This window comes from Bactrocera tryoni, chromosome 5, assembly GCF_016617805.1.
Source record: "Bactrocera tryoni isolate S06 chromosome 5, CSIRO_BtryS06_freeze2, whole genome shotgun sequence".
NCBI lineage: Eukaryota > Metazoa > Arthropoda > Insecta > Diptera > Tephritidae > Bactrocera > Bactrocera tryoni.
The window spans coordinates 9555527-9675091 of record NC_052503.1 but is presented as its reverse complement, the minus strand read 5'-3'; the positions used below and the strand labels follow the sequence as shown (position 1 = coordinate 9675091).

Genomic DNA, 119565 nt, shown 5'->3' with positions numbered 1-119565 from the left:
GCTGCATTTCTTGGACCGAAAGTGCCGCTTAGAGTGGCTCTGCGTCGCCTTGGCTATTCGCTGGCCTGTTCTGTCCCGCTGCCGTTCCTCGCGTCTGCAAGCATTTGGTTGGAGAAGCAAGGATTGCACATAAAATTAGCATTGTTCTGCGCTTCTCGTTGATCTTTTTCGCGGTTTGGCAAACAAATGATTTTTAACTGTGAATTTGTGTGGAGGTTCATATATAGTAAGAGATTATCTATGATTCGCGGTGTAATGCGGTTTTTGCGAGCTGCGAAAGTGGAATTGCAATTGTATTATGTCCTCACATAAACTCGGTGTTCGAGGTCAGCAGAGGTGATTTAGGTTGTTGTGGGTTTTCACTCTTCTAATTTACCACGTGTTTTCTAATTACTGGAAATATTAAATTTAATGTTTTACTCTTCAGTTGGTTTTATTCATTTATTCGTCTCTCAATAGCAAACTATTTTACTATTTTGGCGATATAATCGGTTAAATATCATGAAATAATAAATCAGCATAATAACCCGCGGGCCTCTGTGAGTAGGTAAAAAGAGTTTTTCATTAATTATTTAGCTATACCATTTATTAAATTATTCTACACACACTTTTTGCTCAATATCAACAGGATTTCGCATTACAACAACAACAAAAGCAAGAAGTACTAAAAAGTTGCTATTCCAAAATATAATATTTCACCAAATAAACTCGCATGTGTGCGGTCATAAAACATATGTTTATAAAGCATCCGTTGCCCGCGCGTTGCATGGTGACTCGCGTACGTGAGGCGTGTGTGTGCGTGGGGAGCCAATTGGTGAATTTAGCGCGCGCCGCCACAACAGCGCTCAACCAGTAGCTAAATAAATAATGACCGTGCAAACAGTTTTTGATGCCCGTTTGCGACCCCAAGCGCACACACAGACACACACGCACTCACTGGGGCAACGGCAACAGTCGAAAGTGTGGCAACAAATGCAAGCATAACTGTGCAAGCGGATGAATAAATATAAAAATTCAGAAACAAAACTTGCAAAACACCGAACTCAACACAAAAACAGCCATTTTACATGGAGTAAAAACTTTTTAGCAAAATAATAAATTATAATACAGAACAACAGCAACAGCAATGGCGACGGCGACGGCGACGGCCACTGTGTGATGCCAGTAGCAGTGGCAACACCCGTCAGCGTCGGTGGCAACACTTATCCGCTCCCAAATGTTATACATGCATGAGCATTTTCGACCCAAAAAAACATTTGCATTCCTTTGTATTTACATACATACATATTGTATATCCCCACTACACCCCCACACACAGGCACGTAGGTGTGAAAGGCACACAGTGCAGCGTTGCCGCAGTGCTGCGAGCAAACTGCAGTGGCGCCTGTGACAACAGCTGCCACACCACTGGTCAACTCCAACGCCAAGCATGTGTGTGTGTGTGTCCACAGCTCTCTGTTGTTGGCTTCCAACGTTGTGCCACGTTAGGCACATACACACATGCATTGGTTGGCAGGTATCTCGTCGCGGTGTCATAAATAAAGTTATGCATCCACTAGTTGCCGTCAAATGCTTGTTCATGTTGCTGCGAATTTGTGGCAGCGCGGATAAGTAGTTACTACGCACACAACGCAACTCCGAAAATTTACATTAAATACCTAGTTCTGATGGTGCAATTTGGAGGGTACTTTCGAAAAGGATATATTGGACTCAAATATTCGCTATTGATTTCATTACTCTAAGCTTTATAATTTAATTTTTACTCTTGCAACCTGTTGGTATGGAGAATAATAGTTTTGTTCACCTAACGGTTGCACGTATCGCCTAAAACCAAGCGAGATAGACATAGGGTTATATTTATGTAAATGATCAGGATGAAGAGACGAGCTGAAAACCGGTTGGCTGTCTGTCTGTCCACCCGTCCGTCCATGCTTGAGTGAAAATTAAAATATCTTGATGAAACTTGGTATGCGGGTTTCTTAATACAAAAAACAAAAAGATGAGTTCGTAAGTGGATGTAATCGGACCACTGCCACACCTACAAATCCTCACTAACCGAAAACCTATAACGTGCCATAACTAAGCATGGGCGAAATCGGATAACAACCACGCCTACTTCCCCTATAATGCATAAATCAGGAAACTATTAATATAAAGGAATAGAACTTTGTACGAATAATTTCCTTAGAGTATTCCAAGCATTATGACCAAAAATTGGCCAAATCCAAGCAAAACTATTCAAGCCCCTAGTTACCGAATATATGGACCTCAGTAGCTATAGTTGACTTTTGACCGAAAATGTATGCGATATACAACTGAAATTCAGAGAGAATCCTTTCCTGAATATATAAACTCTTTGAATCAAAAATGAATAGAGTGGGGTCAATACGGGAAGTATTGAGCCTCTATCTACCTAATATAAAGATTTTCGAACTTCCTAGTGAAATTAAAGAACATGTTTTACTCAACACAGAGTAACTTTGTGACTAAATTGGATAAAATTGCCGAAAACTGGACCCACCTCCCATATAACTATTACCAGGATTATAGCTGAGTTAACAACAGTGCGCCAGTCTCTTTCCTTTTCGCTGTTTGGCGCCAATTGGAGATTCAAAGCGAAGCCAGATCCTTCTCCTCCTAGTCTTTCGGGAGTGAAGGTCTTCTTCTTCCTCCGATACATTGATTCCTACAAGTTACAAAAGTATAAAATGTACGGTTGTACCCGAGCTTAGCCCTTCCCTACTATTTAACTTTTTCTATGTTCTGAACTAGCTTATTTTCTATACTTGCGTATTTGTCGATAATATGTGTTGGCGTTTCTCATATATTTGGAGGTTTGCATAACATCAAAATCTGATAAATACTTAATTTCTTACTTCACCCTGGGTGGGGTTAGAAAGCGCGGCCCACTAGGGACGTTGTTCAGCGATCTCATTAAATCCGAGGCAAGGAAAGATGTGAACGATATTGAAGCAGAAGATCAAATTTAAATCAAAGATTGTGTTTCCGTCTCCAGGCAAATATAATACTCATACGACCCGCCACACATACAAGTTACTAAATTTAAATATCACTTGACATTAATACTATAAAGGACGCCACCGCGAAATCGCCGAAGTGCGTTAGAATGGGGTCTGAGCAAATGAAGCGATTTGGCGAATTTATGTTCCACGTCGCAGGCAGGTGCTGAGTTGTCCATTAGCAGCGCATTTGTTAGGGCAAATAAAGATGATAAACACTTGCCACAAACGAACTTAAATTTGCGAAGTCAAGCCTGCAAAGGAAACGGCGAAAACGTCGTGTAAAATCTATGAGTAACAAATTTTCACGCAAACCCTTCCATGGAAAGGGTGAGTGCAACGCTCTTCGGTGCCCAGCAGTGCGCTTACGCCGTTCATCACCTGCTGACGCGCATATGTGTCTTTGCATACGACGAAGTGCCAAAAACCCCGCTGCAGAGGGGAGGGGGGTCGGACTTAAGTTACGTGTGCTTGTGTTCCACCGCAGCCAAAACACGCCAAATTAATGTGTGTGTACCCTTTAATTCCAGGTTCCCTCTGAAGCGCTGAACTGGTCCCGCTAATGTGCTGTTGCTGTTGGCGCTGCGCTCCACACAAAGGCTCGTAGTCCCTCGACGAGCATTCGTATTTCTACGCGCCGCCAAAAATGGTGGAAACAATGGGTCAGTGGCGCCGTCTGCAAATGCAACTGTAACGACCACAAGTGAGTGCTGTGTGGCGAGGCGAGGGTATCATTTCAACAGCTACATTCAGGTGGAAATTTAAGTCTTTACTCGTTTGAGGTTACGGTGAAAACTTGCTGAATACGCCAATGTATTATTCATACACGTTCGGGTGTATGTGTGCGCACACAATCAAAACACAAACAAAACGGAGATTTTTAACCAACTTGGCTTTTGTGCTCGTTCGTTCAAGTAAGATTTCAATTTTCCACACAAAGGAGAATTAAAAAATAAACAACGGAGTGAATGAACAGCGCTCGAGTAAGCAACAAGCCGACGACTTATCGCTCGAAATAAAAAGTGTTGAAGGTGAGATATGGCTGTGTTTGTAATAGCAGTCAGTGGTGCAAGGGATTAAAAAAAGAGAGATACATTAATAAATTATTTTATGTGTCAATAGGTGAGAGAGATGGAGCAGTATTCAATAGCATACCAAAATATTTATGATCCCTGAGTTTAGGGGTCTTGTGCTGAAGTATTTTTTATGCAGTCGAGGCGCTCCGCTTTCCATTTATCAGCTGGTGTGTTAGAAGCGCTTTGGTGTGAATAAAAGTTATCGAAAACGTTGGCACTGAAGCAGAAGTCCAGCTGCGGCGAAACTATTAAGATAATAGCGCTTTTGTGTGCCGTTATGTAATTCTGTTAAAGCATTGTAACTGAATATTACTCAAACTAAAGCATTTGTTTAATTTCTTTCAGCTTACACTCTCTGAAAAGGTTTTTAAAACGGCAGATGCTAATATTGGCCAAAGCACAAACAGAACTGTGTTCAGTGCCATATTGATATGCTCGTTTGCAACTAATAATGTAAACTTACCACTAAGCAGTGCAATATGTAAGCTTTTTGTACCTGTAAAACGCCGCCGAAAGGCAGACAGCGACTGAAAAGTTTGCCAAAAAATATGGATACACTCAGCAGTGGCACCTCCAACCAAGCAACAAAGTTCTCTGCCACTTAACTAGCGGAAATCAACTACTCGCTGCGCAGCCACCCACACCCAGTCGTCACGTGCATAACTGCAGACGCCGGCAGATGTCAAGGTGGGCACAACGGAAGGCCAAACGACACGTAGACGCACACACACACGCAGCCGTGCGCTGGGCCATTGGTGTGTGCGAGTGTGCGCCATGTGTGTGAGTGTGCGAGTGTGCAACCAGGTGAATATAAATACATTTGCAAGCGGATACAGATTCAACCAGACGCACTTATAAATAGCTAAAAAGTGAAATAAAATTTTATGTTTTCAATTTCCGCTCTCGATGCCTATTTACCGGCGCAAAAGCGCTCGAGAAAAACCTACAATATATGCAAACTTTATGTGAAAGGATATTGAAGAGCTGTCCGCGTCGGCTTCGGCTGCCACTGCGAACGGCAGCTGTTATTGAGCATTATTTGCGGCCGTAATATTTTAATTTCTGCCAAGTGATGCTATTGAGCCAGCACAACCACCCGCACACACACACAGCGCGCCCGAACACCGAACGCCGAACCGTGTGCGAGTGCACAAATAATAGCGGTAAATGGAAAAGGCCACTAGAATAGCGACACCGCAACGTATTTAAATTTAAAGAAAAATACGCATAACTAGCAAAACCAATACTGTGCGCGCGTGTAATTAAATTTAATCTGCCGGAATTGGAAAAAGTCGAGCAAATAAGGCCTGCGGGCCCGCGTGTGTATTGATTGAATTTAAAATGCGCGAAAGGGCAGCAATAAAATTATACTTCGCGGAAATTAGAGACATATAAAGCTTTTAACGGGATGTAATCACACATACAGCACATATGCGTGTGTGTGTGTGCACAAAGTTTTTGAAAAAGTTGAAGTTTTTATGGCAATACGTTTAATCTACATGTGCGCGGTGTGTGTGTGTGTGAATTGTGTATTAAAATAAGCCATGAAATACGATAAAAGGAGCAAAACATTCATTGCACATTTAAATACAGTAATACAGTCGTCAACGTCAGCAACAACGCGCCATTGAACTGTTGCAATTGCCAATGTCCAAGGGCAACACTGACACATCCTGCCAGCGAAAGAGGTGAGAAAACCCAGTGGATATTGCGGAAAAACAGCAACAAAGTGAAAAAAGCGAGGGAAAACGCAAAACAAAAAGGAAACACTTATTCATCAGATAAGCTTAACGGCCAACAGTATTGTTAACAGTCGGGTTCCATTATGGCCTTAACTGAACCGCCGCACACACACACAGACACTGGCGCTGAGTGCCGCCGAATGCCGCGTACTCGCACACACAGACACACACAAAAAAATAGAAGCTCAAAAACTCTAAATACTTTGCTAACGAACTTTATTCAATTATGCAAAGAGCGACGCTTGTAAACCGGCTGCGGGCAGCGTGGGCAGCGTGTGTGGCGCGATGTTAGGGCGCCACCAGACTTAGCGCCGGCACCTACAGCGGTCAAACAGTTTATTCGCATAGCGCTGCACGCACACACACGCTCGTAAATATGTCAGCCCTTGCGACTCACTCGTGCAGAGGGCTTTGTGTGAGCGCGTTGCCAGCGAGGTTTTCAATTGCCGCCCTTTGTTTCGCATCGAATATGCCGGCACTGCATTTTCAGCGACTCCCGCGAAGAGCATTCAAACTGAGTCGGGGCGCTCGATTTGAAGTGCTAGAAAACAACAACAACTAACTCGACTCGACTCTGTGTAGACGCGTTGCTAACACCGCGAACAACCGACGGCGTTGCGACGCGCTGCAGCATGGCAGTGCTGGTGTGCCGGCGCACAAATCGGTTTGGAAATCTCTACACACACACACACATTTAGGACAAACAAACAAATCCTTTGTTGGCTAGCAATCTATGGGTACTTCAAAAAACATGAAAATAACTGGAGAAAACTGAAAATAACATCGACAACCGTATCGCGAAAGTAGCAATAACAAAACGTTTACCAAAAAAAAGAGTACAAAATGTTCTGGGGCGAGCAGGCATACCAACTCCATGCAACCGACGCCAGCCGACTTTGGTGCCGGTAGCAAAAAAATCAGATTACCATCAGATACACTAACGACAACTCATATCGCATTGGCGACTAGCTGCCGACTCGTACCCGGTATGTGGACGGTTTCGGCGCGGCTTTCATTGCCGCTTTCTACCAGCTCTCTGCCAGCTGTCCTGGACTTACTGTGCTAACAACTGACAAAATGTGGAAAAAAGCAAATGGAAAACTAGATAGGAAATTGAATGTGTGAGATTAAACCGACAGATAAAATGAACAAGTTACGAGCCACTACAGAAACCCATACTCGTACAGCCTCATGTACAGTTAAAGTTAAAACGTCCACTAGCTCAGCTTTCTTACGTATAGCAACGCCGAGTTGATCTGTGCCCCACCACTCCGTTGCCACCGTTCAGTATTTTTGGCGGGTTAACCCTTTGTTTGAGGCAACTACTGTTACTTTCCTATAGTTAATGGTTCTCTAGCTTTATGCCTTATAACTCTACTACTGCTCTTTAGAATCGCTATCAACAAAAGCATCTTCGAAGACTAGACATATCATTTTTGTTTATTCCCTTTCACAAAAGACATTCATGTCCTTATGTTTTCCTTAGTCCCTGCGGGTTTTCTTGACATTATCAATTTATCGAATCTGAAACTGTGCCAGTCTTGTCATTTAATAGAGCAATAACCCATGCGCTTTGATACGGAGTCGATGCCTACAATTCGTTGAAATATTTTCAGAAGGGTAATCCTACACTTCTTCTTCTTTATTGGCTTAGAACAGCGCGCTAGTCGTTTCTTCTTTTCTACAACGGAGTAGAGCTCTTCCTTTTCCACTGCTTCCCCCGGTGGGTACTGCGTCGAATTCTTTCAGAGCTAGAGCGTTTTCATCCATTCGTTTTCATCCAGCCGGGTTAGCCGCTGTTTCTTATTTCGCTGAACTATGTGTGTCAATGTCGTCGTCCACCTCGTACAGCTCATCGTTCTATCAACTGCGGTATTCGCCGGTGTCAAAGCGCAAAGGTCCATAAATCTTCGGCAGAACCTTTCTCTCGAAAACTCGCAACGCCGACTTATCAGATGTTGTCATCATCCATGACTATCCACCATATAACAGGATTGGTATGATGACTGACCTGTAAAGTTTGGTCTTTGTTCGTTGATAGCGGACTTTACTTTTCCATTACCTACTCAGTCCGAAGTAGCACCCGTTGGCAAGAGTTATTCTGCGTTGGATTTCGAGGCTGGTCTTTTTGTTGGTAATAGACGAAATCTACGACATCGATGTTATAACAGTCACGTGGGATCCATGTCGCGAGTTCTATGCTTAAGTCATCTTAACCCTTAGTATTAGAGCTGGAACTACTGATAAGTGTTAGACATCTTACAACTAAAGCTTGAACGGTTTTTATTTTTATTATTTGTTAATAATAAAGTGGGACCATCAGGCCAAGCTAAAAAATATGAATATATGACACTCTTAACCTTGTTATTATAAAGGCCAACAATTAAATTTAACCAAGAAAGCAGTTCATTCCGCATTTTACATTTTTACCTTTCAAGCGCTCGCCCAGCACATTTTGTTAATTACTTTTCGAAATCGGCAATGCCATCAGAACTGCTATACACGAATGGAATTTGCTCTACAAGCGAAGATCTGCTAAATTAGATTTTCATATTGTAACATACATTCCGCACTCGTCACATTCCTGCTTACATTGTATTAAGTGCCTTTGCAATTCACGTGCACATGGCAACTCTTTTCATACTCGTCGTCTTCCTTTCAGTCTGTGATGCCGCTTTCACGGATTGACGCCTTGTCAATGGAACTTTGCTCGGCAATACTCTGGTAAATAAAGCAACTTCAATACCACCGACCATCGATAGGTGTGGATTTTCGTCCTGGCATTTAAGGCATGCCAGCGAATGTAGACCGTTGTATGCAGCAACTCTGTGTGTGTGTGCTTGGCCAGGCAATTGTGTATGTTGATTGGGTAAGTGAGGAAAGCAAGCGGATATTTACTGCCCAAACAGCGGCGCATATGCATAGGTAAAGTGCCGAAAAACTTCAAACCCTTTCCATGGGACGCGTCCAAATAAAATGGCGCTGGCAAGCGTCGGCCAGCAGTTTGTGTTTCTTTTACTTTTACTTTGAGAGTTCGGCCTGTTGGTGCAGCGGCCGTTAACGAATTCCTCATGTGAGGCCTCGTTGTTGTTGTTGTTGTAATCCTCACAGCTTATGTGTTTTTGCTTGCATCCCGTGTGTATGCACCTCACCGGCGGGTGGGAGCGGGTGTGTGGCCGTTTTTATGCTCACACGTTTTTTGTGCGTTCGTGTGCGTGTGTGTCTTTTTTGCAGTGCTGAGGCCGTGTCCTTCGTTTTTATTCAATTGTTGAGACTGTTGCATTATCGTGTTTATTTCTCTGTTTGATTTTTGTTGCATTGTGCGTGTAACAGGTGAGATTTCTCTGTTGTGAATTGTGTTTGAGCCACTGAAGAGCTTTACGGACGCTTTTTATTCCATTTGCTGGTATGACATTGGCTCACATGGACACCAGCACACGTGCACACGTAGACACGTTGATTCAGGTAACAGTATTTTTTTCATGCATGCAATGGAAATCCCTCAATCTCCCCGGTCTTCTCTCATTGTGATGCATTGTTTACATCCGCTCTGTCTGACTTTTGGGTAATGTCAGAAATTCTTTTGGCTGCAAATCCAAAGTTGCTTACAATTCATTTTAAACACAGTTAGTTTTTCCATTTCCTGTTTGCTGTTTGAGAGTTTTGCAGTTTTTGTCACTTTGGATATTTTGAAAATCTTGTTTGTTCGTGTTTGTGATTTTATTCGAGTAAATCTCGTTGAGTTCGGAATGCCCAAGTGCTTTGCTCTTCAGCAGAAATTATCATAAATTAATCGGGGCAAGAGCTTTTTGCTTAAAATCGACATGTTGACGCTGTGGTCCAATGTATTAAACTTGAGCGTGATGCAATTGAAATTTGTGTAAAAATATTCCGTGTTTTTTCCAACGGACAAATTTCGAATAAGTGCCTCCAATTTAGTCTACTAATCGACACATTGATGTGGTCTCCAATATATTCAGACAAATTAGCATCCAACAGACTTTCCTCACAAGAGTTCCGCGGCGATTTCCGACCATAAGTGTTCGCTGCTCTCTGTCTGCCTTGCACTTACCCTTCTATCTTGTGCTGTGACTCAGGGCTGACTTCAACTCGAAGTATGAAAGTATGAGATGTAAAAGTTCAGACGCAAACTTGCTCGATATCCGCGCCAAGTCGATGAACATCAATCTTTCCACGTGCACTCTTTCTCGACCTAATAAACAATACTATCAATAATAAAAGTAAAATATGTTTGTGCTACGGACAATTTATTCAAAATTAATTAATTTTCATAATGGATATTACTTATGCGTGCTCTTCAATTGGCAGAAATATAAAAGTTTATTTTCCTATAATTTTATGGTTCTCTTTCCCCCACCAACCACGCGTTTTGACGGCAGGTGGAGACACTATTTTATTACACAGCCCAAGCAGCACGTTCCGACAAGCAGTCAACGGTTCCCACTCACACACGAACATGCACCAATATAACGTTAAGTGTTTGACTGCACTTTCCACGAGCGAAGCGAGAGCATAGCTTATTGCGAAGCGGGTATGCGTTTCACTCGTTTTATGGGTTGTAAGTTTGTCGCAAACAATCGTTTTCGTTGATATCGACGTTTGGCACGCAGCGCCCACCGGTTAAGAGCCACTTGCCATTGTCACCCTCCTACAGCGACCTATTGTTTTTGTAATTCGATAGCCATTGCGAGGATTGTTATCTTTAGTCATGACCGGAACGTGTCCGGTCTTTACTACGAAATAAGCAGCAAATGTGGTTAACAAGGCAAGCGGTGGGGGGTGGGTGGAAACTATGGTTAATGATGTCGTTTTTGTCGCTGCCTGGCTGGTCTTAATATCCTGAAATTAACACAAACTTCGGAGACCACTTCAGAAATGGGTTAAAAAGGCCAAGTGCATAACTCAACTCATCCCCCACAAATAGGTCTCATCATACGCGTTGTTGACACATACAACCATCTACAGCGCCACAGCAAAGTAAGTGCCTACTTGGAAAGAAAGATACATATATCCAGCACATACACATGCACACTGCACATGCAGAGAATAAACTCGCTGACTTGAAGTGGTAAAGTTAGTACTTGCTTACAATCCCTGCGGGAAAACAACTACTTATGTACTACTTGGCAACTAGTGCACGCAGCAAGCTCAACTAGTTCTCCAACAGCCGTTTTTCAGTCAAAACTATTAATTTTCAAGACCGTTGCGCAATGTGGTTTCACTTGTTCGAGTTCAGTCATAAATATACCAGTGCCGTACCAGTTCAAAATATGCATGGGAAACCCTAGTTCAAACACGTGCTATAAGTTTCGGAAGGGTGTGCTTAAGAATAGTGTGTGTTTGTGCTGCTTCGTTAATAACTGTCTCGACAATGTGTCTAGCGGCGGCAACTTGCATGTGGATAAGTAGATGGTTGTCTTGCACATGAAACAACTCATATTTAACTCAAGTGGCAAACATGGAAACTTGAGGCACACACCCACAGCCATTAAACGTTCATACTGCTAATTTTACCGCCAGAGCCCCTCACCTGGTGTCTTATCAGTCAGCAGGCGCTGAGCTCTACATTTCGACCTTCTGTGCTCGCTTCAATAGGTCAGTTGTGTTCAATTGCTAATGGCTTTGAATTAGCTGCAAGCGTATGATTACTTCTGGCGGAAGGGGAAATGGAGGTACGAAGTTTGCATAAAGTGCATGATTATGGTGATATGTATAAGTATGCGTTAACTCGTAAGTAGTTATTCATGCAGTTTTAAGTATTTGTATTGAAAAGTGTAGTTTGAATTTATAAAGTGTTGGTAAGAAGTCAACGAAGGCTTGGACTGCAGTTTTTTGTATGGTGTCGGTTCTGGCTTCTTTATAGAAGTAGTAACTGAAGCTATAATACCCTTCGCAGAAACAAAAAATCCTTACAAGAACTTGTTTCCGATTGTTCAGTTCGTCCGTCGGCTATAAGTCATAGTTTCCCGATTTTCTCTGAGCTTGTATTATTGCCTTAGTTCTTAGGGTTAGGAAGAAATGTTTAATTAATTCTTTTGTCAGCTACATAAATTATTTGCAAAGTGCTTCCGAAGCTTTGCTTAGAGCTAGCAGCACTGCGATTTTTTCGGGTTAACCTCAAATCTTACATCATTACTTCTTTTTCTTTATTGGCGCAGACACCGCTTAGGCGGTTATAGCCGAGTTCACAACAGCGCGCCAGTCGTTCTTTCCTTTCGCTGTGCGCCGCCAAGTGGAAATTTCAAATGTAGCCAGGTTTGTCTCCACATTTTCTTTCCAACGGAGTGGAGGTGATTCTCTTCCTCTGTTTCCTTCGGCGGGTACTGCCTCGAATACTTTCAGAGCTGGAGTGTTTTCGGCCATTCAGACAACATGACCTATCTAGCGTAGTCGCTGTCTCTTTATTTGCTAAACTTTGTCAATGGCGTCGTATGACTCGCACAGCTGATTGTACCTAATGCGATATTCGCCGTTGCCAATGCGCAAAGGACCATAAATCTTCCGCGGAACCTTTCTCTTGAAAACTCGTAACGTCAGATGTTATCATTGTCCATTCCTCTGCACAATATATCAGGACGGGAATAATCAGTGACTTATAGAGTTTGGTATTTGTTCGTCGAAATAGGACTTTACTTCTCAATTAACTACTCAGTTTGAAATATCACTTCTTGGCAAAAGTTTTGTTTGCGTTGAATTTCGAGGCTGACATTGCTGTTGGTTTTAATACTAGTTCCAAGATAGACGAAATTATCTACAACTTCAAAGTTATTACTGTCAACAGTGACCCTAGTCCCGAGTGCGACGACTGTTTATTGATGACAGGAGATATTTTGTCTTGCACTCGTTCACTATTAGACCCATTTGCCTCGCTTCCTTAACTAGTCTGGAATACATCTCGCTTCCCTCTTCAACTCTCGGTATCTATCCCATCCCTCAGATGTTGTGGTCGATCGTAACATTGCGAGGTAAGCAGTCTGTTTTCTCTCCGCTGCGACACGGCACTCCTAATCGTACCAGCTGTTCTTTTGCAATGTCCGAAAACCAATGGTTTTGTCTACAACTGTAGGTAAGGAAATTGAAATGGCGTCTCACAGTTCCCTTTTACAAATTTGCTGATAAGTGCTCTCGAAGAGCAGGAGTGCCAACCGAGTAGAAAATAGTTCAGCTGTCTGTTGTGATTCTCAAATTATTAGGGGAATTTTCATAATGAAGGCTGAATTTACCGAGCGTTGTGGGAAATATACTTTCTTTTCCCATCCTGATCCACGTTTTTGGCATTGTCGCGGTTGCAACTCTGATACCTGCAGTCTAAGCGCTCATAGAAGCCATCTTTGGTCGCATCGTCCATCTCTTCCGCCGGGCCGTGGGCGCAAAACAACTATATGTTGAGGAACTTCGCTTTGATGCGGATTGTGGCTAAACGTCCATAGACCGGCGACGGAGTCTCTCTCCCGCCACGAATCTTACACTAAATTTGCGGTCGTTTATATGGCCACTGTAGTAAATTTCATAAGTACATACTCGTCTCGGTCCTTGTCCTGTCCTTTGCACTTCATAGATGGGAGTGTGTCAGCATTTACTTTTACGAAAACATCAAGCTGCTGGGCAGCGAGACCTTTCCAATTAAGGGTCCCAACATTCCAGGTGCATGTCCTTAAATCGTTATTCTTCATCCATTTGCCTTGGTCCCCATCAAGAGGAAGGTCTCTTATCCGAGGCCATTGGTTTCTTTTTACGTGGCGGGTTCTAAAGCCAGCGCACAACACTGGGGAGGGATGATTCGCCTTTTTTGTCGCCTTCAAATGGATGTCCTGTGGCTACCCAGAGGATGCTTGGTCTAAGACCCGAAGTCGTGATCTGCTTGAATAATCGTTTGTGGCCACTCCCAAGTGAATGGCGCTCAGGGAATTTTCCTCACTTGCATGGCGCCATTACTAGAAACTATAAAATGTCTATCAAAAAATCTCAATGCTTTTTCCATTTACATGCTTGCACCATTTACTAAAAATTTAAATCAAAATCGATTACTCTAAAAATACATTTCTTCCATCTTCAAAATTACTTTAGAGCTGATCATCCCAAACATTGGGTAACTTTATGGGAGAAGACAAGGATCCAAATTTAATTTAACATATGCCGTTATAGCTACTAGTTGTAAACACGCCCCCACACTATAAATTGACATTTTGACAAACGATGAAGGTTACAAGCTTATAATGATGTCCGCATAAACAGCAAATGTGCATTAACATGAGTAAGAATCTACACGCACACATGCTTGTTACTCTCTTTCGGCCACATACACGAGTATGTAACTAAGCGTGTGTGCCACCGACATACACGCGTGTATATCCATGTGGTCGAACATATTCACACGCACACACACACATACAAACCCACAACGATTTTAGTTGAATAGTTAAGTTTTGAATATGCGTGAGTGTGTGTATGTGTGCGGGTAGGTGTGTGTGTATTCACATGCTGCGCCAACAAGATTTATTTGCTGCTGCTGTCAATGTGACGTGACAATTGTCACTTAATTATTTTGCGAGTGTCGAGCATCTTCGCTCACGCGGGGCAATGTGTTGCTCCGCTAATGTTGCTGACTCTGCGGCGGCTGTCAACGCTGATGGTGCAGACAACTTGCACTGACGGATGGTTGTCTCTAATTAACCAATATACCAACACAAACACATACACCGCAAACTCAGCATATCCCCTTTATTTGGGCATGTGTGTGTATGTGTTCCGCATTAACTTGTTTGCTCTCGCACTGTTTTTCTAGTTTGCGTTGCACTATGAACACCGTCGTCAAAGTCAAGTGTCGGCATATTTGTCAATGTGACAAAATTAATAGTGTCGCGGCTGTGTTGCACACTGGCAAGGCCCACCCTCCATCACTAATAAGGACAAATGCCGCGGGCAGACACGAATGGCAGAAGAAGGCTGCACATCTCTGTCGTTAAATTAATCGAAGATCACTCAGGAACAGATACATGGATTCATTAAATACTTCACCTTGAATTAATTTGGTAAATCTTAATATGATTACCATCCATTCCGCACATGCAATGTTGCAAGCAGAAAATTTGATCAATGGGAAAACTTGGTACTAGTTTAGAAATGGTATTGAAAAAGCCCGGCTTAAAAGAAACGTTAGAGTAAAGTCCAAGAGAAATAAGCAACGAGTCTTAGGTAGATAGGTAGGTGTGCTGACACCATTTACTCGCTTAGCGCTGAATGCACCACTTTAATGCACTGTTGTGGGACCTTATAGTTTTGATATTTGTTGATATATTCTTCGAACTGACGTTTGGAACGACTTTACGCATTTTATGGCGAGATCCAAAATTGAGAGCGTACTAAATACAGCTTGTGCAAGAACTCGTCCCTCCCAAGCGACATCGCTTTGCTCAATGGGCTAATGAAAAGTTTCAAGAAGATTCGACGTTTACGAGCCAAATTTTGTTCATGAGGTTCGATGGGGCCCATTTTAACCTGAATGGGTATGCAAACAGGCAAACTTGCCTATTTGGGACGAAGAGCAACCTGAAGGGACTCAGCGCTGTCATTTTATCCAGAAAATGTTTTGGTGTGGTTTGTGGGCCGATGGAATCAGCGATTTATATTTTTTTCAAAAATGGCCTGAAATTGAAGCTCGTAATCTCGACGACATTTGGTTCCAACAAAACGGCTTCACTTCCCACATATGCATCAATCAATGGACAACGGTTCAGATAGCAGATAATTTTATGGTTTGGGCCGGTCGATTGGTGTTATCACACCGTTAGACTTTTTCCTGTGTTGATATGTAAAATCTAAAGTCTAAACGGACGATCCAGCTTTGATTCAGGACTTGGAACAAAACATCACGTGTGTCGTACGCCAGTTAGCAGTCGATATGCTCGAACGAGTCATCGAAAATTAGTCTCAACGCATGGACTATCTGAGATGTAGCCAACATTTGAAAGAGATAGTCTTCCAAAGATAAATTTCAAATAAGGTCCTTCGAATGACAGTAAACATTTTCCATTAAGGGGTCAGTAGGGTAATCTGGCCCGTTTTTTTTAACATTTATTTTTTATAGAAATTTTTATTCTACATACAATAGAACTTTTTTCAAATATCATGAGGTATATCGTGGAGTGTACAAACCAATTTTTTCGGAATTTTTTGATGACATCTGTCGGAGAAATGGCTGGGTGAATGAGATGCGTTTTTTCACTGGCGAACACGATTCCTCATGTTTGGATCATCTGAAACACAAAAACCCAATTTATTCTTAAAAAGTACGTGAATGGTTATCGTCCCTACTAGAATCATGAAAAAATGTTGATAAATAAAAAAGTAAACTTTTTTTTAATTTTCCCATGTTTTTTAACATAAATTTTGTCACAACGTTGTCAATAAATTATAAAAAATTACATAAAAAAAAATTAAGCAAATCGGTTGAGTAGTTCAACCAGAATCATGTCCGCCAATTTAAAAAAGTTTGTTTTGAGAAACACGCGTTCAAAGTTTGAGTTGTGCACTCCGAGCGCTCCGAACGTCGAGCGGTATTATTATTTTTGGGCCTTTTTGGAAACCTTCTTGTGGGTAAAATGGGTTTCTACATTAATTCTAAGGCGAAAAGGGAACCGAAAATGCAAAAAAAAATTTTTTTCAAAAAAGATTCAGTAGGGTAATCTTTTTTCAAAATTAATTCCTTAAATTTGAAGTTTCTGTGGTTTTTCTTTATGAAAGTAGGGAACCTCGAATTAAATCACCATCTATGTAACATCGATCCAAAACGGTATGTTTAAACCCTTAAACAATTAGGATTTTAATTTAAAAAGTATCTGCTCCCTCCGTCCCTGTTTCAAAATCTCCGTTAAGTTTTGCTAACTATACTTTGGTTGCTATAGGCGCAAACCATTGGTAGTAGCGACAAAAAGAGCTGAAAGCTTTATACTCAAAGCTGTTTTCGAGGTGATTCCCTGACCATTTCGTTCGCTCACATTCAAATACCACCTAGATTGGAATTTCAGTATGTCAGCCAGACTAAAACAATAAAAGGCATTAAAATTGGTTCGGCAAAGCCATTCCTGCGCCACCCAGTCGTAGTCCCATGGCTCAAACCTCGTGTAGGTACATATAGACAGGCAGGTCCGACTACATGTATAAGCGTGTTTCTATGTATTAGTCACTACTGCAGCTATAAAGAAATGACTTAGCGAATAGCAATAAACGTTTGACGGCACACAAACACACGGCGATAAGCTGGAAAACGTTCCCCGCTTCTCGCGTCGCAGCCTTTTGAAGGGCACAACAATTTCCAATTGAAACATTTCAATTGCAACGAAGTGTTTGATTAGTTGCACCAAATGAAATTTATCGTTGCTACGTTGTTCTTAAGCACACAAGAGCTAAATGGCTATACATGGCCTGCGCGCTAAGGGCCAACTGTTTTATACAAAAATATTGACCTCCACTAGTTGGCCAGTAGCGCGCCAAGCAATTGTAGGCGAAACCACTTTAACTTGCAGGCTTCTCGCCATGAAGGGCTAGCGCTCTACTCATGCATTATTGGCGGCAATAAAAGCAAAGGCATTTAATAAACTCTTGGAGCAGCTGCGAGTAAGCGCTTAGAGGTTCGGTTGTCTTCCACTTGTAGTGCCTTATAGAGTACAGCCGACAAATTCTTACATTCTCATGACGACCGTGATGTGCTACTAATATAAAGAATCTAATGACCGCAAGAATCGCAAGAAAATTCGAAAATATTTTTTGGAGAGAGCAGAGCAGAGCCGCTTATCGCTTCAACGATTTTCATAAATATTATAAAAATATGTTTAGAGGCATTCGAATGGAATTTGCTTTATTATTATGATAGTCTTCTAAATCTTTAGCCTGAATTAAGTAACGTCTTCAGCACGTAGACTGATATTTGTGATTGGCCTATGACATTTCCAAGAAGGTAGGATACATGTCAATTTGCTCTCTATAATATTTACCTATGAATAAAGTATTATTTTTCAACTTTCCTTCCTTTTTAATGACTCACATCTCAAGTTTGAATTTTCTGTCTCATTTCACGGTTATGCCACGCTTTCTGTTCGAGGAGCAACGTGCGTTTAGAGTAACTGTACAATGAATTGGGAGTTTTTGTTTTTATGTCCTCAACGTAGTAGAGTAACAAAGCCTGCGGAAAAATTTACAACTGTCGTCTGAGGTACACATTCAGGCATAAGACTGAGTAATCCAAGGTGTGCATCTCCTGAGGCATACACAAACATATTTATAATATACTTATGTAACGCTGCTTGGCGGTGACGACGGCGTTCATCCCAGCGGAAATTAGCAATGCCACAGTAACCGAAAAAACAAACGGGCATGCAATGAAGATATCAAGTGAATGCACCGCAGAACAAATGTAAACACCGTCACGCACATAGTCACTTGCATGTCAGCGGGTGTGCATGCCACAGCATTGCGTCATGACACACGAAATAGCAATGTTAACACATGGCGCTGCTGGGAACCGAGACGACGCGCTGTACGCAGCATGGCCGCCGCGATAGGGAATTTATCAAAATGTCGCCGACAGGAGTCCTCTGCCGACCATGGCTTTCCGCCACAACACAGCCAGGAGTTGCACGGTGTGTAGACGCGTTGCCTTTGCTATTGCAGACGCATTTGTTGAAACGGCAAGCGCGCATATAAACAAAGCAAAAATAAGTAGAAAACACAAACGTGAAGTCACAAGTGAGCAGTGGTCGAGGAAGTGGAGCAAAAAATGTCCTTAGACCAACACATTCACATGCGGAGCGGCTGCTGGCAAGCAAGCGCGTTTGTGACGAATGTTGCACTTGCAATGAAAATGTATTAATCCAGGTGCAACAGCCAGCGCTCGTGTACATCGCTTTGCCCATTACCAGCCGAGCAATTCATCAAATGCCGCGCTTTGCTGTGGCAGCGGAGCGATTGCGCTCCATGAATCTGCCGCGATTCGCCGCTCAAATGTTGGACTTGTTGCGAACAGTTGTGCGCTGATTCAGAATTAGAAATTGTAATGTGGCCTTAAGGCGCGGTTAGAAATGGTTTCTCAAGTTTAAAGTGTTGTAATGCTTCATACATTTATTTATATACAACATATTTGCCAGCCTCCTTAAATTCTGCATTAAGTCAGCATTTCAGTGGTGCAGAGCGCTTTAGCTCAATCTCTATGGGAAGCGCATTAAACATATGTGTGTATATATGTATATGTAAAAACTCCTAGTGCTCATGTTGGCACATTATTTTTGCTTGCGGTTCTAAAATTTATTAGCAAAAAAAGTTTGCGCAACAAATTGAATTCAATATCAAATGCCACACACGTGGTAGGCCACAAAATTGTTTTCACGCATTTATGGACGTGATGGAGGTTTCTAAACACAAATCACCACCCGTCGCCAGCCGCAGCACCCCAGCGCGTGCTGCTGCCGAAAATTTGTCTGAAAATATATAATAATTGTAATGCCAAGTAGCGGCACGCTCGCTCATACACGTACATACATATGTACGCCGTCTAATTCACTATGCAAGATTGTATTCGAGCGGCGCCGTGCAAAAACACGTAAGGAATTGGCAAGTGTGTGAGTACATAAACGGAAAAGTGTGCAAGGAATTGAGAACTAGCTATAAGGGCGTCCCAGCGAGGCTCAGTGTCGAAGCTAAGCTTGGCGCACTCCTGACGTGTGTCCGCCAGGCGAAAGTCTGGAATTTATTCGCCGGTTTTAAACTTAAAAGAATGTGTTCTGAAGGTAACGCTTTTAACTATTTTTGTGATCGATTTGAGACAAATATTGGCTAGTCGAAAAAGTCTTTTCGTATTTTGTCAATAGATGTGAAAGATGCACCTCGCTGTGATCGACCTATCGTTAAAACAGTCGTTGAAATTATGGAAAAGATTGACCGGAAAAGGCTGGCCACAAAAGGAAGATCGATTTTTGGATGCCACATGAATTGTCTGTGAAAAAATTAATGAACCGAATTAACATCTTCTTCTTCTCTACTGAAACGAAATGAAATGAAACCATTTCTGAAGCGAGTTACCACTCAAAGACGAAAATTGGATCAAATACGACAATAATGTACGAAAAAGATCATGGTCCAAGTCTGGTACGGCTCGTTAAGCCAGGATTATCGCCTCTAAAGGTTATGCTGAGTCATCCACTATGAACTCCTCCAGCCTGGTCGAACGATTGATTCTACATTTTACTGTTAACAACTGATGAAACAAGCAATCGAAAAAAACGGTCAGAACTGATCAACAGAACGGGCTTCGTATTCCAGCACGACAACGCTAGACCACACACATCTTTGATGACTTGGCAAAAACTGGGAGAGCTTGGTTGGAAGTTTTCATGAATCCACGATATAGCCCTAACCTTGCACCATCGGACTACCATTTGTTTCGGTCAATGCAAAACTCCCATAATGGAGTAAAGTTGGCTTCAAGAGAAGCCTGTGGAAATTACTTGTCGCAGTTTTTCGCCGAGAAACCAGATAAGTTTTACACTGATGGAATAATGTCTCTAGCAAAAGGTGATCGAGGAAAATGGTACATATTTCAGGACATTAAAGTTCATTATAAATAACAAAAATAAGTTGAAGTTTGATTAGAAATACTTAAAGACTTTTTCGACTACCTTGTGCTATTAATAATTCACATTTGAGTTTTGTTGTCAATCCTAAAATTTGGCAGTTACGCTTGTGGTAAAATTTCCTGGAGGCGCGAAAGCCTTGTGCGGCTGCCCGTCTTTGATAAATAAGCAGCTTTCGCAAAGAATTGTTAAAGTGTTTTGTAAATCAAATTAGGTATTTTGAAAACCGATTTCTACGATTGAGAATAGAATTCAGTGCCTACCACGAAAACACACACACGCACATGTCAATCATTTCCGCTGGTGCAAGAGAAGCGGAGGTCGGCGGCCGCCTGAAGAATACTCGAAATTTTATTTACCCCTAACCGATGCAGTACGTGGCCCTGTCGCTGCATGCCGGCAACTACCCATGTCAGCAAACTTATCATATGCCGTTATTTATAAACGAGTACGTGCATGTGTGAGAATGCAAGCGAATAGTGTGGCTTAGAAATTCCGTGTGTAACAACGGAAAAGTGTTTACCAGACCGCCCTTTTGCTTGCCACAGCGCGCGTGTGTGTGCTTCCCTTGTTGAGGAATTTGCAAATTCCAAAATGCGGCTTTTTAGTTAGAGTTTTTGCAAGTTATTGGCGTAAGCGTGGTGCTTGCGAAGCTAACGAATAATGGCGTATGAATGTTAAAAGTTGCATTTGGAAGAGAAATGCGGACTGGAGGCAAGGGGAGTTAGATTTAAAATGCTATATTGCAGGCAAACGAGTTTCTCACAGATCGAGTTTCTGCCACATATGTAATGCGCTTTGTTATTTTAGGGCGGAGTATCGTTCTGGGTTATGAAATTTGAAGAAAATGTTCCATAAAAATGTTATAAATATTAATAATCAAATATTTGATCAGATATTTCACAAGGAGATATTTATCAGGTTGTTTCTTTAATTTTACGATACCGGTGCCTAACAAGCCTGCCACGGCGTATACGCAACATACATTATTTTGGAGGAGTTCCTCACCCTACGCTGCTCAACTTTTCTAAGCGTGAACGCAATTATACTCGAAACCCTTTCCAATGCGAGGAGAAGTATCAGACTGTCTGCATCTCCGGTCAACATTGTATCGAACACAAGTGTGATTTCTTAACGCGTTTGTTTATCTTCCATTAATGTAATGGCTTTTCACACTTGTGTGTATTCGTGTGTTACTCTGTATATGCGCTTCAGCCTTTCTTCAATGGACGCGTAAATAAAAATATGAACCCCGTTCTTTTGAATATGTTATGCTCGAGGACTGCTGGCTATTATAAGTAGGTTATTTTCCATTTTCAATTTCTTTGCGGACATTTGTTTGCTCTGCCTTTATTTCGGAATAATCAGCGCTGGTGTGCCTGTGTGTGCACGACGTATGATTTCAATTGCTGCTGGCATCAAAACAGCAATGAAAATATTAACAAACGCAGTTGCATGTGTGGGCGCCTGTGTGTGTGTGTGTGTGGGCGTAGGCGAACGGAAGTGGGAATTGCAGTAAGCAAACATGAGCGCAATATGTGTGCTGCCGTGTGCGCCTGTGCTCGCATATTTACCACATACTAATAGATACATTCTACAACCGCTTTGACACAGCATACTCACACACACACACACACGCATTCACATGTGCTGGCGTCACCGCAATTATTGCTGCTGCTAGCTCGCCTCGGGGTGTTTAGATGTTGTTAATATTGTCGGTGTTGTTGTTGTTGTCGTTGTTGCTGCAACACTTCTGCAGTGTTATTACTTTTCGTGCAAATATTTGCATAACCATGTTTATTTGGGTGCCAACGCACACTCACTCATTCCCACACCCGTACACTCACACTTGCCAAAACTCATTCGCAGCCACATGCGCCGGCACATCCAAGCTCAAATGCACACCCGTGCTTACATAAATACATAAAGTTGTTTACTGCCTATACATACACACACATACAGCGTATATACACACACACTGCCGCAGTTTGTCCGCGCTCACAACCCGCTTTGCACTTTAAAATGGAATAAAGTCAACCTCATTTATTTTGCTTGATTGTAAGTCAAAGGTGTTGGCTGCCTGCACGCCCCTCACTCCCTTCCGCCACCCCGTTTGTCCATAAACAGTAGTCCCATAGCTTGTGTATATGTGTGTCCGTATGCAAGTTTACTTGGCATGTAGTAAAAGCAACTAGTTATAAACTAGTCTGAGACTGGTTTGAATCGCAAGCCAAACTGGGTAGGCTCCATGCGAACTGCTGTTACATTTGAGCTGTTGTCAATTGCTAGGAATTGAACGAAATATGCCACTCACAAGAGTCAAATATATTTTCTCAGGAACGATCTGAATTATGTTCATGACCTCCGTGGTTTTGGCGAAAGCGTATTTATTTGTCTTTCTTAACCGATTACCAAAAAAGTTGGTTCAATTCTGATGCTTTTCCGACTTTTCTGACTGAGTCAGTGACTAGTCCAGACTAGTTTCTGCCAGTCCGTTGGTCTGCAGGGTGTTTCTGCCTGCGTACGTACACCAGCCTTCGACACTGCTCGCTTCGCTTCGCTTCGACTGCTTGGGATTTCCTGAGTACTTAATCATGTTTGTATGTATGTATATGTATATATATCTGCTTGGTCTGTCTCATTTGTATGTTCGGCGGTATGCTTGGCTTCGGCTTTCCAACATTTTGTGCATGTGCGCCTGTGTGTGTCGTATTGCAGGTGTATCTTTGCTCGGCTTTTAGGCATATCGTACAAGTCCATATATTAAAAACTACTTACTAACGGCTTTGTGTTAGTATCTCAGCAGTGCGTTAGTGTCATTTATTAGTTGCGATTGTGTGCCGAGCAATACGCAAGCGGGGCCACACAGCACCACCGACTGACAGAGCAGTGGCTATATGCAAATGGAGTTGCTGTGAGCAGATTTACTCAGGATAAGATGTGTCTGTGAGTGTGGCAAGAAGTATGTGTCTTCATGAAATATTGCTTGGATTTATTTACCATGTTACACTTGTTTATTCTGGCACAGCAAATTTTGGCGAATTTCGGCGATTAAGGCACTAAATGTTGAGTGAAAATGAAGCTTGATAGTAAGATAGTTCAGCAGAACAATCAAACAAGGCGTAGAATTGTTCTTGAATTCAGCACGATAGGTTTTTCGTAACCAGAAAGTTTTAGTTTAGTCGCCTATTATAACCTTGGATAAAATCTAGATCATATGATGCTTTCATCACTTGTGAATATGAAAAAGGTTTAAACATCCTTCCACTCCTAATATTGCCATTGAAGTGAAAACTATCCTGCACATAACCGTTAATGAGCGAAATGCCAGTCAGATTTTCTATACCTATAATCATTACCAACTGCCGGACTTAGTTCCGCCAAAAATTAGCCCCTTTTAATTACTTATATTCCCCTTAACTTTAGTTATTTTAATACTTTTGCAACATATTGCTACAGAGTCTAATAGTTTTGTTCATCTAACGGTTGTTTGTATCACCCAATACTAATTGAGATAGTTATGGAGTTATGTATACATATATACATGATCTGGATAACGATACGAGTTGAATACCGAGTTCCGACTGTCTATCTGTCCGTACAATTGAAATTCAGATATTTTAATGAAATTGGTACACATGTTCCTTGTCACCTAAGGAGGGTTGCAGATGGGCAAGTGTGCGTGACCCCGCTTCCCCATCAAGCCATAATAACCGACGAGGTCAGGTCAATTCATCTTGGCTTCCCTACCCACCTTGGGAAAATAGGTGAATTCGGTATATAACCCCAATATGGGGCGAAAACGGTTTTATAAGAGATATCAAATATTGGCCTGCATTTAGGTGAAAATCAATATTCTCGGGATCTGCTATACCGATTTCACCCAAATTTAATAAGTAAAGTACCTTGAAATTCCAATAACACAGTGCAAAAGTGAAAGAGATATTATTGAAATTCCGAGAGAACCCTTTTCTGATCAGAGTATGACTGTGTGCCAAAAGTAGGTTAAATCTGGTCAATACTCTCCTGAGCCTGAGCATATATCGGCTCATATGTAAGCTATCTTAAACAAATTCAGAGAGAATGCTTTTTTCAAAAATATGTGAAACAAATTACCCAAAGTCCCATAAACTAAATAGCGGGTAATCTAGGTAGAGGTACCTACTCTTTTTTTATTAATCACGCATTCTTTAAAAGAGTGCCTCCACCCAACATTGACCTCATCAATATTTCTTTAACGCTGTTGAAAAAGTAAACCATTCAATTCGTCTGAATAAACTTGATCTCCTCGATTTTCACACAATATTTCTAAAATGGGTCGCTTCTTATCTTAGTAATAGAACTCAACAAGTTATACTTATTTAATGATACTTTTTCTGACATAATCAACGTTCCTCAAGGTAGCCATTTTGGTCCACTTCTGTTCTTGTTATTTACTAATGACATCTCATCTGTTACGATGTAACTATACGATGTAAAACTTTTTAAATCATATACTTTAAATAGTGAAAGATGTCAGTTGGAATCAGACTTAAACAATCTAGTTTCTTGGTGTGTTGGAAATAATATGCTATTGAACCTTAAGGGGTTATATACAGTTAGGATTTTCAAAAAATCGATTTTTTTTTGCGTTTTCTTAATATATATATATCTGAGTATGCACGTACAAAATTTCAAGTCGATCCGACGAATATTTTCGAAGTTATAGACAAATTAGTGATGGCGCGCCGACTACATGTAAAGTGCTTTCAAAACTTTAAACTCGTTTTTCTCGAAACGGTGTTTTCAAAATCGGTGAGCAAGATTTCTCAGAAACGGCTAAACCGATCGGTCTGAAATTTTTACACAAGCTTCTTAGCTATATTTTTTAGTAATTAATCGAAGGATTTCCACATCCGATGAAAATTTCTTATTTTTATAAACAATTATAGACCCGAATTTTGGTCGAAAATCGAACCTTTTGCTTTGAGTAGCCGCCATTTTGTCAAAAAATTTTTTTTTGCTAATTCCTTCGATCAATCACTAGATTATTTATTATATTAGTGAAATTTATTTGGTTTTTGCATTTTAGATGATCCAGTCCAGAGATATCGTGCTCACCGCAAGAGGCCTTTTTTTTGCGGACCTCTGCAAAATTGGCAATATCAACGTTCCCGATCATTATTTTTGGCAATAAAAAATATGTGAATATAGTTTAAGGTTGTCATAATATACCTGCCAAGTTTCAAATCAATAAACGAAATAGTTTTCTTAGAACAAATTCTTGAAAAATGCCTTTTTTTCGACCTCCTAACTGTATATAACCCCTTAAAAAAAGTAAAACGATGTGCTCTTCACGTAGATCTGTAGACCCTACGGCATGCTTAATACAAAACTTTAGCTTGGAGCAAGTATGCATTTTTGTTGATGTGGGAGTGACTATGGACTCCAAAGTCAATTTTAATCTTTTTTTTAAGCTAAAGGCGCTCTTGGTTTCGTTAAACGAATTTAGAAATGCGGTTTACTACAAAAATGCTATCAGGTTCGGAGAAGTTAGAGTCCGTTCAAAAACAATTTTTACTTTTTGCCTTAAATCATTAGCGTTGGGATTACAGGATAAATCTTCCCTTTATACTTACCGTTTAAAACTTACAAATCTCCAGGGAAATGCTTGGTATAATATTTCTTGTAAAACTCATGAATGGGTCAGTCTGTAGTCCATCTCTCTTATCTAATATTAATTTTAAAATTCCCGCTCGCTCTGCCAGGCAGTTTAGACTTTTACTTTTAAAATTTTCTAGAACAAATTTTGAGTTAAACGAACCATTCCGCCGTATACATATGTCACGATTTCAATTCTCATTCTAACACATTTGTTCTAACAGACTCATTCTTTGCCATTAAAAAACTATTTTATCTACTCTTAACAACTAACATTTAAAAATAATAAACTTACTTAATCTAATTTCTAATTTTTGTTTCTGTAGATGAGCAGTTTAAGATCGCAACGCTTAAAGCTCTCTTGCCTTTTATGGCTCGGCTAATTCCGCTCGTTTGCGGATTGCGCCCCTCGCGGCGGGTGAGTGGGAGGAGGGTAATCGTTGGGTATTATTATGAGTCGAATTAAGTTGACATGTTATACTTCCATGAGCAGCTAATTTGACGTTTTGGGACGGTCGATTGGCCACCAAGATCGTGTGTTATCACACCGTTAGACTTTTTCCTGTGCAGATATGTAAAGTCTGAAGTCTATACGGACATTCCTATTTCGATTTAGACTTTGGGGCAAAACGCGTTTTATTCGCCAACTACCAGTCCAAATGAGTCGAACGAGTTATCAAAAATTTGACTCAACGTATGAACTGTCGGAGACGTAGCTGCGGCCAACATTTGAAAGAGTTAATCTTCAAAAGATAAATATCAAATAATGTTCTTTTGAATAATAATAAACATTCTCCATTAAATTTGAAGTTTCTGTGTTTTTGCTTATGAGTTATATATTTATAAAATTGTTTGAAATTATGTCCTCGGTTATACATGAGTAATGCCAAAAGTTTGTGCAAACAGCCCAGTTCTTTATTGGATCCAATGTACCTTATATAGTGATTTCCGCCTTCCCACCTTTATTGAAACTGTTTAGGGTTGTCAAAATGTGTGGTATTTATTATCGGATTTGATCCTGTCAACTTCCAAGAGTTCGGACACCCCGATTTCAGCCCTTTCTTATTTCTTTAACGACAGTCTTCTTTAGGCTTCATCCATGAAGAAGGCTGGAATGATTAGCGCAGTGAAGGATCGCTTATAGTATAACTTGAAAACTATTTATTTTTCTCTTCAAAGATTTCAGTGCATATATTTTAAATATGCATAAATATACTCTTGATATTTTTTAAAGCAATTGATAAAGATATTTTTTATTTTCAAAAACCGCTTTTTTCGTTTTTCACACAAGGTTTGCCGCTTAAAAGTTTAATTTCAATACATTACAGTTTTCATCGCCTTTGATGGCAAATAGAACCGTATAACGGAATTCATGGCAATATGCGGCAGTGATGTGGAGATGAGGCACATAATCAGAGTAGATGCTTCTCAGGCGCATTAATGCACATGTTGCATGCGCTTTTAATCTAACACTAAGCCAACTTCTGATGCGAACCTGGCGACGCACAACAACGGCACACAACAAAATAAAGAAAGCAAATCATAATAACGGTAAGAATAAACTACTTACGTGTTGGCAATACAAAGTGAGTGTGAAAATTGTAGCGAGAAGCGAGGCGTTGCAAATAAAGTCGTGACAGGAAGCGAGCGGATAAATATTAAAAGCGGCACGGCACACACAGACACACACTGGCATAAGTGCGCATGCGATTGCTTAGACCTACGTGCGCCATGTTGTCCAAGTCAATGCAGTTGTGTACGCATATGTTAGCATGCATTTACATACATTTGCCATGCTGATTGCCGGTGTCGGGGTGTGCGTATGGATGCGCGAAGGGTGATGATGGTGATGATGACAGATGAGAGTGCAGTGTTTGTGAATGCCTAAAAGGCTTTTGCAATGGTTTATTGCCTGGCCCACACACCTCTCCGCGCCAAGTGATGTACGCATACTGCAGAGATGTCACCTGTCACATGTTCGCAGCAATTGACAGCTGAACTTATAGGCGACACAGGCACACGCACATGCCCATATTTACCATATGATTGTATAGCGATGCAAAGCTTTTATCAAGTGCCTGTTTCACTGCTTATACACCGCCTGCGCGCCTCCAACTCCACCACCGCCAACAGCAAGCCTCGCCTGCTGTTCTTGTTTCCATTTGCTTATTTTCATAATTCCTTTTTGTGCTTCTTTTTGCTGCTTAAAGAAATGAAAATTACATTCAAAATGAATGAATTGAGATGCATTGCGAATGCATTTGAAATGAATGCCGGCGCATGTGTGTGCGCATGAATGGTTGACTGGGTAAGTGAATGCCACATTCCTGCACTGTGCACCTTTGTGCGACACATCATTTCGTCGCTGCCGCCGCTCGGCAGCTTAACGGCCAAGGAATGTGCACCCTGAAGCGGCATGTCTGCAGACTCATAATAAGCGCGCTTACAGTGTGGCTGAAGATATTTTCCGCGAAAAATTAATATTAGTACTTCCGCAGATGATAACTGGTGCATGTAACCCATTAGATGTTAGTCAGAAAGGGTATAGCAGGAGAATTCCCTATGAACATCTGAAATATCTTCCAGAACTATGAATATTTTTTCCAAATAAAGCAAAAAGGGAAAATAATTTCAGTTAATCAGCATCCATTTGGACTCAAGACGCGATGCATGTTACTGTGCAGCGACACCCATCCGATGCAATTGTACTGGGCATTGCAACGAGCAGACGAACGGACTGTTCTGTTGGCGGAGCTGTGGGGGTGGTATATATATGCTGCTTCACTGTTGACTTGCATTCATGCTTAGAGTGCGAAATATTGTAAATTCAAACATTGCGAATTTCAAGTTGTTGATGGATGATTGGTGATAATGTTGACACAAACCACTTCTCCAGCTGCGCTCGGCTCTGTCACCAACTCCAGAATGTTAAAGATAGTGATGGAAAAGTAGTTAATGAATGCGATTGTCGTGTTGATGCGAGAATGTTTGATGGCAGTGTTGATCATCATGAATCATGCTGTATGTGCCATAATTGAGAATTGATGTAAACATCGACGCTGATGTATAAACATACTGAAATTACATGGAATGCAATTGAGAGCGCATGTTTAATTCATCTCCGGCGAGCTCTACTGTCATCGTGGTCAATCTTGCCTACGAAAGTAATCATTAACACTGCATACCTTTGATTTGTCAGATAGCTTTCATCAATCGCAATCTAATTTGTAAGCATTTAACACCATCGATGGTTTAATCAGCTTGCTACGGAATTTTTTCTTCATCTTCTTCTTTGGTACTAAGCCGTGGGTCGGTTCGGGGCCGATAATATGAAACATCGCCAGTTGTGTTTTTTCTCTGCTAGGTCACGCCAGTTGTAAATCCTTTGAATGCGCGGACGCCCTTGTTTCCGTTGTACACCCATGAGTCTCGAGTCGAGTCGAAAGAGCTTTCGCTACAGCATCATCTTCCATGCGAACGGGAGTGCGGTACCTAGTGGGTTCATTGAATTTTTATGCGCTTAACTATCTCCATTGTCAAAGCTGTTACCGTGAAGATCAAATATTCCAGCCGTCGATCTAAAGATGTCTTCTTGGCGTCGAAGTCATCGAGCACGATCTTAACATTGCGGCGGGGACATTTCACGTACGCATCAAGAGTTCATAGAATTGCTTTTCAATATCTTCGTCCTTTTCTTCAGTTGGGGCGCGAGTACATAACAGTCAAATATAATAGAATTTAGCCAAAAAGGGGTCTCTCATCTGAGGTTGTTGTTAACTTTTCATTCGGGGTGTTTCTTACGTGGCGGTGCCCAAACCCAGCGCACAACCATGGGGATGCATGGTTCGCCAGAAGATACTTCGTCTAAATTCGGAAGTCGGTACCTGAATCATTTCTGGTAACTCCGAAGTGAATGGCACTCAGAGAACTTTTCTCACTTGCGTGAACTTCTACACATGACACGACAGCGGCTACGCTGGCTTGGTCATGTCGTCCAAATTAACGAAAACACTCCAGCTCTGAAAGTATTCAGCACATTACCCGCTGGGAGAGCAGACAGAGTAAGAGGAAGACCTCCACACCGTTGGAAAGACCAGGTGGAGAAGGACCTGGCTTCGCTTGGAATCTTCTATTGGCGCCAAGCAGCGAAAAGGAAGAATGACTGGCGCCCTCTTGTAAACCCTCTTTTAACCGTAATCGGTTTTTACGGCAATCAGGAACAAGAATATGGAATTTAGCCTTGATGCGAATTGTGGTTATCCTTTCACTCCTCGGGGTGGATCTGGAGACAAGGTGGCTAAGCCTTCGACCAACCATAAATCCTAACTAAATGTGTGCAGCTGTAGTGCATATTTCGTGCAGCCAAGTCCCGTTCATCGCATTTTCTGGAGCGCGGTTGGCTTTGTATTTTTCGACGACATTTATCACCTGGATAGCGGTAGCTTCTCTATAAAAGGTCCGGACATTCCAGTTGCATATCCGTGATTCGTGTTTCTTTGTGAGTTTACTGTGGTCAACAGTTGGGGAGGTCTACATATATCCGAGGCTTTCGTGATCCTTTCAATGGAATTATACCTATTTTTATTATAATAACTGTGGAACTTTTTTCTTGTAAAAGGTTAAGTTCACGGGGAATTATAGGTCTAATTAGTAGTTGAGTGACTAGTTCGCTTAATACAAACAGATGGCCGGAGGAACGGGTAAACCGACGGACAAACAGACATAAGTCGACTCTGCTCGTCACGCTCAGCTTTTCTATCCGGTCAATAGGTTTGGTTATCAAGAATCAAAAGATGTTGTGATCGACCAATCTACACGGCTAATGGAGATATCCGCTTAACAGAGCGTCTGTTTTATAGATAGTTCACTGCATAACAAATATGGAGTGCAGGTGCGGATCCACAGTAGAATTTTAGGGGGGAACTATATATTTTTGTGCTTGATTTGAGAAATGTGTAACTGTAGACTACAATTTTAGTACATATTTTTTAATATTAAATAAATCAATACGACATTTCCTCATTACGCTAAGATTCAATTCAATGAATTTAAAATTCACAAGGAATCTCTCACGCAGTCCCTCCCCCGTGGATCCGCGTCTGGTGTAGTAGGATGCTCGATTGTCACCGAGAACGTTGCGCCACGACAAAATATCATCTCTGCCAACTTTTGTGTGCTGTACACATATGTACATGTCATAATCTAATAACTTATTCAAATATATATGGACATATGTACGTAGACTTGATCATATGTAGATAAGAGCTCAAATACAAAGCGTAGCACGATCACTCTCTCGCCTCTTTCGGTCGCTCTTTGAGGGCTTTAGTCGCGCAGCGGCACTCTTAAATATCAGGTGATTACCTTCAGCTGCTCAGCTGTTTGACTTAGACGCCACTTTACCAATTTTGTTACCTTGACGTGGAAGCATAAACACATTTAAGCAGTCATAAGCCAAGCAGGCGACCAAGCCAACCGCGAAACGCAGTGATCGGCAGTAAACATATCCACATTCAAACTTTCCTACATATAAATATGCTTAATAATAACGAACGTAAGGCGTACCGAGCGTGAAGCGTGAAGTGTTTTGTGTATGTATATTACTTTGTGTTATTCATCAGCTGTGAGCTATAAAGAAAGACAACAACTACTCGCACTCGGCCGTTTGAATTAGCCGCATTCGCACACAAACTACACATATGTACGTGGGTATACACTCATACATATTTACAGACAGGTAAATTCGCTTTAGGAGCGGAGTGTGCGATCGCTTGTTGACGTTGAGCGTCGAACGTTGAAATGTACATGACTTTTATTGGACGGTGTGTGACTCAGTCAGTAGCTTAGCGTAGTTTGGTAGCAGCAAACCGAGCGCACGCAATTTCGGAAACTACCACATATATTTGGACGAGTACAAGCGCAGCCGTAAACTGCGCGATGCAATTACGTAAGCACGGTGAATAAGAAGAGTGCAAGCAGTGGAAAGAAGTGAAAAAGTGAAACGTTCTAAAACAAGTTGTAAAAACCTTGTTTGTGTACCAAAATCGAGCAAATGTGTGATAAAGTAATTGCGCCAAGTTCAGTAAGTGAAGTGAGCCTTCATATCCACCCTCAGCACTCATCGGTTTGAAAAGCGCAGTGAATATTTTGATGAGGTATAAACTATTAAATAATGTGCTCTGATTTCCACCTACCCACCTTAGCTATTTTCGAATACAAGGTCCAAAATAATTTACTAAAAAGTGAATTGCTCACCTAAAACAAAAAGTGGAATTCGTAAGTTCAACACTGATAAGATAAGCGCAAAGGCGAGAGAGAGCAAACTTAGCATCCGCGCACTCACACACATACATATATTCCGTTGCATCCGTGTGTCGCGCAGCGAAAGCGGGGTAAGTTGCTTTATATACTTCTCATATGTAAATTAGCCGTATCGCTGCACACCTGACGTCGCATCAGCTGTTGTTGTTGTTGTCGTCAGCTAGACGCTTTGCACGTTGCTGGCGTATTATCTTACACCTACTCTACTTCATGAAATAAACACGCCGTTAGCCAAGCATAGAAAGCACTTACATACTTCCACCTTAAGTGCGAACAATGGCAAACTAGTTCTGCATTCTCTTTGAATAATAATTTGAAACAGCTGAAGTCCCACAAGTTGCACCGCTGTCAACGACTGAATTCAATGCTATTGACGGCAATCATCCAGTTGACAGTCACAACGCTACTATTTGCATGCTAGAAATGTGCGTACAGCCTCGGTACCAACACCGGCGTGAAATAAAAACAAGAAAAAACGTTAACTTCGGTTGCACCGAAGCTAAATACCCTTCACAGGTGCATTTATGTTAGTAACTATGTGTTCAGTTTGTATGGAAGCTATATGCTATAGTAATCCGTTCTGAACAAGTTTTTTAGAGATTACATTATTGCCTTAGAAAATAACATATACCAAATTTCGTGAATATATCTTGTCAAATGTGAAAGTTGTCCATACAAGAACTTGATTCCGATCGTTCAGTTTATACGGCAGCTATATGTTATAGTAGTCCGATATCGGCCGTTCCGACAAATGAGCAGCTTCTTGAAGAGAAAATGACGTTTGCAAAATTTCAAAACGATATCTTAAAAACTGAGAGACTAGTTCGTATATATACAGACAGACAGACAGACGGATAGACGGACAGACAGACGGACATCGCTAAATCGACTCAGCTCGACATACTGATCATTTATATATGTATATACTTTATAGGGTCTCCGACGATTTCTTCTGGGTGTTAAAAACTTCCTGACAAACTTAATATACCCTGTTCAGGGTATAATTAATATACAACAGGCTACACATGATCTGTGTTTTATCGTGAGTTTCCTTTAGACATACATATATACTTTTAATTTGCCTTGAGCTCTAGAACGGCATGATTAATCTTCTTCTTAGAGCCGAGTTTACAACAGCGCGTCAATCGTTCTTCCTTTTCGCTATTTGGCACCAATCAGAGCTTCAAAGTATAGCCGTGTTCTTGTCCACCTGGTCTTTCCAACGGAGTGGAGGTCTTCTTCTTCCTCTGCTTCCCTCGGCGGGTACTGCGTCGAATACTCTAAGAGCTGGAGTCTTTTTATCCATTCAGAAGACATGACCTACCCAGCGTACCCACTGTGTCTTAATTCCCAGAACTATGTAAATGTTGTTCTATATCTCGCGCAGCTCATCATTCTATCCACTGCGGTATTTGTCGTTGCCAAAGCGCAAAGGACTACCAAGCTTTCTCAGAACCTTTCTCTCGAAAACTCGTAACGACGACTCATCGGATATTGTCATCGTCCATGCTTCCGTACCATATAGCAGGACGAAGATGAAGAGAGACTTGTAGAGTTTTGTCTGTATTCGTCGAGAGAGGACTTTACGTCTCAATTGCCTTCTCACCTAATGACAAAAATTATTCTGTGTTGGATTTCGAGACTGACATTGTTTTTGGTGTTAATGCTGATTCCAAGATAGACGAAATTATCTACGACTTCGAAGTTATGACTGTCAACAGTGAGTTTGTTGGATAAGAGGAGATATTTTGTCTTGCCCTCGTTCACTATCAGACCCATTTGCTTTGGTTCCTTATGCAGTCTATAGGAAGATGAATTGATTTATTAAAGAACCTTAAAATTCTAAAGATCTGTAGAGTTATTATACGGGATTTGCTGCGGGATCGAGAGCAAACACATTTTTAGCAATCACGCTGAGACTTTTTTTACAAGTTTATTCATATACTTATAATTTTATATGTTTAGAGGCGATTTGAATGTTGTGCTCTGGCCGACCAATGTTTAAACACACATGCATGTTTCAGTATCATATTATACCCTTTATGCTCTGATTTGCATGAAAATTGTTTGGTCTTAAGGCCGCCTCGCCTAAGTGATATCATTACTCCCACTGACACACTAGCGTTTTCTTCACAGAGACAGACATACTTACATATGTTCTTCTGTGAGTTAGTTGCTCAAATGCGCTGATCACAGATATTATGTGACAAGCGTGTAAAGCGCGACTGGAATTTTAATCGCCATTGAATCCGAAGCGCACTTAAACTTAAAAACTTGGAATTTCAACACACCGGTGCTTACTTTACATATGTACATATAAGGCATTTATTATATGGCGATTTACAAAGTATTGAAACGTCATGCCATTGGTATAGTTCTTGGCGATCGCATAAGTGTGCGCATACAAATAACTTTTTCGACTACCCAATATATTCATCAAATATGTGACCGTTAATTCTTCACGTAGCCGCGCACTTAGAAATATGAATGAAGTCGTAAGTGATCTTGATGAACTTTGGCTTTCTTCAAACTATTGAGTGATAGGCCAGCAGGGGTCAATACATTCTTCAATAGCCTGCATGTAATTTTTCCGCTCTAGAGTTTTATTTAATTTCCGTTTTTTCCGCTCGTGGCTTTGTGTCACTTTTTACCACAACTTGGAAGACAAATTTTCTTGCTGAAGAGCCCTATTTGGGCACTGAACTTATATCTTTATTTCTAAATAATCAGTTGGATTTCGTTAATTACACTGGCTTGTGTAACTTTGATTTGTTACACATCGAATAGTTGTGGAGAAATAGTATCTTCATTTATTTATGTCATTAAAATGCATTTATCTGAAGAAATTCAATTTTCTTCTCATCAATGGATGCCGTCTTTCTGGCGATTGGCTTACACACAAACGCACTTAGCACTCGTAAAAGAAACGAAAAAGGAAATGCAAATTAATCAAATTATCGTTTTCCCTGTACAGATTGAACCCAGCAGACGATTTAAGGGTAGTGCAAGTCACAAGCAACTAATCTCGAAAAGTCCACAAAGTGGAACATAAGTACAGAGCACACTGTTAGTTGTCTTCGAAAGGTAATTTCTCTGCTCTGAAATTACAAAAATCTTTTTTCTTGTATTTTTAAGTTATTAAAATAAAAAGTAAAGTAAATTTTAACACAAAAAAATAATTTCTCCACTAAAGAAGAATCATAGCACTAATATGTAAGATTCAGAAGACATTTTGACGCTCCTTCACAAGAGCTGCCCGTTTGTACGATTCGCCGTAGAGTAACGCTTGGCGAATCGAAAATATATTCTCTATCATATTATATATAATCTCAAAGCCAAGCAACTAAAATCTGCATGAGACTAAACAGTGTAAAAATATATAACGTGAATGGAAATTTTTGTTATTGTTTCCATTTATTTACACTTAATACTTATGTATTTAGTTTTTCGCGAAAAAATATATTTGTACCATTTTTTTGCTGCTACAATTTGCAAAGCTCACTTTATATTCGTGAGGGTTACCAAAGCATAGACTTCACTACTGCAATTAGTCACATGTCACGACAAGTTCTGCTAATGACTTTTCGAAAGCGAATTTGTCACAAAGCAATGGATCTCTGTAAATCGTGTTAATGCTTGAGTTTATGTTAGACAAATGATTGTTCAATGACAAATGTCAATTGCAATCATTTGAACCGATGCGTGGGTACCCGAGTTACTTCTTAAAAACAAAATACTACTATGAGCAAAAAATAGTAAGGCTTTGTTCATAATTTGAAAATTTTTTATTTATTTTTCAAAATCTATGTTGTCACCCTTAAAGAACTTTCCCTTGGCCCGAACACACTTGTGTCAACGGTTTTTCCCATCCTCGAAACAGTTTTTAATGTCAATTTCCGGATTGGTCTTCAATGCGCTTAGCGATTCACGTTTCATGTTTTCTTTTGACTCAAAACGGTTTCCCCGGAACGGTCGTTTGAGTTTGCTGAATTACCAAAAATCGCTTAGAGATAAATCAGGCGAATACGATGATTGCGGTACGATATTGATTGAAAGTTTGGCGAAAAACTCACGAAGAAGCAATGCAATATGAGACGGTGCATTTTCGTGGTGCAAAAACCAAGAGTTGTCAGCTCATAATTCGGGCCTCTTTTTACGAATAGCTTCACACAAACTACGCATAACACTAAAATAGTATTCCTTGTTAACAGTTTGGCCGATCGGAAGGAATACGGAGTGTACCAACACTCGATAATCGAAAAAAAACTGCCAACATAATCACGATTTTTGACCTGCTTTGACGTGGTTATTCGATATTGGCTCATCTTCGTCACCATATTCGGCTGATTGATAGTATATTTCCGGGTCGTAAGTATAGATCCAAGACTCTTCGCGAATAATAATACGTTTCATAACAATTTGATAGTCGGAAAGTATTGTTGCCCTGACGTTAACGTGACGTTGTTTTTCAAAAGTATTGAGTGGCCCAAATGATCTTCCATAATATTTTTCACTGATCCTTCTGATATTCTAATCATGCCATTAAGATCTCTGAATGTTAATCGTAGATTCTACATAAATATTTTGATGTTCCATAAGTCGGCGGTTAACAGGAACCCTTTGAACCATGGAGACATATTTTTGGAAATAAATTTTAAGCCAATCATGAACAGTCAATAAATATAATTATTTTGATTGCATATATATTCTTCTTTTTCTTCTTTTTGGCATTGATTGTGTATATATTGATATTATAAATTCACCTCTTTCAACAAACACAATCTCCTTCACAGATCAGTACTATTTTATCAAAGGCTGCTAGGTATTATTTGTATAGTAAATATGTATATTTGGTGATTGCTTTCAAAGACTTAGCTTAACTGTAAATAACTTTTTATCATAGAAATAGGCAGGAAAGACATTGAGTGGCGAAACATACTTATTTACAGTGCTTTTAAGAAGCCTCCGACTAATCACACACACACACACACACATAGCTACCCAGTTAAAAGCCAAAGTAATTACTGCAACTGCAGATATTCAATATGAAAAATGAGCCTTGATGACACTTGATTACTTCAGGGTTGCTGCAGCGTTGCGCAGAGCTTTTATCTGTGTCAATTAAGAAGTTTTCGAAAAAAATATGTTGTCCACAAAGACTTGTGGTTTTATTAGTGGTTAACCGCGTATAAAACTCGGCTGAAAGGCACTAAAGCAACACACACTTGAACATGTGTGTGTACGTACAGCCCACCAAATACTCATAACGGAGTCTGTAAAATTATAAAGATAGAGTAGTGTAAGACCGAATGATGACTCATGCGCATACACACACACATTCATGCACATTGAAGTAGGCTTTGTATGAGGCCAGTATTCAGCCCATACTCGGCCACCAAAGTGCAGTTATGCACCTGCAACACTAGGCACGAGAGAGTGAATAAGAAAGGGGACACTTAATTAAAAACACATAATTATGTAATAGGCACAAAAGAAGTCTTCACCTCACCCCCACATGTGTGGGGGAATTTGTGATTGTCTGTAGGTGTTTGTTTGTGGCAAGCGCAAGCTGATTGTGCCCCCATTAAAGATTATTTGTGTCCATACAACTTCTTTACACGAAAGTCCTTCGCCATTATGCAACACACAAGCGGCTTTAACGGCTCTTGAGAAAGAATGTTCTTCATAAGCACCGGAGCGAGTTCACGCCGAATTCGTCAGTCACATATATCCAAGGTTGGTGTGGCTGTGGGTAGTCATATATTTACACGCATAATCGTCAGCAGATGTTGTTACATATTTTTCTGTTCCTTAATAACTTATACGCTCACTTGGCTGCTTAAGCACTGCCAGCTGTGGCAACATACAATTTAGCGAGCTTAAATATGCCCTCCTCCGTCGCCTATCGCCTTTCGGCTGTTGATAGTTGTTATTGCTGTTGCTGCTGTTGCAGTTGTTACAACTGATGCGCAATAATTGCTGCCAATGCTGCAACAATCCCCCTTTGACGTAATTCAGCGAAGCCTACCACCGTGTACCGTTATGTATCTGCACGCACACATTTACCTACAAGCTTGTACACATTTAATATTAACTTTTTCGACGCATGAGTTTTACTTGTAACTAAAGTTGTACATATGTATGTATGTATGTATGCATGTTTGCATGATAGCACAATTTTAGTCATCGTGAGTATCAACACTGGAGCTTATAGAAATACAGTACTTTTGGGCTCACTGATACGGTAAGCCTCTAGAGTGGGCTCTTCTTATACTTCTTATGTGTTTGGTCCACAAGAACGGGGCAACTTCAGTTGGACCACACCTGAACACCGCAAACTCTTAAGACTATATAAATGACTTCATTATTTCAAAATCTTTGATCCATCATAGACTACAGAGACTACAGAGATGGATATAGCGTTTCTGTGCTATGCTTAAATTTTAGTAGATATCACCATTTATTCAGCTTCTGACGACAAAACAGGTAAATTATAAAGCGTCGCTCAATAGATTAAACAAGATTTTCTACTTCTTCTTGAAGATTCCAAGTGTAGTTAGGTTATTCTCCGTCTGGCATTTACAACGGTCTAGAGGTTTTCCTCTTCCTCTGCTTCCCCCAGCAGGTACTGCGTCGGATACGCTCAGATTTGGAGTGTTTTCGTCCATTCGGACAACATGACCTAGCCAGAGTATCCGCTGTTTTTTAATTCGCTGAACTATGTCAATGTCGTCATATATCTCGTACAGTTCATCGTTCCATCAACTGCGATATTCGCCGTTGATAATGATCAGAGGAAAATAAATCTTTCGCAGAATTTTTCTCTCGAAAACTCGTAATGCCGACTCATCAGATGTTGTCATGGTCTCTACCTCTGCACCATTTAGCAGGACGTGGATGATGAATGACTTGTAAGATTTGGTCTTTAAACGTCGAGAGAGGACTTTACTTCTCAATTGCTTCATCAGTCCGTAGTAGTATGTGTTGACAAGAGTTATTCTTCGTTTGATTTCGAGACTGACGCTAGTTCCAAGATAGACGAAATTATCTACGACTTCGAAGGTATGATTCTCAACTGTGACATTTCTTAAAACGATACCTAAACTAAACCTTCTCAAGCAACCAAGGAATGTATGTAATACTCGACTGACTTAACCTGTCACCTTTTGGGATATAAGTCGTCTATGACAACGAATAATGAGTTTTTCCCACTTTGTTTCCATGTCTGCGCTTTCAAATTGTGTCCGGTATTATTACGGTGAAAAATGAAGCACGTTGTATCGTTAAAATACACCACACCAAGTTAATGTGCGGACAAAAGGTGTTAATTTATACGAGTGCTTAAATGTTGTGCTAGGGAGGTGCTCCCGCCGCAACTTCCGCCTGCTCCTCTTGAATTGCGTTCGTCGCTTATAACGCGCACTTGTGGTCTCACATAAAATCTTAACACATCCTCAGCGATTCAAGCAGATGCCTCTCCCGCGCAATATTGTAAAATGCTAGAATTAAAAATAAAAGTGTTTTCATCTATAATCGAGAAGCTTCCCTCTGAAGTTAAAGTGGATAAATAAATACACACACAAATACATATGTATATATAAGTACACACGAGTGGTGTTTTCATTTCTTTCTTCCGCTTTCGGCGTGTCGATGGGGTATCACTGGCACTTGTAGCAATTGCGGCAAGTGTTAAGCTCCGACTTTTAATGAGGTTGTTTTGCACGAAATTACCATTAATTGCAATAAATTTAGAAATAAAAGGGGTGCGATTATCACACATCGCTGCCAAAACAGGAAACCACGATAAATACGAACATCCATGCAGGGGGTACAGAATTTAACAATCATTTGGGTGAGTTTGCACTAGGATAAATTCGAATTACTGCATAATACCGGGTTCCCCTTGCTTTATAAAATAGTCGAGAGTTTATGACTAGCTTGTGGTCACTTTTGTTAAAAATATTGATAGGCGATAGGGAAGTTTGAAACCAATTTCAAACAAGCACATCTTTAAAACCGAGTATTCCCAATGCACTACTCAAAGTATTCAAACACATATAAGCATGACCCTGCTAATCTTCTGACCGAGTCACCAAATTTCCTTTCATTTGAAAGGCGAATCGTAGTTATAACGAAAAAGAGTAAGCTAACTGTGGAATAAAACGAGAAAGAACGATAACGTCGGCAGCACTGAATCTATAATGTCTTTTACAAATACAAAAGGTTGCTAGCAAGAACTCGTTTCAGATCGTTCAGTTTGTATTGCAGCTTTAAGCTATAGTGACCCGATCTGAACAATTCCTTTGAATATTCCATTATTGCTTTAGATATCTCATCAAAGTTTTCTATGCAAGCACTTAATTCCAAACGTTCAGTTTGTATGGCAGTTATAATCTCTAGCGATCCGATTCCGACATATAAGCAGCTTCTTGGTGAGAAAAGGAAGTAATGCACCATTTGAGACCGATGTCTCAAAAACTGACGGGCTAGTTCCCATGCAGACCACTTTTTGATATTTTCTCTCTAGAGACATTATTCCATCAGTGTAAAACTTTTGTGGTTTCTCAGCGAAAAACTGCGACAAGTAATTTTCACTGGCTTCTCTTAGAGCCAACTTTACTCCATTAAGCGAGTTCTGCATTGACCGAAACAAATGGTATTCCGATGGTGCAAGGACAGCGCTATATGGTGGATACATTCGAATTTCTCAGACAAGCTCTCCCAGTTTTTGCCGAGCCATCAAAGATGGGTGTGGTCTAGCGTTGTCTTTATGGAAGACGAAGTCCTTTCAGCTAATCAGTTCTAGCGGTTCTTTTTTCGGTTGCTTGCTTCAATCTCATTAGTTGTGGACAGTAAAATGTAGAATCAATCGTTCGACCAGGCTGAAGCAGTTCATAGTAGATGATTCCTTTCCAATCCCACCAAACACTCAGGATAACCTTTCGAGGCGTCAATCCTGGCTTTGCGACCATTTGTAGAGCTTCACCATACTTGGAACATCATCTTTTTCGTACATTATTGTCGTATTTGATCTACTTTTCGTCTCCTGTTACCATTCGCTTCAGAAACGGTTCGATTTCGTTTCGTTTCAGTAAAGAATCGTAGATGTTAATTCGGTCCATTAAAATTTTCACAGACAATTCAAGTTGTACCCAAACATCGAGCTTCTTTTTGTAGCCAGCCTTTTTTAAATGGTTCAAACCGTTTGATGATGAATGTTAAGTTTCATGTCATGTCATGGCTGCTTATGCGATGGTCCTGGTCAATCTTTTCTATAATTTCAGCGACTATTCAACGATAGGTAGACCAGAGCGAGGTGTATCCTTTACATCGATATTTCCAGAAGGGAAGCGAGCAAACCAATGTTGGGCTTCGTAAACTGATACAGCATCGTCTCCGTAAACTTCACAAATTTCATTGGTGGCATCTCCCTTTTTATACAAAATTATCAAAATATAGCGAATTTCTTCATTATTTGCACTCATTTTTCAACTTCCCCGAATTTAGTTTTAGTTAAATGAAGCTTAAGATCTAACCTTTTCAACACTATGTGCTGTGACACAATTTGATTGGTAGCACTGGAGATATACAACTGCAACGACATCTACTGACAAAATACGAAAATCCTTTTTCGACTATCTAATATTATGTGACTGCATTTCCTTACCTCCATTGTAATCTTTGTTAGATTCTAACTGTCAGCGTAGCGAAGAATCGACATCAAAAGCATTTAAGAGGAATTCAGTTAAATGTAAAGGCGTTCTGAGGTCAGTAAATCACAAATTGCCAACATACGCCCTGGGGCCCACACTAGCGCCTCGCATCCGACTTCCTGTTCGGCACACAAAATTCCAGCCCGAGTGTATGCTAGTGCTGCGCGCTCCCTGCAGCTGCTTTATTTCATTTTTATCATTTTCTATTTTATAGCATATTTATTATGATTCAACAATGATATCTGGGGAAATCATTGTAGCACTAATAGGAATACCCCGAAGGCGCAACATGACATCTCTCGTATAATTCCGGAAAATTGTAACTCTAATAGTTGCCCTCGCTTTCTGGCGCACATGACTCGCTGCAGACCGCAAGGAGCATAACACACATCTATATATATATATGTGCGGCCACAAGTAAGAACGTGAATCGCTGCCTGCCAAGAAAGCCAAGTGCGGCAAATGTGGAGGGGCTCTAAGTGTGCATGGAATTGACTTTGCGAATGACTACTCCTTATTGCATTTACTATTGCAATGTTCGCTTGTGTGTTTGCGAGTTTACAAGTAACTGTTTCACGGGCTAACCGACACGCACATGTGGAAGAGAGCCAACTAAGCGTGAAATAAATGAATAAACACACACTCATACATGCATACGTCTGCACTTTCTTGCGCGTTCGTCGGACAGCACAGCCCTACTTGTTGCTTCTTCTGCGTATTCTCGCATTTGCTGTGCCTGTGTTTGCATGTGTGTGTGTTGATGTGCTCAGCTGAAAAATCTCCACGTCAAAGTTTTTCAGCATGCAAATTCTGCTGTACATATTTTAATACTCGCATGCAATTTGGCAAAAATAACAATAGCAACTCTTTCTTTAAGACAGATTTAACGCGGCGGCAAGCGTTGATGTGCCAGTACTGGGTCCAGAGACCGATTGGTCAAACAATTTCAGATTCCCTATTAAAACTTGATGTTAAAATCGACGCACTCAAGAATTTCATTTCACTCCACGGCCACTTAAAGCTCATGTTCCATCTAAAACAACAACAAAGTTTCGGTTAAGCGCCCTTTAAGTATTTAAATACAATCCACAGTTCTCAAAACAACCTAGAGAGTCTTAAAGCGATATTCCTAATTTGAGATCTGTTCAATGCCATGATTTTCAGAGCTGCCACACTTTCTCAAACGTGACAGATGCATTCAAAGGTGTGAGGGCGTTACTGTAATCGCTTACGTTTATGCGCATAAAGGCTATCCGGTTTCAGAGCTAATGCCGCCGGACCCGCTTCGCACGCCGGATATTTATGGGCCGTTATCAATATTGCTAGGAGCGTTGTTGAGCCTTGTGACAATCATAATTTTACATTTTAGTTCATTTTCAGCCTCTTTTCTGCAATGTTGCCTTTTCTATGCTTCACATTGCCATCCCATTCATCACTTGCCTCTGCAAGTGCTTTAACCCACGAATACGGGGGTTACCAAGCGTATGTGTGCATGTGGTCGGACCCGTCGGCTGAAGTGCTAAAAAGTGGAAGACAGGCATTTGTGCCTAATAATAGATGTAATAATGTTTGTTTGAGTGCTGATGCCTGACTGTTGACGACCCAGCCACATCCCCTCCAGAGGAGTGAGTATTGTACTTTTATTTTTATCCTTTTTTGTATTACTGCCCTGGTGCAGGGACTTTTCCGGCCGGTTGACGTGACGGTTTGCCCAGCACGAGCGCACACAAATGAGATCTCGCCATTTATTTCATATTCTTCGTATGTATTCTTAATCCAAGAGGCCTCTAACATGTGGTCTCGTGCATGCTTGTGTGCGTGTGTATATGTGAAATGTGTGGCGTCGTCAACACATCCTTTGGGACTTTGTTTGTCAGTTAAAATGAATGTTGCCCGCAAATATGTAAGCGTTGATGGCTTTTCAATTAGGTTTTATGGTTTTTCTTTTATTCGACCCTTGTGAATGCTTTGCGTGTAGAAGTCGGTGAGTGTGTGATGATACATTTTGCGCTGTCTGTCCGGGCTGTCAATAATGATGGCGCAAGCGAATAAATTAATAAGCTGAGAACGCAGTTGGTTAGTTTTTGAGCGCAAAATACACGAAAACGCTATTACTGAGGTTTCTCTGAAATACCTGGTGAATGGCCTAAAAAAATATAGCCGGAGCCATTCCTTATAAAATCAAATGGTTTTCGGCATATATGCTCGCTTTTCTTGAATTTAATATTTTATTACTTACTCAATTTTGGACGACAATTTAATGAACCAGTGGGTATTGAACCATATAGGTTTTGTTGGCAATATATTGGGTAGTCGAAAAAGTATTATCGTATTTTGTCAATAGATGTTGTTGCAGTAGTATAACTCCGGTGCTACCAATCACATTGTGTCATACCATATAGTGTTGGGTAATGAGAGCTTCATTTGACCAAAAACAATTAAATGCGGGGAAGTTGAAAATAATGAAGACAACAGCTATATTTTGAAATTTTTGTGTAACAAAGGGATGAATGCCACACAAGACACCAATGAAATTTGTGAAGCTCTCGGAGACGATGCTGCATCAGTCCGAGTAGCACAACAATGGTTCGATCGCTTCCGTTCTGGAAATTTCGATGTAAAGGATGCACCTCGCTCTGGCCGACATATCGTTGAAAAAGCCGATGAGGTTATGGAAAAGATTGAACACGACCAACACATACGCAGCCATGACATCGCTAAGGGGCTTAGCCTTCATCACCAAACGGTTTTGAACCATTTAAAAAAGGCTGGCTACAAAAAGAAGCTCGATGTTTGGGTACCTCATGAATTGCCTGTGACAAATTTAATGGACCGAATTAACATCTGCGATTCTTTGCTGAAACGAAATGAAATCGAACCATTTCTGAAGCGAATGGTAACAGGAGACGAAAAATGGATCAAATACGACAATAATGTGCGAAAAACATCACGGTCCAAGCATGGCGAAGCTCAACAAATGGTCGCAAAGCCAGGATTGACGCCTCAAAAGGTTATCCTGAGTGTTTGGTGGGATTGGAAACTAATCATCCACTATGAGCTGCTCCAGCCTGGTTGAACGATTGATTCTACATTTTGCTGTCAACAACTGATGAGATTGAAACAGCAATCGAAAAAAAAAACTGCCAGATCTGATCAACAGAAAGGGTTTGGTATTTTTGATAACTCGGCAAAAACTGGGAGAGCTTGGCTGGGAAGTTTTGATGCATCCACCCTATAGCCTTGACCTTGCACCATCGTACTACCATTTGTTTCGGTCATTGCAGAACTTCCTTAATCGAGTAAAGTTGGCTTCAAGAGAAACCTGTGAAAATTACCTTTAGTAGTTTTTCGCCGAAAAACTAGAAAAGTTTTACACTGATGGAATACAGTCCTTAGTGGAAAAATGGCAAAAAGTGGTCGACTTAAATGGTTCATCAAAATTCATTATAAGAATAAATTAAAATTTGATTAGAAATACGAAATTCGTCTACCCAATACACCTGTCCTTGCAAAATATCCGCTTTCACAGGCCCTCAATTTGATTCATTAGTTGTTAAAACTTGTGATGATGCCACTTAATTACAATTATTATTTCCATATAAAGTTTACATGGTTGCATTGAATAACGATCAAAAACAGTTTGCAAAATATATCAGAAGGGTTTTTCGCATTCAGTGGCTCTTCGATAATCGTTGAAGGGTTCAAGTTCATTTCGGCGCATTTCAGCGTGTGACAAATTAATTAAAATTTGCCACTTAATTGCACTGATTAGTAACAATTTATACATATTAATATGCACTTATCGAAAAGCAGCGGAAGGTCGCGCATAATTCCACGCTGCTAGAGACAGAAGACACACACCCGCGAAATACATATCAATGCGCTTGATGCGTTTACAGTGAAATATTTCAAAGCACAAGTGCAATCGTTGCATTCAATAAAAAGCGCGCATTTGAATTTGCAATAAAAAACGTTTCGAAAAATACTAATATGAAGCATTGGATGAGCACACACACACACACACATGCACCGAAGGCATAACTGCATAGGTGTTGAAGCTTGCAGGGCCTAGGGGACTGTTCGTCGCACTTCTGGGGCGCTGCATGGCCGCCTGCCTGCGTGCCTTTGTAGCTGACTGACAGTCGTTTCTAATTAAGTGTTCGGTCGTTCAATTAGCGAAGTGCAATTGCTGCCTGCCATGCAATGTTATTAATGTACACATACACACACACACCCGCATACGTACACAATAATAAACATATATGGTGTGTGTGTGTGCATTTTGTTCATTTCGCCGCTGATGGATTAGCGCAACGTGTGATTTCGCTTTTGAAAAGTGCAATAAAAACAAAAGTTGCCACTGACAGCGGCACACGCGCGCCGATCTGGCGGAGCACGAAACATGGAGCACCAATTGTGGATTTTTCGCTGGCAAAAGTGTAAGTGTGTGTGCCCGACAGGAAACAAAGAACGCTCCGAAGGGAGTAAAAAGTTCAAATAATGACATGCGAGGGCATGAAAGCGCCCACCATAAAACGGTAGCAACAAGGCGGTGGCACAGCTGAGGGATGAGCACTTCCTGTTCGGTGTAGTGAAAGCCGAAAATATACTTCACTTTAGTCACTTTCTACAAGTGAGTGCCTGTATTTATAAAAAAATATATTTTAAAACTGCAGGCCGTGCTTAGATATGCCCATAAGTCTTTTACAAGTCCTCTACAAAGTACGGAATTTTGATTACCAAATATAGAATCAACAAAAGTCGCGGTTTCGGTTCTTGGAATTTAAAATTTCAAAACTCTGCTTTCTGACTTTCCTGCATTTCGGACACCCCTAATAAATAGCTGGTTATGTATGTGTGCAAGTCGAGGCAAAATCATAAACGGTGTTGCAAATAATGGCAAAAAGTTATTATTGCATTTATTACAGCCTGAAACGGCGGCAGCGTATGGCAACAGCACCAGCAATGCCAACACCGAAGGGCTTTATGTCGACAACGGGAAGCAATCGTTGTAGCAACTCGTGTACTCCGATCTGTTTGCTGGGTCACGCTCCTAACAATATGCAACACACCAAATGAGCACCCATCTCGCAAAAGCACTCAGCACACACACATACAAACTCCCGCTATCGCTGAAGCGGCGCGCGGCGAACGGGTGCGACTTCGTCCACAGCTCCAGAGCTACACACTCGCTCGCGCATAATGATGATGAGCATTGGGCACGAATGAAAACTAAACTCATCAGCGCCAAACAGTGCTACGCTATTGGGCTGTTGCCGTTGCCGCGCTGGTGGTGTTGACGCCGGCGCGGCGGAAAAGCGCAATGGGCACGAGCGAGCTGGCAGCGGCACAGCAAGGAACAACTTTTTCATTTTAATAAAATTTTAATGAAAATTTCTGTTTATAGCACTGCCGCAATGTAATGCCTTTTGTGTGAGTGTGTGTGAGTGCGCTTACAGCCGTTAAAGACACGGACTGACATGGGGTCAGAGCAATAATAACAGCGAAGGCAAATAACAACAAACAAAAAATTAAATTACAATAAAAACGGAGGCATGAAGATTTTAACACTTGCTGCACTGGGAGGAAGCGGGGCTGGTCGCAGTTAAAAATGCTTAAAATACACGTGGATTAAGCAGTTATGCAGTTGTTGCCATTGAGATAGCGCCGAACTCATAGAAAATATTTTGCAAATCAGATTTTTCAGGTTCCGAATAATTGGCGCCTTTGGAGAAATTCCTTTGTTACTACAAAAGCAAAACATTAGCACAGCGTTAAAGTAATGGTGAACTTGTCATAAACGTAAGAAGCATTCCGTTTAACCCTTAGTCATGTGAAAAGAAAGTCACATAAAGTCACTGGTCCTGCAATGGCGTGAATCGAAATCGGTTAGGCAACAAGTATCTTTTAGAAGTCATTGTGTTGTACAAGCGCGATGGACGGCCTCAATGGAACTCAACTGAGATAGTTAGCGTTGCTTCTATCGCAAAAATCCGTAATAAATCATTCGCTGAATGAACTCGCACACATACTTGGGCGCATGCCAGACTGTACACACATTTCACAAACAACTGCAATGCCGAAGCAGGTGGCGACTCATAAAGTATGGAGCCAGCAGCCGGCGGTCCGATTACACTATGTGCGGGTGTGTTTGTGTGTAGTGGAAGCCTTTGGAAAAATAATTAATGTGAAAATATTATTCCGTTATTAAAAGTAGAAAATATGAATATCAGGCAGCTGTAAGGAGTGCGCGCAAGACGAAGGCACCCTGAAAGATGTGCAGAGCAATTGAGGAAGAATAAAGGAATTCGCATAGCTGTGTTTAACCGCCGCAACGAGGCGAACGAAACGAGTGCCAGCGCGCCGCCAAACCAGCCACAATGCAGCGCGCTTATATCCATTGCAAAGCCAGTAGGAGCGGCTGTTTGGGCAGCGGTCTTCGAATGACACGGCCAGGATTAAGTGCCAAGTCAAACCGCAAGCCGACCGAGATGACAAGCCGTAGGATACCGCGCGGCGCGTTGGCGTTATGGAGTGTTGACGGCGGTTGCTTGGATTTATGGTAATCGCAGTCGCCGCAGCCGCGCCGTTCGTCGGTGGAGTGAGGCGCAATGTGCGAGGTGTGCGAGCGTGCTTTATTAAAAAGGCAATGGCAGAAGACCTGATAAAAATGCATTGGCGGTGCGAGGCATTTGATTCGAATTATTATTGCGTATTGCGTTGATATGCAGTTAATTAGAAAGAATGCGCGGAGCCTTGGCCGTTATTCTGTCCGTTGGTGAACGCTCGCGTAACTTCTGCTGATGATCGCCGCGCTGCGAGTTTTTTGTTTGTTGGTGTTGTTGTAGTCATTGCAATATAACGTGCGTGCATTTGACGTTGCAGGGCGGTTAGAAGAAGAGGAAAAGACGAATTTAATTTCCGTTAACGCAGCAAATTTTATCAAATAGAACCGTTAGGGCATTAATTATGATCATATTACAGACAGCAGAAAAAATGCGAACAATAAAAGGAGTTTTATTGAAATTTATATTGGAATTTCCATTAAATGAGCGCGCTGAGGATTTGTGTGCAGCTTTATTAAAGATAATATTTTCCGTTGTTCGATAAACAGGTCGTATACTTGTACGATTGTGAACCCAAAGGAAGTTTATCTAGAAGTTCAAGATGTGCACTGCTACAAACCCTTTAATAATAGCTCGTAATTGGACCTGCGGGACCGCCGTTAGGCCTTACTTCGCAGGACCAAGCTGGGCAAGAATGCCTCTTCACAAACTCTCTGCGGGATTTTTCAGCTGGTTTTAACCTTTTCCATTGCTGTTGTCTTATACTGAGTTCTTGGATCGCTATTGCGGCCCAATCTTTCATTTTCGCGCAAGCCAGCTATGATTGCAGCATGTAACTTATAACGTTGTCGGTCGTCATACTTTGGTTTATTATTCCTTCGATAGTAGTCTCTTCTCTTCATATCCCAAGCAGGAGAGAAAGATATGTTCGGCGTTTTCATCGGCACTGCAGCAGAATGAGCATTTTGTGTCATTCTCGTTGTCGCATCTGTAGAGGGTACTCTCTTCAACAGACATGGCTGTCAAGAATTGCGTCATATAAAAGTCTGTCTCCCCGTGTTGTCTCTCAATCCAGACTGATACGTTCTTAATGAGCCTTTGCGTCCGTCTTCCTTTTTCTGCTGCATTTAATTGTCTTTGCCACGCTTCGAGGCTCGCCTGTCTCTCCTTTTTTCGCTCGTGGGATGCAAGTCGCCTATTCATAGCTTTTGATTTTTGGTAGACTCTACTTAGCTGTGAGATCATTAAATCCGGCGGCATAAGACCAGATATGATACTGGTCGCTTCGTGTGAGACCGTTCTAAAGGCACAGGCCGCTCTAATGGAGCATGACCTGGATGCTGCCTTTGCCTTATTGGCATTTGTTTTTTGACGCAGTGCTGTCCCCCATATAGGAGCCGTGTATTACATCAGTGTAGGCTGACTGATTTTAGCTAGTAGGGCTCTTCTCCTTTGGCTAAGGCCACCAGTGTTAGCCATTATTCGTGACAGGGTCGCTGTCACTTCAGCTGCCTTGCCACTGGCTTTGTCAACATATGCTCTGAAATTCAGTATCGCATCAAGGAGTTTGGTAATGTTGTATCCATCCATCTGTATTTAAGGGAACCGTTTCTAGTTTTTTCCTTCTCGGGATAAGCACCGCTTCCGTCTTTTCTCCGGCCAGCTGCAGCATAGTTTCCGTGAGCCAATCCGTAATTTTTGTTGTGGTCGCATTGCAGAAGTTTTGGATTGGGGACAGTTCTTTCGCTATGACCGTCACAGCAATATCGTTCGCATAACCAATTATTTGAGTCTCTTTTGGCAGCGGTAGGCGTAACATTCCATGGTACAGTATATTCCATAGTAATGGATCCAACACGGAGCGCTGTGGTACTCCATCTATCACCACGTAGCGTTTTTGACCTGCATCGATATCCTATAGTGACAATCTGTCAAACATATTGCTAGTAATTCCTATCCAGCAGAAATTCCGATGTGTTTCTTGCCTCCGGAGCCATAATGATATGTGGCCACGTTGCAGAATTAAAAGCATTTTGCACGTCAAGTGTGACAACTGCGCAATATTTTTCTCGCCTTACATCCTTCTGGTTTCCTCCGTGGCCTTAGCCGCAATATCCAGCAATTTTCCGACTGCGTCTATGGTGGATCGATGTCTCCTGAAACTAAATTGATTTTTAGACAAGCCAGTCAGCTCTTCTTCGAGGTGGCATTACAAACGTGGGCAGAACAGCCTCTCCAATATTTTAGCCATCGCATTGATCATGCAAAATGGGCGATAGCACTCGGCTCACTCGCCGGTTTGTTTGGTTTCTGAAGGAGAACCAGGCGCCTCTTCTTCAGTACCCTCGGGAAAACACCTTCATTTAGGCACCGCGAAAACATTTCAGCGAAGGCATTCTTGCTGTGTTTAACAGCGACCTTAAGTGCCTTGTTCGGGATGCCATCAAGTCCAGGTTCTTTTGCATTGGCATTGTTCATTCTGCGAAGTTGGCCCCAACGACAAACATCGGTTGATAAAAATAAATGATTTTGATGATTTGCGAAATAAATTTACTAAAATGAAACTTTTGCTTAAACACAGCCAAACTACTTAACGTAGACTAGCTAAACTCTAGGACTCGGCAGCAGCGCAGTTTCCTCTAGCGCTCACCGAGGAGGTGTGTTTATGCGAAAAGCACGTCAGCGATCAAACACCTCATCAATTATAAATGCAGGTATTAAAAGTCATAAAAATATTTGCAGAAAAAGTGTGTACAGCCGAGCGGAGGTGGTGCCGGTGAGTGTGTTCGGCAAACTTTGGCTCGCAACTTTTGTGATTAATGATGTAACACTTTTAAAACTTAAGTGGAAAAGCGAGTAGTGCCGACGGCAAAAAGTCAAGCTCTGACCAAAACGAAAAAAAAATTAAGCAGTTTCTGGCACAAGTTGCATGTGACAAAAATAACAGCTATAATCGGCGACAACTGCGAAGCTTGTTGTTCTTGTCAAATGAAAAACCAAACCAATTTGGAGTAAATAATATAGACATGTGTGCAAAAAGAGCGGTACGAGGCGCCATCAGAAAGACCGCGTGCACACGAAAATCTAAAATTCAAATGGTAAATGAGAAAGCATGTACTCAGTTTCGGTAGGAAAGGTATGCACCACATTTTGAACGCCACTGCGTATAAGCGACATCGCACTTGAGCCCCTCTATGCCACAGCTGCCTGCAGCAGGCAAAGACGGTTTTCCTTTCGAAAATTTTTTTTTTGAATTTGAAGTAGAATATCGGAAAGGTTTTCAAAATTTCTGGAATAAGGCTAAATATTTAACCAGATCTATAACTCTACCGAAGTTATTTAGAACTGGACGTCAATTAATGATAAAGTAAAGCGAAACTTCATTATTAAAAAAAAAGTAGATTAACTCGTGCGCAATCTCCGTCCCGCATATTCGGCTCTCCACACAGCAAAAATCAAGCTGCCAACTGTTGTTTTTGGATCGCCGTCATATTTTTCTCAATCTACGTATGCCGTAATACAATTTATGAGAATGACAAATGGTAACTGCGCTGTCACAATATGTAAAACTTTACCCCCAGTTTGGCCAGAATACCAAAAAAAAAACAGTCGAAAAACAAAAGCACTGCAGGCAAAGCAAAGCAATTGAGGAGACACTGGAGCAGAGTAGTAGAGTAGTAAGGACGCTTCGCCTATAGAAGGAAGCACTCCTAAGTCATTGCGGTTGCCATATGAATGGGCTAGCGACTGCGGATATCCGCAAGTAATTTTCACACTTACGTATGCGTATGTGTGTAAGTATGTTAGTGTGATCGTAATTGTGGCTGCCGAATCAAAAGTTTCACCGGAAGCGATGGCGTTGGCACTCAGCAAAACCAGAGCAGGCCTCGGCGGCAACCGAAGTGGCTGCGTCGGTCCCAGCAGATAAGTAGCAGCAGTTGTGTGTGCATTAAGTGGACAACAGGCACCACCCCACACCCCGGTGCAAACCGAAGTCAAACTCAAAACAACACACGAAACTGCTTAGACATGCACATGTTTGTGTTGCCGAGTGTGTCGGTGAGTGTGTGTGCGTTCACACATACATATTTAAAAGTTAATGTGTTTGCATGAGCATAGCAGAGCAATGTGACAATCATGAGTGTTGGCGCTATTTGTGCAAGTGTTTTAGCCCCTTGGCGAAAAGTTTGTGTCAACGATTAAAAGTAAAGTAAAGTTGGCGTAAACGAGCATATGCCAGCCGAAACTGTCAGGAGCGCGCACACACACACACACACAAGCGCAAGTGCTTAGGAACGCCTGAGCGGACTGAGTCAGTGACAAAATTATGAAAAACTTTGCAAGTGTCAACCACTGCAGAGATAACTAAGCAACGGCTCTCCACATGGGGAGAACGGTCTGCCAACGGAAAAGTAACGCAAAAATCGGAAAAATAAGATACACGAGAAAATGCTCGTAGTCAGCGAAATACATACAGCGGCTGAAGTCACAGACTCGTGAAATGCGAGCTGGCGCCACACTCCACGCATTACATTAACTGTCACTTATTTGTAATTCAAACGTCGCGTCCGAAATGCGCAGAGATAAACAATTGAATTAGTGAAGCTCATAAAAGTCATAACAGATCATATAAATAATACACAATATGATTTCACTGCAATCACTGTAATTGGAGCAGGTCATTTGATAATTTGGCGATTGCGTGGACCTCAGGGGAGGCAATGGCGAGCAAGTCGGTACACGCACAATTTAGTATGGCTCGGCCTTCGCAGCCTGCTTAAGTCTTAATTTTCCTAAAACCATATAATCTTTCTGCTTTGGTAACTGCCTAAGTCCCGATCACAGCATTGGCGGGCATATGAAAATTTTTTCTAAAATAATGAATTCCTTTCTCCTTTGCCTAAGCTCTGACCGTGACTTAGCAAGAACTAGAGAAATTTTCCTCAAAATCATGAACTCATTTCCTTAAATTATACAAACTCGAAAACCCCTGCAAAATGCAGTTAAGGAATTCACCATGTGCCAGTTAAGCTAACTTCAGGCCTCTGTCCTCATTCTCACCCTCATGGTCATGCTTATTGTCAAGCTGCTTAATTGCCGAAATTACCACATTCAATTAAAAATAAAAAGGCAAAAGCCATGGACATAATTTCCTTAGTTGCTTTTGTACAGTTGTCTTGACGCTGTCGCATTAGCATACGAATCTTGCAAAGACGCTCCCTAATGGCTCTTTTGTGCCACAAAAATCGAGTTACCAGCGCACGCCACTGTCAAGTCTCACTTTTAGCACAAAACTACAAAAACTAAGGGCTGCCATGAAGAAACATGAAAAAATACTCTCACACACACACACACACTGAAAGCGGGCGCTGAATACATTAAAGAGGTGGTGAAGGATATAAAACTATGTATGTATGTATGTTTGTACGTATAAATAAAGAAATGGGAAATAAATGCAAACAACTGTAGTTTCGACAAACTTCATTGTAATTATTTCTTATTTTCCCTTGGCCTTCGCTCAAAATCGCCTGCGAGTTCTTTTTGCGAATATTCGTAGTTTTCAAAGATTTGTCTCAAGATAAGCTTATGCACCACTTCGCAGTAGACGCGGCTGCCGCGCAAAGATAAAATCGGAACAAAAGCGAAAAATATAGGCGAAAGACGAACTTTCTTCGATAGCGTTTTCCTTGCCTCACAGCCCAGTTCGCGCACCCTTCGGTTCCGCCTGCTGTTTGCCTGAGACAGCATTTCTGTGTGCAAATGAAGTGAAATGGTTACAAGTGCCGCGGAATTTGTTTTCTGCCTCTGCATTTTGTTGAATTTCGATTTCACAGTAGTCAAAGTTCGTTTTTTTGTTTTTTTTTACAATTGGAAACTGCAGCGTTAACTGTTCTACTAACTTTTGATGCTCGAACTGAGATTGCCAAATAAAGTGAAACATTTGCCGAGCATTGGCGGCCAAACGAGCGAATTTCGTAAAAATCTACTAACAACTTGCGCTAATTGACATAAAGTATCAAGCCATCAGATCCACGCAAAAAAAACAAAGTACAAAGAGCTTAGATGCAAATTTAAAAGCAGCAAAACTCTAGTTTACAGTTAAAATTTAAACGTTAAAATGAGAGCGACTACAGGGTTTGACCGGAAAATAATAGAAAATACCGGGACTGTATTTCGGAGCGTGCGCGCACAGAACGAGCGGCTGGTCAGTTGTCTCCGAGCTCCTGACGAGTCAGGACAAACATTTTCGCACGACGTGTTCCTGTGAGTGGTGCAAGCCGAAAATGCAGCGTTCATTAGAGCAGAGGTACGCGATTAAATTCTGTGTGAAACTCGGCAAATCTAAGACAGAGACGTTTGATATGATCAAGCAGGCTTACCCAGATGTTTCTTAGCAAAAAGTGGTTTGTTTCGGTGGAACCAGGCCTTTTTGGAAGCTCAGGAAGAGGTATCTGATGAAGATCGGAAGAATGGGCAAATCCAAAACGGAAACGATGTCCGTTGTCTTTTTGGACATCAAAGGCATCGGGCACCATTAATTAATGGAAGTCTTCAAGAAACTCTAACGAAGGGTAGGAAGGGTCAGCTGGGTCCGACATTGGATTAGAAGTTGTGACCTCTCGGACTTTTTTTGTTTTCTTGCCTGACAAGGCCGATGAAAGGCAAGCATTTTGAGACGATAGAAGGTATCCAAGTAGCACGCACCTCGGCTCTCAAGGCAAGTCTGGAGACTGCCGGCGCAGAAGGAGCCTTTTTTTCAAAGAATTGTAACGATTGGTTCAATATATTTTTATAATCGACTCAGTCCGAGTACTTACCGGTCAAACCCTGTATGTCACAGAAATTTTCATGAAGTCAAAGCGGGTGAAGACGATGACCATTTGCCGATTTCTCGGAACTTTTCGTTGAAAATTTTTAGACTAGGCTATTTTCGGAATTTGATAACCGTTACTTGACATTGATTGCTAAGGCTTAAAAATGTTTACTTTACATATTGCTTGACACTGGTTGCCACAGAGCAACATTTACATATAACCCCACAACCGTTTTTAGGTTATGACAACCTTCGGCGACGAGGTTGAGGAAAAAGCCACTTAAATAACGAACAAAAATTACGCTAAATGAATGAAAGGAGAGGAGGCAAGTGCAAAAATGAAGCAAAAGCGCAATAAAATTATAAAGGAAATTAAGGGAGAGATATAAAATAGAAATGCAAGTTGCACTCTATGAAATGCTAAGTAGTCTCGTAAAAGGAAACGAAATGTCGAACAAAGCAACTAATATAGTCGAGTGAACAAAAGAAAGGTTGGCGCTGCACCGCCCCTCATCCATGTAGGATAAAATAAAGAAGGAAGAGAAAGTTTTCTAATGTATGAAAATAAAGAACAAAGAGCGAAAAAGAAACGAGACGCTGCAACGCTGCGGAAGTTCCAATTACATTTGAAAGCGACACATAACTTCCGATGACTTCCAATTGCCGCAGCAGTAGAGTAGAGAGCACACACTCTTTGCGTGCTGCTTCTTGCTGTCATAGCAGCAACAACAATGCATAATTGTGATAGCGGTCTGCAAATGATTCTATTTCTGAGCTTTTTTTCATTTAACCGCGACAACGTTGACGAAATGCTTGACATTACGAGCATCGCTGGCGCCCGACCCCCGCCCGCTGTGCCCGGCAACAGCGCGTTGGCAAGGGCGGGTCGTCGTGTCGCATGCGAACGACAATGATGAAGTGGCGAAATGATAAAATGAATGGAAGCAAGGCAGGCAACTGGCAAGAATAGAATTTACGCAACCTTCAGCAATGATGGAGTATGATATAAAATCACTTTTTTCAAGTCTCAACAAAGTTAATGTCACATTGGAACAAATTTCGAAATGGCATGCCTGGCAAAAAGTGAAAAAGTTATAAAAATTAGCATAGCATAAAAGTGTGGTGTGGAAAGTGCAACCTCGGAGCTCGCACCTCGTTACGGCAATTTGTGTTTGGTCAGCATGAAATGTCTGAGAACTCCTCATGCTCCACTGGAGTTATGTTGCCCCAACGGCATATAAAATAACATGTATACAGGGTTTGGGGAAGTAATAGGACTTAGTCATTCTCCGGAATAGCCTTGAGAGCCGAGGTGCATGCTGCTTGGATGCTCTTTCATCGGCCTTTTCAGGCAAGGAAACACAAAAAAATCAGAAGAGGCCACATCTGGGCTGTAGGGTGGCTGCGGAAGCGTTGGGATGCCGGCCTTGGTTACGTAGCTATTCAAAAGGAAGGCGGTGTGAGCCTGGCCGTTGTCATGGTGCAACTTTCAATCGGTTGCGATGTCTTGTCGGACCCGATTGATCCTTCGTTTGAGTCTCTTGAGGGCTTCCACGTAAAACTTGGCGTTGACGGTTTGTCCAGGAGGAGCAAATTCATGGTGGACGATGGATTTGATATCAAAAAAGTTCATCGTTTTCACTTTGCATTTGTTCATTCTTACGGTCTTTATCAGCGACCTCTCCCCGGCCCTCCAAAAAGGCCTGGTGTCACTGAAACACAGCACTTCTTGCTAAAGCAACATTTGGATAAGTCTGCTTGATCTAATCAAACGTCTCTGTCTCAGATTTACCGAGTTTCACACAGAATTTAATCGCGTACCTCAAGTCTGACGAAGGCTGCATTTTCGGCTTGCACCACTCACAGAAACACGTCGCACGAAAATGTTTGTCCTGACCTTCCAGGAGCTCAGAGACAACTGACCAGCCGAATCCAGTCGGTACGCGCACGCTCCAAAGTACAGACGCTTCAGAAGAAACTCAGTCCTATTGCGTTCCGGACAAACCCTGTAGGAACCTGTCTCTACGAGTATACCCTGATACACTGTTTACGAGCGCTCATGTTGATTGCCCTAAGTGATTGTGGACCATATTAAATTTGTATCCATCCTCGTTTATCTTCCTTCTGCTTCTTGCTGAATGCTTTTAGGTTTTAATAGCTAGTCTTCTCCTTCCCTTCGTGCGATTATATGAATAATGTTGAAAGCCTTTAATTTAATGGCCTTTATTTATACCTTGAAATAATAATGGCACACAAATGGCGCTTTTATTCGTGTCCCGATGAATGTTGTGACCCAGTTGCAAAGTGCGTCGCAGTTAAGTGAAATAGTTTCCTTGTTGTGTTCTTTTTTCTGGTGCAAAGTCAAACTGCACTGGTATTATTACAATGAAGCGCCATTCATATTGCAGGTGAGCTAACTGCTCGCATTGCTTCGAGCCATTATTTAATTAGATTGAAAATAAATTAGAAGAGGAAGTCAACGGAATCCGTTTCGCCTGCGTTTGCGGTTAATTATTGCAAGCCCAGCCGGTAGACGCAGCCCTTCACATCTCCTCAAACTGATCTGTACTTACGTTCACAGGTACATATATACTTTACGGAAGAACTTTGACTCAATTGACTAAGAGTCTGATGGTTTATTAAATTTTGACTCGAAAATGGTAAGCGATTTGATATCTAATTCGTTTTCAGCCCTTCTTACTTAGACTCACTATGCAAAATCAGTGTAACTTAAATTACTCACATGCATAGTAGCGATTACAGTTACACAAAACTGCCTTTAGTTTATATTTCTAGGAATACTCATATTCTATAATTCATAACACTGTCTACAACTAAATTAAGTTTACGAAATTAAATTTAAGTAAATTAAAACCGAATTTCACCGTTATTTATTCTATCGAATATATCACGTGTTAATGTCTCATATCTGCCGGCAGGTGTTCTGTAGTAAAGCTCATCCTGTATGACATTCGGATTGTAGCCTTCTTTCTGCAGGTCCACCTTACGCAATTTGTATGTACCGGTGAGGTCAATGTTAGTTAGGAATCTCAAAAACTGCGGTCTGGCATAGACTGGCAGTGCTTCCGACATATCCCGCGCGAAGCGTTCGAGATCCACTTCTCGCTGTGGGTCATAAATCGCCGCCATACCAGCGCGCCCTTCCGTATGCGGTATTATCACGCCATATACGACTGTGTCCTTGTAATTGGCCATGTTACTGACCTGAGCTTCTACCTCGCTTGTGGACACGTTCTCGCCCTTCCAGCGAAACGTATCGCCGGTGCGGTCCACAAAGAAGAGGTAACCGCGTTCGTCAGATGTCAAGAGATCGCCTGATAGGAATGCCATATCACCTTTCTTAAACACGTCACGAGCTATTTTCTTCGTAGACGCACTTTCATCAGCATAGCCCAGAAATTCTCTGGACGGATTGCCCTCGATTATTTTGCCAATGAATACGCCGGACTCGTTAGGGCCACAGCGTTTACACAAACCATCGGCACCACGTATGGGCTCCCCAGTATCGGGGTCCGCTTTTATTATGGATATTGGATAGATTTGTGGCAGAATCCGCGAAACAAATCCTATTGCGCCAACAGTGTTGTCGTTGTTCATAATATTGGCATTTCCCTCTGTGGCTCCGTAGAATTCACCCACTTTTGGTATGTTGAAACGTTCAACAAAGCGCGACCAAATTTGCGGACGCATCCCATTACCGAAAATCATACGAATTTTGTGCGAACGATCATATTCCGTTGGGGGCGTGGCTAATATGTAACGTGCCATTTCCCCGATATATTGAGCTACCTGGAGACATTTAAGTTAAGTTATAGGAGATGGTATCTTATTTATTTGATTTGGCTTACGGTACAGTTGTAGCGCACACAGTCACTGAAATATCCCGAAGCGGAGAACTTTTTCCGAATAGCGACGGTCGAGCCGAAGAGCAGCGCTTGACCCATGCTCATAACTCCACCGGCTGTGTGGTATAGCGGTAGGGGGGTATAGTACACATCTTTGCTTCTGAAGTTCAAGGCGTAGTGAATGCCCGCCGCTATAAATAGGTACCTGCAAATATTAGTTGATATGAGAAACATTCGTACCCCCTCCTCATAAACTCATAGACATATTGGATAGTTTAACATACCGGGAATGGGAGATTACCGCAGCCTTAGGTAGACCAGTGGTGCCGGATGTGTAAATATACATTAGTTTGTCGTGATGATTTGGGTGTTGAATGGTGCTCGGTTGCGATGTGACATGTGTGGATGAGTTCATCAAGGTGGCCAAATCTTCTGCTGAGTTTCGGACTGCCTTATTAATTTCATTATTCAATTGATATAATTTTGCTGAAACTTCAGACGCAACGCTCTCCACAGTCTCCGCAAAGTCTTCGCCATAAATTAGAGCTAAGCATTTTGCCACGGTAATACTGTGCACTAGTGAGCGCTCCTTGAGGTTGGTGTTAATAAGTGCCGTTATAATGCCAAGCTTCGAAAGGCCCAACCATATGCCGACGAACTCGACGCGGTTCTCCAGCATAAGTGCAATCACATCGCCCTTTTTGTAGCCGTGACTGTGGAATATGTCTGCAATGCGATTGGCAAACTGATCCAGTTGCCGAAATGTCCAAGACTGCGTCTCACTAATGATTGCAGTTTTATCTGGGTACTTTGACACATTCATTTGAAATATATCACTTATAGAAACGTTACTGCGCTCATATCGCTTTATGAGCAAGAGTAGCTTTATGTAGGCCCATAATGCGCTAATGAGACGCGAAAGCAAGAGTAGAAATTTCATTAGAAATGAAAGCTTAGAGAATTAATTACTCACGTAATATCCCGCTGAGAAGTTACGGCCGCTATATAGAACCAACGCCAGCCCAATGTCACTAGCAATAAAACAATTATAGCGACAACCAATGCTGGTAGACCGCTTTTCCATCCAAAGAAACTCCACAGCAACGCGACGACTATAACTGCGGTACTCGCTGTGAGGACCACCAAAAGTAGTTTAGACTTAGTTGTGGTTTCGTCAGCTAAAAGCTGCTGATTTGAAGAGCCTGGACCTGTGCCATTTTGGATGCCATTCGAGCTACGCTGCTTGGGGTCGTCTCCATCCACGTCAATAGTAGTATGCGTCGTCCTTGGCGCTTTTTCACTGCTCTCTGCGTTGCGCTGTTCATCTTTTTCGAGCGGCAATTTAACCCCGACACTTGCCTGCTGATAAGAGGTAAGATAAGAAATCGTTACACATTGTCGCTGTTGCATATATTATTCGTATTACAGCTGCCTCAATCATATAAAATGTGGTAAATATTACTCTCTTAATGTATTTGAAATCATTATACAAATCACTTCTAATTTATTTAATTATGGGGTTCGACACCGCTGCCTCTGAAGTAGCTCCAGCAAACCTGCACTGCGACATGCTCACTAATACATGTAAAAATATTTATTTAGTCTGCCCTTTCGCGTCTAAGTCGTCATTCTAAAATGAATTATTTTGCATTACAAGTTGCTGGTACTTTTCCTACACTGCGAATAATCAAGGCCCCAAGTTGGCCAATTAGTTTACAAAATTGTATTGAAAACAGCGAATAGTGCGCCGCTCAGCACCGATTAAAATAGCTGTAGACCTCTACGATAGTGATCTCGTATGCACGATAAATGCGATTCAACCAGTTTCTTTGTTAATTGAGAACCACTTAAATGCAATATGATATTGATCCCATAGCCAAAGCGCCGCTTTGCTGACTTTTTGTACCCTGAACTCGATTTAGTCACTCAACTGGTTACTGAAACACAGCAAAAGACGCAAAACAAACAAAAAAAGCAACAACAAACGACAAACACCTTCAGTTCACTCGCAGCTCCAAAGTGCCATAACTCAGAAGCAAAAATAGTGCAGAAGGTGCTCACATACACACACACACATGCGCCGCCAGTAGTGCTGTTACACATAAGAAAGACATAACTCAGCTTAAGTGGCTGGGCTAGCAGTTTGTTTATTTGCTTTTGCTGTGTTTTGAAAGTAGAGATTTCAAACAAAAATGTCTGCGAGTTGCAGTGAAGGCCAGCGTGTGTGGCTGGCTTTGTGGTTACTTCTTTGGTATGTCTTTTAAGCGCGCCACTCGGCAGATGCGTGTCTTTGTAGTTGTTGCAGTGCTTGATGGATTTGTACACCTTGCATGGCAGATTGCATATGCTTTATTTAAGCAAGCTAGGCCTGGGTATACGTCTACATAAAATTGAGCGTGAACATGTGAATATGTTTTCGGACAGACTTAGTCAAAATTGCTGTGGCCTGAGCTGAAGTGTGTCAGCAAAATCGCGTATATTCTCCACAAATATGTTTTTGCATGTGTGTATGATATATACTTTGCTATTTTAAACGCTTTCCCGCTCGCTTTCGAACAACTCTACTTTATTTGCTTCAGTTCCATTTAACTTGGCCTTACACTTGCATCGATCTTATTATTCTGCTCATCAACGGCGTTGACCTCGCCTGACCCCTCCATGGCAGCACTCATGACGCCGGTTGTTGGACACTGCTGGGCACGTTCCTCCGCACACACAACTATCGCTATTCCACTTTAGATTCACTTATTAACACGCTTTCACGATTTACAGTTAATTGATTGCGTGTACTTATTAAATAACAAGCGTCTTCGAATGGAAGCGCATCTTTCGAGTTCAAATAGAAATTCACGACTTCGAAAACTCAATTTCATTCATGTAGCCACAGGTGGTACGGGCACTACACTGGCGTTAACTCTACTGTAGCAGTGCTGCGCGGATGCTGTACTGAGTCGCGGCTATGCGCACATTTGTGTTGACGGCCCGCTTTGCACGATTTCACTTTTAGCTGTGTCACAGACCGCGCGTCGTTTGCGGTCGGGCAAAGTGTAATCTTACACAATATTCACTACTGTCCACAGCCGCGTTCGCCGATGCATTGACTCCAGCCGATCTACGGCTGAGCCACTGCTGCGATTCGCAATTTCAAAAACAAACCCACACACACACACACCTCCAGTGCTTCAGTGCCTGCTAAACTGCTGCACACAGCTCAGCAAAACTCGTTGCTTTTGACTCACCTGGCCGGCGCGGCGACTATTCCGCAACATAAAATCATAAGTTACTTACTCCATACACATTTACAGTATGCACTTACCATCGAGCTCCATTATTCTTGTATTCTTACGATAGGGTGATCGCTATCGCCTCTACTTCAGAAACCAGTTTTTTCCAATAAGAAACTGTTGTGATGCATTCTTAAATGCTAATGCTGAAGCTTCCAATGAGCTACTGCGCTATACTACGTCTTTATTTAAGAAATAATTAGAGTCTAGTCGACCACAAGTTCAACTGATGTCATGTTACTCTCTCAGTGTCGTTCGATGAGTAATACAAGAACTATTTTTACTACTTTAGGCCTTGCTATAATCGCGATTTAAGCCCATATCTTTGTAGTAGACACAATGTCGGTTAGTGGCTTCTATAGTCTGACTATAAACTATATTTAATATAAAATTGGTCATAACAACTTGATAAGCTTTGAAATTAAACTGAAAAACGTATAAGAAAGCCCTTGCCCACCCTAATATTCGCATATAAGCATTCACGCGACTTCTCAAAAATTTGGAGTCGGTAAATTTTAGCCAGCGATAATTTAGTAAACGTTAACGATCAGAAGTTGAACAAAAATTTAATTGAAAGTTGTTTTTACAACACAATTACGTCGCGCATATAATTTTTTTATGAAGAAATCGCCAAAGCAAAAACGACTAGCGCAGCAGTCAAACCTTACACTTTTTTGCACACTTCTGTACACGATGATCGCCAATGAGCTAATTATCATTATCTGCTTCTCTTTTCTTTCCACGTTCGCAAGCGCAGCCCATAGAGAAAACAAAAACAAGCACACGCGAGTAGCACCGGCAAGCTTCGCACACGCGGACTACCACATATTTATCCAACATATGGCACATACATACATGAACATGAGGCTAGCGCCAAACTGGTGGGTTTTCGATTGAATGCGGACCATAACTGGTTTACGTTCTCTATGCATTCTGCAGCGAATCTATTTCTGTTTCGTCAATCAAAAAGTGATGAAATCGGGATGTGAATTAAAAGCTTCAACACTCGAAAGGTGTCTGGAGTTTCCAGAGTATTGATATAAACCGAAATAAGAACCGATGAAAAGCCAATCATTCAATTCAAATTTCTTACAGTTGTAGAGACCTATGCAGGGAGTGGCAATCAACAAAAGTATTGACCTGGCAAATAGATATTTGCCATTAAGTTAGGCTTATCTCCTTCCTTATGCAACAGAGTGGTGGTCTTCTTCTTCATCTGCTTCCCCCAACGGGTACTGCGTCGAATACTTTCAGAGAGGGAGTGTTTTATTCCATACGGACGACATGACCTAGGCAGCCTAGCCTTTGTCTTTTAATTCACTGAAGTATGTCAATGTCGTCGTATATTCTTACACTTCATCGTTCCATCGACTGCGGTATTCGCAGTTGCCAATGCGCAAAGGTCCATAAATCATCCGTAGAACCTTTGTCTCGAAAACTCGTAATGCCGACTCATCAGATGTTTTAATCGCCCGTGCCTTTCTACCAAATAACAGGACCGGGAATAATGAATGACTTGAAGAGTTTGGTCTTTGTTCGTCGAGAGAGGACTTTACTTCTCAATGTCAGACATCGCGGCATAAAGTCAGCTCCTTTTCGTTCTGAAAGAAAGCAGCTTTGAAATCGACGAAGAGGTAGTGTGTGTCGATTTTCCTTTCACGGGTCTTTTCCAAGATATGGCGCATGTTGAATATCTGGTCAGTTTTAGATTTTCCAGGCCTACAGCCACACTGATAAGGTTCAATCAGTTAGTTGACGGTGGGCATTAATTTTTCACACAATTCGCTCGATAGAACCTTATATGCGATGTTTAGGAGACTTATGCCACGGCAGTTGACGCATATTGTGGGGTCTCTCTTTTTGTGAATTGGGCAGAGCACACTTTAATTCCAATCGTCGAACATGCTTTCGTCTGACCATATTTTATAAAAAGCCTGATGCATGCTCCTTTTCAGTTCTTCGCGCCGTATTAGAATAGCACAGCCGGCAATCCATCGGCGCTCGCCTCTTTGTTGTTCTTCAGACGGATAGTTGCTATTCGAACTTCTTCATGGTCGGGCAATGGAACGTCCGTTGATTATGGAATCGCGTTCAGCATCTGCTGGTGTTATGCTTTCACTGCCATTCAACAGTCTGGAGAATTGTTCCCTCCATAATTTCAGTGTGCTCTGGGCATCAGTCACTTGATCACCTTTGAGGTTTCTACAAGAGGGTGATCCGGTTTTGAAACCTTACGCATCTTTTGATAGAATTTTCGAGCATTACCCCTGTCGGCAAGCTTGCAAAGCTCTTCAAATTCATACATTTCGGCTTGTCTCTTTGTTTGTCAGTCTATCTATCCCATCCCACGGCTATCGATTGTAACGTTGCATGGTACGGCACGGCAATTTTCATTGTACCAGTTGTTGTTTTGCCTTTCCCGAAAACCAATGGTTTCGTTTGCAACTGTACGTAAAGAGCTTGAAATCCCGTCCCACAGTTATACTTAGTAAGACACTTATAGTATGTTAATGCGATATTTTAATACCGTGGTGCCCTCTTTTTAACATTTAGTATGCTTGAGTTTATCACGTTGGAACTCTGAAGCATTCGCTTCATTGTGGTTCACAGGTATCGCTACCAAAATGAGATAAATCCATAGATTTTTCATGAAATACTTTTCTCTGACTATATTTTATCTTTATCTTTCCCTCGCATAAAACGCCTCTCACAATCTACAGGTATTCTTTAAAACATTTTTTGGTAAAGAGTATCTTCTTCTTCTCAGATGTACATATATATAGTACGTATATGCCAACCTCTGTATGTAGTACCTAACAAAACACGACGTATTCAAGCGTGGAACTTGGACCATAATCATAAATCTCAATGTCTTGTGTGCAAGCGAGTGTAACCTTTTAGCAATTTTCTATGTAATTAGCATTTAAACGACTCACATTTCAATTTAGTTGATCGTGAGATGAATCAGACGTGCATTAACTGTACAATCAAGCACTAAGTAATGGAAGTGCCTGTAAAAGTTATCGCTGTCGGGGATCAGTAAGTTCATTTTGGATATAAAAATTTCGACTCATATTCACAAAAAACGAATAATGTCTGCTCATGATAAAACAAGAAGAAAAAAGATCTAAAAATACATAAAAAATATACATTTGTATGAATATAGAATTCCAAAAACAAATTACTGTTCGGCTCATACAGACACAACCATGCAGCAAAAAATGTAGTCATCTGATCAAGAAACATAAAAATATATAATTAAAATGAGGCAAATGAAAGTAAAGGGAATAGCTTCAAAAAGAAAAACACTTTTCTGGGATCCTTTCAGTTTACTTTTAATCGATTTTCCAGTTTTCCACGAATTGCAAAACACACGCTCGTGTACTCACCTACAACAAAGCTGAGTTGTTGTTGTTAGATAAGTAAAACCGAAACTCAGCCAATCATGCAACATTACCGTTAGCAAATTACCTTATTACGATAAACAAAAAATAATAATAAGACTCGGTGCCCATAATGCATGGCTGTCTTCATTTATGCATGAGCATGTAATACATACATACATACACACAAAGCACCGTTGATGGCTAGCAACTAAAATTCGCCGATTTTCATTGCGCATTACCCGCATACCTTAACATAACATAGCATACCTCAGCGAAGTTGAGTTGAGCATGCTTTTGGCCTAACTCCGATGTGGAGACGAACTCATTCGAAATAAGCGCACAAATACGAAGGTGGATTAATAAGACGTCGAAGGCAGCAGCGAGACAACACATAAGCGGAACAAAAAACATCGTAAATTGGGTGCAGGATTATGAGATTCTTGCGGCGCCATTAGCGGCAGTTCGCCCCAGCACGAAGCTGTCGACTGGGGCGCACTCGTATGAAAAATCTCGGCTGGTGCGCATACATATATGTTTCTGAATCCGCCACCCAACGCCACTCCAGGGAGTGTTTGAGTCGCCGGCAAGTGAATTATAAATTAGAATAAACACAGCGCCGTAGATGTCATTGAGTGCGGTTTGGCGCAATAAATTTCTAAGAATCGTCGTGAAATGCTTGCGCAGCTGAGCATTTCATTTCCACGGGCTAATTTAATTTTTACCTTAGCAGCGTAATTACACCACCAAAGGAGAAAATTGAATGCCAATTTTCGAACGATTGACTGGCATTGAAAGCAATGGCATGCAAGTTTTCCTTGTAGAAATTGAGCGGCATGTTGGAGCAAAACTTGCATCCGATGCTTTGCGCGAAAAGTTGGAAAATAACTACTTAGCGTAAATTGTTGGAAATCTCTAGGAATTTATTAATTTTTTTTGTTTTATGTGGGTTTTATATTCAATTGACCTTTAAAAAGCTTTTGCCGAGCCATCAAACGTTCCATTGATTAATTCAGACCTCCCTTGTACCAATATTCTTCAGAATGTCGAGCAAAAGCTCAAAATAAATAATCCCTTCGATAACATAACCCTTTCTTGGTCACTGTCGGCATTCGAAGTATTCGGGATGGTTCACCCTTTTTAGACTATGATCTCTTGCGCTTTACATTCTTGTAAATAACCCTTTTTCGCTATCTGTGTCAATGCGCTCCGAAAATTAATCAATTCTTTAACGTTTGATAAGAAAATCACAGTCGTTAATGACGAAGCAAATTTCATTGAACATGAGGAACCCATACGGTAGCGTTAGACAACTTTAATCTTTCAGCAATCTCTCGAGTTTTTATTCGACGATTTGCGTCAACCCACGACTTCATTTTATGCACAACGGCTTCAATAATCCTTTCCTTCCAAGCGTATGCCGACCAATAAACACGGTACATAGACTCACAGCAATAAGAGTAACAAGTGCTTTCCGAACTATATCCAGCGAAGTACTGAAGTACCATATTAGCTACATAGTATGCCACGCATAGACATCCTAGGAGATGATTTCACGAGGTTATATGAGCTATCGGCGCCAATTACAGAAATCAGAAAAGAAAGGAGAAAAAGAAGAGCATAACTATATAGCAGCAAAGGTGGCAAACCTCAACCAAAGGAAGGTGGACCCACTGACTTATACCTGACATCCATACGTGAATAACTAGACAACGTGGGCACATGGATTTCCGCCCGACCCAAGTGGGCATGGGTGCTTCAGAGGCTACCTATACAAATTTCAAAATGCCGTCAGTTCGTATTGCTCGATGTGTACAGCGTCCATAGAAGACTCTGAACACGTGTTTTTCCATTGTCCTCGTTTTCTGCACATAAGGGAAAAGTTAGAAACTGCACTAGGTGGTAGTTTAACGGTGGAAAATTTTACTTCATTTATGTACCAGTCCTGCGACAAGTGGAAGCTGTTCACGAAATGGCAACTTCCATCATGACATAAGACAGTAACAACAGAATAGCCGTCAGTCCGTACGTGCTATAAAATAGACGTAAAATGTTTTGTCAAACCAACGTAGTAATACCTTTTCTGATGGTTTCGAGAGAGATTCTTTAGTTGGCAGTAGGTTAGGTTGATTAAAGTTCCGCACTGCTAAAAAAAAGGCCTTCCAGGACGTAGGCAATTTCAAGATCGAAATTGTCGGAACGAAATTTTGCAAACTAATTTTGGCATTGCCGTTCGGTCATAATTTTCGCCTTGCGTGATCCTTTTGATGGCAAAAAAGGTCAATATGCCGAAAATAGTGTTTTCGATATTCCATCTTTGATAAGGCGGCAACTAAAAACTGTTACTAAAAAATTAAGAAACTTTGTATATACAAACCTTACTTTTACCGTTCAAATACATATCGGTAAGGCGATTAAATGCGAAGTTGACAGCGAAAATGCTCAGTAAGATCAGCGGTTGTCATCAAACAAAATTACTTAGTAAACGACCTTATGGATAAAAAAGTAGTTAGTTTCTAACAAAACAGGTTTCTAAATTGTAATTTATATTCTGTTTGTACTAAAATACAGTTATAGCCTGGGCGTATACATGTTGGGTAACAAATGCGTACAATATTGTCAGCAAACAGTTGTAGTTATTTATGGCTTTTGCGGAGCACAGGTTCGAAAGCCTCGCTATTATTTCACAAAGTTTACGATAATGCTTTGAGTCATTTAATTTGAAGAAAATTGTTTTCAACAGTCCCATTCGGCGCATAAACACAGCTCGTAATAATAAAATTTGATCAATAATTATTATCCATTAAAGTTATTTGCATAAAGACTCACGAGTGCATCCCTGCGGTTACATAAACACAAAGTGCTAGCTTGTAAGCGAAGCGTGCTTACACATTTGGCAGCAATTATGTGCAATAAAGTACAATTGCATATATATGTGTTTATATATGTGTGTGCTTGCATGTGGGTGTGATTACTGTAATTTGATGGTGCGTATGAGTAATATTCAGACGTTGTAAATGTTGTTCGACGTCAAGCGAATGTACATGTGTGAGTCCATGTGTGCGTGGGTAGGTACACTCCTTTACACCCTTACGAAGATGTGCCGCGAAGCACCGCACAGCAGTGTTGCAGTTGCTATAGCAACAATGAGTTCAGCGTCCTCCTCCGGGCACATTGATCTTGCCCATGCGAATTCATTGCCATTGTTGTTGGTGAATTTTTAAGAGACGTTAATGCTAGACTCTTTCCGCCTACACATCGGCGGCGAGACGGCTCATTGTTGCTGATTAATTGCTATAGGACACATGTTTGCATGTGTGTGTGTGTGCTTGTGCATTCGTGGGTCTTTGCAACGTGTTAATTGCCACATCGATCCTGTTAATAATGTTTATGCAAATTAGTGGGGTCGCAGGTGAGGTGTGCGTGGTTGTAAGTGTGGTCTATATTTGACATGTGTGCGCTGTCTACATACTCTACATATTCAAAGTCCTTTCTCAAACACATTCAAAAAAAGAACCCAACAGACAAATGCCTTTTTCGGTCAATTGCAACAATCTTACGGAATTAGCAGAGAGTTTTCAGCATTCCTAGCTTGCTATGCTCTTTTATTTTATAATTCTCAGTTCCTACCTTTCAACTCAATGATTCTATCATTTCAGAAATTTTCTTTCAAAATATACAAAACTATAAACATATATTTACTTTTATTGTTTTACAGCTTCTACAGCAATAACTGGCACAAAAATCATACAACAGTGGACTCAGCATTCAGCAACCGGGACATTAGCTTCCGTCGGCAGCCAAAAATCATAACTGTCAAAATTCAGCTACGAAAGTGTGTCGTCGCTGCGGAGCCAATGTACAGTTCAAACATTCTGCGGTAGATGCCAACAAATTGGGGGAACGCGGGACAACTGACAGTTGTAACGAAGAAACTCTCACAAACATCGAAAAGAAATAGAAGGCTTATGCAATAGATAGACACAATTGCAGACTACAAATAATCAGAAAGTTGCATTGGCGCAAAAGCTTCTGATTCGATAGCCAAAACTGCACTGAAGACTTTGCTGCTGATACGAGCAACACACAACAACAACTCAGGAAATTGCGGGGTCAATGCGAAATAGCCACTGTAATAATTTTGTAATAACAGCAAACAACAACAAGAAGCCTCTTTGAATACTTATGAAGCAAAGAGTAGGTTGCCAAGAACCAATAGCCCAGCAACACATCTCCGAACAATACCACACAGCTGATTTGCGACTTGTATAAGTAACCGGACCATTGGCAGCACCTATGGGCAAGTGTGTCTCAAAGCACCCGTCCGTACTCACAATAGCGCTGTCGGAAAAGGATTTGGCGGCGGCTAACCACATTTGGAGCAAATTTGCTGAGAGCACCGAATACATTGCGCTGAAGGACGAGCATGGAAATCAATTATGCGAATATTACTACGTGAGCGGCAAGAAGCGGAAGACGAAGCCAAAAACAACAAAGCAGCAGCTAGCGCCAACGAAGGGGAATAATGATGCGAATACAACAACTGTCGGCGCCACACGGTCAGACCAAGATTCAAATGAAAATCAAAACCAGCGACAGCAGCAGAGCCAGAAGAAGGGTAGAAACAAAAGACGATCGAAGACAACACAAAAGCAATCATCAACGCAGCAAAGTAGTGAAAACAAATCACAGCAATGGACAACAAACAGCGAACAAACAACAAACACAAATGGCACAGAAAGTTATACCGAAAGGTTACAGCAAGATTGTGTTACTTCACAAGCCGAGTTGTCTGCCCATGCCGCTGATGGTCTGACAACGACGACAGCGACGACTTCGACAATTGTGTACAGCAGTGTGAGTGGCTGTGAGTATTGCACCGTTGTCAGCACCACGGACGATGACGACGAGAGCGAGGGCGGGGACGAGGACGAGCACTGGCGCGGGCACGATGACAGTGACGACAGCGAGCAGTTGTTTGGTATTCACAACCATAATAATGCTACCGAGGCTATTGTAGTTGACAACACCAATAAAGAAACCGCCGTTGGTACTCATAAAAATCAACAACATTGTGTGGCTCATTTGCCGTCGCAGCCACAGGAACAGATTGCTGGCGACACGGTTGCCCCCGACGCCAACAATAATGCCGAAATAGCTGCGAAACATGAGGAATATGCTTATCAACCGAAGTGGCAGCAACAGCGTTTGGATGCCACCGAAAAAGGGCAATTAATAAACAGTGAAGTGAGCAAAGTCAATATTGGTGTTATTGGTGTCGAAAATGCAGCTGAACTTGACAATGTCGATGGAAACAGTGAAAGGTTAAGCGGCAGTGAACACCTAACGGTTGAAGGCAGCGACTATATGCAGGTGAGTGACTATAAAATCGCAATTTACTTGACAAAGTAATTGTATTCATTGCCGGAGATTTAATAGTCGGGGCCACGATGCGGCGGAGATGTCGCTCGTGACAATTTGTTCTCGCAGTCTACTGCGATTCCACAGATATATACTTGTATATATTTTCTTTTTCGCTATAACTAGTGATTGGACCGAAACATTGAAGGTAGAAATAACTCAAAGGAGTCTGAAAATGGTCCAAGCCAAGCGTTGCTTTTGGGGTCGTGTCTTGTACGTTCCAAACTTAGGTACTATATCAAGCAAGACAAAAAAATTTTTTTGTTGCTTCATTTTGACACATTCTTAATATATCTTAACTCTCTCTTCGATATATGTATAATATTTTTTGAGGGCTTTATATCTGTGATGCTGTCTATGGAACAATATTTATCCTGTTTTTCATCCAAATATTTTTCGAGATGCAACGGTATACTTTTTTAAAATTATTCACAATATAAAAAGTTATCTAATTAGTACTTTTTCAAAAGACTTTTTTGACAGCTCGCGCGTGAGTCTTGACAAGCTTCTGAGTTATTTATGTTCAGAATTGTTTGGGATTTCACCATAGAAAGACTTACGCCTGAACAACGTCTGCAGATCTTTCAATTGTATTACGAAAATTCGCGAGCTCTTAGCTCCACTTATGGTCAACATAATCTACTATTCGCAACATTCCATCTCGAGACCCTTCATTCATTATTGGATAATATTCGACCGAATAGACCACGTCTTGCACACCGTAAAGAGTATACAGCGGCCGTAGCTCAGAATGTAAACCACTCACGGACTGGCGTACAAACCGACTTGACTTGACTGAAGTCAGTCGACCTTCCCAAGTGACATCGCTTCGCTCCATTGGCTCTTGAAAAGTTTCAAGATGATCCGACGTTTACGAGCCAAATTTTGTTCAGCAATGGGTTCCATTTCCAACTCAATGCGTATGTAAACCAAATCAAAATTTGCGCATTTGAGACGAAGAGCAACCTGAAATGATTCACGAGATGACATTTTAACCACAAAAACTAACCGTGTAGTGGGGTTTGTGGGCCGGTGGAATCATCGGTCCGTATTTCTTCAAAAATGATGCCGGTGAGAACGTGAGCGTCAGGGCGAACGTTATCGCTCCATAAAAACTGACTAGTTGATGACTGAAATTGAAGCTCGTGATCTCGTCGACATTTGGTTCCAACAAGACGGCAACACTTCTCTCACATCGCATCAATCACTGAATTTATTGAGAGATCACTTCGGTGGGATGAAAGTTTCATGTTTTGGGGCGGTCATTTGGTTACCAAGACCGTGTGATATCATACCGTTAGGCGTTTTCCTGTAGGGATATGTAAAGTCTGAAGAGTCGACATGCTCGAACGAGTCATCGAAAATGGACTCAAAAACGGGCCACCTGAGACGTAGCTTTGGCTAAGACTTAAAAGAGAGAATCTTCAAAAATTAAATGCCATGGAATGTTGTTTTGAATGATAATAAACGTTCCCTATTAAATCTGAAGTTTCTGTGTTTTTTCTTTAAAAAAGTATCAAATCGAAATGGATCATCCTTTGATTGTTGTTATGTCTTATTCTGAACCCTAAGCATTATTCGCATTCCCATTTGTATGACAAGAAATTCGGTAAATAGGCAAGTAGGAATTCCACACTCCCGGTAATCACCCTATAAACTACCCCTAAGTTGTAAACGGAAAATACCGGTAGATGTCGCTGTTTCGTTGCGGCAGGATACCCGCACTCACAATCGCCAGGGCAACAACCACCGCTTGACAAATGCAGTAACGTGAAAAGTTACGAACACCGTTCGCCACGAGTGCGCATGTCCGTCTACAATGACTTCCACAGAAAACGGCCAACACAAAAGACCGTGCAATGGAAAACGAAAGGAAAACTCGCAGAGTTTTCGCTGCCACAAACATTACCGCTGTAACGCTGGCATTAAATGCAGCAAAGTTGTGAAAATCAATTTGGAAAAGTAAAAGACAGACAAATCTAAAGAAATATATATACACGAAAAAAACTGTAAAAACCAATAATTAATTAATTTTCGAAAGCAAAGTGCGTTCAGTGTGAGCTTGCGAATTTTCCAAAAAGTGCTTGCAAAGTGTGGATAGACATCAAGGAGTGTGCTTATTTTCAAGGACTTTCGCCGAAGCAGTGAACAAAGTGCGCTAGTGAGGTGCAGTTGGCGAAGTGAAAATCCAAATCGGACCTGCTGTTCATTCAAGTGTACACAATTTAATAAGCCAGTGATCTATAGAATGTTTCACAGCATTTAGTTTGTAAATTTTTTCCTCAAGCAATAAGTGAAAACTTGTATCGCTGATAAACTACTTATTTATCTACTTACATCGTTGGGTCTACGAAGTGCTCAAAACGGCGACCAACGGCAAGCAGAGGGGCATCAGCGCGCAGACGAAAGCCCACCCTCTAAACTGGGGGCTGCAAAACTGAAAGGCCAGCATTCAAGATGGATGAATGCGAGAACCTCGTCATTAACTTAGAAGACGCAGTCGACACATACGAGGAGCTCGCCGACAAAATACTACAACAAGAGGAAATAATCAATGATAACGACGCTGAAGTCATTCAATTGACGCAGGCACTAACCGAGGGCGACATAATGGTAAATCACACATAACGCTGCTCAAGCATTTCCCACGCTTACGCTTCAAATAAATTGCACAGTGCAATAAGTATGAAATAGACAAAGACTCTTGTACCATTTATACAAATCAATTTCGGGCTCCGCGCACCGCAACACTAGTATACACAGGCTCCACTTTGCTTTGCGTTCCACACTTGCCTCGCTGTTTCTGTGGACCTAGAAAGCATTTGCGCCGCATTTGTGCGTTGTATTTGTGGAATATAACAGGCGGTTTTGTCCTCAAATTTTACAACTGATCTGCTTAAATACTATTAACTTCCCGTTGACAAGACTGTTTGGACAGTTACCGGACCATAACGGTTCTTATATATATTTTAGTGTCTGCATCCATTTCACAAGCTCAGATTGCGTATGATTCATCGTATTTGCAATAATTGACGTATTGACGCAAGTGACGTGACACACGCCGCCAGTCGCGGGCACCACTACACCCAAGACCGTCCCCACCTTAACTGTGAAAAGATTGCGAATGTATTGCTTAAATGAACGCACATCCATTTGAGGTCGCATTAGGTCGGGTGCTTTTTGAGAACTGAATGTGAGATACGTGTGAATTATTAGAAAAGTCAAAAAGAAGAAAAGTCAGTTTCCATAACTAAAGTATTTGAAGTTACTCTGAGTGATTTCAAAATTAATTCAAAGGTTCACATACAGCGCTCGGTCTTTCAAAATTTCATCCCACCCTAGTCTATGTTATTATACAAAGGTAATATATACGCACATATTCATTCATATATATAAAATAGTGAGGCATTAGCTACACCAAGAGGCTCTTACTATTTACGGTGGATAAGCACACACTAAGCCTCATTCTCCTCATATTGTCGGCTTTCTAGGTAAAGTGGGAAACATACATACCTACAAAGGCAAAATATTTATACTCTGGCTTAATAGAAATACGCTATAGATGCAAATATCCTTTATGTAAATGCGTTTACTACTACTAAAATGGGAGTCTCGACCTATGTCAACTAAGGACGTATTTAATTTTTGATACTCCAATCCTTAGATAAAGCATATTACCAACACTTTGCAGATGCAATCTTTGAGTTTTGGTTTCGTTTTTGCTGATTTAGAACAGAAATATTGGTAGTCGAAAAAGTTTTTTCGTATTTCTAATCAAACTTCAAAATTTTTTTTTTTAAATACGAAAAGACTAGCCATTTTAATTTTTTCGAAATATTTATGTATGTGTCTATAAACTTAAACCACAACGCCATACACTCCCAAATAATCGAATTAAGCGTATGGTTGTCACTGTAATCGCGTTTAAAAAAATAGCCAATAAACCCCAACGCACCCACTAGCGGGTTTGTCGTCCGTTTTTGCACTTTTAAACTATAATTTACGTAATAACACTAGCGATTCCTTTACAGGGACAGGCCGAAAGCAAACGACATTCGAAGAAGCATGGCAGCACCACCAACGCCACAACAGGCACTGGAGTGGGCGCCATCGAAACTAAAGGTACGGCGATGTCCTTCGGCTTTCGCAAGAAGCTCAACACGACGCCGAAGAAGTTCAAGAAATTGCTGGAGGCCGGCGTTGGCGGCATGACTGGTGGTGGCGATGGAAAACGAAAACAAGACAAATGCAACAATATTACAACAACGACACGGGACGGCAACACACCTAGTGAGGATAACGCAAAACGGGCAACTGTGATAGATGGGGAGACGTTAACGGACGAACAACAGCAGGACGACAATGGCAATGCAGGTGAGTGCAATGACTTAGTGGTGCAACGAATTGCATGAATAATTTACGTAGAACGTAAACTCGGGTTACTTTAGAGTTCAATGGAACAAATCACCTGCAAAATAATTAATTTGACACAACAGGTGTTTGGGTGCGACCGACACCGCTATACACCTTCCAAACTTTTGCATGACCTCCCACATCCACACCCGGGCACGCACACACATACACACATTGCGCTACACTTCATTTTATTCCTTCGGAGTCTAATTACTTATATTTTTATTGCGCTCATATGAATGTCTGACACGCCAAAAACTTGCTGCTTTCTGTCTTTTTGCCTGCCTCCTCCTCTACGCCACCGTCCGCAAACAACCCTGCCAACACTCACCGAATGCAGAACTGCTGGCCAAGATACACTTTGAGAAAATGGGTGCGGCGGCCGCAACGACGCAGCGTTCCAATCAACAAGCCATGGCAGCCGGTGGTGGCGCTCCGCCTTCCAACCTGCCTGGCGTCGCTTCGCGGTTCGGTTACCGCGGCGGACACATGGTACGCCCGGCATCGGCAGGTTTAACGCAGCACTATCCCATGGAAGTACAGGAGAATGCGGAAAACAACAACACTTGCGGCAGCAATGGGAGCGACGCCAGAAGTGGTGGTGTGGGAGTTAATGGACAACAAAAACCGCTTGTCAGCAACTGTAAGTGGGTGCAGCAGTGCAAATATGTAGAAGGTCTAGTAATAACGAACAAAGCGTGAGGTACCGCGTGCAAAGATTCGCGGGGACACAATCAAGTGCTTGATGTACGCATGTACAAATAACTATTATAAGACGGTGCTACAATTTGTGGATGCCAATAAAATAAATCCACGATAGGCAATCTGATTTTTTTAACTTTAACCTGTTCAAACCCTGCTTGCTGTTTTCCTTTGACAAGGCTTCTTTCTCTTTTTGAACACAGCAGTTGTTTCATTTACTGTACGTTGAAACTTAGTCTCCTCTTCTTCTTTACTGTCGTAGACACCGGTACTCGGTTACAGCCGAGTTAACAACAGCGCGCCAGTCATTTCTCCTTTACGCAATGTTGCGCCAGTTGGAGATTCCAAGCAAAACTAAGTCCTTCTCCACCTGGTTTTTTCAAAGGAGTGGAGGTCTTGCTTATCTTCTGCTTCCTCCGGCGGGTACTGCGTCGTCCGTTCGGATGACGTGATCTAGCTAGCGTAGCTGAACTATGCCAATGTCGTCGTATATCTCATACGGCTCATCGTTCCATCGAATGCGATATTCGTCTTGTTTCAATACCAAAGAGTTACTCATTCCGGTCCACCAACATTTATTTCGAATCTTTCCATAGAAATCACCTTAAGAACCTTGTACAAGGAAACAGTTAAGTCCTTACCAATTTTACGATTGGATCCATCACCTTCCTCCAACCAAATTCACTAAAATGAAATGAAAACAGAGTCCATTGAGGAGGAAAAGGCTATTGTTAGGCATAACAGCATAGACTAAACGAAGGACTATGAACTGCCTTCATGTCAGGACAAAAATAAAGACTCCGCTTTAACAAAAGCCAGCCGAAAAGATAACATTATATACATCTTTGAACTGTTTCTTGGTTTTTTTTTCAAACGAAAGGCTCAATTCCTGACCGTTAAACGTATTTGCCTTCACTTTCCTAACCACACACACATACGACAAAATGTCTCTAAACATTCAAATATTTATCCACCGGTAGGTAATTGAGAGGGAAACAAACCAAGCCATTTGTAAATCATACCACAAGTTAGTTGTTGGTATTTGTTTCCACCACCTGTGAATGCTCACAAATCGATTTATTTCGAATGCCCCGCGCGCAGCCTCCACTTCGTGGGTAAAAAGTCGCCGTTCACTTCGGTGTAACGGTGTGACAAGTCCGTGAACTCAATTAAACAGCAATTGGCGGTTAGCGAGAGCGAACGCTGCCAAGAGTGGCGCTGCGATTATGTTGCAAGGTCTGCCAGCTTGCAAGTCTTGCGAATGTCAGTGCAATCGTGCAGTGTGTTACTTTCAAATTGGGCTAAAGGCCAATAAAAGCAATTTTAAAGTCACACAGAAATAAAAGCAGCCATAAAACGTGCTAGAGACAAACCATGTCCAGGGACTGCACTGTTGCAAGTGCAACTAATGCCCTCAATCACAAGTAAACTAAGATATCTTTGTGCTGACTTTTTGCAGTGAAACGCCGATCGAAGAGTGCACATGCCGGCAGGGCATTGACTTCAGGCGATGAGACTAGCGAGTCGGGCAGTTGCAGCGATGCGGCCGGTCGCCCAAAAATAACACAACCCAAATCTATAACGTTCAATTTGAGTCAGAACAGCACAATCGAATATCAGCGGCGACAGTTTTTCGAACAGCCCAACACATATGGCAGCTATGGAAGTGGACGCAGCAGTGCCGCCAACATTTGGACCCATCAACCGGGGCACCAGGCGCAGCAGCATCAGTCGCGAAATGTCATCAGCACGGGCATGCACACGAATGTTATGTGAGTACACGCACCATATGGTATAAACAATTAAACACATTTTCGAGAAATATATTGAAAACTCCCTTTCACTTCCACTCCTTCATTTATAGTGTCCGTCCGACACCACGCGCACCGCCAGCCAGTTTTTCGAAGTTCACACTGCACACAGTAAGTTTGCCAAAACCGGAGTTTCCCGTGGCCATCAGTGTGGGTGCTACAACTCCGACTACACCGAGCAGCATCTACACACCATCGCCCACCATGGCAACCAGCGTCGCGGGCGCACGTACCAAGGAAAACCAGCAGCAGCAGCACCCCTTGACAGTGGTAGCTTGTGCCACAGTGACACACTCCGCTTCCGGACATATGGATCTGAAGACGGCCAAGCAGATGGCAAACAACACGCGGCGTGGATTCTCAGGCAGTCGGGAGATATCAGCGGATTCAGGTATTGCCAGCATGGACATGGCATTGGATAGTTCGGTTTCGAGCGGTGGTGGCAGTCGCGCTGGACGCACAGCCTCGCCTAAACGGAGCCGCAGTCGTCCGCGCAATTTGCAAATGGTAATGAATGGTCGTCACAAATTTGAAGTACGTGACCTGGACGACCCTTTATCGAGTGAATCCAGTTCTATCGTAGAGCCGCTAGCTTTGCCGAAGCTACCGAACGAAAACCAAACAGTACCGCTTCCACTATGTGGTCTTGTGCGTTCCAATACGGTACTTAGTCGAGAGACTTATGAACGAAATGGCGGTGTTATCGGTAATAGAAGCGCTAGTGCCAACCCGGAAATCAAACAGGTTGATATTGGTAAGCCACCTTATTACACATATGTATATTTCGGTGTTTTTATATTCCAATCCAATTTACTGCAAATGTTTTAAAGGAATACGCCCTACTACGGCGCCTGCACAGTGTACCATAACTCGGAATTCGTCGGAGGAAAGTGAAGGGGTCGATGAGGAAAAGCTTTACTTAGACCGCTCAACTTCAGAGAAAGGAAACAGGGTAAGTCGCATCAAGCAAAATCAAAATTAAAATGAAAATGTTGGCTAAAAACCAAGTTTGCCTTTGAAGTTTAAGGACATCAATACTTGTTCGAGTAAAACATCGTCACCAGGGAGCTCCATAATGCTCTCGTGGTGCAATGCCGGAGAATCTCTTGCCGTAAAGGATTGTAGCAGCCTCAGTATTAGCAGCGAAGATAGTAATAAACTGCAGGGATTTAATCATCAAGATAAAGACACAGACACGGAGAAGAACGATTTGCAAAAATTCAAACACATGTCGGTCGACTTGAATGACGATGACTTAAGTGGCATCGTGACCGAAATGCAAGTTAGTACATTATGTAAGTATGAGTATAATTGAACCGAGCATTATTGTTCCCATACTAATTATTTATCTTCAAATTTAGCTTCCTTAACGGATAACTTAGCAAATGAAAACAACAATTCCGCACTCAAAACAATAGAAACCAACATTACGACCATTGCATCTACGGAAAATGCAAATATTGATAAGCCGGACCGGCCGAAATCGTTTTATAATACCCTTAATGAGACGAAATTTGCAGAGATGGCTTTAGCCGGCAGCACTTATCTTTTGGACGACGAGACCTCTCCCACGGATAGTCTGGTGAGCAGCACGGAATCAGAAGAAGCCGCAAGCAAGCAGAAAAAACACAAAATAAACGAAGAACTGCAAGAGAAGGACATCGATGAGATTTCACCTGAACTCGAAATGGGTAGTCCCATTTCACCGGGAACACCAACACACGCTTCACATTCACTATCACTTTCCGATTGCGGTAATTTAATTGATGACGAGATCGCTGACCAACCGGCGTTGCTGTTTAACAGTGAGGCGCATGATCTGGTGGATAGTTTGACGTCACACAAAGATAAGACAGAGACCCCCACACTTATGGAAAATACAGGTTCGATGCGTTCCCTGAAGAGCCAATCGAAAGCGCGCACTGCACTCCAGCAAGCAATAGAGTTGAGTCTTCGCACACCGCTCTCGCTGCGAAAGGCGGTAATGGAACGCGCCGAATCTCTCGATACTCTCTCTCCCTGTGAGTCGATATGTTCAGATGATCTAATGATGGATTTCGATATACATAGCAGTGTGGATTCCATCGATCGGTAGGTGCCATGAAGAGTTCTCTAAAAATAATACTCATATTGTCCTTTCTTTCAAAGATCTGGCTCCATAAAGAGTCGAAGTGGTTCGGATCTACATAAAATTGACGACACAGAATTATTTTCGGAGCTGGAACGTAAAGGGAGCGATGTAATGAAAGAACTGAATTCCCTCCTACGTCTTCGTTCCAATAAAAGCGCAGATAAGGATGTTGACATGTGAGTAGTAAAAAGTTGTGTTCAAAGCAATATTATCAGATTATTAAATAAAGATGTTTTAAACAATTAAAATGAATAAACTAATGACGAATTGGAACGCAAGGCCTTCTCAAAATTACATAGGTATCGAATCTTATGCCTTTGACGTCGACCGCGTTGCTCTTCCGGTTCTGGACACTTGTTCACGGACAGTCAAATATTTGACATTGAAAATTTTTTGCCCACATTTTTCGAATCAGCCAATAATGAAATCAATGTGTCCACGAATAGTTTATTATTACCACCTCTTTTTCCTGCCTAAATGGCATATTTATAATTTACCCGGAAGATCTAAAATTGATTTAGATTTTTCTGAAAAATATTCATAATTTTCGTTTCCCTCATTTTTCTGTTATTGTTTTTTGTCATAATTTTCCTTTCCTTCATTTTTTGTCATTGTTTTTGTTTTAAGTACTTCCACTGATCTCTCCAAAATTATTGCAAGATAAATAAATTTTAGAGCATTACAAATTACAAAGAAACCAATATGTGTTAAATTTCCATGTCGTTGATTTCCACCATATAATTGAAGCAGCTCATAAATAACAAGTAAGGAAAAGCTAGGTTCAGGTATAACAATCATTTTATACTTTGGCAACTTGCGAGGTTTTAAGCCAGGGAAGTACCTTCAAGCACATAAGGCTTGTTAATTAAATAGGGTCTAGAGCGTAGTTTGACCAAATTTGATTAATTCTCAGCACAAATGAGCACGGATATAAGAAAAACACACTCTCCCAATTTTATTTAAATAACACACATATTGATCGATATATGCGGTATAAAATCCCTCGGAAGTTCGAAAATCTTTTTATTTGGTATATGGGGACTCAGGGAAGTATTAGCCCGATTCAACCCAATTTTGATACACAGAGTTACTATTGCCAGGAAAGGATTTTCTCCGAATTTCTATTGTGTATCCCATACATTGACCGTTATTTTCGGTCGGAAATCAACTATAGATAAGGTGGTCCACATATTCAGTACCTAGAGGCTTGAACAGATTTGTTTGGATATGGGAAATTTTTGGTTGAAAGGTGGCACACCTGAAAGGTATTTATTGTGTAAAGTGCTGTTCTGACATATTAATTTATTCTTGATTTGTATATTGAAAAGTGAAAGTTTCAAATGGAATTTAAAATTATGTTATGTGGGAAGTAGACGTGGCTATAATCCGATTTCGCCCATTTTCACATTATATCATCAAAATGTCAGAGCAATGTCACGATTGGTCAATTGGTTCAAATCGGTCGGGTGGTTTTGGAGATATGTGATCTCAACTAAAAGTGGGCGGTGCCATCATACTATTTTGGCCGGCTCCTCCATTTCAATGGTAACATTTAATGTCTCTGACGTATTTAGTAATTGATTTATAGGGCTTTTAATAATTTTTAACAGTACCGTTACATAAGGAGTGGTCGGGGTTATCACCCTTTTTGAATGGATGACCATTTTTACTTTGTCGGTAGGAGTTGTGATAATAATTGCGCTAGACGAGACGGTTTAAGAGATATATACGTTAAACTTATTATGGGACGAGGCCATGCCCACTTTCTTTACATTTTTTGCACACAGATGCCCCTTACTATTGTGATCCTTGGTATCAAATTAGAGTTGTATATCCTAATTTAGTGCTTACTTATGGTACTTTATAGGTTTCCGGTTAATAACGTTTTGTAGGCGTGGCTGGGGTCCATTATCTGTTATCTTAAACAGTAATCCATGCCAAATTTCGTGAAGATACCACGTCAAAAGCGAAAGTTTTCCATACAAGCCCTTGATTCGATCGCTCGGTTTGTATGGCAGCTATGTGCTATAGTTAACTGATCTGAACCATTTCTTTGGAGATTACATTGTCGCCTTAGAAAATAGCATATACCAAATTTCGTTAATATATCTTGTCCAATGTAAAAGATTTCGTTCAGTTTGTATGGCAGCTATATGTTATAGTGGTCCGATATCGGCAGTTCCGACAAATGAGCAGCTTCTTGAAGAGAAAATGACGTTTGCAAAGTTTCAAAACGATATCAAAACTGATTTAGTAGTTCGTATATATACAGACAGACGGACATGGCTAAATCGACTCAGCTCGACATACTAATCATGTATATATATGCTTTATAAGGTCTCCGACCCTTCCTCCTGGGTGTTACAAACTTCGTGACAAACATAATATACCCTGTTCAGGGTATAAAAATTACATTGTTTGTCCGCGATGGACTCCTAAGCTACTGAACTGATTTTAACAACATTTAGCACACTGTGTTCAGTTCGAACCAACATAGAAGATAGGATAGTAAAACAAATGTATAAATAAAAAATACATTGAAAGCTCTATTAAATGGACGGTCTATTAAGCGGACAACTCTATTAACTAGACAGATAGGCTGGTAACAAGACCATGAGAAAGCAGCCTTAAATTCGTTTTTATCCAATGAAATTTATTTGTATGAACATATTCAAAACTAGATCTCAAGTACAAACCCTTGAATTCTTATACCGACAAAAAGGTTTTTGGGTTTATTCATAAATAAAATTTTCACTGTTTTGAATAGTTTATTATATGAATAATAGTATAAAATGTATACCACAGCAATGCGCGAACGGATCCACTAGTATACGCTAAGTTTTAGATGACACGTACAACCGTTAGCTGAACAAAACTATTATACTCTGCAGCAACATGTTGCAAGAGTATAAAAATTTCACATGACTAATTGTCTTACGTCTGCATTGTAGTTGATCTACCCATAAATTACCATGATGATGAAAACCGTAAAAAGTTTAGTACAAAAACATAATTAAAATCTGCTTTACACGATAAATTGCAAAGTGTCATCTACACCCACTAGTGAAAATGGCAGTTCCCTTTGAAGTTTCTATCGTTTAAAATACGAGGGTGGCCATATGCTCCTCAGGATTAACAGAAACATATATTTATATCTAATATGTATGTATATATATATATACATATATAAGTAACTTATTGGGAAACTGTAATATTCATTTATGCTTGTGTTCCCGCAAAAAGTTTTGTACAAAAACATAATTAAAATCTGCTCCATTATATTCAAAATTAGAAGAATGTAATAATTTCCACCGGGAAATCTTAATTTCTGCCTGCATTAATCTTCTAAACACACTTAACTCTTCTTTTGAGCAAACTAACAAATATTTCGGTGTACCGACCCTTGACAGAGAAATATTATCCCAAATGCCACTGAAAATCGGGTGATGAAAAACCAATAGTTATGGATCATACGGTTTCGGTGTGCAGCACCTGTAAATGCCCACATAAAAGTGCAGACTCACCATTCCTACTTGGTACAAGCTGCCTGGTTATCTACAAGCAATTGTTTCACGCTGGTGGGAAAATCACAAACACCGAACTCATTTAGCCGCGACCACGACAACCAGCAGATGGGAAATAGGATTGGCGTAAAAAATAGGCAAAGCCAAATTACACCCACCAAAAGAGATGGGAAAATTACGGTAATGCCAACAATAAAGAGGAGATAAGTGCAGCATGGAAAAGTAATGCAAATACATGTACACACATATTAACACAAGAGCTGTGTATAACCGCTATGCGGCCGCGGATGACCGCAGTGGGGTTAAGCCACAGCAAATAAACCTCGCGCTGGCAACACAATTGTAACAACTGCAGCAACAATGCCGACGGCAACAATCACCGGCGACCTTTCACGAAGCTTAACAAATCGACAAAGATTCCAACGCGACTAAAGCAGATGACAACAACAACAACATGGCAACTACAACAGCGCTGACAGCAATGACAAAAGCCAAACAACCAAAGCTCAGGCCGCAGCCGCAGCCGCAAAGGCCCGTTACAATAGCAGCAACATTTGGCAATCACCGAAATTCAATTGGGCTTTGAATTGGCCAAAGCTGGCGGGCGCCTCTCCAGCCGTTGCTAATGCTTTCAAGTGCATTCACAACCAGCAATTTATGAAATACACACAACCACATGCATCCATCGTATGCATGCTTCGCAGCACGCTTGCAACAGCAATGAGTCTTGGTGTGTCAGCATTGTTGCACTGGTTCGTTGCACTTGCCGCTGCAAGCGTGGTACGTGTAAATTGCCGGCCGGCCAGCAAGAGTGCATCCAAATGCCACCGCCAGCGCCGCTGCTTCTGCCTCTCCCCTCTCTCCACCTCTGAAGGCCCACGCTTGGCTTCTGGCTGTTCTTTTTTGCGCCAAGCGATTGCACGCTTCAGCAAAAATGCTGCGCTTGCAAGCGTTTACAGCGGAAAATGAAAATGCCAAAGACGTTTCAAATAAATGAAAGGAAATGGCGAAAATGCAGCGGCACGGTGGCAATGGCGAAGCATGAAGTATGTTTATGTGCCAGCGTGAATATAAATAAAATGTCAAACACTTTAGCAGCGTGCAGGTGACGTAGTCTCCCACAAGCGGGGCTTCCATCTTTCACGGCGCAGGCCAACACGATTCAGCATTTCAGCGTTGAGAAACGAGCTCGCCATTCATTGCTGTTAACCGTTAGTCACACATTCGCGTCTTCGCAACGCTCTTCGCCACCAGGTTCGCACGAGCTGCGGAGTAACCTGACGGCATTTTACCTCCTGCTGCCATCTCTTACACAATAAAAGTAAATTGTCTTGTCAGACCGCTATCGGATGTCGATTGTTGGCCGTCGACTGCCGATTGCTTATTGGCAACCGTTGCCACTTGGTACTGCTGTTGCTAGGCTATGCTATGCCGTGCACTGGCTCATTTGCTGGTTGTTGTTTGTCGTCGATTTGCTTTCTTAGAGAATTCAGTTGTTATTCTTATTGTCATACCCGATGCAGGTTTGCTGCCGTTAGACATGGTATATACATATGTACATATATGCTTAAATATCTACCTATGTGTACGTATTATATAAGTACTCGCATGAACATTGGTTTTGTTGTACACAATCAGATGGCATATCTCGGCAAACCGCACATTGTCGCTAATAAAATAACGCTACTTTATGTACCGTTAAAGCATATACTAAGACATATCTCAGCATTGTTAGCTGTTCGGTTAGCAAGAAATGTCTAATACTTAGTATCTGATAGACACAGCAATGTCAACCATTCGAGTTTCCTTAAAACATTTTCATCCATGTTTGCGAGTGTAAGTTTGTCGCTATGAAGCCTCGCTGAAAACCACAGACATCGTTTGTTTGAAAGTCGCGTGAAAGTTAACTCCAATTCTTACAAATTTATTATCTTGGACGACACATTCATTGAAATGGGAAAATGGTTCATATAAACCGAACTTCATCTCGGCTACTTCAAGTGAGAATAAACGACTCTTCGCTATTAAAATTTCCTTCAACAAATGCTATAGCCGTACTAGTGAAAATCTCTAGGAAATTACCCTCTAACTGTTGTGCATCGATTCCGCTATTCCCTTGGCAATGACTGCAAATAAAATTCGCTCGAAGACCTTGTTCCTCGGTGCTGCTATGTTAAATGTCCACATACCCCTCTAAGCTACAGCATGAATTTCGCTGACGTCCTTTTAACATTTTACTTCTTGCTTCTATTTAGTTGCCATAGTGCAAATATAAATAAACATACGCAGCCATAGACACATAGATAGTTTTGTTTTCCTAACAGTTGTACATTTCATTTAAAACTAAGCGAAATAGATATAGCGTTATGTATATATAAATGGCCAGGATGACGAGACTAGTTAAAATCTTAGTGAATGTCAGTCTGGCCCACTAAACTTAACTTAATCCACAACAACCCAATCGGAAGATGACCCCGCTCAATCGCCAGATAACGGTACTATTCAAAACTACTAAAAGAGATGGTATGAGAGGCCTTTATTGAAGCCGGGATCAAAACTGGGCGCTGGTCGTGGCACCGCTCACTTTTAGGTGAAATCACATAACTCGATACCTGCCCGACAATCTTATGTTATAGTGTGAAAATGGAGGAAACGTCACGTCTACTTTCCATATAACAGAATTTTAAATTCCGTTAGAAACCTTTACGTTCCAGTACTCAAATCAAGAATTAATTAATATAACAGAATAAAACTTTGCACGAATACTGCTTTTGAGGTGTGCCACCTTATGACTAAAAATTCCAAAATCCAATCGAGCCAAACCTGTTGAAGGTACTGAATATGTGGACCCAGTGCTTATAATTGACTTTTTACCTAAAATAGCGGTCAATGTGTCAGATTTATAATTGAAGTTCAGGGATAATTGTTTCCAGTCAATGATATATCTGTGTGTCTGGGTTGTTCCGGGTCAATACTTCCTTCAGCCCCCATATACCTAACATAAAGATTCTCAAATTTCCAGGCAGCTTTATACCGCATATATCGGCCAATATGTGAGTTATCTTAATAAAATTGAGAAAATGCCTTTTTCCTGTAACAGTGCATATTTGTGCTTAGAATGAATAAAATCGGATAAAAAGTCGCCTTAAACCCCATATACATAACTCACCAGCCATTTTCCTGAATGTACTTCCTTGGCTTTAACCCTTATAAGTTGCAAGAGTATGAAATGTTCAGTTATAGCCGAACGTAGCTCTTCCTTACTTATTTTATGCTCCTTTGAGTACGGTTTGTCTTCACGCCATAAATCGTGGCACACGTCGGCACATGCCTTTGTGTGGCAAGTGTCGTTCTTTGCACCAGCAAGACGGTCTAACTTCATTGCAATTGGCAATTCGTGCCAACATTAGTCGTGTGAATCGCTTAATGGCCACTGTACTTTGACTTTAAAAATTAAAATAACATAAATCAAATGTCAATGTTATATGGATCATATGTGCATTTGTACTATATACTATACATACCATACATACATACATATGTACATATGTGCATGTAAGCATGTGCAACGTTTATTGATACATTAGAAAATATCTTTGCCAACATTTTGTCTTTACTTGCTTTATTTGAAAGGGGAATCAATAAAATTACAGTAAAATCTAATCTAATCTAATCAAAAGTTAATCAAAATGTTCTGAAGTTAACTAATATTTTCAGTGTATTATGTATATAGAAATTTATATTTAGGTTGCACCTGTTTAAAATTCACAGACTATTTTCGTTCCAAGAAGCTTATCTCGTATTAATTTGTAATAGGTTTTTTTAAAGAAACAGTCGAGACACGTCGGTTTTTTTTTCTGTTTCAATAGTTCTTGCTCATTTTCTAACCCATATACATAGATAAGAGTTGTCCCTTTATTTGCAATAAATTCTTTTAATAACAACTATCAAGCGATTTAACTACTTGCTAGAAATATTGTTAAATGTCTCACTAGATAACAGATTTGTAGTCATCGGCACCGACACTTGGAATTCTTAGTCATCGTTCCGTAACTCGATCCCTGCTTCAACTTGGAATCTCATTAATACTGACTTCAAAATACTTTAGATATCAACAACTACGCTTCTCAAAGTGCATGAACCTAAGAACTATTTGATCTATTGAATGCAGACAATGGAATGTCGTTTCTGTGTTGATCATAACCCGACTTTGTTTATCATTTTCAATGCCTGTTAAAGGGCATTAACTGATAGCTTGATGGACTTGTTTATGTTAAAGAGCGGACTAAATTCGATGTTCGCACATAAAAGGCCTCAAAACAAGGAAATAACTGCAACGAATAGCAGATATTCTATCCGATCGACGAAGGCTTCAGGCTGCCATTTTCCGCTGAACTCTTGCACTTAAAACTGGAAGGGCGGCATAGCGGTAGATATTAAAAACCACAAATAACACAAACTAGCAAAACCATAGTGCTAAACAAAGAGCCACTGACTGGGGCAATAAATCAACTTGACGTCATCTCGCTGAGCGCCGTCGTGTCTTCTTGTTTTTATTTTCTATTGTTGGCGTTGTTGGTTCGTGTTTTATCTGACTTCAATTTCAATGTTAACCCAACTATTATAAAATCATATAAATGTACGTAATCTGACAAACTTGGTCGCTTATGTTCTTAAGTGAATGCAAAGACAAGACAAGAAAGAGAAGAGGAAACAACAGAATGTATAGCGGAGACAGGCCGGGAAGTATTTTCAAAGTGTAACTAAGAAATAGTATCAGCGCGTAACGTATACATATGTGTGTGTGTCTGTGCAACACTCACGTAAATGCAGCTGATAGAGAGCGCACGCACTGTAGGACAAAATAGTCGAAAATGAGAAAATTTGTGGTCAGTTGAGTAATAACACCGAGGCGAATGCTTCGAAACTCACAATAAGTTTAGAGGAACATTATTGAACGAGAGAATTTATGGGTTGGGTTCAAAGAATGAACAGAGGTTGACGTCTTCGTGAGGGCTATGTAATGAAGTAAATGTGTTTTCATTAATTGTTTGAAAATAAAGATTGGGGGGGTTACATGGAGGAAACTCGGATAAAAAACAGTCTTTTTCAACAATTTTTTTCTCATATAAAAAATGGAATTTTTTATTAGAATTTTTATTGTTACAAACATACACTATTAACAAAAAAATTCTGAAAATTTTGAGAAAAATCTTGCCAACCGACTTCAAAAACACAGTTTCGAGAAAAATTAGTTTAAAGACGGCGTACTTAGCCTAGCTTGCCTTGAGCGCACAAATTCTCAAGGCTATATCTCCGAAACTTTTACTAGGATCAACTTGACAATATTCTAGAGGGGTTGTAGAATTTATTAAGACAATAAAAAAAATCGATTTTTTGAAACCCGTAAACCCATGTAACCGCTCAAACTTTCTAAAGGCGATTTTAGGGCATTTATGCCGCCAATATGCCCACAGTGTAGCAATTTCTTCTAAAACCAATGCACAGAACTAACAACATTTAAGTGAACTGAAGCAATTGCTGCAACGAAAAATATTTATAGCAATAGAGCAAAGAGCGCCAATTCGCTCTCCGTGTGCTTTTGCACTTTTACTTTGATTGTATTTTCATTTGCTTTTGGCTTTTGGCCGCTGTCTTTGCCGTGGCCAGAAGCTGACGGCTCTTGGCTAGCTGCCGTTGTTGGCTTTTAGCCAGTGTTGACGCGCAATTGAAAGCGAATAAACGTACCGTTCTTCGTCGCGGTGTTTACTAAATTCGCCTTCTTTGATTATTGCTGAACTATGTATGTACATATGTCTGTGGCAAAGTGAAAAAATTCGGCAAATAGTTGTCTGCTAGTAATCAAAACGGCGAACGGCCTTTGAAATAATCCGAAAAATAATGTATTTATAGCGCAACAACAACGCGTTTGCATTTTTGTAACAAGAATAATTATATAAAAGTGTGATTTGTGTATATTTTATGCGCTGATTTATTATCGGAAAAGCTCAACACCTTCCGTCCAACAGAGTAAATGTGTAAAAATGTCAAAGTGTTTACTTGTTTTTGTTGGTAACCAGGAACGCTTCGTTGCCGGCAATGTCAGTGACTGCCTTTTACCACCGTTATGCTTGGTTTGCCGCGCTGCTGTCTTTTGTTGCGCCGTCCCGATGGATGTTTATGCAGAAGCGCCAGACTGGCTCTGAAACAAAGCCACATCGCTTTTGCCAAATAAAACCAAAAATTCACACACAACACAATATGACAATAAATAATACTGACATTTAGATACAAGCTAACCATATCCGTTTACATTTCGAAATAGTACATCACAAAGCAGCGGCCGCTTGACGCTTGCGCAAAAGTCATTGCCGAGTGAATTCTTTATAAGCTCTTTTTTTCATTAGGGACTTGCTTGAAATTCCATTGCGCTTAGTCAAGGTGCATGTGGTTGCTGTCGCTCCTTTTACTTCACTTTCGTACCAACGATTCTGTTTCATGGTCAATCTCTGCCTCTTCCACTCAGCGGTTTGGAAGTTAAAGGTCTAAGCTTCTATAATTGGATTTTTAATATTTTATATTACAAAATTAAACAGCGGTTACGAAATAAATAAACATAGTGGCGCTTTTCGATTGACATTATACTTTTCATTATGAAATTTAATATAATGCCTTTCTGCTCGGCAGCATCCGTCTGAGCTATTTATCGTAGCCCCAAACCAGAATTGAGCATCATAAATAAAACAGTTATTTGATAGTTTAATTTGTTCTTCAAGTCGCTTTATTTTAACAAATCTTAAAGTGCAGTATATCAGGCCTTCTCAAAAGCTCAGTTCTTCTATTTTCGTTCATAATCCATAATAATCTTCATAATCGTCACCATGGTTTCTTTTATATTGTTTTCCTTCACCTGTAAAATTTTTGAAAAGTGATGCTACGTTATTTTGCATTTTAAGTGACGATAAATAACATTTTACCATACTTTGCTTGCTCAATTTCAATCCAAACGTCAAACTAAAGAAAATCAATTGACGGAATAACTATTAAATAAATTTCTAAGCATTAGCCGAACCATTCCATAATAATTTTTTTGACTTGCTTCACTAAGTCTCATTCGTTTCCATGGCAACTCAGCTCTTTTCCAATAAATACTGTTCAGCAGGCATTTATCGATAACTGTCAATCTTTTATTGAAAACACAACAACTCATATAACCGTTATGTTTTCAGATTTCATAAATAACGGCCAATTTACATGCTCTACAAGGGTTTTATTTCTTTCGTCTTAGAAAACACTATTAAGCGCTAAGTAATAGTATTTAAAATTTCATAATCACCCTGCCTGAAAGTTAATGCCACTATTTTCCCGAAAGCTTCACATTAGTATGAAAACCCAACAGTGAAAGCGCTACACACTTTTTAACATTTTCGAAATTAGATTCCATGCTTTCGTGTTCGCTTCGGTGCCATGCTGATTTCTAAGCTGATTTCCATTTAAAGGTTTTTGATTTATTGATTGCTCTTTCCTCATACAAACCAAAGAAACTTACAAGACTCAACTACATGAGCAAGTCTTGCCGCTTATTGTCTAATGACTATCGTTGCTGCTGAGATGGGCTGGAGCATTAGCCGATCACTTTCAAAATCAATGCCTTTTATTAATACCATTTTTCGACGTAGCGGACATTAAGAACGCACCAACAGACAGCGTCCACACCGGTGGGCTCAACCATGACAATGAGCAATTTATGGTTTTCCGTCATTAATTATATCATCGGCGATGACTTCATACGCGGGTAATAATATGCTTACAACAGTTAAAAGTTAAAAGTAATTTGAAAGCAATAAACATATTGCTGTTGGCATCAATGTTGTCGGAAGATGACGGGCTTGCTGCTGGCTGTAATTTCTAACACGCATCAAATATGCGCTTGTAGAAACTTTGGTTAATTTTAGAGTGTCTTTCAATTCTAGTTTGAAATACAAGACAACTAAGCGCATTCATGTATCGCTCAGCGTTGCCATATACTTTATAATTGAAGTAATGGTGGTCGCTAAGAAAGTGTTTACCCACAAAGTGATAAGCAACTGATAATGAAAGCAAGCTTGGGTGTTCCGGAAAAGTTTGAATTGCTGTGAGAAAGAGGAAATGGCGCACCAATTAAAATCGCCGGCAGCTTCGCATAGATTTTTTAAACAAATTACAATTTGAACTATAAAAGGTCTCGATTGTGGCAATTTTCCCCAGTAGTAGTTTAGGTCGGTTGCCATTTGCGTTGATGAAGAAATTAGAGAGCGTCATCTTGGCGGCATATTCGCGTGTGTGTTAAGGTTGTGGTGTAACTTGGGACGCTGCCTGCGGACGCCTGCCACATTGTAATTCAACGCGAGGGCAGTGCCTATCAACTTGACTTTACATAAGCGATTATACACTAGTATTACATACATACATATGCGTGTGTATGTCTAAACTAACACTTTCCATTACTTTAGTCGCCTTACAAAAGCTGCGCAGATCTCAAATTACCGGAAAGCCAACAAAACAACACAGAAATACTCCTACATTGCTTTAATATGAAAATGAATATGAACACTTACCTTAATGCATTCACAGTTAATATACTCATATGCACAAATAACTTCAAACACTCTTGCGGCACGACTGACTAACCGTAATTAAGAGCGGAACTTATTCGGGGGAAACAACAAGCAATTTCTGCACAAACACCAACCTTCGATGCATTTAAAAAGTAAAAAATATAAAAATGTTAAAGAAATCTAAAATTACACTGTGAAATAAATTGAGTTTTCCGACAATTACAACAAAAGTAATTAAGGACAAAATATTAGTGTTGTAAACGCTCCGGACCCGTTCGTGATTGCAGTGCCTCATATATACACCAAAACGGATATATTTATATACATATGTATGCATATACATACATATGTACTAATATTCATTAGTATATAAACATTTCTATATACAAAGAGCGAGCAGCAAAATGAGAGATTGTGAGGGCTCTATGCTCTTAGAAATTGGCAGCTCAAATAATTGGTAAGAAATCGGAAATTTAAAAAACTACACTTTTTTGTTTTGCTAATTCCTTTTACTTAATATCATTCATTGCTGCTTAAATTTTTTTAAACGACATATCGTCACTTAAAATACAAAATAACGTATCATCAAAAAAAATCGAAAATCGCTAACTGATAAATAACCAATATATAACTACTTTATAACCCAAACTCAAATTTTGTTTCAAGTAGTAGTGAGTGTATGATAACCAATATATAATCATTTCATAACCGAAACTCAAATTTTGTTTCAAATAGTAGTCAGTGTATAATAACGAAAATAAACCATTTTATAACAAAACTCAAGCTTTGTTTCCAGTAGTAGTGAGTGTATGATAACCAATATATAATCATTTTGTAACCAAAACTAAGTTTTTTTCAATATGAGTGTATAATAACCAAAATATAACCATTTTATAACTGAAACTAAAATTTTGTTTCAATATGAGTGGTTTTATTATAAAGTCTTTTCTTGGCCTCTAAATTTATGAAAAGTGATGTTACGTTATTTTGCATTTTAAGTGACGATATATCTTCTAATATATATAGTAGACTAACGCATATACGATATATCTCCTAACATATAGTAGACTAATGCATTTATGATTTAAGTATATGTAACTTGGTGCGATTGAGGTCTAAGCTCAACTTGAATAATTTGAATATATGTAGGGCGGTCTACGAATATGTTTAACTGTTTTTTCAACACTCGACATTCGAAGATAAATTCCATTTATGAATGCTAGTCAACAAGTCCCACTAAATGAGATTTTTATAATTTGCTTTCGTTTGTCGAGAAGCTGCCGTTCTCAAGGTGAAGAACGAGACACTTGAGGAACTCAATTATGTTGTTTTCGCACCAATTACGCATGTATCAAAGGTTTCGCTCGTCGACTTCGACCCAGCTCTTATGCATTCGCAATGTGGTGGGGAAACAATAACATGGCGTACATGTGTACTCAGCTATTTACATATGCGATCATTTCCCCTTCCGTTGCGTCTTGATTGTAATGATGTTGCGAAATTATAAATTCTCATTATTCCTCTAGTTCCCTTTCTTTGAATTATTTTTTTGTGCTGAGCAGATCGTATGTATTTATGAGTGTACGAGGGAAGGGAAGGTTTGGTGCTGTGAAATTTCATTTGTCTTATGTACTATACATAGATATTATCTTTTGCGTCTGATTGTTTGTTGCCCGTCTTTTCGTCTATGAGAATCTAATTAATGTACCGCAGTTAGTTGGTCATTGACCAACCGCAAGCGCTGCGCATCAACTATTAGGGCTGACCAAACGACTTCCTGCTGAAAGTTCCATTAGAATATGTACTATATATTAGCTTTTTGCTTTTCAACTACTGGATTGGATTGGAGCTCGCTACATTCAGGTCTTTCATGAAATAGCGCGTCACTTCTTTGCTGAAAATATGACAGATCAAAAGAGAAATTTTCGAGAGATTGATCTGCAGTTTAGAAAAAATAATATTAAAACTGTCAAATAAATTATAAAGTAGTTATTGGCGTTATGTAGAGAGGTCATCCCAACTTGTTCTTTGTACATATAATTACTAAGGAAATTTAAGTCTAAACTTTAAAGTAAGACTCGGAAGGACTGGATTGCTTAGTGGCTCGCTTTGGCATCTAACTCGCTCGCATTTTCCTTAAAACGCCTAAGTATCGCATTGTGTTCGATTAATTTGCGCTATGATTGCTTTAAGCCACAAACAAGTCGTCTATGCGGCCTCAAAACATGATTTGTGCCACATACTCTCACAGTTGCTGCATTATTTTATGACTTTTATTGTCCGCAGAGGCAAGACTTGATTCGTGGGCTTTTGACAGCCGTTATGGCAGGAATGCTGTCTACCGGCTAACTCGCCGCCTTAATGTTGCTCGGCTGGCAAAGAACCAATTACGTGCCCCTTCGGCATGCAACATGATGCAAGCCGTCATCTGACATTTCGACGAATGTATTAAATGCAATTACGAAATAGCGCCACATCAAACAGCTTTCCTGGGGTTTCTTGCATTTTATGTTCGCCAAATCTTACTTAGTCGATGCCATAATACGGTTGTACATATGTATGTATGTATGTAGAGCGGAGCCATTGCGGTTTGTTGACAAATGACCATAAAAAATGCTAATAATGTGCTCTTTGCGAATAAATTACGAATCACTGACAGTTTCCGGCGCTCTGCTGTAATCTTTGTTTATAAATTTTTTAAATTTGAAGTTTTGAAATTTTTTAAAAATCACAAAAAATTCAAAAACAGTTTTTTAAACATATGGTTTATGGTCTGCTTGCCATCATGACCAAAACATTTCACTTTAATGACGATCTATGGGCTTTCTGGAGTTATATGAAGGTAAATAAGCTCTTATTTGTACTTATTTCATTTGGCCTGCGTTCTCAGCCATTAAAACTCACCAATAGGATTATATGGAACCAATACTATGATAAAAAAGTATTTAAACCCCAATAAAGCTTTCCAGAAACATTGTCTACTGGAAGGCTGACTCTTCCGTTCAAAGAATACTCATAACCGAGCTACAACAGCTGTTCGTGAGTGGGGATGCGGTAGGCATTAAAAGAGATTAATGTGCCTAATTGCCATTGACACCTTGACCAAGGCGACGATGAGATGACGCGTTACTGACGGCAGCAGCTGTAACAATGACGGTACCTGCTGGTGACGACTCTGACGCCGCGCTGAAGCTGACAGCAACAACATTGCCACTGGTGTTTCGCGGTTTGTCCAAGCGTTTCGTCGCATGTCAACGACACGGTTGGACGGATTAGTGTTTTCAGCGGCAGGTCGCGCGCCAGGCGTCGAAGACCTTGTTTTGCATCATTGGCGTTGAAAGAACGGCTTGGGAGCGCGTGAGTGTGGTAGTGTGTCGACGCTGTTGTGATTACTGTTGTCAGCAGCTGAAAGGTGTTAGCTTCGGCACGCATGCGCGTATTTGCTTAATTGTTTGTAACAAAATGCAGACCGTTGAGTGAAAGTAATCGAATCGCGTGCAACATGTGGCTCATTGACTTGTTGGTTGATTTGAAATGAAGTCGCAGAAAAGCAAGAGTTTCATAAATTTCATAAATATTAGTTACTTTCGATCTTTAAATAGTACCTAAATAGATTTTCATTTCAAACTATGCCAGCTGATATCGATAAAATATAAAACCCATGAGCTTATTTGTGGAAAGCAAGCTCAAATCTAATAATTTAAACATATTTTATCGTTTTAAGAAAATTTCGCTTTCTACAAACCCTACATAATGCTTTCATCTGTCTTTCCTAAAAGGCACGTTTCACGCTTCTTGCAGCTAGACAAACTTATTATATTCGCGGCAAATATTTTCTTCGATATTTCTTCCCTTACTTATTTCATTAAACAGTTAACATTCAACCGAAGTCGACTAATTTTCTTTTGTTTGCCTCAATTACCTTCTTTACTTTCTTAACGATGAGTCTTAGATATGCTATTTTTAAACATTTTTCTTAAAGCGTCGGTGATTTAAGTATTTCGTTTATATCTCTGTTATGAAAGAGTCACTGGGCAAGGGAATCAGTAGACCGAGTCGCTGGTGAGAACCGAAGAAGAAAGTCTTTGGTTTACTTTAGTTTTGGTGATTATCATAACAGCCTAGAACATACATACATATATACTTATATATATATACACTAGTGTATATACATATGTATAAGTATAAATAGAGCGTTTAACCATATAGAAAGTATTTTTCTTTCACTACCCAAACGAAGAAATCTGACGGTTATTATGTTTGAAGGAAAATGACATATAGTATATACATTTCGAGTTCCTTACTTTTTTAAAGAAAAAAACAAAGAAACTTCAAAGTTAATGGAAAATGTTTATTATCATTCTGAAGAATATTCTTTTGACATTTTGTTTTTGAAGATTATCTCTTTCTTGTTGATCGCGGCTACGTCTCAGATGGTCCATCCGTTGATTCCAATTTTCGAAGGCTCTTTCGAGCATTTCGACTGGTAACCTGCGAATGACATGTGTGACGTTTTGCTCTAAGACTTGAATCGAAGTGGGATTTTCCGCATAGACTTTAGACTTTACATATCTCCACAGGAAAAAGTCTAAGGGTGTGATATACATATGACGATCTTGGTTTCCAATCGACCGGCCCAAAACTTGAAATTATCTGCTTGCCGAAGTACGCTAGCCATAAATCCATTGATTGATTTGATAACGCTTACGTTCTTACCGGCATCAATTTTTAAGAAATATGGACTGATGATTCCACTGGTCCACAACCCACACCATACCAAACGGTTTTATTCTGGATGAAATGGCAGCACTTGAAACTCTTCAAGTTGTCCTTCGTCCCAAATTCGGCAATTTTGCTTGCTTATATACCCATTGAGCCTGAAATGGACCTCATCGCTGAACGAAATTTGGCTCGATAATGTCAGATCTTGTTGGAACTTTTCAAGAACTCATCGAGCGAAGCGATGTCGCTAAAAAAGTCGAGCGGCATCAAGTTGGCTTTTGTACGCTTTCAAACAAAGTTCTCGGCTGAGTTGCAACGAACGGCGCCGAATTATGTCATGTGCAATAGTTTATTTGTCATGTTTGTATGAATTTTTTTTGTAGAAATGCCAGCGCCAAATTGTGAAATGAATGACTGCATTGCTTAATGGTAAATCTGCTGAAGATTTCTTTGAGCAATTGTTGACTATCGGTAACAGTTGAGTACCTGTTGACGAATCGAGCGGATTGATTTCATTTCTCCGAAAATTTCAGTAACTTTTCCACTAACTAAGCAATTGAATATTTAAATTTCTTGGAAGAGCCTGGCTTGCCAACGCATAATTTACGCCTAATGGTTGGCACCGTAATAATAGTGCTTCGAAGCATAAACCAAACAAAACTAAGTAAATTGATGAACAATGTGATTTGCGTTACAATCCTCAAAAGAAGATTTAAAGGTGAGGGAGTTTTGATTCAGAGTATACCGATGATCCCAACCGATATGCCGTTTGAGATTAAAATACTTCAATTTTCGATTATGTCTTTCGTAATGGCCATTAAGAAATAACAAGGTCAATTTTTTAAAGTTTGTGGTTTGAATCTGGAATATCCATGCTTTCGCATGGTCATTTATATGTGGCATGTTCAAGGGATGGAAGGTCATCTGCGTTGTTTGTTCTTGCGCCTGATAATTAAACAGAAAATATCGTGCATCGGAAGGTACTTAACTGAAGAGTACGACCTCTGCACTAGAATACATGAATAAGAAAGAATCATTAAAATACTTAAATATTTTATTTGTATTTTTAAAAAATGACTTAACAAAATCCAAAACTTGTTTATTTGTTTCCTCTAAAGCACAACAGATTTCGCAAGGTCCTCTAGTCGAAAATACAGTTTCCACACGAAAGCCAATCAATATAAAAAATATGTTTTTTTAATTATTCAAGTAATAACTACGGTTTATTTTTATACTTCTAAGGAATGATTTAAATATGCAGCTCATGCAATGCCGTCAAAATGATTCATTTACGAGTTTATTAAAGCCAGCAGAAGAATATCCTGCACACACACAATGCAAGACTATATATGTACATATATACCTAAGTATAGCACACTGTCCTTGTTGGAAAATAATAGTTATGTGCCAGCATATGGACCACAACGACTTTACAAACTAAGTCTCTTTCATAAATTCAATTCTTAACGAAATTTTAATTTCAAAAAGGCAGAGAATACTCACTTTCATTTAGCTCTCGCATCTATTTGACACGTTCTTCTGTATTCTTTATTCAGTTGTGCATCGTATGTACGTAGGCTGGCACTCGATTTCCTACGGGGACGTTGTGCCAGAGCGCATGTGCGGATTGTGTCATACTACGTAAATAACAAAACTGAAAAGAGAAAAGGATTATGCACACAAAACGTTAGTCTCACATTTTTGCTTCGTTGTGGAGACAGCTATGCCACGCCGCTGGTAAAACTATTGGAAATCGGCAAATATTCAACAGACTTATATAGTAAACTTGATTAGGCGGATTCTACTCTGCAACACTCGCTAATATCAGTGCCTTCGTTTAACTCAAATGCTGTTGCAACATTTAAGGTGGAGTCATTGCTGTGGTTGTTGCGAATCGAAACGAAAATGTCCTCAACCCCAGAGAAAAAGCAGCAGCAGCAACAACAACAAAACACCCTGCCGCAGTCGCCAATTGGTGCACGTCGCGTTCGTACCGATTTGAAGACATCACAGAATATATTTCTGGCAACGGCGAGGCCGAGCATACCGCGCACATCGTCGCCCATCAATATTAAATCAGTCACATGTGGCAATATGCAGCCAGTGCAATCACCACAGCAGAGCACGCAACACACCCCCTCGCCGAGTGCGCAAATGTTGCATGGCATGCATAAATCACACCTGCCACATGCCACACATAAGCACAGGAGTTCAAGGCGAACGCCAACTGTTGCTGTTGCAGCAACTAAAACGATGACGACAACAGCAACAAAGTCAACGTCCACACTGAGCGGCGTGTGCAACTGTTGGTGCCACTGTGCCGCTGCAACGGTGCTTTCAACTAGCGCGCCGCATGCTAATGCCACATATCTGAGGTGCGCAGCGCAAACACTTTTCGTTGATTTTTGAAGTTGTTGTAGAATTCACAAATCTTCGCTGAACAATTGAAATTTGGAGTGTTGTATAGTTTTAGATTTAAGCTCTTGAGATTCGATCCATTATTTATTGTTTTAAGCTCTGTCGTGTGTTACAATGTTGAAAGTACTTATGTATGTGTCCCTCCTCTCTCTCTTTCTTTTCAGTGCTCATTTGCCCGCTCGCGCCACTCGTCTTCTAAATCGTTCGCGCCTGCAGCAACAACAGTACCCCTCCTCGATTGCCAGCGGTGTGACCACGAATGCGGCGACTAGTAGTTCGGTCTGCGGTGGCGGCGGCGACTCAGACAGCTCCAAATCAGCCCACAGTCTACGACGCAGCGCAGCCGCTTCTCGCGCCTCAAACGCTTCCACATCATCAACGAATGCGTCGCTGCCGCCGAGCACCCATTACCAGCATCAGAAACCATTTCAGCATCACTACTCACAACTGCATCGCGACTCGCACAGTTCTTCGGACGATCTAATGCTGTATGACAAATCTTTCCGAAATGCGATGATTCAGGATGTGTTGCAGTTCAAAAAACAGTTGCTGCGGCTTCGACGCATTCTACAGGACGTAAGTATGAGAGCAGTTCGAGACACTGATCCAATACTGGACAACTAAACACTAGAATACTCACTTAAAATAGTATTTATTGTGTACATAAGGTTAACACATATATTATAATACACTAAGCGAAATAGCCATATGGGGCGAACCATCTTCTTAATTTTTTATGTGAAATAGACATATAATGTTTTCTTGAGTTTAACAAGCATGAATCTACACTCGAACTAGCGGTAGTCTAAAATTCTTTCGTTTCTTGCTTAAAGTCCCATTACATTGGAGCATTGATTGAAGACTGAGTTTCTAAGAGTTATAAGAGACAACCCAACTTAACTAAACCTAAGATACACATTTCATCTTTAAAAGAAAGATAAAACGGTTAGAACGATTAGATGAAGTGAACATTCTCTTAAGGTTACAAAGAGAAGCATTCAGCAAATTTTGAGCGAAGATTCAAATTTAAAATATCAAAAGCGACTGGTTAAGCCAAAATTTATACCTCATCATTAAACAGCTCGACTCGAAATTTACAGATAATCATAAGCTCTGGGATGGTGAACTGCCATCCATAATTTTTAGCAATGAAAAAGATTCAATTTCTATGGAATCATCGGGTTATCAGAAGTATTTGAGAGATATTCTTCAACCACGACAAGTGCTCAACTCGCAAAATTTTTACGGAGGCTCTCTTATGACCTGGTCTGCTTTCAACTACCGTAGCAAGACACCAATATGTTTTATTTCTCATAATATGAAAATGTAGAAAGTTACGTAGAAACAGTGGATGAGTTTTTTTTTATATTTTGTCGAAGAACTTCACTGTGAGGGTTGGACTTTTCAAGAGGACAATTGAGGCAAAGGGAGTTTTTCACGTCGAAAAATAATGATGTGCTGGAGTAGCCTACGTTTAGTCCAGACCTTAATCCAATGAACCTCTGGAGCATTCTTAGCAAGCAAATTTACAAAGCTGGAGGCCAATTAGACACTCAATTGTAGTTTCAAAAGGCAAATCAAGAAGAATGGACAAAAATTCAGTGTCCATAAGTCACTCATATATTCGATGTTACGACGTCTAGTATCAGTCAGAATAAAAAGTGGAAAGCTGACAAGCTATTAAAAGTGGTTTCCTTGGCACTGAAGTTAATTAAATTTTTGTCCCATATATCTTATTCCTTCTACGGTCTTGAAAAAGTTAAAATTTCTAAAATAAAAAACTGAATTAAATTCTTAAAATTATTTGCAGTTTAAAAATATTTTATATTGATAATTTAAGGATAAAAAAAAACCATTTGTTTCGTGTCCCATATAGCTATTTCGCTCAGAGCATATATTTAGTTGTTGTGCATATAAATCACTACTCACTTTATTGTCATTAATATTTGTTTTGTCTTTTCTATTTGCATGTAACCTTATTTGGTTTTACCATGATCCTGGTTTTCATTTAATTTCGCACCGCATTTTACTTTAAAACTCCACATACCTACATACAAATGTACATACAAATACAAACTTAATACCAATGTATCAACAGGACGAAGAATATTTGATGAGGGTATGTCCAAGCTTTAGATATTTTTCTAGCTGCTAGAGGTGTTGGGCATATAGATCAGCCGAATATCGGCATAATTTTGGATACTTTATAATTTATTGTTCTAAATAAGTAAATAACGGTTTATTAGATAGCTGTAATATAAGACAATATTCAAGTGAACACAAATACTTTAATTCTTTTTTTTGAATTAGTGTTTATTTTTATATCCATAGACGAAGGCAAAGATCTTTCGAATCAGATTTTCTATTCATTAAAAAAATCACTTTGATTTTACTTTTATCTTGACGGAAATGTGCTTCAATTTCCACACAAAATTTTGCGAAATCATTAAAAGTCTGTCTGTAAGTGCATAGGTCTCATAGATAAACAGCAAACAGGAGAACAGAAAAGCGATTATGAATCGATTAAAAGGTTGACGACTTCGAGTTACAAGAGTTGCTTACTAGAGCACAGTTCCGTCTCACGTAAGGCAGACATGCTACATATGCATATAACGCAGCGCTGGTCGCTTCTAATTTTCACAAATATTTATGCATGTTAATACAACAACAACAATAATAACTAAACAACTAAATTCTTCGCAGACGGAGACTCTCAACCCATTCGATAACGACAATGGGCAACTCTTCGCCGCCTGCGGCTTGGACAGCAAACTACTGGATGACATGGACCTGGCCAGCCTGACCTCCTCGACCACAGATGACCCGATGTTGGAGTTAGCCGATCTACGAAGACAGGTGGTTTACCTTCAGGTATTTGCACGTTTTTATAAGTTTGCGTTGTTATCTTTTCATTTGTCCTGCCAATAAGAATAAACTATACTTTAAATTTAAGTTCTTCTCAAAACGTCTGTAAAGATTTCTCTTGAGAGACGGCAATACCTAAAAAGCGTACTTCCTTTCTACTTTATATGGCATTGCAAAACTGAAAATAAAAAATATAATTTTAAATTAAAATAAAATAAAAAGAAAATATGACAATCCTTTTAGAAAACCAACAGTTTCCAATTGAGTTCTTTAGGTCATGTATAAATTCCCGCGCTCTCGCATAGCCCATATAAAGAATTTCCAATACCTTAACCGCAATAATTACATTAAAACTAAGGTAATTTATACTTACTCACTTGCGACCAGTTGACTTTTCGACAAATTCAAATAAGTATTGTTCAGTTCCTTAAACTCTAAATTCTCTTTATTTGTAACATTTTGGATTTCATATTTGCATACAAACATCTCTATTTTGAATCACACCTTTTATATAATTATATACTATATAGTTGTAACTCCTTTTGATTACATAATATACAGCATGTAAATAAATGTACACCAGTATACAGTATGTAACAAAACGCACCGATTAAGCCCCGCCATGGTCCACATTCAAATATTCATGCATACAGTGTGTACACTGCGCGCCACTTGAATAGCACATGGGGGAACTATTTTGTTCTGAATATAAAGCTTGAATCTGAATTCTTTTATACTTTGGTTTAAATAAAATGAATTAAGATCCCTTCTTAAATATTCTGAGCGAGAATTTGAGTATTTACTCTGCTTTCCCTCTTTGTAGAGATAAAAAAATAAAGAAATTCCTCGAGTATCATGCATATCCCGACTAAACCAGTGGCGCAGAGCGTACGAACTGAGATTTTTTAATAGTGTATTGGCAGTAAAAATCAGGAATACCCTGCAGTGAAACATAAAAAGAATTAGAAATATATTTAACTACCACATAAATAATACATTTTTGGTCTTAACTATAAAATTCCTTAGTAATGATTTATTTTATTTTTCCAACTATTGGAAAATCTGAGGGTGAATGGATATTTTAATATTTGGAGAGTTGCGTCTGAGGTTTTCAACTAGTTCCCTTCACTGCAGGGTACTTACATACAAACATGATTAGGCATTGGAAATATTGCGCAAACAAGAAGCACAAGTTGAAATTGCTACCTATTTCACTAATAATGGCATGAAAAAAAAAATACATAAAACGCATTAAACTGATGAAATATCTGAAAAAAATGCAATTGGAACACGCTGCAATTCACATAATACTTCTCCGAAATATTTTCAAAATTTCTGCATTAAAGCTTTCCAAAAAGCATAAGCTTTCCACGAGCGTCGCTGCCTGCCATCCATTGCACCCATCTGTCAAGTAAAATTGAATAAAAAAAGAGTTAAATTCCCCTTTTCATAAATACACATACATATATACATACACACAACACATGTACATAAATGTCACGGAAGTGGCGAATTTCGTATAGATTTTGCTTTCCTTTTTTTCCGATTTTGTTACGTATACTATTGTGTTTGACTGTATATTAGTTCGGTAGTAGCGTCCACTGCTTGACTAAAGTCCTAAAATATCTTGGTATTGCATTTTCATAACGCTGCACAACAAACCAATCACGACCTGCTAATCTACATCTACTACAACAACAAACAAACGACGATAGGGAGAAGTTGAAGATCGCGAACGAACCATACGTTTGCAGAAAAATCAAATTGAGAATCTGGAATCAAAAAAGCCACCAATACAAAAGGACCACACAAAAGAGTTGATGAATATAGCAACACAAACAGAAAGGGTAAGTAATTACAAATCTCTACTTACTAGTATTCACAAAATGACATAAAAAGGGGAGCATATGACTCTGTCTTAGTAAATGGTTCATCCAAGTCAGCTCTGTTATCAATAAGTGTTAATTTTTGGGGGAGGGTTTCGTCGGCATACACACGCGATTAAATGAAATGATTGAGCTCAAACATATAACGGGTGATCCAAGTAGAGGTCCCTTTTTCAATAGATCTTTTCTGACCGATCACACGTGAGGCGTGACAAGCTCTCAAATTATTTTTGTTTAGTAATGTTTGGAATTTCATCTTGGAAAGACTTTCTAAAGTGACGACGAGGACCGCGAAGAGTCGATTCGGTGACATTCAAAGCTACTCAGACTAACGTATGAAATGACCTGGCGCAGTTTACGTCGAGATCTTAAATTGAAAGCATACAAATACAGTTTGTGCAAGAACTGAAGCCAGTCGACCTTCTCATCGTTGTATGGGCTTTTAAAATGTCCCAGGAAGATCCGACGTTTTCGAGCCAAATTTTGTTCAGGGATGAAACCCATTTTAGGCTCAATGGGTATGTAAACCAGTAAAATTTCCGCATTCGGGACAGAGAGTAACCTGAAGGGATTCAAGAGCTGTCATGTCATTCAGAAAAAAAACGGTTTTTTGAGGTTTGTGGGCCAGGGGAATCATCGACCGTTATCGCGCTATGATAGCTGACTATTTAATGTCTGAAATTGAAGTTCGTGATCCCGTCGGCATTTGGCTTCAACAAGACGTCGTCACTTCCCACACATCGCATCAATCAATAGATTTATTGAGAGAACCCTTCGGTGAGCAGGTAATTTCACGTTTTGGAACGGTGAATTAGCCACCACGATCGTGTGATACACAGTTGTACCTCTGCCTGTAGGGATATGTAAAATTTAATAAATCCAGCTTCAATTCACGCCTTAGAGCAAAACGTCACACATGTCATTCGCCAGTCACCAGTCGAAAGGCTCGAACGAGTCATCGAAAATTAGAATCAACGCATGAACCATCTGAGACGTAACCGCGGCCAACATTTGAAACATACAATCTTCAAAAAATCAATGCGAAATAATGTTCTGTGGAATGATAATAAACATTCCCTATTTAATTTGAAATTTCTGTGTGTTTTCTTGAAAAAAGTAGGGAACCTCAAAATGGATCACCCTTTATAAAACAGTGAAATATTTTTAAGCGATAATATACAGAAGTCTTTACTAATTATTATTTCACTAATAACACTCTCTGTTTATATCCAACAGACACGACCACTTTCATATGGCCTAGATGGACTGTCAAGGTAAGATCTAGGAAATAATTTAGAAGCATAGACACTATGAAATTTAGCCAGTTGGTTGACCTAATAGTTGCAATATAAATTTGAAGTGCAGAAAAAATGAGTTTTATCACAGCCCACTGACAACCAAATTTTAATTCCTCTTTCTTTTTACTTCGATTTTCGCCCCACAGCGTTACCACGCACCCGGACAGCCAACTTCAACCCACTTGCGGTTGCACAGAAAAGACTTTACATTTTTTCAACTATCTCAAAACGAAAATACCCAGAAAACATTTCGCCCCCTGCCAGATACTAATCACATCCATCCCGACAGCCACACAGCGCTTCTTCATTATAATTCACCGCAAATTGCAACATTTCAAAGACAACTTCGGTGGCATTGTAATCGGCTGCCTAAACGGCTTCGCTGCGCCAAGTGGCCGAAGTGACGGGTGCGGCGGTGGTGGAGACGTCACTGCCGTTGGCAGCAGTCCGTCGTGCCTTAGTCGCAGCGCTGGCACCTTGCAACGGCTTGCTGCATCTGCATGCGGCACTTTGGTGCGCTTCACGCGCTGTTGCGCCGATTTGCATAGTTGGCGCTTTTTGCTGGCAAATTGTAGACAGCTTTCGTGCAATATTTTGACATGCTACAACAGCAACTGCACTAACTGCTGCAACTACATGCATCACCATTACCGCGGCCTAGTTGCACGTAGCCAAGACGCGACCAATTGGCTCAATTTTCGTGTTCGCAGCGCTGTTGCTTTGCTTGCGTCGAACATCTTTTGCTTCTTTCACCATCTGCAACGTATACTGCCGTAGGCAAATTGTTTTGCGAAATCACGTGAAATTAGGAGGACAGCAAATTCTGCTGCAACAACACTAACCAAATCGCAACACACGTGAATTTGCATACAACAAGTGTTTTCTTTTGTGTGGCGTTGCAGTTAGCATAAATTAATTAGCTTCTACTAAAACTCGTTGCCTTACACACACAGAATTAATTACTCTTAGGGATCAGTTACGCCCTCCGCGCTTACACAACTTATTTACTGTTATAATACATAGATTTTCTAGCTTAAGCATACACTACTTATATATCGAATCTAACTTTGCGATTTTCTCTTTCATGCTGCCTTTTTGAATGGGTTTTGTATATTGTATTTTATAATAAAAAATTAACAAACTTAAATACTTTTAATTACACACACACACACCCACTCACATGTAAAACACTCTCTCACAAATCACAAATGCCCACCAATCGCTGAATCGTGGCCACTGGTGAACAATTTGTAGACATCGCTATGGTGAAGAACAGGTACTGTTTTGTGATCTTATCATGGCTGTCATGGTTCTATGTGCCATTAACATTATCTGTATACTACATTTAACCTACTCATGTATTGACAACTGTTCCTCTTGTCTATGAAGTTAATGCAAATTGTTGTTATGTACTTAAGTTTAAAACACTGTACAATAAAGTTGAATAGTCTAAATAAGAAACAGTAGTATAACTTTAAAATCAGCACTCAACGTCTTACTTACAAACAAAATAAATAGGATTCAAATATTTGAGCTTCTTTTTACTATTCATGGAAAGCGCGAATGCTTCAGCTAAGCAGAGGTACAATGAACAGTTATAGCAGAAACAGCGAACAACGTAAACCCGCAGCCCGAATCAGCTGATACTGCCTATCTTATGAGAGCGCAATGTAAATGATTAGCAAACACCGCTTCTACCGCCCGCTTTACCGTACGATACCGTAGAATTTCCCACGATTTGGATTTTTCCCGAAGAAACGAGTCAGCTGATTGCTCTCTTACAACGCAGGGTTGCCAATCTCGATATACTGTATTCATTATAAAAATTGTCTTCAATATGTTTGAAATTTTATAAACTAACTCAAAATCAGAGTCGAATGTCATTATTTATAAATATTTATTTATATAAACTATTTTGAAGAGTTTGATTTCAGTTTTGATATTTTCTATTATGAAAAATTATAATTGAAAAGTTAGATGTGTACAAAACCATATATAGTACATATGCGTATTGAGAAATGGCAACATGATTTAAATGAAAACAAAAAAATAGCTGATTTCTACGGGCTCAATTTTTGACAAATTTTGTTTACTAAGGACGGTAACTAAGGAAGGGAGAAGCGGAATTCGCTGTTTCTGCTATTATAGGAGGAAGTGGTATTGACTTACAGTGTGTCTATACTTAAAATAAATTAGCATAAGTCATCAGTATTTGTGTGGAATCAACAAATTATAGGCTTAAGTGTGGATTGAATCTTAGTTAATCGAGCTGAGTTGCGTTCTTTCGCTGTGACTCAAAAATTCTGTTCTGGCCCTAACGACATACGACGTCTAAAGTTGCCTGCCAACAAATTAGGTTAAAAACTACAATGAAAAACCTATTATTGTATTATATTTATCACTTTTAGTATATCGAAAAGTAAAGTGAGAATTATTTTTAAAATATTTAAGGGGTTACATGAGTTTCGCTGTCTGAAAACAGCCTTTTTTCAACATTTTTTTCTCATGTAAAAATGAAATATTTTATTATTATTTTTTTTATTTTATTGCTACAAACATACAAAGAAATTCTGATATTTTTTGGAAAAAAATATTTTATACTCGACCATTGCGACGCCATTTTCGGAGTCCCCTGGTATAAAAGATGCGCCCGCGTTGGCTGAATAACTCCTTGCAGGATCATTTAAAGTGAAAAAGATACGTTTTTTAGTAAAAACCTTAACTTAGAACTTAGATAAAGGAAAATTGGATTTTTGGCAGACAGTTTTACAAAAAAAATGAAAATCTCGCGTCATTTTCTTTCAAATAGTTGTAATCGAAAAAAAAACCCTTCGTCCAAGTCTTTAAGAATTGATTGTATCTCTAACAGCTGTGTAAAATTTCATTAAGATCGGTTGAGTAGTGCTCGAGAAATCTTGTCAACCGACTTCAAGTTTACAGTTTCGCGAAAAACGTTTTGAAAGACGGCGCACTTAGGCTAGCCAGCCTCGGGCGCACAAGTTCTCAAGGCGGCATCTCCGAAAGGATTACTCGGATCAACTTGAAAATTTACGATAATATTCTAGAGCTATTGTAGAATTTAATAAGACAAGAAAAAATCGATTTTCTGAAACCATAAGCTCATGTAACCCCCTAAAAAGCCGGATTATAGGATACCCGGTTTCTACCGCTCCGAACATTTATTTCACTTAGTTACTAATATATATGTTTTTAAAGATCAATTGAGGTTAAAATTAACTAACTAAGTATAAATGAATTTTACATAGATCATACTGAGGTTCATATGTGTATGAATTAATAAACGATATAGTAGACATTTAAAGCGAAAATAAATGTAATATTTATAAGATGTAAAAAACAATTCTTTTTGCAAAAATAGAAAATAATTTATAAAAAAATTATTAGTTTATATATAGTACAATGTTTCATATTTTTATTCACTATGGACATGTTAGTCTCGATTACTCCTAAAGTGTTCGTGAAACGCTCTTAAAAAGGGTGCACAGCTCTTATGTAACTAAAATGAAAAACAGACAAAAAGTATATACTAAAACTGCTGAAACTTTTTAATTGCATGCGGCAATTAAACAGACTTGTGAGGTAATGCCTTTCTGTGATCAAAAATTAACCACAAATACCCGAAAAGTGCAGTGCAACAGGGAGAGCTTGCAAGGACTTGCAGAGTGCTTCACATGTGTGTAGTCTTTTTTGGCACAGCTGATGAGTTGAAGCAAACAAAATCTGAAGCACTTCGGCTTAACTGTTGCACTGCGCAGTCGTTGACGGCAACCGAATGCTTGTTTAAAGAGATCAAATACCGTTTTGAGATCATATTTTCAAAATGAATCAAAAAATTAAGCTTGACGCTTTGACAGAGGATAATGAAAGTACATATATATATTTATATATGTATATGTGAGTAATTACAAGCATTCATTTGCACCGATATTGACGAAGAGAATATAGCATGCGATTAAAAATCTACAAAAACACACACATACACTAACCCATTATCTAACTAAATGCTCTTTGTTCACCACATTCTAAATAACTACATGGCAGTGATTGTCTAGACAAACACTGGATAATTATGTTGCAAACCTGAAATAATTTTCTGTGCTTTTTTTTCTTTCCTCACGCCCGCGCAGAAGTAAGCCCGAGTACACCAGTTACACCACACGTTATCACCCGGTCGCCACCTGTGAAAACAATAGCAATTGCAATGGCGCCAACAACAGCAATAACAGCAACAACAATTTATGCACATACCAACAACAGCACAACTGCTGCAATGGCAGCAACAACAACCTGCCAGCGACCGCCACAGAAGCAGCAGCACAACAAATACGCCGTCACACCATCATATCCACCACTCTGAGCAATTACAATCAACAGTCGGCACTGGCCCCGCGACGTGCCTCGATCGCGTGGGAAAAACCCACAGCGCCTGCACCACCCACAACACCCCCGCTCGCACAGACAGCGACTGCGGCCGGCACAAAACACGCGCCACCAGCCGCCACCACCTACAAACCCGTGAAAATCACACTGATCGGAGAGCCGCTCAAGCAGTGGCAATGGAATGCCGTTGGCAATGGGAAGACTTCTGACAGCCACGGCCACACAGCGGCCGACAACCATAGCGACAAAGAGGGCAAGGCAAAGCGCGAAGCGAGCGATGGCAATAATAAAAGTGGACGTAACAGCAGCCGGTGTGGTGGTAATGGTGGCAGTGGTGGCGTGTGTAATGGCAAGAGTAATGGTGCGAATTGTGCGAATGGCAGTAACGGTTACACAAACGGCACGAGCAGCCAGACGAATGGACGGAACGAGGTCTCGGGCAATGGGCTACAGAAGGAAACAAGCCAACAGACGAACCATCACTATCAAATGCAGATTAAGCCGTATATGCAACAGGCGCTGACACAGCCGGGACAACAGCAGCAAACACGTGTACAACAGCAACAACAACAACAGCAAGTCTATCACACAACAAACGGCAGCAATGGCAATTTCAATCCAACAGTTACTATAGTCTGAGCGCAAAGTAGTTAGTTCGTAATGTCTGATATTGATATACATACAAACATACTTATATATACTAAAATTGATATTCAGATACAAATTTTGGAAAGTGAGTGAATTATGTAGAGGCGATCTTTTAGCGTACAGTTATTAGTAAAATCTACATATGTGTGCATGTTTGGACGGTCAAGTTATCTTAAGCTTCGGGAAAATTTAAAATGTAGTGCGCGAGGAAATTATGTTACATAACTATACTGTGCAATAAATGTGCAAAATATGTATGTATGTAGTAGTTAAATGTGTAGTAGATTCTCTGAAGCAAGAACTAATGCCAATAAGGGTTTTCTTCACATATTATTCTAAATACTTCTAAAGAGGCATCGTAATGAACGGAATGGACGCAGTTTTCCAATTCTTCACCCCAGATAAAGTGTGTGCACAGCAAGAGGGTTTAATGAGGCTATTATATACTATTTCTCGTTTGCTTTAGTTCGTACTCGGCGGCAAAGCAAAAAGTGCTGACACACATTCCTCGGTCACTTCAGAAATTGACGGTACCCAATATATCGGTTATTTATTATAATCTCTTATAATAATATTATTACTATTATTACCATATTATTGTTATTATTACGTATTATTAGTACTATTATCATTATAATCATTATTATTATTGTCATTATTATTATTATTATTATTATTATTATTATTATTATTATTAATATTATTGTCATTATTATTATTATTATTATTATTATTAATACTATTATTATTACTATTATTATTATTATTATTATTGTCATTATTATTATTATTATTATTATTATTATATTGGTATTATTAAAGAATTATAAACGAATACACTTGCAATTTTTGTTAAAAGTTCATTAGAAACATTACAACGTCCAGGACTTTAGGTTCGCAATAAATGCATAAGGGGTTATTTACAGTTAGAAGATCGAAAAAAGCGAATTTACCAGAATTTTTCAGAGAAAACTTATTGATTGATCAAAAACTTTGTACATATTACGGTATCTTTTAACTGTATTTTGGGACTTAGTATTAGTAAAAATATTAATTTGGTAAGGAACTACAGCTAAACTTCGGGAGCTTCTCTCAAAACAGACGACGTTGAACTGGATCCTCTGAAATTAAAAAACCAAACAGATTTCGTTAAAGTAATGTTAAAGCTAGTAATTAATCGAAGAAATAAGCAAAATACAAATTTTTTTGACAAAATGGTTGTTTCTCAAAAAAAAAAACAAGTTTTTAACCAAAATTTCGGACTTAAGTTGTTTATAATAAAAAAAAACACATAAATTACTAAAAAAAATGAAGAAGCTCGTGTTGTTGTTGTAAAATTTTAGACTAAACGGTTTTGCTGTTTTCAAGTAATGTTGGTCAGCATTTTGAGAAAAACGCGTTTCAAATTTGGCCTTATACCTCCAAGCACTCTGAAACGCCTTTTCAAGCTTTCGTGTAACTTCGAAAATATTCACCGGAACGAAATGAAATTTACTGTGTGCATTCTTAAATATAATAAAGAAAAAAATCGAGTTTTGAAAATTCTAACTGTATATAACCCCTTAAGGAAATGTGTGATCAGCTCCAAAAGAAATTCCTGAAACAAAAACAGGCGAAACACTGAAAGACATTCTCGTTCTTGCACGCCATTTCAGATGTTTGTAGCGCTCCAAAACAGCTGCATTGATAAAGCTCCGCTAAGATAGCATTTCGCTTGATTTCACTATATAAAATGACTCTTAAAAAGTTCGTCAGAATTAATATTTTTGTAATAATCAAAATATATTATACTTACAACGCACACTGATCCATTTATACTAATGACCACACATATGTACATACATATATATACACTTTTAAATTTACATAATTTAATTAAGAAACACCTTCCGTAAACTTGCTATACTGACTAATATAATTATTATTATATACATACATACACATATACATGTATTGAGTAATTAATCAGGCAAAGCATGCGATTCCGATGTTATTGCATATACATACATATATTGAGAGAAAGTGTAAGCCAAGAGCAGAACTAAACTGAAAAGTATTAATTTAGTGCTTATTTAAGCTTGACACACACACATACATGCAAGTACATAAATGCAAACAAAGAACAACTTGAATATATACTTATACAAACAGATTGTGGAAAACCTTAGCACATGCATACTCACATACGCATGTGTGGGCTAACATACATATATATAAATATTGACAGCTGCATTAAAGTATGAACTTGATGAAATGCAGCCACTAATTACACATGCATATATACACACACACATATATATACTATATGCAATTTCTTTGAGCGAACAATAAATGACAAACATACAAACATATGTACTCACACTAGGCATTTAGCATTTAGCGTTAAATAATTATCATAATCGTCCGGTAAGCGTGTGGCAGGCATAGCTTATCTCTAAATTACTTATAAACATGTGGATGTATCTATGACCGTACGATCATGAAGCATATAGACGCCACACATCCCCCGCATAATTTAGTATTAATAGCTCAATCTGATTTAGCTTAATTTTGTTATCAATAAGTCCATATTTGTGAATCAAGTTGAAAATACATAATTAATTAACTTAAATTATACCAAAATTGCATAAATTATTGATCATTTAAGTTTCGACCCGAAAAAACTGAAAAAGGGTTATCTTAAACCCTAATTTTACATGTTGCAATCACGCTTCATTGATTGATTGTTATTAAGAAGCGAAGATAAGTTTCGAATCTTCGCCGAAATAAACGTGAATTACATGAGACTCAAATAAAATATTAAATGCATATACAGACATTTAGAAGCTGAGTTTTCCTTATAAATATTACCTCTATTGTAACGAGTTAGTTGGCATAAATCAAACATGGTAAATACATAATAATATCTACAAATATTTTTGGGTGGAAAAGTCGAGAGCCCAGAACAAGGAAACATTCTTCGCTAAGGCAGTTCGATAGTTTAGCATATACAAGTACGCAAATTGCAATTAAATTCTCCCAGGTAAATGATATTACAAATAACCGTATTTTTATAAGTTGGTAGGACTGTCCTGAATTACTACGCCAAATATGAGCGCGATCTGTCAACCAGTTTCTTTACAACAGCTATTTAAGTCGGTACACCTCAGTAGTGCGTTGCGATTTTTAATGGATAAAATATGAAACTAAGAATTTGTCTCGATTTTGTGTACAGAATCGTTGCGAATGTTGGGAAGATTTACGAAGATTGAGTTTTATCAAAAAACCAAGCCTACGAGTGGTACAAAGCCTTCAAAGACGGTCGAAAGATCGTTGAAGGCATGCTTCGTTTTGGACGATCTTCGACCTCTTCAACTGATGAAAATATTAAAAAAGTGAAGGATATGGTGTTTGAAAATCGTCAGGCAGGTGTTGGAGAGATGGCAAGAGAGCTCAACATTTCTCGCGAGTCCGTTCGAATGATTTTATTGGATATTTTGGGTATGAAATGCTTTCTTGCTCGACTCGTCCGTATAAAGCTGGGATGTTTTCAAACATGTCTGATTGTGCGAATTCCGATCCCACATTCATGGAGAGCATTATAAGGCATTCTAACTACCGATGAGATATTGGTTTATGAGTTTTACTTGCAAACAAATCAACAATCAACGGAATGGAGGGAAAAAACGAGCCGAAACCAAAAAATCACACCAAAGCCGCTGAAAAATCAAGTGATGCCCATTGTTTTTTTCGCTATTCTTGCTTTGGAGCATCATGAATGCATTCTGGAGGAACAGACGATCAATGAGGAGTTCTATTTGACCGCATTTGGGTGTTTTCACGATGATAATGAACCATCGCATCGACTGTGATCGAATTTTAAGCCAAAAACGCAATGACTATCAATCAACCTCCATATTCACCAGATTTGGCTCCGTGTGATTTTTTATTGTTCCCCAAACTAAAATTGTCGCTCCGTGGAACCCATTTTCATTCAATCGCAAAGAGAAAACCAAATTTGCTTAAGGAGCGACAAAGTGTTTTGAAGGCAGGAAAAATCGTTGACATAAGTGTATTCCATCTGGTGGAGATTACTTTGAAGGCAACCAAATAAATATTAATGAATAATTAAATATTTTGAATTTTATTTACAATTTCCGGGTGCTCTTTTGTCTTAATATATACTATATGTACATATAACACAAACGCACTGATCCATTTGCTATTAAAAATGTATGGAGTCTTTTGGGTGTATTTTTAGATAAAGCTCAAGGTCTAAGTTCCCCGAAAGTTCGCACTAAAACTATCTACTAATTAAAAGTATAGAAACCTATAACTCCCAGACACCTCACTTCACACAACAATCACATATTACATTAATTAAAGCAATACCTGTTAGTTTCTCGCGTTTTTTCACAATAAATGCGAATATAATCTCTATTAAAATCTTATTCAAACTCAAAGAGAGTCTATTTCACCAAAAGCGACATGAGTGCACACTGCTGTGAACAGAAGTAAATTCCAAGAAACTGCAATATGCTGTACTCTCTGCTTTACTCAACTGAACATTACTCAAACAATGCGAGATGCCGTCAGTAAACAACTGTGGCTGAAGGAAGACGCTTCGACCGGCTCTGAACCATGAATCACCGAGAACTTGCATTTGTTCTGATTTTATTCATAACATTTGGCCAACGCTTGCAGTTGTCCGCTGCACAGAAATGCAAACCACTAAGTGGCTCAAACAATTTCGGGATCTACAGATGCCAAGGTGTGCAGACGCTGAGCGAGATAGAGCAAGAGTTAATGGCTACTTGGCGTGGCATAGTTGTGAGCAATCGCAAGGAAGATTACCTCGACTTTACACGTAAGTTAGTGCTCGCATGCATGCTAGTCGTTTGTAGATATTTGTATGTGTGTGTATGTGAGAACATGTGAACAACATTTGCTTTATCACCAGCAGCGCAATCGGGCGAGCAGCAGACACAAACAAAGTGGGCGCAGATTACTGATTTGGACTTATCGCAGGCTGGTGCTTTAAACCTCGAGGACGGTAGCTTCAGCTCGTTCACGGCTTTAGAGCGTTTAAACCTCACCAACGCACAATTGGACGGATTGAAGCCACGGTATTTCCCTGTTGCCTCAAAACTGGAGTTGCTGGATGCGAGCGGGAATGATTTGCAGAGCTTAAGAGCAGTGAATTTTCAGCATTTAACACAATTGAGGGTGGCGAATTTTTCCCATAATAATATAAAGTTGGTGGCAGCAGACGCTTTAGCGGTATTGGTGCATTTGGAGCAACTTAATTTGGAGAACAATGCGCTGACGAACGCCTCCGTCGGTACCTGTAATAATCTGCGAAAGCTAAAACTCGGGCATAATGACATAAAAAAGGTATGTTAGATCAAATGATAAAAAACTAAGTCCTAAGGCTGTGAACTTCTTTTAATTCCCTTTTTTAGATATCTGGGTATGAATTTGTTGGCTTGCCGCAACTGCGACATCTCAGCCTGAGCTTCAACTCTATACACAGCATCACCGATGGCGCGTTTCAGGCGCTGACCGCCCTTACCGTACTCAACCTTTCCGGCAATTCATTGCGTAAGCTTTCCGCAGAAACATTTCAGGGCATGGAGCGTATACCACTACAATATCTGGACCTCAGTTCAAATGATTTGAGCAGTTTGCCGTCTGAGCTCTTTACACCTCTACGCCAATTACAAATTCTGAACCTCAGTGCCAATCAGTTGGAGTCTCCACCGTCCGGTCTTTTCGTAGGACTGACGCAGCTACGTAAGCTGTATATTTACGACAACGATATCGGCATATTTCAAGCCAACACTTTTGCAAATCTCACTGCTCTCGACACACTGGACCTATCTACTAACCATGTACAAGAACTTCAAGGCAACATTTTTGGTACAACAGCCTTACCGCGCTTCCGAAAGCTTATGATAAAAGCCAACAACTTGAAGCACCTACATCCACTAGCGTTTGATGTCTTGCCCTCCATGGAATACCTTTCATTGGGCTACAATGAACTGAACACTCTAGACAGGCGTATGTTCGAACCGATGCGAAGCTTGCGGAAACTCCATTTGGGTAATAATTTGTTTGAAGAAATAACTTTGGACGTGCTGCATGCACTTAGCGAGCTATCAGAACTATTGTTGGATAATAACAAGCTGTCATTTCTGCCGAATATGGCAGACGTAGCATTTCCCAATATGCGGAAGTTCTCATTGGAAGGCAATCCATGGCAATGTAGCTGCCTTGACGAGGTCCTGGACTGGTTGAATTCGAAGCAAGTGGACTATTTCAGAGCTCAGAGCCCCTATTATCAGGGCCAGAGATCTCTGTGTGTCGTGACGAGTAAAGACGTATGCGTTCGGAATTTGGCTCAGGTGAAAGAGGAAGGTTTCGCTGAATTACAGGAAAATTTTATTGAATAATATTTATTATTGAATAAATACTTAGGTTACTATATAAGAGTTTATAAAAAGCTTTTAATTTTTAAAAAATTACAAACGTTATATGGTATTTCCAGACAGTGTGATAGCACACACCTCAATGAACTGAATGATCTAACCGTTGGATATAAAAAATTATAGACAAATTTAATTAATTTAATATACTACTAGAAAAAAAAGAAGGAACATAAAAAGAAGGAAGGACAGAAAAAAATGTTGACTTCCAAAAGAAAAAAACTTTAGAAAGGAAAACTACTAATTTGTTCGTATACCGAAAGCCTTAATCCATCCTAAATAGAGAACAAACATTGGTTTTAAGGTCGCACAATAGTAATCAAAAAAGCCACCAGCGCCATCTATTTGTCAACTACACAACTCAGTTTGTCAATTATCAAGTTTCGTTACTTATACTGCCGGGCGACATCTATGTATAACAACTATAGTGGTGTCTAAGCAAAGTCTAGAAAAAATTTAAGAACAAAGTGATACAAAAGAAAAATTATTTCAGCTTGTCGTTGCTTAGTTTCTTCAAAAAAAAAAATTCATCATCCAATGAAGGAAACGGGAAAAAGACTATAAATGTACACAAAGATTGTTTTTATATGTCTACGGTACAATTTCTTTGATATGAAAAAAATAATATAAACAACAAGCAAGGAAGATCTAAGTTCAGGTGCAACCGAATATTTTATACTCTTGCAACTTGCAGGAATCAAAGCACGGTGTATAACGTCAACCAGAGGATCGAAATCTAAGCAATTTCTTATATACATACTTATACCATATATAACTCATACACTGACTGACATATTCGATACAGAATTTCTTAGAAAAACAGAAATCAGCTTACGTAGTACATACATACATATATGAGAGTTGGGGTAGTATAGACCCGATTTTATCTATTAACTATTATCATGCTACATACGGAAAAATTGGTTTTATATTGAGGTAACTCACAGCCGGATCTTCGAAAATTCTGACAATAGTTATATGGAGGCTACGTCGTCACCCGGAAGTTCATAAATCTTAATACTAGGTATAAGGGGGCTCAGAGAAGTATTGACTCGATTCAACCCACAGAGTTGCTATTATCAGGAAAGGATTTTCTCCGAATTTCAATTGTATATCGCATACGATATTTTCGTACAAAAATCAACAATACATACTTGGGTCAACATATTGGGTACTTCAGGGCTAGGACAGCAATTTTTCGTCGCAAGGATTAATTGCTTCCTGATTTGTTTACTGGAAAGTGAAAGAATCAAACGAAATTCAAAATTGTGTTACATGGGAAGTAGGCGTGGTTCTGACCCGATTTCTTCAATTTTCGCACTGTGATATAAAAATATGAGAAGATTGATAAGTACTAACTTTAGTCGAAATTGGTCATTCGGGTTCTGAGATATGTGAATTTACGAAAAAGTGGGAAGTGCTACGCCCATCGTCCAATTTTCACACCAGCTTCCATAAAGCCCTCTCAATCCATCTCGGAGGTAAAATATAATGTGTCAGGTAGTGAGTAGGTTAGTTGCTGAGTTATTGCGCTTTGTTTACCGTTATATGGGAGTGAGCGGAGTTATCCTCCGATTACATCCATTCCTATATAAGTGGGAAAAGTCAAGGGATGAGCGGAGAGTTTATTTTAGAAGTGAAATGTAGCAATTTTGCCCACGTAAACAGCTTAGAACACCTCCATCCAACAAATTAAAGTTCTGGGCACCATTTTTAACTTGTTGGTGTAATACTAGCTATCTTCGATTCGCCATTTCGATGCTCGTTATCTTAAAAAGAAAATTCGTGCAAGAGAGTATGCGGAGACCACATTAAATTGTTATAACTGTTTTTTCACTAGGATCAAGTTTTGTTTTACATATTTTTACCACTGTCAGTGCCTCAAATGCCAATTATTGTCAAAAAAGAAAGTTAACTCAACTTAAGACTTGAAATCAATTATACATACAAACTTTTTGATAGGAACAAAATTTAGATGTTGCTAAACACCCGCAACACTTTTGGGCATGTGACAAAATGCATGTTAATGCAGAGTTGCACCGTATGGCTTGTTCGATTCGCTACTCTCCATCGCGACAGCTATTTTATTTATACTTTTACTATAATAAGGCTTAAGTAAGTTCCTGGTGAACCCCATAAAATAGTTCCTACAAGATTTTGATGACAATTTTTATAACTTTTGGCTTTCTATTCT

At 40.1% G+C, this 119565-nt stretch overlaps 3 protein-coding genes across 14 annotated transcripts; 2 read left to right on the top strand and 1 right to left on the bottom strand.

The window, feature by feature from the left end:
- The first annotated feature begins 31998 nt into the window (after window positions 1–31998).
- LOC120777899 lies at window positions 31999–111520 on the top strand. Of its 8 annotated transcripts, XM_040109476.1 has the most exons (16): window positions 70367–71443; window positions 75523–75865; window positions 76245–76547; window positions 78066–78378; window positions 78471–79171; window positions 79248–79369; window positions 79439–79712; window positions 79779–80508; window positions 80566–80724; window positions 99974–100385; window positions 102513–102680; window positions 104390–104521; window positions 105797–105834; window positions 107113–107134; window positions 109450–109458; window positions 110007–110101. In XM_040109476.1, the coding sequence occupies exons 1-16, from the start codon at window positions 70367–70369 to the stop codon at window positions 110010–110012; spliced, it is 4809 nt and encodes a 1602-aa protein (XP_039965410.1). In that variant the 3' UTR covers window positions 110013–110101. The 8 variants fall into 8 exon arrangements, with proteins under 8 accessions (XP_039965404.1, XP_039965408.1, XP_039965410.1 ...); XM_040109470.1 differs by lacking the exons at window positions 107113–107134; window positions 109450–109458 and adding an exon at window positions 31999–32515 and having other exon boundaries at window positions 69789–71443; window positions 110007–111520; XM_040109477.1 differs by lacking the exon at window positions 109450–109458.
- LOC120777900 (long-chain fatty acid transport protein 4-like) lies at window positions 58268–62512 on the bottom strand. Of its 4 annotated transcripts, none has more exons than XM_040109479.1 (5): window positions 62004–62512; window positions 60377–60765; window positions 59688–60308; window positions 59407–59608; window positions 58268–59347 (listed from the first exon to the last, which is right to left on the bottom strand). In XM_040109479.1, the coding sequence occupies exons 1-5, from the start codon at window positions 62073–62075 to the stop codon at window positions 58406–58408; spliced, it is 2226 nt and encodes a 741-aa protein (XP_039965413.1). In that variant the 5' UTR covers window positions 62076–62512; the 3' UTR covers window positions 58268–58405. The 4 variants fall into 4 exon arrangements, with proteins under 4 accessions (XP_039965413.1, XP_039965414.1, XP_039965415.1 ...); XM_040109480.1 differs by having other exon boundaries at window positions 60377–60762; XM_040109481.1 differs by having other exon boundaries at window positions 60377–60762; window positions 62010–62512.
- A 3945-nt stretch (window positions 111521–115465) lies between the features above and the next one.
- LOC120778733 (insulin-like growth factor-binding protein complex acid labile subunit) lies at window positions 115466–117377 on the top strand. 2 transcript variants are annotated; one of them, XM_040110697.1, is made up of 3 exons: window positions 115466–115753; window positions 115847–116280; window positions 116349–117377. In XM_040110697.1, the coding sequence occupies exons 1-3, from the start codon at window positions 115528–115530 to the stop codon at window positions 117336–117338; spliced, it is 1650 nt and encodes a 549-aa protein (XP_039966631.1). In that variant the 5' UTR covers window positions 115466–115527; the 3' UTR covers window positions 117339–117377. The 2 variants fall into 2 exon arrangements, with proteins under 2 accessions (XP_039966631.1, XP_039966632.1); XM_040110698.1 differs by having other exon boundaries at window positions 115471–115753; window positions 115850–116280.
- Window positions 117378–119565: the final 2188 nt, after the last annotated feature.

Bases quoted from the DNA above. Each gene is read 5' to 3' on its own strand.
- LOC120778733 (XM_040110697.1), top strand. From the start codon at position 115,528: ATGAATCACCGAGAACTTGCATTTGTTCTGATTTTATTCATAACATTT. The intron at 115,754-115,846 runs GTAAGTTAGTGC...CTTTATCACCAG, and splicing joins AGATTACCTCGACTTTACAC to CAGCGCAATCGGGCGAGCAG. The intron at 116,281-116,348 runs GTATGTTAGATC...TCCCTTTTTTAG, and splicing joins GGCATAATGACATAAAAAAG to ATATCTGGGTATGAATTTGT.
- LOC120777899 (XM_040109470.1), top strand. From the start codon at position 70,367: ATGGGCAAGTGTGTCTCAAAGCACCCGTCCGTACTCACAATAGCGCTG. The intron at 71,444-75,522 runs GTGAGTGACTAT...ATTCCTTTACAG, and splicing joins AAGGCAGCGACTATATGCAG to GGACAGGCCGAAAGCAAACG. The intron at 78,379-78,470 runs GTGAGTACACGC...CTTCATTTATAG, and splicing joins GGCATGCACACGAATGTTAT to TGTCCGTCCGACACCACGCG.
- LOC120777900 (XM_040109479.1), bottom strand. From the start codon at position 62,075: ATGAGTGCTGCCATGGAGGGGTCAGGCGAGGTCAACGCCGTTGATGAG. The intron at 59,609-59,687 runs GTATGTTAAACT...TAATATTTGCAG, and splicing joins GCGGTAATCTCCCATTCCCG to GTACCTATTTATAGCGGCGG. The intron at 59,348-59,406 runs GTAAGCCAAATC...AAATGTCTCCAG, and splicing joins GTGTGCGCTACAACTGTACC to GTAGCTCAATATATCGGGGA.